The sequence below is a fragment of the Pelophylax lessonae genome (assembly GCF_965119305.1).
Source record: "Pelophylax lessonae genome assembly, chromosome: 13".
Lineage (NCBI taxonomy): Eukaryota > Metazoa > Chordata > Amphibia > Anura > Ranidae > Pelophylax > Pelophylax lessonae.
This window is the reverse complement of record NC_138780.1, coordinates 130,995,479-131,139,657: the sequence shown is the minus strand read 5'-3', so window position 1 is coordinate 131,139,657 and position 144,179 is coordinate 130,995,479. Positions and strand designations below refer to the sequence as shown.

At 45.5% G+C, this 144,179-nt stretch overlaps 1 protein-coding gene across 1 annotated transcript; it reads right to left on the bottom strand.

The window, feature by feature from the left end:
• Window positions 1-39,996: 39,996 nt before the first annotated feature.
• On the bottom strand, window positions 39,997-123,972 carry RBM25 (RNA binding motif protein 25). Its single transcript, XM_082275757.1, has 18 exons — window positions 123,758-123,972; window positions 111,923-112,037; window positions 111,377-111,426; window positions 110,786-110,953; window positions 110,246-110,303; window positions 101,852-102,012; window positions 100,837-101,025; window positions 93,129-93,215; window positions 88,822-89,102; window positions 88,357-88,537; window positions 79,116-79,205; window positions 78,959-79,032; window positions 61,283-61,433; window positions 54,793-55,120; window positions 54,407-54,681; window positions 51,485-51,583; window positions 50,753-50,800; window positions 39,997-40,430 (listed from the first exon to the last, which is right to left on the bottom strand). Exons 2-18 carry the CDS (start codon window positions 112,020-112,022, stop codon window positions 40,338-40,340), a joined length of 2,433 nt encoding a protein of 810 aa, XP_082131883.1. The 5' UTR covers window positions 112,023-112,037; window positions 123,758-123,972; the 3' UTR covers window positions 39,997-40,337.
• Window positions 123,973-144,179: the final 20,207 nt, after the last annotated feature.

Genomic DNA, 144,179 nt, shown 5'->3' with positions numbered 1-144,179 from the left:
AGATCCAGCAGCTTTGATTCCCCCCCCCCCCCCCCCAGAACACAGTCAGAGTGAAATCCCCCCCCCCCCCCATCTACTTTGTACAATAAACAAACTGTTAACTGATGCCAGGACCTTATCAATACATTGATCGGACACACAGACCTCTCCATTACCCAATCTACAACTTAAATCTGGAAACCCTAATAGAACTGTCACCCTTGCAAACTTGAGCAATCCAGAGAACTAACAGATACCAGTCATAAATAGCTCAGTTGAAGGGGACAGCCAATACACATCTCTGCTAGACTGGTTAGCAGTTATAACTCTGAAACTTCAGCATTTTTCATAACTCCATAATAATAGCACAGCCTGAATATAGACATATTTACCTCCTTCAGTTAATTTGTAGCGTTGACAGCCCAAACATCGTTAACCTAGCAGTATAGCAGTACTTCGCTATCATAGTGACATCCCAGAAACCACTCCTCAGACGCTTATTTGGTCAGATGGCCGTTGTCAACATCCCTTTGATACCAGAGAAAAAGGCAATGCCAGGACTGTTTTACAGCTCTCCTTAAGATCAAACCAAGGAACACCTAACAGGACTTGAGGCACTGTACTGTTTTTGCTCATTCGTGGACTCTGCTGAAACCAGGACATTGCAAGTATTCTTCCATTTCAAATCTTTTATATTTCTCTGTTGTTTTATTGTCTCTATTTCTTTGTAACAGCCGTTTTCTGTAACTATTTTATTTCCACCACTTTGACCTTTTCATTATTAAACGCTACTTTGCAGTGTTCCAATTGTCTCCAAAGCTTTTTTTTTTTTTTCAAGAAAATAAACTTTTATTGAGCTGAAAAAGAACATGATAAAATACAAACATTTTGGGAAACACAGTTCCATAAAGGACAAATGTAAAAATTCAAATACAAGCAGGTCACGATCAATCATAAGTGCAACTGTAGTAGAACAGCCATAGTGCAAAGATCAGAGCTCAATCACAGTATAACTGGGATAGAAACAAAACTATCCTAACTAAAGAATAGTGTGCATTTATGAGGGGGAAACAGGGGAAAAAACATCTCCAAAGCTTTTAATGCAAACTAAAAGAATCCCGGTCTCTTGAAGAGCATTACTGTATATTATAAATCTCTGAGTATACCGGTCTATGGTGACGTGTGTAAAGACATTTATTTTTCATAATTTGTATTGCTAATAGTGTGGAAGTTCCGACTCTTCGGTAAAAGTCAGTGGTGGCAGTTAAAGGGTCTGATTGCCAAATTAATTTAACCCAGTGACAATCGCTCCCAGGCTGCTGGCACCTAGATTGTGGTCCCGTGAGCTGGAAATCTTTGTGCAGGGTGCAGTTGATTGTGGCATTGTTACGTAAGTGTCAGTGCAATGTGAGATTGGCCAGTCCTTTGTCACGAGTTAATGAGAAGAGCAGGAGTCTGACATCCACTTTCATCACAGACGTCTGTGCAGATTTGTGGATGAGCGCTCCTTCCTGCAATGATGGGGGCGCATTCAACAGACGATCCGTCCTAGCTTATATGTAGGACAGCGCCGATTACTCACAACCCTGCTTTTATGTAATTTAAACAAAGATCAATTTTTCAAAGCTCATTTATAGATTTCCACATTGTATGCCACTATTTTCTAGCCTACTCCTTTTAATCTAAACAATCTTGAAGTTTGTAAACTTACTTTGTGAAGATCCCCACACATTTACTTGAATTCTGTGACACATATTCACTATGCCCTGTAAGTACTGCCATATCACACATTTTTTAGAGCCTGCCTTCTAAACTACATAGTTGCATAGTTGATGAGAGGAAGAGTTTCAGGTGTTGACGTCAGTACAGGAATCACTGTTTGTAGGCAGCAAGGTACAATGTCATATGTAGTTCTTATGCCCCGTACACACGTGCAGATTGTCGGCCGAAAATGTTCAGCCGCCGAACGATCGGCCGATTTTCGGCTTGTTAGTATGATGCTTCCGACAGCCGACAGCGCACTTTCGGCCAAAAAGAATCTGTCGTGCAAGCATTAAAATTTTTGTATGCCGACACCAGAGCGGCCGATTGTTCGCCAGTCAATACAGAATTCGGCCGACAGACAGCAGATTTGCAAGACTGGGCATGCTCAGAAAAGAAAAAACACAAGGAAAGTTAACCATCACATGACATCACTTCTGCAGTCGGCGGACAAAATTCTTGTGCAGTCTTTTGAACTTTTCAACAGACACGACAGCCCGGGGACAAAAGACGGCCGATCGTTCGGCCGACGATCTGCACGTGTGTATGAGGCATTAGAAACGTAAAGCAAACAGCAGAAGAGAAGCTGGAAAGCTTGCAGGGAATCTAGGAAGTTTGTGGAAAGAGATGGCCAGCAGACAGGAAGCACTCACATGAAAGATTTTAACGCCAGCGCTTTCCAGCCCTTTAAGGGTGTTTCTGATGCCGGGAGGCAGGGTGAGGTATATAATCATGTGGCCACGCAAATATGCAGCGTGCGAGAGACAGCATATTTGCATACTGTCAGTGTACTGACGTTAGGCCGATATAAAGAGGTACAGTACAGCAACAATACAGTTCAATGCAAGAAAGTTAAGAGGGCCCTGCTCCTGAGATTTTACGATCTAATTGGGAGGGACAAGTTCAACCAAAGTAATAACTGTGAGAGATGAACAGATGGGAGAAAGAAAAGATTCAGTTGTTAGCTGAAGGCAGGATTGTTATTGTTCAGTCATTTATTCATGTCCGACTCTTTGTGACCTTATGGACCATAGCGCACCAGACTTTTCTGTCCTTCACTGCCTCCTGGAGCTTGCTTAACTTAATGTCCATTAACAGATTACAACAGTTAGTCATGTATAATGGAAGGTACCTTACAGAGAGCTCCGCAATAAAAGTTAAGACATGTGGAGTGAAAATTACATCCATAAACAAAATTACAGGTAAAAAGGCTCCTATGGGGGAAGAGCAAAACAAGAGAGAAAAGAACATCATGCAATCCGGGAAAGCACTCCTGACCTCCAGGAAACCCCAATGGGATCACAATCTGTTGCCCAAGAAGCCAGGAAAGACCCCACCCGGATAAGCGATCAGCAGAAACTTACAGAGCCCTGTAGGCAATATTGTAAAATGGGTGTGGAAGTGAACTATGACAGCTTGGTTAATTTGCCAAGATCACTTATGAGGAGCACATAACATGAAAGTGAGAACGTCTGTGCACAGGTAAGAGATGCATGTAGCATTTTAAAGAAATTCCCTGTAGAACCGCAGGAGACCGGGACCATTCTGGAAAGGTTACCCATACAAGAATAGTTACCAACCATTGGGGGTAAAGGAGGGATGGAAAAAACAAACGGTGTGAGGAGGCAAAAGGGACAGTAAAAGCGAGGCGGGAAAGGAGAAAGGGGGAAGACTAAGAGTGGGATACATATATGCCCTGGAGGTCCCCAGAGCCAATAACTAGGTGAGTGAAATCCTTCAAAAGATCAGTGAGGTGTGTGTAAAAGTCGCCCAAGGTTCCCAAATAGTCTCAAAATTTTGGTAAGTATTCAGGAGACTACTAGACAGCTTTTCCTGGGTCATAATCCAGGAGATGTTCCTTTTAAGCAAGGTGAAAGAGTTGTTGAGTTTTCCAAATTTGTTGGCATATTGAGTGCAGCACTTTAACAGCATCGTCTTTTAGGATTTTAAAAACCTCAGCTGGGATATCATCCCTTCCACTAGCTTTGTTATTACAATTTTTTCTAAGGCCCACTTGACTTCACTCTCCAGGATATCCGGTCCAAGACCAGTGACTGCATCATCGTGGATATATGGGACATTCAGATCTTTTTTGCATAGTTCTTTTGTGTATTCTTGCCATCTCTTCTGCTCCTGTCAGGTCCTTGCCATTTTATTCTATTATCATGTCCATCTTTGCACAAAACTTTCCCTTGATATCTCCAATTTTCCTAAAAAGCTCTCTAGTCTTTTCCATTCTGTTGTTTTCCTCTAATTGTTTGCATTGATTGTTTAACCACTTCTGGACCATAAGGTTTTACCCCCTTAATGACCAGGCCATTTTTTGAATTTGGCACTGCGTGATTTTAACCGGTAATTGCGCAGTCATGTAATGCTGTACCCAAATACAATTTACTGTATGTCCTTTTTTTCCCCCACAAATGGAGATTTCTTTTGGTGGTATTTGATCACCTCTGCGGTTTTTATTTTTTGTGACAAACGAAAAATAAAAAAATAAAATTTTGAGAAACAATTAAATTTTCTACTTTTGTCTTATAAAAAATATACAATAAACTAAATGTTTGTCATAAATTTAGGCCAAAATGTACTTAGCTACGTCTTTGATGAAAAAAAATCTCAATAACCGTATATTTATTGGTTTGCGCAAAAGTTATAGCGTCTACAAACTATGGTGTATATACTGAAATTTACGCAGCTTTTACTTTCTGACTGCCTATCTAATTTCTTGAAGTGCTAAAATGGCAGGGCAGTACCCCCCCCCCCCATTACCCCTTTTTGGAAAGAAGACACCCTAAGGAATTTCCTGAGAGGCAAGTTCAGCCCATTGAATATTTCGTTTTTTTTTCCCACAGGTGTTTGTGAAAAATTAAAAAAAATAAAAATGTAATTGAAAAGATATATTGCTCACGCATGCCATGGGTATATGTGGAATTACCCCAAAATACATTCTTCTGCTTCTTCTGAGTTTGGGAATACCCCATGTGTGAGACTTTTTGGCAGTCTAGTCAAGTACAGGACCCTGAACACTAATCACCGGCTTCAAGCTTTCTAAATGTTGATTTCATTCGTCACTACCTATCACAATTTCGGAGGCCATGAAATGCCAAAATAGCACAAACCCCTCCCCAAATTACCCCTTATTTGTAAAGTAGACACCCCAAGGTATTTGCTAATAGGCATGGTGAGTATTTTGCAGTTCTCATTTGTTTTGAAAAATGAAGAAAGAAAAGAAAAATGTTTTTTTTTTTTTTCAATTTCAAAACTGTGACAAAAAGCGAGCTCTGGAAAAAAATTCAATATGCCTCTCAGCAAATAGCTTAGGGTGTCTACTTTCCGAAAAGGGGTCATTTGGGGGGGGGGTTTGTGCTGTCTTGGCATTTCATGGCCTCCAAAACTGTGATAGATAGTGAGGAGTGAAATCAACAATTTACACCCTTAGAAAGCCTGAAGGCAGTGATTGGTTTTCGGGGTCCTGTACACAGCTAGACTTCCAAAAAGTCTCACACGTGTTATCTCCGTACTCAGGAGAAGCAGCAGAATGTATTTTGGGGTGTCATTTCACATATACCCATGGCATGTTTGAGCAATATATCATTTAAGTGACAACTTTGTGTAAAAAAAAAAAAAATGTTGTCATTTTTCCAAAACGTGTGGCAAAATATAAAATATTCCATGCCTTTCAGCAAACAGCTCAGGGTGTCAAGTTTCTGAAAAGGGGTAATTTTTTTTTGGGGGGGGGGTTGTGCTATCTTGGCATTTCATGGCCTCCGAAACTGTAATAAGTAGTGAGGAAGTAAAATAAGCAATTTACGCCCTTAGAAAACCTGAAGGCGGTGATTGGATTTCGGGGTTCCGTATACAGCTAGGCTCCAAAAAAGTCTCATAAATGGGGTATCCCTGTACTCAGGAGAAGCAGTAGAATGTATTTTGGGGTGTCATTCTACATATACCCATGGCCTGTGTGAGCAATATATAATTTCAATGACAACTTTGTGTAAAAAAAAAAAAAAAAAAAAAAAAAAAAAAAAGATACATTTTTTAATTTTCCTGAAACTTGTGGCAAAATATAAAATATTCCATGGACTCAACATGCCTCTCAGCAAATAGCTTGTGGTGTCTACATTCCAAAAAGGGGTAATGTGGGGGGGGGGTGTTTCTTATGCCACACATCACCCACTCTTCTAACCACTTGAAGACCAAGCCTTTTCTGACACTTTTTGATGAAACATTTTTTTTTTCTAGAAAATTACTTTGAACCCCCAAACATTATATATTTATTTTAAAGCAGCCCTACAGAACAAAATAGTGGATGTTGCATTTTTTTTCTCACACGGTATTTGCGCAGAGATTTTCCAAACACAATTTTTCGGGAAAAATTTGCCAGTGGGGAAGCTGATCCACAGGGCTACCCGTGAAGAGAGAACGCTGGTCTGCTGTTGTAAACACAGCAGACCATTGTTCTCTCAGCTATCAACGCAGAGCTCCTGTGTTCCTCCTATTTAGGAACACAGGTCTTGGTGTTGATTTCACAAGCCCATCCCCCCACAGTTAGAAAACACCCCCTAGGCTCACATTTAACCCTTTGATCGCCCCTGGGTTAACCCCTTCGCTACCAGTGTCATTATTACAGTAACAGTGCATATTTTTAGCACTGATTACTGTAGTAATGTCACTGGTCCCCCCAAAAGTGTCAAAAATGGCAGTTAGTGGTCCGATCTGTGTGCGCAATGTCGCAGTCCCGCTAAAAATCACTAATAGCCGCCATTACTACTAAAAAATAAACAAATACAAATTACATAAATCTTTCTCCTAGTTTGTAGAAGCGATACCTTTTGCGCAAACAAATCAAAATACGCTTATTGGGATTTCTTTTACTAAAAATATGTAACAGAATATAAATTGGCCAGAAATAATGACAAAATGTGATTTTTAATTTTTTTTTTTTATTGGGAATGTTATAAAGCAGAATGTGAAAAATATATTGTTTTTTTTTTTTCAGAATTGTCACTCTTTTTTTGTTTATAGCGCAAAAAAATAAAAATTGCAGAGGTGATCAAATACCACCAAAATAAAGCTCTATTTGTGGGAAAAAAGGACATCAATTTTATTTGCGTACAACGTCACACGACCACGCAATTGTCCGGTATAGTAACGTAGTGCCGAATCACAAAAAAAATGGCCTGGTCATTAAGGGAGAAAATTTTTCGGTCCAGAAGTGGTTAAAAGCATTTACAGGTTACCACTTTAGATTTACAGAGAAGGTCTACTGCAAGAATTACTGCCCTCAATCTGACGCTCGCGGCAAAATCTCACATGCATGCTGCAATTGCTGTTTACATATGACACCAGACCGATGCTTGCGTTCGCCTTTGCGCGCATACTCAGGGGGAACGGGGTGCTTGAATTTTTTTTTTTATTATTATTTATTTTGCTTTTTAAAATTTTGACATTCTGACCCTCCCTTTCATTTTTTTTTTTTTTAATAATTTTTATTGTTATCACAGGGAATTTAAATATCCTCTATGATAGCAATAACTAGCCGACCACTGGCTGTAAAAAAACAATACCAAGATGATGCCTAAATCTGCAGGCATCATCCTGGTATGACCACTCAAAGTCCAGCAATGTACCAGTATGTTTTGGTCCTTGTTGAGCATATATTGTAAGGTTCTTTTTTTTCATGCAGCCTGTGGGCTGAACGAAAAAGAGAGCCTAACAGATTTCTCCATTCACATCGATTGATGTAGATGAAGAAATCTCTGCCAGAAAGTGTGTAGTATGCCCACCATTAGACCTCCCAGCATCCACCCACTTCTAATGATTGGCATACATTCAATGTTCTTTTTTTTTCCCCTTCAGCCCATGGGCTAAAGGAAAAAAAAAAAAAAAAAAAGAACATAGCAGATTCCTCCATTCACATCAATCGATGTGGATGAAGAAATCTCTGCCAAGAAAAGTGTTAAAAAATATATGGTGAAGCATAGGGGAGATTCGCTCTCTGTGTCCACCCCATCCCCTATGCTTTGCCATATATGCTCTTTTTTTTAACTGCGGTGGTGAAATCCCCGCCTACAGCGATGCAATTATTGATTTACTTATATGCTGAGAGCAAATGCTGTTGCTGTCATAATAAAAAAATCAGTGATGCAGCTAATGGGCGTACCTGCAAAGCAAACAATTGTTAACAATAAAACACAGTAACATTAAAACATTACGGAATACAGTGCAGTAAAACAGTAGAATGGTGGTATCTGCGTTACTATACCAGACTATAATAGACTGTGCCATGCTGTTCCATTCCGTGTGTCCCTCCACTTCACTGAAAGCAATTTATTACACTTCAAGCAGGCTCTCTCCCCCGTCTAAGTCAGGAATCTACAAGCCGCTGTGGGAAGCCCCAGTGATTAGGTCACACTGTGCCACATGCACCAATTCCAAAATCAAAAAGGGGATTAAAAAGTGGCACGCTTGTGTAATAATTGTCCACATATAAACAGTACCCCTTTCCGAATAAGGGTGACACCAAGTCCCAAACAAACTTGCCACTGATCCCCATGTAGTCTTAGCATTTGGGGGGCTCCACATTGCTATCTTTCCCCCGTAAATCCTGAAACTACATGTATAGCCTGTTGCCCTGTCACAGAGCTTATACATCCGAGGTTGACAGAGTTCATTGTCACTAAAGTTCATGAACCGCAAGATTTGTTTGTATCTAGTCCTGACCATGGCAGCAGAGAACACGGGCATATGATAAATTGGGTCAGTGAACAAGTATGACCGCAACTCACTCTTTTTAGTAATGCCCATGAGGAGGGATAGGCCCAGAAGGGTTTTAAATTCCGAAACAGTGACATGTTTGTATGCAAATTCCCTGGCAAGTGTCAAATTTGGATTTGCAGCGATTAACTGATCGACCTATAAATTGCTTTGGTCCACAATAGATCTGTAGACCAAAACAGATCATAAAAGCCAAGGGGAGTAAAATCGGCTGTTTCCACTTGAATTCTGGACTGGCCAGTGAATAGGGGGATTACGGGTGCTGCAGAAGTGGTGGGCCCCCAATCAGGATTTGCAAGCGCATCAGGAAGGACGCTATGGGCTCTACGGGCCTGTCTTCGAATTATGGGTGGCTGCGGGACACTACTTGTGCTAGCCACTGCACCAGCTTGAACTGCACTTCTGGGACTTGCCACATCACCAAGTGTTACTGCAGTACTGGTTTGACTATGACCAGGATGTACTAGGCCGCTGGTGCTTGCCAGTTCACCAGAAGGTTGAGTGGCACTAGTACCGGCACTCTGCTGCATACGAGAACCCTGCGGTTGTTGCACCTCAGACACAGAAGAACGGAGTTGGGTACACCTGACATTAGCAGGGACCACTACTCCGTCATCAGAGCTATCTGTCAGGGTGCCGCTGGTCTCTACAGGTTCAAATACTGAGCCTGATTCTGACAGTGAGGCTTCCCCATCGCTCTCATCTGTCATGCTCAGCATTGTGTAGGCCTCTTCACTAGTGTACCTCTGTTTGGACATTTGGGCCAATAAATTTATAGGTACCTAGTGTGACTAGTTGAAATAAAGTGCACTATCCTAAAAGATGCATAAATGACATAGCATAACTTCAAATAAAATGAAAATATATAAAAATATGTAAAATATAAAGATATAAAAAAATAAACGAAGAAAGTGTAATAAATATATAAAAATACACAAAAATGAAAGTGATATGTGATTATACACTTCTGTGCAGTGTGTCAAGGGTGTTGAATGGATATGCTATTAAAAAAACAGTTGATAAAGAAGAAGAGTCCAATCCCTTGTGTGAAAAGGAACAAAGGCTTCACTGCCCGTGACACAGAGTGAGTTGATTAGAGTGAACTGCTCCAGGTGCTCCTAGATCCACCTAAGTGTTGAGTAAATTAATGGTCACTTTCCAAATGGCTGCAGATTGCCAGCATTAAATGACCAAACTTTCTAGTGCAAAGTGATGGTCCCCTTCTGATCAGATTCCAAAACCAGCATCAATGGCAAGGCAGCTAATAGGCTCCATATGTAAGGAAGACGTGTATGGAAAGAAAGGGGACTAATAGTGAATTACCTTCTTAACAATGGCTGTTTACTATTTAAAAGTTGCACTTACATCAAGTCCGTGGACTAAAGCAAATGGTACATAGTAATAGCAAACACGGCCGCCTGCAGTGCTAGCCATGTGAAGTGACAGGCGCTGGCTACTGTAAGATCCTGGTACTTTCAGTACCTTTCTAGCCTCTTACTTCCGCATTGCGTTCCACCATTCAGGTAGGTGGAACGCATATAGCTGCATGTCTCTTTAACATCTGATGACGTCATCACTAGGCACCGCTCTGAGCGGCTATTTCAACCGACGCTGTGCACTCACAAGGTGTTCGTGCAACCGCTCGTTATACATCCCTGTCTGACGCTGCCGAATCCTCCAGCTATCTTCCTATACCTGGATTGACCGGAGCCTCGCTACCTGATCCTTTACCTCGCTACCTGATCCTTTACCTCGCTTACCAGCTAGTGATAAGTACCCCGCAGGGGATCCCTTCCTATCAAGTCACATGCTATCTATTCTTGCGTATTAAGAACTGTTGCTAAACTCTAGGATATATGCACTACAAATATCTATCACCTGCATCGTTACCTAGATTGCTAGCTCTTGAGCCTACTACCACCTGTAACTTATATCCTTGCATTAACTTAGCATCTCCTGTACACTTCATCTGCTATCCCCTACCACCTGTTACTTGTACATGATTGCTAACCCTCCTGCATACTATCTATCACCATCTGCTATCGCTCCTGCAACATTACTACCTGAGTGCCTATCATTAATTGCTATCACTACTCAAGCCTATTCCTTCAGTATATCACCTCAATACTATTGCATAGATATCTATCACTCCAGCAACATCTTATCCGAGTGTTTGTGTATGTGCATACTGAAGCGGGCTGAGCCACTATGATGAGTCAGGAGAGTTGGATAAGGTGATTCAACACATCTCTACAAGACTACTGAGTGGAAATTCTGCAGCTGCAAATCCAGTTCACTAAACCAAACCCCAGAGCGTTACAGATTGCACGAACCAGAAAAAATGGATTCAGCAGAATTAGCCACTCATGTGATGCACCTAACACAAAAGGTAGATGCATTAATTGTTTCTCTTACCGAAGTGCAAAAATAAAATCAGACTTTGAGACAGCAGATAGCCCGTGTATCACAGCTCACTGCTGCTCAACCCCGTGAGCCCAAAATAAACCCTCCACAAGTGTTTACAGGTGATCGGAAAAAATTTTGTGAATTTAAAAAACGCATGTCAATTGCTTTTTAATTTAAAACCTCGTACTTACAATACAGACCAAATTAAAGTCTGCACCACTATCTCATATATGTCAGGTGATCCACGGGCTTGGGCAGACTCTCTCTTTGAGAAAAATGACCCTCTTCTCAACTCCTATCCTGCGTTCCTAGCAGAACTCTCTAGCCTGTATGAAGACCCAAATAGGCAGAGTACTGCTGACAACCAATTGAGGGCTTTAAAACAGGGAAGGAGACCTGTTGAAGACTTCGTAGCAGAGTTCAAGAGATGGACCCTTGATTCAGGGTGGAATGATGCATCTCTGCGAACCCAGTTCAGGCTCGGGTTATCCGAAGCCGTTAAAGACGAGCTCGCCCGAGCGGATTTACCTGGCACTTTGGATGCCTTAATACAACTCAGTATCAATATTGACAGACGTTTACGAGAAAGGAAGGCTGAGAAAATGGGAGTACCATTACCCAATCCTTCTCGGTTTTCGTCCTTTGACCCTACTCCTATGGAGGTAGGAATCATATGCCCACCATTATCGTCTGTTGAACGAGCCAGGAGAAAATCTCAAAATCTCTGCATGTATTGCGCTTCCGCTGATCATCTGATAAGCGTCTGTCCCCTTGTCCGCAAAAAAGAGGGTGAGTGTTCACATGTATTACTGGTGGGATTAACGACTTCTTTTTCTAATCCCTATCTTTTCATTCATTTGATCTTACAGTGGGACCAAAATAGAATCACTACCAAGGCTATGATCGACACAGGATCTTGTGGGAACTACATTGATACTAGTTTTGTTGCTTTGAATAAAATACTTATTTCGAAACCTATTCCTGTCTCTGTTCGTTTAATTAACGGTATTCCGTTATCTTCTGGTCCAATTACCAATCAGACACAAGCACTTCTTGTTACTACTAACGAGTCTCATGTTGAGACCACCTCCTTTGATGTATTAACTTCACCACATTTTCCCATTATTTTGGGGCTTCCCTGGTTACACATACATCAACCAAACATTGATTGGAAAACGCGGACACTAACCTTCCCCTCTCACTATTGCGAGACCACGTGTAACCTCCAATCTTATAAAAAAATCCTGTCCATGGTGTCAGATGAAATCACACCACCACCATGCTATCAGGATCTATCTGAAGTCTTCCTTGAGAAAAATGCTCAAGTATTGCCTCCCCATAGGGACTATGATTGTTCTATTGATCTACTCCCTAACAGTAAACTACCTTTCGGACATGTTTATCCTCTATCTCAGGATGAACTTTCTCATCTTAAGGAATACTTGGATGAGAATTTAACGAAAGGGTTTATTAGACCCTCTACTTCTTCCACAGCTGCAGGACTTTTCTTTGTCCGCAATAAGGATCTAAGTCTCAGGCATATCATTGACTATAGGCAGTTAAATACTATCACAATAAAGGATCGCTATCCTTTACCTCTCATTCCGGAACTCATCGAACAAGTGCGTGGAGCCACCTACTTTTCAAAGTTGGACCTAAAAGGGGCATACAATCTCATCCGTATCCGTAATGGGGATGAGTGGAAGACGGCATTCAGAACTAGATACGGACTTTTTGAATATCTAGTGATGCCCTTTGGATTGTGTAATGCTCCCGCAGCATTCCAGCGGTTTATAAATGACATCTTCAGAGACCTACTCGATGTTTGTGTTGTGGTATATCTGGATGATATACTCATTTACTCTCAATCCTTGTCTGAACATGTAAGACATGTATTGTCCAGATTACTCGCACACAATTAATATGTAAAGCTGAAGAAATGCCTATTTCATAAGGAAGAAGTATTATTCCTAGGATACATCATATCAAAGAATGGCATCAAGATGGATACGAGCAAGATATCGTGTATTCTGGATTGGCCTGTACCAACAACTCGTAAGGCATTACAACGATTCCTTGGGTTCTCAAACTTTTATAGGAAGTTCATCAAGAACTTCTCTTCCATTGTAAGACCGCTCACACAACTTACAAGTGTAAAAAAAACATACAAATGGTCTCAAGAAGCAAATAAAGCTTTCCGCTTGTTAAAATCAAGCTTCACTTCTGCTCCCATACTACGCCATCCAGACCCATCCCTCCAATACATCCTAGAGGTGGATGCGTCAAATATGGCTGTAGGAGCAGTTCTTTCCCAACGACCAACGAATACTTCACCACTCCACCCAGTTGCTTTCTTCTCTAAAGCACTAAGTAGCCCAGAGGTGAACTACCCCGTGGGTGAAAAAGAGTTGCTTGCCATAAAACTGGCACTTGAAAATTGGCGACATTTACTTGAAGGTACCCGGTTGCCAATACTCATATATACAGATCATAAGAATCTCCAATACCTTCAGACCAACAAGACCCTTTCCCATCGGCAGGTACGTTGGTCATTATTCTTCCTAAGATTCAATTTCTTAGTGACCTACACACCTGCAGATAAGAACAAGAAGGCAGATGAGTTATCACGGTTAACCGAAGATAACTGTGCTGAAATCCCTTCACTTCCTATAATACCCCATGACCGTATTATTGGTGTTGTTCGTTCCTTAAAGGAAGAGATTCTGCACAGTCTAGGACTGGATTCACCACCACCACAACTAAGTGCTGATGCAGAAGGCTTCCTCTACCTTGACAACAAACTCTACATACCTCCTGGTATGCGTACTAAAATCTTGGAACTATCACATGACGTACCTATGGCAGGACATATGGCTATGACTAAGACATTTAATTTGCTCACCAGGCAATTTTGGTGGCCTGGAATGAAGACGTCTGTACAGAAATTTGTTTCCTCATGTGACATCTGCGCAAGGTCCAAAATTGACACTACAAAACCATCTGGTCTACTTTGCAGTCTACCAATACCCAAAGTTCCATGGGAAGTTGTGTCTCTAGACTTCATAGTAGAATTACCACCTTCCAAAGGATTTACTACCATCCTAGTGTCAGTGGACCATCTGACAAAGATGGCACATTTCATTCCTATTCGCAGACTACCTTCATCTAAGGAAACAGCGGAATTACTAGTGAAACGTGTTCAAACTACATGGAATTCCAAAGACTCTTCTATCTGACCGGGGTTCACAGTTCATCTGTAAGTTTTGGCAAGCTCTATGTCATATACTACGTATTGAGCGAAAACTTACTTCCCCTTATCACCCACAGACCAATGGACAAACTGACAGAGTCAACCAGTGTATTGAACAATATTTGCGTTGCTACACCTCATACCTACAGGATGATTGGGTGGACCTCCTCCCTTTGGCGGAATTTGCTTATAATAATGCAACCCACAGTACTACTAAGCAAAGTCCGTTCTACCTAAACTATGGGTTTCATCCCACACTTCTTCCACCATGCATCCTACCATCAAGTAATCCAGTAGCCTCTGACTATCTCACCCAAATAAAAGACTCTCTGGGTTTACTTAACACCACCATCTCACATGCTCATAGCCAACAAAAAAAGGTACTACGACCTTCGTAGAAGACCTTCTCCTCAATATACTATTGGGGATCTTGTTTGGCTATCTACAAAAAACTTGAGGTTGAAAATCCCCAGTAAAAAGCTTGGACCTCTGTTTTTGGGACCTTTCCCAATCGAGAAACTCATTGGGACATCTGCAGTTCGACTTACTTTACCGGCAGATCTTAAGATACACCCCATTTTCCACGTATCTCTACTAAAGCCACATATACCCAACCAAGGAATTAGACCTACCATCTTGCCTCCACCTCCAGTACAAGTTGAAGGGGGAGAAGAATTTGAGATTAGGGATTTTGGATTCTCGTATCCACAGAGGAAAACTCCAATATCTCATCAGATGGAAAAACTATGGACCCCAAGATGACACCTGGTTGGATGCTTCTGACGTTCACGCATCCAGGTTTATAGAAAGGTTCCACTCAAAATACCCTGAGAGACCAGTGCTATAGGCCTTCTGGAGCCGGCCTTATGGGGGGGGGGGGGGGTACTGTAAGATCCTGGTACTTTCAGTACCTTTCTAGCCTCTTACTTCTGCATTGCGTTCCACCATTCAGGTAGGTGGAACGCATATAGCTGCATGTCTCTTTAACATCTGATGACGTCATCACTAGGCGCCGCTCTGAGCGGCTATTTCAACCGACGCTGTGCACTCACAAGGTGTTCGTGCAACCACTCGTTATACATCCCTGTCTGACGCTGCCGAATCCTCCAGCTATCTTCCTATACCTGGATTGACCGGAGCCTCGCTACCTGATCCTTTACCTCGCTACCTGATCCTTTACCTCGCTTACCAGCTAGTGATAAGTACCCCGCAGGGGATCCCTTCCTATCAAGTCACATGCTATCTATTCTTGCATATTAAGAACTATTGCTAAACTCTAGGATATATGCACTACAAATATCTATCACCTGCATCGTTACCTAGATTGCTAGCTCTTGAGCCTACTACCACCTGTAACTTATATCCTTGCATTAACTTAGCATCTCCTGTACACTTCATCTGCTATCCCCTATCACCTGTTACTTGTACATGATTGCTAACCCTCCTGCATACTATCTATCACCATCTGCTATCGCTCCTGCAACATTACTACCTGAGTGCCTATCATTAATTGCTATCACTACTCAAGCCTATTCCTTCAGTATATCACCTCAATACTATTGCATAGATATCTATCACTCCAGCAACATCTTATCCGAGTGTTTGTGTATGTGCATACTGAAGCGGGCTGAGCCACTATGATGAGTCAGGAGAGTTGGATAAGGTGATTCAACACATCTCTACAAGACTACTGAGTGGAAATTCTGCAGCTGCAAATCCAGTTCACTAAACCAAACCCCAGAGCGTTACAGCTACTCTGTCCGTGAACCACTACCAAAAAATGTAACTGTTAGTGCTAGCAGAGATCAGGCCTGACTAGCTAATGCTGTGGTTTTGTGTTCTGTGTATCGGAAGTGACAATAATCTGCTAATACTGCACTTCTTGGGGGATGGCGGAAGGGCTAAACGCAGGTGCTGGCAGGTGTCGGGGCTGATTCTGCTAGCGCTGCAATTTGAAATCAATATACTAAACTATTATTAAAGATATTGATCTGTTCAGACACTCTACTAGTAATGGAGGTGTTTAGTGTGTGTGCGTCACTGGCAACCAAAGGGTTATAATGTATTACTAAATATGTGGCAGAAAATCTGACGATATCCTGTATTGACGCTAACTGATGTCACCTGTGACACTAATACAGTGATTAGAAAAAAGATCTGTACACTATAACACTGACAGGGGCAATGAAGAGGTTAACTGAGGGTGATCAGGGGGTTAAATCTTTATTAGGGGATGTATGGCGGGTACCCTAACCTATCTGGGACTGCCTCTAACTACCACTGTCTCTCACACTAACTGAAGTCGCATGTGACACTAATACAGTGATCAGTAAATTATCTGTATACTGTAGTGTACACTGTGACAGGAAGTGAAAGGGTTAACTGGGGGAATGATCGGGGGTTAAATGAATGATGATGTGTACCGGTGTTTGGGGTGATTGTGTACTCACAGTTGATGTTCTCTCTTCTCTCACACTGGAACCGAAAAGGGCTCCAGGAGTGAAGATTGCATTACACAGGCAGTTCTGCAATTGGCCAGAACCGATCACCAGGTCCAGGCCAAAAATCATTAGCCTGGACCTGATGACTGATCGGTTCTAAACCGAATCAGAACATCGCAGGGACAGCGGGCGCCCGCCCCCTAGCCCCACACGTGACCGACGCACAGTTACTGTATGTCAGAACGTGCAGCCGAGCCACCTTGCCGCAGTAAAACTGCGGCGGGTGGTCGGCAACTGGTTAAGATCTTTTTGTCTCTTCTTCCTATCCTATGGAAGTCTGCATTCAGTTGGGTATATTTTCCCCTTTCTCCATTGCCTTCCTTCTATGATTAGTTATTTGTATGGCCGCATTAGATAGTCACTTTGCTTTCTTGCATTTCTTCATTTTTGGAATGGTTTTCATTGCTGCGTCTTGTACGATGTTACGCACTTCCTTCCATAGTTTCTCAGGCACACTCTAATCCCTTAAATCTGTTTGTCACGTCCACTGAGTTTTCACAAGGGATAGGATTTAGATCAAAACTGAATTGTCTAGTGGCGTTTCCCACTTTCTTAAATCTATGCTTGAAATTTTGCCATAAGAAGGTCATGGTCTGAGCCACAGTCAGCGCCAGGTCTTGTTTTGACTGACTGTATAAAACTTCTCCATCTTTGCTTGGAGAGAATATAAACAATCTGATTTCTTTATTGACCATCCAGTGATGTCCATGTGTAGAATCTCCTCTTTGGTTGTTGGAAAAGAGTGTTTGTTATTACCAGTGTGTTCTCTTGACAAAGCTCCATTAGCCTTTGTCCTGCTTCATTTTGTACTCCAAGGCCATATTTACCCGTTATTCCAGATAGGCTTTGACTTCCTACTTTAGCATTCCAATCTCCCATTATGACAAGGGTATCTTTTAGTTAGTTCCAAAAAGGTGTTGTAGCTCTTCACGTCCCAGTGTGTGTGTGTGTGTGTGTGTGTGTCAGCAGCTGTGAGTAGAGCAGCAGCTGCAAACAGGGGGAAAGCTGTGTGACTGTACTCTGTAAGAAATCAATAGCTGTTTGTCTGTACTGCGACTGACTGCTGTGTGACTGTCTCTGCAACTGAGTACCTGGTAAGTATCCTTGCGACTGGTAAGTATCCTTGCGACTGGTAAGTATCCTTGCGACTGGTGAGTATCTTGCGACTGGTGAGTATCTTTGCGACTGGTGAGTGTCCTTGCGACTGGTGAGTATCTTTGCGACTGGTGAGTGTCCTTGCGACTGGTGAGTATCCTTGCGACTGGTGAGTATCCTTGCGACTGGTGAGTATCTTGCGACTGGTGAGTGTCCTTGCGACTGGTGAGTGTCCTTGCGACTGGTGAGTATCCTTGCGACTGGTGAGTATCCTTGCGACTGGTGAGTATCTTGCGACTGGTGAGTGTCCTTGCGACTGGTGAGTATCCTTGCGACTGGTGAGTATCCTTGCGACTGGTGAGTATCCTTGCGACTGGTGAGTGTCCTTGCAACTGGTGAGTATCTTTGCGACTGGTGAGTGTCCTTGCAACTGGTGAGTATCTTTGCGACTGGTGAGTGTCCTTGCGACTGGTGAGTATCCTTGCGACAGGTGAGTATCCTTGCGACTGGTGAGTATCTTGCGACTGGTGAGTACCTTGCGACTGGTGAGTACCTTGCGACTGGTGAGTATCTTGCGACTGGTGAGTATCTTGCGACTGGTGAGTATCTTTGCGACTGGTGAGTGTCCTTGCGACTGGTGAGTATCCTTGCGACTGGTGAGTATCCTTGCGACTGGTGAGTATCTTTGCGACTGGTGAGTATCATTGCGACTGGTGAGTAGCTTTGCGACTGGTGAGTATCTTTGCGACTGGTGAGTGTCCTTGCGACTGGTGAGTATCTTGCGACTGGTGAGTATCTTTGCGACTGGTGAGTATCATTGCGACTGGTGAGTATCTTTGCGACTGGTGAGTATCCTTGCGACTGGTGAGTATCCTTGCGACTGGTGAGTACCTTGCGACGGGTGAGTATCCTTGCAACTGGTGAGTATCCTTGCAACTGGTGAATATCCTTGCACTGGTGAGTATCCTTGCGACTGGTGAAGTAACTTGCGACTGGTGAAGTAACTTGCGACTGGTGAGTGTCCTTGCGACTGGTGAGTATCCTTGCGACTGGTGAGTATCCTTGCGACTGGTGAGTATCCTTGCGACTGGTGAGTATCCCTGCGACTGGTGAGTATCTTGCGACTGGTGAGGATCCTTGCGACTGGTGAGTATCTAGTGACTGGTGAGGGTATTAGCGACTGGTGGGTACCCCAGGTTTTGTACCAGGGAAGTTAGAGGTAGTGTAGGTAAGGAAGAGCAGGTTGTTAATATTATCCCCATAGAGTAGTGGGTAATAATGTCCGACAGGATTGGGGATGCCACTCAGTGCACTTCTTGCGGCATGTATGCGTTCCTTGATGAAACAATCGAGGACGAATACTGCTGTGCAAGATGTGAGCGACTTGTTGCTCTGGAAGCCCACATCGTGGATCTAGAGTACACAGTGACAAGACTGCGTGGCATCTACAACCTGAAAAGGAGCTTGGACATTACCCAGCAGGCGCTGGCAGGGGTCAGCATAGAGGAGGGAGGAATAGAGGAGACGCAAGCAGCAGAGGTACGCAGCTGGGTGACTGTTAGGAATGTTAGGGGGAGGAGAGTCAGGGAGGCCAGTCCTGAGTTGGTAGACCCTAACATGTTTGCTGAGTTGCAGGTTGAGGGGGATATCAACTCAGGGGTGGCAGAGCTGGAGCATGCGCCCTCCCCCAGCTGCCAGGGGAGGGACGGCTCCAGGAAGAAGGGGGGCCGTAACGCAGGAAAGGTTAGACAGGTTGTGGTAGTTGGGGACTCAATTATCAAGAGGACAGAGAGGGAAATCTGTAAAAAAGATCTCGTGAACCGAACAGTTTGTTGTTTACCGGGCGCCCGAGTTCGGCACATCGCAGATCTGGCAGACAGATTGTTGGGCGGGGCTGGGGATGACCCAGCGGTCATGGTGCATGTGGGCACTAATGACAAAGTTAAAGGTAGGTGGAGGATCCTTAAGAACGATTTCAGGGACTTAGGTAATAGATTGAGGAAAAGGACCTCCAAGGTGGTTTTCTCTGAAATACTGCCTGTACCTCGAGCCACACAGGAGAGGCAGAAGGAGCTTAGGGAAGTTAACAAGTGGCTGAGGAATTGGTGTAGGAAGGAGGGGTTTGGGTTCCTGGAGAACTGGGCTGACTTCTCAGTCGGCTACCGGCTCTTTAGTAAGGATGGGCTGCACCTTAATGGGGACGGTACAGCTCTTTTGGGGAGAAAGATGGCCACCGAGTTGGAGGGGCTTTTAAACTAGGAGACGGGGGGGAGGGCTCAGAAGTAGAATCAGTCAGGAGGGAGCAGAGGACTGAAGGCAGTTGTAGGGTCAACAGCGACAGTAGGTCAACAACATCAATTGGCGGGTCTGTGCGGGAGAACAGCAGACCAAACAGAAATAAACAAAACCGCCAATCACGTTTAACTTCCGTAAAACTAAGAGGGGTATATGCTAATGCCAGGAGCCTAGCTAATAAGATGGATGAGTTGGAAATGTTAGTACATGAGGAAGACATAGACCTTGTGGGAATAGCGGAGACTTGGTTCGACCCCTCACATGACTGGCTGGCCAATATCCAAGGGTATTCGGTGTACCGGAAGGACAGGGTTGGTAAAAGAGGGGGAGGGGTATGTCTCTATGTCAAGAACAATATAAAGGTGCTAGAAAGGAGTGACATTACGGATGGGATGAGCATGGATTTAGAATCTGTGTGGGTTGAACTCGATAGGGAAGAAGATAAGGGAAAAGTAGTTGTGGGGGTTTGCTATAGGCCACCTAACCAAGGGGAGGAGGTAGAGCTGGAATTTTTAGCACTAATAGGTAAAGCGGCAAAACTAGGATCAGTCATCATATTGGGGGACTTCAATTATCCCGACATTGACTGGGAAGAGGGGACTGCACACTCGCATAAGGCCCGGCTATTCACGGAAACCTTACAGGATAACTACATGTCGCAGTTGGTGGATTCCCCTACTAGAGAGAATGCTATCCTGGATCTATTGATCACTAATGACCCAGACATAATCTCGGAGGTAGGAGTCCAGGACAACCTGGGCTCTAGCGATCACAGGATGATCACATTTAGTGTAAATAACAATATAAAAAGGCAAGTGGGGAACATAAGAACCCTAAACTTCAGAAGGGCAGACTTTCCAAAATTGTACTCATTGATGGAAAGGGTAAACTGGGACCAAACCCTGGGATCACTGACCACAGAGGAAAAATGGGAATGCTTTAGAACAATATTAAGCAAAGGCATCTTGCAGTGCATTCCTATGGGGAATAAATTTAGAAGAGACAAAGCCAAACCTGGCTGGCTAAACCGTAGCGTTAAAAAACTTATTAGGGGAAAAAAATTGGCCTTCAAGAAATATAAATCAGAGGGCACAGTATCGGCCTTCCAGCAAAACAAGGAGGAAAATAAGAAGTTTAAACACGAAATCAAGATGGCTAAAATCAACTATGAGAGACAAATAGCGGAGGATAGTAAAAAAAACCCAAAGAAATTCTTTAAATATATCAACAGCAAAAAAACTAGGGCAGAGCATATTGCACACATAATTAACGATGATGGGAGGATGGTTACAGAGGACACTGAAAAAGCAACCGTGCTGAATTCTTTTTTCTCGTCAGTCTTTACGCAGGAAAAGGAAGGGTACACTGACCATGACTGTATGGTTAGTAGTAATACACAGGACTTGCCACTATGGCTAACAGAGGGGGAAATCAGGGAAAGACTGGATAAACTTAACACAAACAAATCACCAGGCCCGGATGGCGTACATCCGAGAGTGCTCAAGGAACTCAGTATGGTTATATCTAGACCACTGTTCCTGATCTTTGCTGACAGTATTAGGACAGGAGATGTACCAGGGGATTGGAGGAAGGCTAACGTGATTCCGATATTCAAAAAGGGCCAGAGACATATCCCGGGAAATTATAGGCCTGTCAGTCTGACATCAATAATATGTAAACTTTTGGAGGGGATGATAAGGGACTATATCGTAGAGTATGCTAAAGACAACAACATCATCAGTAGTAACCAGCACGGGTTTACAAATGGGCGTTCTTGTCAAACCAATCTCTTAGCATTCTACGAGGAAGTGAGCTGTGAGCTAGATAGGGGGAGACCAGTGGATGTGGTGTACTTGGATTTCGCTAAGGCGTTTGATACAGTTCCCCACAAGCGCTTAATTTATAAAATAAGGTCTGCAGGTATCGACAGCAGGGTTTGCTCTTGGATACGGAATTGGCTAAAAGGCCGTGTCCAAAGGGTAGTAATAAACAGCGCATACTCAGACTGGTCTGAGGTAGTAAGCGGGGTGCCCCAGGGCTCAGTCCTGGGACCAACCTTGTTCAATTTATTCATAAACAGCATTGAGGAAGGGATCAGTAGTTCGTTATCAGTTTTTGCAGATGACACAAAATTGGCCAGGGCAATAACTGCACAGCATGAAGCAGATATCCTACAGAATGACCTGGACAAAATTACGGAGTGGGCAACGACATGGCAAATGAGGTTTAATGTGGAGAAGTGTAAGGTTTTGCACTTGGGGACCAAAAACATAAAAACACAATACACGTTAGGAGGGGAACCCTTGGGGGAATCAAAAATGGAGAAAGATTTGGGAGTCTTAGTTGATGATAGATTAGGCAACAGCATGCAATGCCAAGCGGCAGCTTCCAAAGCCAACAGAATATTAGCATGCATAAAGAAAGGGATGTATTCCAGAGATAAGACTATAATCCTTCCACTTTATAAAACTCTGGTCCGACCGCATCTGGAGTATTCTGTCCAGTTCTGGTCGCCAGTCCTCAGGAGGGATGTGTTGGAGCTGGAGAAAGTCCAGAGAAGGGCAACTAAACTGATTAGGGGGTTGGAGGACCTTACCTATGAAGAGCGGCTGCAATCGCTCGATTTATTTTCCCTGGAGAAAAGACGTCTGAGAGGGGACATGATAGCAATTTATAAATATCTTAATGGGGATCTCAGCTTAGAAGAAAAGCTGTTCATTCGAAGGAATTGCATGAGGACTCGAGGACATACAATGCGATTAGAGGAGAAGCGTTTTAACCTCAGGCAACGTAGGGGGTTCTTTACTGTTAGGGCTACAAGATTGTGGAATTGTCTACCACAAGAGGTGGTTTCTGCGGGTAGTATGGTGACTTTCAAAAGACTCTTAGACTTACATCTCAAGGATCAGGAGATTGAGGGCTATGTTAGATGATTACAGTCACACACACCTACACAGGTTGAACTGGATGGACTATTGTCTTTATTCAACCTCGCCTACTATGTAACTATGTAACTATGTATAAAAGCTTTCAAAGTCATGTTCTTCAGCATCAGAGGTTGGTGCAAAAACGTGGATTACTGTGATGTTGAGTGGTTTGCCTTGGATACCGACTGAGATCATCCTGGAAGTACAAAGAGAATCCGACCTCCAAAAGGATTCCGTCGATGACAGGTAAACCCTGATCGCCCTGACAACATCCAAAGAATGCAAGGCAACCTCCTTTGGATGCTTAGGGTTCGCACAAAGCGAAGGTAAAACAATTGAGGTGGAAATCCAAAACCACCTTCGGCAGAAAAGACGGATTAGGTCGCAAGACCGCCTTATCCCTATGAACTACCAGGTAAGGGGAACGGCAGGATAACGCCGCCAATTCCGACACTCTGCGAGCAGAAGCGATCGCTACCAGGAATGCAACCTTCTTAGATAGCATAGGTAATAAAAATTTCCCTGATGTATTCAAACGGGGAAAGCTGCAACACGGACAGAACCAAGTTCAAGTCCCATGGAGGCAAGGAGTCCCTTCTGGGAGGAGCCAAGTGCCGCACACCTTGGATAAAGGTGCGAATCAAGGAATGAGACGCCACAGGACGCTAGAAAAGAACAGCCAGTGCAGATACCTGGCCCTTAATTGTGGCCAACGCAAGGCGCTGGTCCACAACAGACTGTAGGAAAGCTAACACTCTTGCCACCGAGTATGAACGAGGAGAAAATCCCCTGGACTCACACCAGGCAAAATAAGCTTTCCATGTACGGTAATAAATCTTACCAGAAGAGGCTTTTCTAGCCTTGATCAAAGTAGGAATAACGTCTGAGGAGAGACCCCTGTCTCTCAGGACCTGGCTCTCACCAGCCATGCCGTTAAAGCCAGCGACTGTAAAGCAGGATGGAAGATCGGTTCCTTGAGACACTAGATCTTCCCGCATTGGCAGCCGCCACGTAGGTTCTACGGCCAGGTGAACGATGTCCGCGTACCAGGACCGGCGAGGCCAGTCCGGCACTACCAGAATCACCAGTGATTGTTCCGAGGCCAACCTGCTAAGGAACCTGGACCACAGCTGAATCGGAGGAGGAAAGGCATATATCAGACGATACTGACGCCAAGGCACCACCAACACGCCCGAGGCGTCTGCCAGAGGATGGCGCGTTCTTGCCACAAACCTTTCCACCTTGTGGTTTAGCCGAGACGCGAACAGATCCACATCCGGGGATACCCACTTCGCGCACAGCATTTGAAATACCTCCGGGTGCAGGGACCATTCCCCCTGGTCCAGGGTCTGGCGGCTCAGATAATCGGCCTGCCAATTCTCCACACCCGGAATGTGCACTGCCGATATCGCCGGGACGAGTCTCGGCCCAAGACAGAATACTGGTCACTTCCTGGGCCGCCCGGGCACTCCTGGTGCCCCCTTGGTGGTTGATGTACGCCACCGCCGTGGCATTGTCCTTCTGCACTCTTACTGGGCGGCCCTGAAGACGATCCGACCAATGGATCAAGCACAGCCTGATCGCTCTCAATTCCAGAATGTTTATCGGGAGGGAGGATTCCTCCTCCGACCAAGTGTTCTGGGCAGACAGGTTGCCCAGAACGCCACCCCAGCCCGACAGGCTGGCATCCGTGGTTAAAACCGTCCACAGAATTGGCCGGAAGGATTTTCCGTCCAACACCGCCGGGGACTGAAGCCACCACAAAAGATCCATTCTGGTTTGGCGGCTCAGAGACACTCTCAGGTCCAAGGACTGAGGTAGTCTGTCCCACCTGGCCAGGATCTCCGCCTGGAGAGATCGCGTGTGAAACTGTGCAAATGGTATCGCCTCGAAGGCAGATACCATCAACCCCAGGGACCGCATACAGGTCCGGAGTGACGAGGATTTGTTTTCCCTGAGGGACCTGACCTCGTTCTGTAGGGTCCAGAGCTTGTCCTCCGGTAAGAACACCTTTGCTTGAGCAGAGTCCAGAACCATCCCCAGATACTGGAGACGAAACCGAAGGCGACAAGGTCGACTTCTGAATGTTGATCATCCAACCGAACTCCTGAAGCGTCTGGACTGTAGTGGACAGATCGCGCAACAGGCTCTGACTGGCACTCGATCTTAACAGGAGATCGTCCAGATATCCCAAGAACGCAATGCCCTGTGCCCGCAACAGGCGTTAACACTTTCGTAAAGACCCTTGGAGCCGAAGCGAGACCAAAAGGTAACGCCACAAACTGGTAATGATCCTCCGCGATAGCGAATCGGAGGTACCTCTGATGACCCTCGAAAATAGGGATGTGCAGATACGCATCCTTTAGGTCTATGGAGGCCAGGAACTCCCCCGGATTCAGGGAGGCCACCACCGAGCCGCCGTCCCAGCCTGGCTGGATTTTTGTTTGCCGAACCAGGGCTTTTTCTGGCCACCTTGGCCCTTGAAGGGTTTACCCTTGTTCTGCGCCCTGAAGGCACGAAAGGATCCTTGATTAGGTTTAAAGGCGGGGGCCGGCTTACCGCGGAAACATTTCCCCTTACAGTTTTGGGGCAGCAAAGTGCTCTTGCCCCCAGTGACTTCTTTAACCAATTCATCCAGGGATACCCCAAAAAGGCGAGACCCCGCATAGGGAATGTCAGCCACCATCTTTAACCAGATTAAGCGACGGTTAATCACTGCGACGCTGGACAGGCGCACTGCCAAAGGGGCCTCATTTAGAGCCGCATCGCACAAATACATGACCCCTCGCTAAATCTGATCCACCATCTCCACTGTAGTGGTAGGGGCAGAGTCAGCCACGAGGGTGCGTTTGAGCACCTTGGTCCAATCCGCCACAGCCTGAGCCACCATTACGGAGGTAAAAATAGGCTTGAGCATGGAACCCGCCACCATGTAGGAATGTCGGGCGAGAGATTCCAGCCTCCTATCAGCAGGGTCCCTAAACACCAGGGAGTCCTCGGTGGGGACCAAGGTAGCCTTGTTCAATCTGGCCACCGTGTGATCCACTTGGGGAGGCACACGCCAGCGCGCAGTCGTAGTGGCCACAAAAGGTTAGAGAAGTTGATTTTTGGGGAAAAAAAAAAAAAAAGGAGAAGTTGAAACTTCTTAGGCACCACGAAGGTGTGTTTTAAGTTACGCCATAGCTCATTCACCTTATGGTGAAATTCTGCAGGGCAAGGAAAAACCTGCGCCGTCTTGCGGGTCCTGTGTGTACCGAAAGAGGACACAACGCCTGGAGGGGTGGGCTCATCCTCCAAATGTAGTGTTTCCTTCACAGCTAGGATCAACTCATCCATAGCTGCGCATTCCTCGGGCGACCCGGGGGGGGGGGGGGGGAGAGTCATCCACCCCTGCGACCTCCGCCTTCCCCTCAGACTCTTGCAGGTCCTGAGAAGAGCGAGACCCCGAAAGGGCCACGCTACCTACAGCAATCATGTCACACACAGAATCAGAAGAAAAGGAAATCCTAGGCCATTTTTGCCACCAAAGTTGCCACAACAGCTGCCAAATTAGTCTGGTTAGAGGATTCAGAGGACCCTGAATCCCCCACCAAAGCTGGAGGGAATTTGCTGTCCTGGGATTCCATAACAGAAAGAAAAAGTTTTTAAAACTGGCCCTTTAAGAGCGCCGCGGACCCCGCAGCGCACCACTATAGAGACTGTGGAACACAGACCCCCTGCAGGGACAAAACTGACCAGGAAGATTGCACAAAATATGAAAGGAAAGGAACAGCAGGACAGAACCCCACAGTGTGTTACCAGCTCCTTCGGTCGGCTCTGTGAGAAAGAAGGAAGTGATGTCACCGCTGGAGTCTGAACTGAGGCTGCAGACCAAGGGAAAATGGATGCCTATTGAAAGGCTTCGGCAAGATGGCTGCTGACATGTGCTCGGAACAATCGTTTGCCACACACAAGATGGTGCCACAAGGCGGCAAAATCACTACATAGCATGCTGCATAAACGGCCATAATGAAGCCAGACATGCTGCCCACACTTAAAATGGCGGACCGGCGGTTTTTAACCCCGCAGCGGTCGCCGCATGTGTCTGCACCTCCAAGCACCCTAAAGTGACCTCAGGAGAGGGACCCCCCAATCCCCCACACAGCGCTGCTGTGAGAGAATAAAAACCCCCGCAGGGACCGGGAATAGGGAGCCCAAAACGCACAGACACAGGGGACACCACAGACACACTGGACTGCCGACCCCAGACAGAGGCCCCACACAGAATGTACTTACCTGTACCCGATGGCGTGGGGTGACTCATATCGAGCGGGAAACCGCCCACCCTTAGATGGCAGGTGTGCCGCCAGCCAGAAACGCAGGACACTAGTAGTGCATGGACGAATCTATGCTGTGTCCAGTGAGGTAGCCACCTTACATGGCTGCATCCCTGATGGCGGGCCGGGATTCCATCTGACCCTCTGTCCTGGGGAACCAGGACGGTCAGTCCGATTCCCAGTTCCGCAAACGCCGTCTTCATTTGAAGATCCAACTAACTAGAGCTGATAAAATAAACAGCTAGCAAAGTAAAGAAAAATTACATTTTCAGAAAATAAATTATAAAAGAAAAAGAGGAAGGCTGAGACTGTAGCCTCAGCACAGGGAAACCTATCCACTCCTAAGCTAGGCAGAAGACAAACTGAATTGGGATGGCTATTGCAGGGGGGTATTGGACTAGGACAGCCCCCATGGGTGTGACTATGTAGATAAATTGTTCTTTTACAAGTCTTATGCCTAGAAACTCCTGTGGAGAGGAAGCAATTCCCCATTAGTGAAGACTGTGAATGGACGGCGACTGTCGGAGGACGTAAGAGAAATATAGATTTTTTCCTACAGCCTATTGTAAGTAAACTCCCGGCCTTTATTAGAGATTCTAGTCAAATTTTGAACTCACTAAAGTCCTGCACTTGGGAAACAACTATCGGTGGGCCTCCCTGGACGTACGCTCACTTTACACATATATCCCTCACAATATAGGACTAAAGGCTTTACAATATTTCCTTTATAGAGACCTTACGATTAATTTCCAACAGGCACAATTTTTAATTGAAGGCACTGAATTTTGCCTTCAAACAATTATTTTACCTTTTTAGACAAATTTTATCTTCAACTGCATGGGCTATTGCGTGTGGCGCCACAATCCCTTTGCTCAGCACGTGGTTTGTTATGGACGATACATTGACGACATGTTGATCATCTGGAGTGGTACTGATGAGGAATTCCTTTCCTTTGCATCTTATTGCAATAACAACACGCTGGGTCTGCGATTCACACATGTTCTAGATCCAGATAAGTTGTTATTCCTGGATCTGACACATGAAAATGGGAGAATAATTTCAAGAAATCACTGTAAACCAATGAGTGGCAATTCATATTTGCATTATTCCAGCTGCCACCACCCTACATGGCGGAATATTCTAGGCGGCCAGTTTCAACGACTGCACTGAAACTGCTCTAAAAGAGAAGACTTTATTGAACAGGGCCAAATACTTAAAACGAAATTACATGAGAAAGGCTTTCCCGAACCCTTATTAAATGAAGCATTTCAAAATTATGAAACATTGCCCTGCCCCCAGTCCAATACAATGAAATATGAACCCACTGAGTTGAAAACCACTAGATTTGTCACTAATTATAATGACAATCAAACAATGACTCCTACTTTTCATAAACATTGGAATATCCTATTATTAGATCCAACACTTGCTGAAACACTACCCAAGAAACCCCAAGTCACATTTAGGAGGGCAAAAAACTTTAAAAATAGGATAGCTCACAGTAAGTTGAAAAATAATAATCCCAAATAACCACCATGGATATTCTGTGTTTTTTCGATAATAGAGTAGGGATCTTTCAATGCCGAAAAAGAGGGTCCTCACGCGTCAATCCATTACCTATGGTAAATCAAGTTTTACTGACCGCAAGGGTCAAACTTTTAATATTAGACAATCCATCACTTTCTTATTCTTTCTTTACACCTTGTAACCTACTTTACGTTGGCCGTACAACACGCACCTTACGCAAGCGAATAGGCGAACATAGAGAGTTGATCAAAGGTGGGAACAATAAGCATAGTATAGCCCGGCACTTCCTATATTTCCACAATTGGGACTTCAAACTAATGGAAGTCATAGCCATTGAATTCATTAGAGGTCAGATGATGACCAACAATGAAAGATTTACCCTATTGTACAAACGGGAAGCTTTCTGGATATTCAAATTAAATTCATTATCCCCCAATGGCCTTAACGAGGAGATTGAACTGTCCAATGTGGTATGATTTAGGTCGGCCTTATAGATATCATCTCAGCTACAATTAACACATATCCGGTTGTATTGAGCCTCCATATCCTACCAAATAAACAAATAGGTCATGTGGTAGACCGTGGTTCTCCAACCCACCATATACAATCTTTCACATTTTTGACGCAACAAATAGTTGAGCTTTGTAGGCATTCTTCCTTTACCACTTGGTGGGCATGTACATATGCTTTTGCAGATGTATGTGTGTACGATCGTGTACACACGTAGTTTTACACATGTATACAATTTTCCCTGTACAAATTTTTATATATATACATCTTTAAAGCCTAGAGGTTTAAATATATATACGGTATATACACACACACACACACACACACACACGTGCACTCCTGGATTAGACATAAGAAGTACAGATAGTTTATATGTGTGTGTAGATATCCCTTTAAATATAATCAATCTTTTAAAATACAAGCAGTTTTGAATTTTACCTATTTATAATATTGGCCTCATGGTTGTATAGAACCCCTCTCTTTTTATATATATTTATAATACTATTTATTTGTATTTATTAATCATATATATATATATTAGGGCTGCAACTAACGATTAATTTGTCTGTTGACTAATCGATCGATTATTTTTACGATTAGTCGACTAATCTAACGATTATTTTTATTTTATTTTATTTTGCTTAATTTAGTGTTTTTTTGATTAGCTAATTAATCCTGTAATACAGACCCCTCAGTAAGCCCCCTCCCAGTACAGACCCCACAGTAAGCCCTCCCACCTAGTACAGACCACTTAGTAAGCCCCCCTCCCAGTGCAGACCCCTCAGTAAGCCCTTCCACCTTGTACAGACCACTTACTAAGCCCCCCTCCCAGTACAGACCCCTCAGTAGGCCCTCTCACCCAGTACAGACCACTTACTAAGCCCCCCCTCCCAGTACAGACCCCCTCAGTAAGCCCTCTCACCTAGTACAGACCACTTACTAAGCCCCCCTCCCAGTACAGACCCCTCAGTAAGCCCTCCCACCTAGTACAGACCACTTACTAAGCCCCCCTTCCAGTACAGACCCCTCAGTAAGCCCTCCCACCTAGTACAGACCCCTTAGTAAGCCCCCCCTCCCAGTGCAGACCCCTCAGTAAGCCCTCCCACCTAGTACAGGGCTTACTGAGGGGTCTGCACTGGGAGGGGGGGCTTACTAAGTGGTCTGTACTGGGTGGGAGGGCTTACTGAGGGGTCTGCACTGGAAGGGGGGCTTACTAAGTGGTCTGTACTGTACAGACCACTTAGTAAGCCCCCCTCCCAGTACACTAGTACAGATCCCTCAGTAAGCCCTCCAACCTAGTACAGACCCCTTAGTAAGCCCCCCCCTCCCAGTGCAGACCCCTCAGTAAGCCCTCCCATCCAGTACAGACTGTACTAGGTGGGAGGGCTTACTGAGGGGTCTGCACTGGGAGGGGGGGCTTACTAAGGGGTCTGTACTGGGTGGGAGGGCTTACTGGGGGGTCTGTACTGGGAGGGGGCTTACTAAGTGGTCTGTACTGTACAGACCACTTAGTAAGCCCCCCTCCCAGTACAGACCCCCTAGTAAGCCCTCCCACCTAGTACAGGCCATCACAAGCCGGTGTAGCGCCGCACATGTGACATGTCTAAGCAGCTGGGTGATCGGGGAGGATGGCGAATGTGTTGCGGCAGAAGCTGTGGCAGTACAGGGAGTACAGGGGTGCTGGAGACGGTCAGCACTCACCTCTTGTCTCAGACGGAGCCCGGCGGGGGAATTTCACCCGGCCGGCAATGCTTCAAGCAGCGCAGCGGCCGGCCAGGGGGCGTGTGACGTCACGCGTTGACGCTTTTCACGCACGTCGACGATTTTTTGTAGTCGACGTGTCGTGGCAGCCCTAATATATATATTATATACACACACATATATATATATATATATATATATACACACACACACACATATATACACACACACATATATATATATATATATATATATATATATATATATATATATATATGCTCATATACAATGTCTCATGTTCTTCTGGTGTCCAAGCTAGACTAACAAGTTTAACATAGCTGTGACTGTTATTATTATACCTTAACAATTTAATTTATTCCGGTGTGGAGTCTGCATCTTGCTCATAACATCATTGAATGAAAAAATGTGCACTTTATTAATATAAATCTCACCCATATGGGTTCAATCTTTCTTAATCCTTTCCCCTCCCAGTCTTAATATTTATGGAGGTTGTCTGTCCTGTCACTCAGCTTGACAAGGCGCAGGCACACGAAACATGTTGCTATAGTGTTGGGACCAACCCTCCGACACTCACCCTTCATCTCCTTCGTCAATCTGGTTCTTCTGTTTAAGGCGCCGTGAGTGACGTCATCACCCAGCACCCCATCTGGTTCCGGTTGTCCGGTGCGTTCCCAGGGAACGTGACCTTTCCATCTGTTCCGGATACCCGCCCACAGACTGATGGGGCTCCTTCCCCAGGATGGTTTTCTACCTGGTTAGAGCTTCCCATTGCCCAGTCTTCTATCCTTAATGCTGTGGACACCAGCTGCAGACACTACCACAGAGGACGTAGGAGGGCCAACCCCAAGGTGTCACCCCAACCTTTGAACTGATTTTTATTTTATTTTTTCTGTATTTTATTAGAATGTGAAGCTACTTTTTGTGATACACCATATCTCTTCCTTAATAAACAAGGACTTCATCATTACTATGAGGAATTTTTACAATTCTGATCAGGATTCCAAGGGGATGCAATTTTCATTAAGCCTGTCCTGTTAGCGCTCCAATAAACTTCATTGTGGACAAACGATTCCAAGATTGCATCTATAGAGAGCTGGGATCTGGAGGGCCCTGCGGCCTTTTGGAGGGGGTCAGATGGGGAAAAATGTTCCGCAAGGTCGATGATGCACTAGGAGAACCCTGCAGCATAAAGTTGAAAAAAAATTTTTTTTTTTTTTTTAAACGTCCCACCACGTTGCAGCGCCCTCAAGAGGTCAGGCAGAATGTACAGAGACCACCAGCAGAGAGATACTTCCCCTGACATCACCCCACCAAAGATGCACCAGGAAGGCCCAGAACATCTGCACAGCATGCGTCTGTAGCAATCTCAGGTGTCAGCACTAGGGTATAGGGAGGGGCTCCACCACCACAAAAAAACACATCTAGGGACTCCAAGAACATGGCCGCCATTGATTTACAATGCTATCGACCGCAAAATGGCCGTGGTGGGTGTACCAAGATGGCCACCGATCTCCTCAGCACATGTAGGGTACAAGAAAGCCTACGGAGCTTTCCTGTGTCCCGTGAGAAACAAAACAAAAAAAAAAAAAAAAGCATAACATGCTGGATCTGGCAAAACATTTAAACGTTCTAGTTTTCTAAAACCACACCCTGGCAGCCAAACTTTCTCTTTTAACATGTAACTTTTTTTTTTTTTTTTTTTAAGTTTTACCAAAAGCAGGAATCTTTTTTTAACCACTTCAATACTGGGTAAACCCCTTCCTACCTAGGCCAATTTTCAGCTTTCAATGCTGTCACACTTTGAAAGACAATTACGTAGTCATGCAACACTAAAGATATGAAAGCATCATTTTGGAGAGAGCTAGAAATTTCTTTTGGTGGTATTTAATATCACACTGGGTTTATTTTTTTAGGTAAGTGAAAAAAGACCAAAAATTCTGAAAATAAATTTTTGACGTACCGTAAAATCCATTTCTCTGATGTGCATTGACGGACAGCTCCTGATCTTCAAAACAATTGGGTTATACTAACCCCTACATGAGTAGGACACTAGGCAGAAAAAAATCTGGCTATGTCTATGGGCAGTCCAAGGGGGTATACACCCTCTCCCTGCTATAGGTACTCAGTTCAGTTACAGTGTCAGAAGAATTACACCTCCACAGAGAGTGCTGTGTCCGTCAATGAACATCAGAGAAATGGATATTACATTAAGTCAAAGATCCCATTTTCTCTTTTGTTCATTGACAGACACACCTCCTAATCTTTAACCATTGGGACGTCCTAAAGCAGCGTTAAAACATGAGGGGTGGGAACAGCAAAAAAAATTCCCAAGGCTAAACAGTAGCCAACCAGGCAACAAGAGTTCAACCACAAAAAATAGGGCCCACCTGGAAAAAAAAAAAAAAAAACACCCTCAAAGAAGACCAGGTCCTCTAAACAGCAGCCTGCAAAACCTTGCAGCCAAAAGAAGCATCAGCAGATGCAAACACATCAAGTTTGATAAAAGTTTGTGAAGGTGTGCACCGTCAACCAGGTGGCTGCCTTGCAAACCTGCATCACTGACGCCTGATGACGGAAGGCCCAGGAGGCACTGAACGCCGAGTAGAGTGCACCTTGACAGGGAAAGGAAGAACCTGACCCTTGATGGAATAGGCCCGAATCACCGTCTATCTGATCCATCTGGAAATGGTCTCAGAGGAAGCGGACAACTCTATCCGAGGCGCATCTGTGAGCACAAAGTCTGACTTCCTGAAACTCCATAGCTGCCAGGTACACCCTAATTGCCCAGACCACATCCAAGGCATGCAAGGCAATTTCCTTCGGATGTTTAGGCCTGGGGACACAGGGGAGGCAACACAATGTCTTCATTCAAATGAAAATCAGACAGACAACCTTTGGAAGGACGGACAGGGGCAAAGAACCACCTTATCCCTGTGAATCACCAGGTAAGGTGAACGACAGGATAACGCCACCAGTTCCGACACCCTGCGCACAGAAGTGATGGCCACAAAAAGGGTCATCTTCTAAAACAGTGTAAGCAAGGGAATCTCCCGAAGACTCTCAAAGGGAGGTTTCTGAAGCCCCTAAGATAACCAGAATCCCTTCTACCTTGATCCAGACGATACTGACCCTGCGGGGCCACCAGCACGTTTGTGGCGTCCGCCAGTGGATCCAGTGACCGAGCCACAAACCTCTGCACCTTTCTGTTGGGCCGAGACGCCAACAGATCCACCTTGGGGGTGCCCCACTGACAACAGATAAAACCCCTCCGGATGAAGGAACCATTCCCCTTGGTCCAACGCCTGCCGACTGAGGAAATGCGCCTGCCAGTATTCCACCCGATGCAAATCCAGAGGGATAACCATCTGCTGGACAGCAGGAGACAAACTGCAGCCTGCAAGTTCTGGAATTTGTCCAGAGGAAGGAGCACTCTGGCTAAGGCAGAGTCCAGAGTCAGACCCAGATACTCCAGCTTTGTGGACGGATCAAGAGCAGACTTCTGAAAATTCAGAAACCAGCCAAACTCCCGCAGAGTTCGTATGGTGATCTCCAGATTTTCCACCAGAGCAGCAGGAGACTACTTGCAGAAGGTGGTCATTCAAGTAGCCAATTACCGCGATCCCCTGTTGGCGTAACAAAGCCAACACCGGTGCTAACACTTTTGTGAAGACCCGAGGCGTAGAGACAAGACCAAAGGGTAATGACACAAACTGATATTGCTCCTCTCCCACGGCAAAGCGGAGGAAGCACTGGTGATCGGCGCATATTGGAATGTAAAGGTAAGCATCATTGATGTCGAGGCAAGAAAATCACCCTGACACAGGGATGCCACCACTGTGTGAATAGACTCCATTCTGAACTTTTGCACCCGCACAAAGCAGTTAAGTGCCTTGAGGTCCAGGATTGAACTCACCTTGCCTTCCTTACCAGGAACTGTAAACAGGTTTGAGTAAAAACCCTGAAAAAGTCAGAACCGGGACAATCAACCCCTGTATAGCCCCAAACAGACCCTGTGAGTGGTCCGGGGACAGGCACAAGTTGGAAGGAAAGAAACTTGCCGGGGGACAAGACCGAAACCCGAGCTTGTAGCCGGACCGAATGACTTCCTGGACCCACTTGTCTTCTACCAGGAAAGTCCACCCACCCCTGATACGGGTGAAGGTGCTCCTTCATGCTGAAGGAGTCTTGTCCTGCTCTCGGTTTGCCAGACCAGGTTCGTTAGGATCCTCCAGAGGATGCCTTCAAAGGCTTTCAGTCCTTGTCAGTCGACCCTGAGGGATGAAAAAAAACTTCCTATGAGTCGAGGAGGAGGGCCAAAGTCTACGTCGAGTTTCCTTGCTCTTAGCCTGTGGAAGAAAGGTACTCTTTCCCCCGTGAGACCTTTAATGTCATCCAGGTTAGCTCCAAACAGGCCATCTCATTAAAAGGGTAGATCAGTCAAGGCCTTTATGCAGACCAGCATTTGAGCCAAAAGACACGAAGGACCAGTGCCAAAACGGAGAGCGGAGCCACATCCAAAAGGACATCACAAATAAACTGCAGCCCCTGGACCAACTGGACCGTCAAATGCAAGGGGGAGCGATTCTCCCTTAAGGTCACGGTGTAAAAGCTTAGCCAACTCGGTCAGAGTTTTTGACATCAGGGTAATGGTGATTACCAGCCTCAGTGCCGAACCAGCCAGTGTACATATTGTGGTCCACAGCCTCCGACTTCCTCTCAGCTCGATCCTTAAAGGCCAGGGACTCTAACCGGAATCATGGTTGGCTTGTTCAATCTGGAAACCGGAGGGTCCACCACCGGTGGAACAGTCCACTCGATAAGAGACTCCTCACAGGGGTAACACCTTGAAAATCACTTAAGGACCCCAAGGGGACGCTTTGGTCATCCCCACTGGTTAGAGACAATTTTGTTTAAAATATGCGGGAAAGGAAACATTTTCTGCTTTGAATGGCTTGGGAGTGTTAAAGGGAACCTGCGCCTCCGTTGCCGCTGCATCCTCCATTTTCAAGGACTCGCGAACCGATACAGTGCTTCCACCAGCGCCTTTTCGTGCGCGGTTGAAGATGTGGAAGAATCATCCTCACTATCAGAGGATTCCGGCGCATGGATGTAGACCCAGGAGGGTGACCCATGTCTGCGTCAGCCGAATCAGATTCAGGATCTGGTGAGACAGGGGGTGCTTTTTGCTAGCCCGTCGCCTGAAAGCCACCTCCATCTGGGACACAAAGGACTCCAGGACCGCCGTCCGCGCATCGATGGATGGTTGGGACCCAGAGGGTCAGGTGGGGAGATGTGCGCCAAAGCCTCCATAAGTCACAAGGGGGACCCCACAAAGACTGTAAAACACTGCAAGGGACAACTCCCACCACACTGGCAGCACCACCCGGTCGCCAGGCACAAAGCACCAAGCGATCCTCAGCAGAGGGAGAGAGCCCCACCAGACTCCCTACCCAGCAGAAACCAACACCTGCAGCCACCAGGATAATCTGCACTCCACGTGCGTCGATGATGGAAGTGAAAGGATCCAGGAGTCAGCACCAGGGGATGAGGAGGAGCTCCCGCTGCCGAAATCACCGCCTACAGGGCTCCACTGTCATGGCCGCCGCTATTTTCAATAGCAAACATGCAAGAATGGCCGCCGTGCACAGAATCACAGGCTACAACAAAATGGCGGCCCCATGAGGCTTCCAGGGACCCAAGAGGGATCCCTAGGCCTCAAGGACAGACACAGGCAGGACGGGGGGCCCTAACAGGAGCCTACGCCAGGTACAACCCCCCCTACACAGCTGATCGTCTGGCCACTGACAGCGCACACCCCAGCCCCCATCGCCAGTTTAGCGCCCTGCCCCTATCCCAGGAGGAGGACCAGACCACCCAAACAGCCCCAGCATAAGTGGAGGGGGCAGGATGGGGGACAGATGAATGAGGGGTGTCCGAAGGGAAGAAGAACCCAAGGGTCCGACTGTCCCAAGGAGGGGCCCACGTCCAGCCCAAACCCTCCAGGGGGAAAGTTCCAGACAGAACCTTTCTCCATCGAAATGGGGGAACAGTCGGGCAGGAGGAACGCTATGATTCGAGCCGTGACCCCGGACAAAGGCGACCTCGCGAGGCGTTTAGCTCGCAGGCCAGCCCCTGTCCAGTGAGGCTATGTCGTGCCAAACCTAGCGCGGAGCTGAGGTCTGCACGTGCTCGCTGGCCAGACCGAGGTGACCACTGGATCTAGATTATCCAGACTGTTGCCCAATCCAGCAGTTGATTGTAGAACTCACAGGGGGGAAAAAAAAAAACGGAGAAAAACATTACTAAATAAAAAAATTTTGCCAGGACCAGAGATCCCAGCAAGGAACTAGGTTCTTACTCCTGACTAGGCAGAAAAAAAAAAACTGAGTATCTGTAGCAGGGAGAGGGACTTCCCACAGGCGTAGCCAAATTCTTTTTCTGCCAAGTGTCTTACGCCTGTGTGTGTGTGTGTGTGTGTGTGTGGGGGGGGGGCAGTATAACCCAATGGTTATGAAGATCAGGAGCTGTGTGTTTCAATAAAGAGAGATTGTTTTCGTTTAGCGAAGATTTAAGGTTGCAATTAAGGACTTAATTCACATTTGCTGGCCGGCCTCGTGTGACCACTGGATCTAGATTATCCAGCCTATCGCCCAGTCTGACAGTTGACTGTAGACCTCACAAGAATAATCCAGGAGAAAAAAATTCCAATCTAAAAAAAAGAATTTGCCAGGACCAGAGATCCCAGCAAGGAACTAGGTCCTTACTCGTGACTAGGCAGAAAAAAAATGGAGTACCTATAGCAGGGAGAAAAAAATGGAGTACCTATAGCAGGGAGAGGGAGTATACCCCCTGGGTAGAAATATAATCATAGGCATAGCCAGATTATATTTCTGCCTAGTGTCCTACTCCTGTAGGGCACAGTATAACACAATGTTTATGAAGATCACGAGCTGTGTCCGTCAATGAAGAAAAACATTCTTCGTTTCAGTTATACAATTTTGCAAAGTAGTAATTTTTCTTCTTCACTGATGTGCACTGATGAGGCAGCACTGATGACCAGTGCCATGTCAGACTTGCCGGACCGGCTTTCCTTTCCTCACACTGACAGCACATGAGGAAAGGAACGCCAATAACCAGCAAGTTTGTTTACATGTGATCAGCTGTGGCTGACAGAGCTGATCACATGGTAAAGGGCCACTGTGATTGGTCCTTTACATCCATCTGTGATAAGAGGTGTGCAAAGGATACACTGATCACAGAGCGTGCCCTCCCAGAACAACAGAGCTGCACTGTTGCCGCCTTGAAGTGGTTTAACACCTTTTCATAGAGAATATGAAAGGTTATTGGTTACATCCTAGTTTCTTTTTTAAAAAGATTCTATCCCTGGGATTTTGGGGAAAACTGTGGCAAGGGTCAGAGCTTGCTGCTTGCCTCTTACATTTTTAATGACTTGCCACTATGGTGGGCAGCATCAAGGAATGCACATAAGAATGCACAGGAGACAAAAAGGGGGACAGGCATGTTTCCGATTTGTCGGGAAGATGTGATCAAAGGTTTTCGGTGGCTGCTGCATGTAGGTCTCTGAACTTCATAATTGCAGGCTCATGCTCCCCCTTCCCCCAGGCAAAGTCACTTTAACAAAGCATTTTTTTTTTAATTCAGAAATGTATTAAGGTACCCCTTATGATGTGCTTGCAAATTGGTACAATTATTTTCAGTCCTGAATTGAAAACCTTTTAAGACACTAAGCCCGCATATCAAATATATACACTTTAATGTCTGAATTATTTACAGAGCGAGCCTTTGATGGCTTAACACAGTTTGCAAATGCAAGGTATCTGGCAATCATAGATCACAGCTTCAACATTTTAGACAAACCGATGCCTTAAATACAGAATAGACTTATCGCAGCAGTTTACAAAAACAGCAGGTCATGTTCATTTGTTAATCAGTCCCAATGGTGAATAAATATTGGTCAGATGTATATTAACCCTACACAAAGCTACACCAAGATTTAGTTCTATCTGAGTGGATGAGAATAGCTGAGTGCAACCCCTAGCATATATGATGACAGATAAGCAGTTAGTTGTGTTCTCCAACAGACACTGTTGCTCACTAGGAGAGCATCACTGAACTTTCATTCAAAAGCATGTAGGTTATTTTTTATACATAATGTATAATGCCAGTGTTTTAAAGGTTTTATACATTTTCAACCATGTGCTGAATTTTTTATGGCCTTGCTGAGAACTTAGAAAGAAATGTGCTTATGTGTTCAGCAATTATTGCTGATATATGTGAATCACACTCCTATACAAATATTAAAAGGAGATCAAAGCAATCTCCTCAAATGTTAAATTGCTGTATGATAACATACAAAATAAAAAAAAAAGTTTTATTGTTGGGCAGCATGTTTTTAGTCTGCAATTTGCCAGTGCAGGAGTTGATTAAACAATGGGCAATAAAAAAATGGAATAAAATGTAGGCACTGACAAGAAAAGGATGTTGCAGTCACTTGTCACGCTTTCAAAAAGGTGCAATATGATGGGACCTGCCAAATAGGAACTGAGTTTATTATAGGACATATGGCTTACTCAAATCAAAGGTGGGTGGGAAGGAAAGAGATAGGGTTACTTGATAGCAGGAAATATGAGCTCCCATGAGGAAATACAGATGAAAGCTTTTTTGTCTCCCTTTCAGATATGGGACCGTAAGAAAAATATTTACAGCACAATACGGAGAAAATATTGCCAGGTAACCAGCCAGCCATGCCTATTTGTACAGAAAATGTAGGTCATTTTGCAGCAATAAATATAGAAAAAAAAAAAAAAAGGAAAGTAGACACTGTGACTTTTTTTAAACCTAAATTTACAAGGACATCAGCCATTCATCCTGCTGTTATCCAATAGGTATATAAGTGCAAACAAATTGCAAAAAATTGTTATTTTAATATGTACAAGAGTATGGACAAACATTGTTACCAGAGACCATTGTACAGCAGCTGAATATTTTAAACCGTACCAGTAAGACACTGGTTTACTTTATGCACCTATTCTGTGGTCGCAGATAACTTTTAGTTAGGAGAAAGCTGAGAATCTAGAGAAAAAAAAAAAAATCACAATCCCTACAAATAAAAACAAATGTGTTGTGTTGTCTGATCACTTTGGAAAGTATGAATGACCTTGCTGGAATCTGGGACTTCAATATACTGTTCAATGTTTTGTAGGCCTTAACAGCAAAGGTTTGATGGTGCCCAACGCATTTTGGCTAAGTTTTACTTCACAAGACCGATTTTCTTTGCTTCCGTTTCATAAATTAGTAACCGCCACATTTTCACTATAAATACTTCAGCTTCTTCATCGAGGACCTGAAGGAGAACATAATATAGTATTAAATTTAAAAAAAGGTCCAAATTGCAGTGAACTATGATACAAAAAAAAAAAGAAAAAAATCAACAAACACTGCCCAATCTGGCTTTAACAAAACATTCTCAACCCCTGTTCATAAAACATACGATAGCCTTAAAACTATTCACAAAAGCATTCAACTGTATTAAGTAGGTGTTTTAACAAGCTAGACATCAGCAAATTACTACTGTAATAATATTTCCAGTTTCCTTAAAGTGATATTAAAAGCAGATTTGGATCTGGTTCCTCCTTTCTGGTATCCCATCCGAGCTTCTGGCCCCTCTCTTCTGCAGAGTTCCCCCAGAGCAATCAGCTTGCTATGGGGGCACCTGAGAAAGCTCTCTTCCAAGCCACTGCTGTCTGTCTATTCAGACAGTAGCTTGGTCCTAACCCCCCGCTCTCTTAACATTGGCTCAATGACTTTAAATTGAGAGCAGTGGGAGCCAATGGCACCTGCTGCCATCTCAGCTAATGAGGAGGGAGTGTCCCCGGAGAGCAGAGGCTCTTGTGCGCATCGCTGGATTAAGAGGAGGCTCAAGTAATTGGAGGGCCTGGGGGGGTGGTGGTTTCTATAACTATATCTCTATATCTTAATGCATAGAATGCATTAGGGTAAAAGAACATTCTGCCTTTAGCACTTAGCAACACAAGGTATAGTGTGGGATACTCTCAAAACCTACCTAAGGGAAATCAAAATCCAGCAAATATCTAAAAGGAAGAAATTTACTATGGACTGGAAGTTGAATATAATAGGGGGAAGTGACTGAAATGGAAAAAAGTATATGTAGAAGATCCAACATCAGATAACTTAGCTAAATGGACTGTAGTACAGCAGTTATACCAAACATCGTTAGTAAAGAGGGCTGAGAACAGAAGGTTCTTTCTAAAACATGACCATTATGAAGAGGGAGAAAATACAGGACACATGTTGGCCCTCCTGGCAAGATCTCAGAACACAGTTACGTCCACCACAATGTCTGTTGAGACTCATGCTGGAAAGGTGACCATGTATTAAGCAGAAATAGTTAACGTTTTTAAAGATTATTATTCCGATTTATATAGGTCTAAGGTAGGGGTAAATAGAGAAATGGGAGATTTTATCCAGGGTCTGGTTATTCCATATCTCTCAGAGGAAGATAGGGTATCACTGGAAATACCCATTACTTTTGAAGAACTACAAGAGGCAGTACAGGAATCAGCTAATCATAAAACACTGAGGCCAGATAGACTGCCAAATGAGATCTATAGGGAATATAGAGAGATCATGCTGCCAGAGCTGCTATAGATGTTAAATGAGGCATTGGAAAAATGGGATTTTTGATTTACCGTACAATCCATTCCTCTGATGCTCATTTACAGGCACAGCTCCTGAGTTTTATAACCACTGGTTTATACTTCCCCCCCTACAGGAGTAGGACACTAGGCAGAAAAATAATCTGGCAAAGCCTATGGGCAGTCCCAGGGGGTATGCTCCCTCTCCCGGCTATAGATACTCCGTTAAGTTACAAGCAGTGTTAGAAGAATTACAACTCCACAGAGGAGTGGGTGCCGTGACCATCAATGAACATCAGAGAAATAGATTTTACAGTAAGTCAAAAATCCCCTTTTTCTCTTTTGTTCATTTACGAACACAGCTCCTGATATTCTTCACCTTTGGGACATCCCAAAGCAGTGTTAAACATGAGGGGTGGGAACAGCAAAGAAATTCCCCAGGCTAAACAGGAGCTCAACCAAAAACAACTGGAGTCCATCTGAAAAAAACAAAACAAAAAAAAAAAAACAAAAAAAAAAAAAACAATACACCGTCAAAGAGGAACAAGTCCTCTAAATAGCAGCCTGCAAATCCTTGCGGACAAAGGAAGCATCCGCAGATGCGAACACATACGCTTTATAGAACTTTGTGAAAGTGTGAACCGACAGCCAGGTGGCCACCTTGCAAACCTGTGTCACTGACGCCTGACGACGGAAGGCCCAGGAGGCGCCTGTCTGATCCATCTGGAAATGGTCGCAGAGGAAGCAGACAACTCATTCTGAAGCTCATCCGTGAGCGTAAATAGTGAGTCTGACTTCCTAAAAAAGACTCTGTAGCTGTTAGGTACACCCCAATTGCCCGGACCACATCCAAGCCATGCAAAGCAATTTCCTTCGGATGTTTCGGCCTGGGACACAGAGAAGGCAACACAATGTCTTCATTCAAATGAAAACCAGAGAAAACCTTTAGGAGGAACGACGGACAGGGGCGAAGAACCACCAAGATAGGTGAATAGCAGGATAACGCCGCCAATTCCGACACCTTGTGCGCAGAGGTGATAGCCACCAAAAAGGCCACCTTCTGAGACAGTGTAAGCAAGGGAATCTCCCAAAGGTTCTCAAAAGGAGGCTTCTGGAGGACTGAAAGCACCAAATTGAGGTCCCAAGGACTGCAATGTCAGACACCCTGAAGAAAGGTATGCACCAGGGAGTGTGTGGACAAGGGTAACTTGAAGACCGCCAAAGCCGACACCAGGCCCTTGATGGTACTCAAGGCCAATTTCTGTTTAACTCCCCACTAAAGGAAGCTCAAGATCCGAGCCACGAGAAGGAGTGACAATGAATCCCAAGCACCACGCAATGTATGTCGTCCGCCAGAGGATCCCGTGACTGAGCCACAAACCTCGGCACCTTTGTTGAGCCGAGACACCAACAGATCCACCTTGGGGAAGCCCCACTGGAGACAACTGATGAAACAGCTCTGGAAGGGACAACTCCCACCTGCCGACTGAGGTAATCCGTTTGCCAGAATTCCACCCCGGGAATGTACATGGCGGAGAGGGCTGGAACAAACCAATCTGTCCTCTTTAGAATGTCAGCTACCTCCCGAGCGGCCAGTACACTTTTTGTGCCCCCTTGGTGATTGACATAAGTCACGGTCGTGGCATTGTCCGATTGAATGCGCAGTGGACATCCCTGAAGACGATCCGCCCAATGGTCCAGGCACAGTCTGATCGCTCAGAGTTCCAAGACATTGATTCGTAGCCTGGACTCCTCCAGTGTCCAGATCCCCTGAGCCGAATGTTTGCCGAGGACGCCTCCCCAGCCGTACAGGCTGGCATCCATGGTGACCACTGTCCAAAACAAGGGGAGGAAGGATTTGCCCAGCCGAAGCGCCCGAGAACTAAGCCACCATATCAAGGACTCCTTCGTTCCCCGGCTCAGCCAAATCCAATTATCCAGAGACTGCGGAGTCTTGTCCCATTTGGCAAGAATCTCTTTGCAGGGTCCTCGTATGGAACTGTGCCAACTGAACCACCTCAAAAGGTAGACACCATCAGGCCCATTGCAAAATTCATATGGAAAAAGTAAATAAACTCTCAGCGCAAACAGTATATTTAGATAAACCCCAATACAAAGGCCTGTTTCTAGGAAGGGAGTGGAAGTCTGTAGGAGTCTATTGGGAGATCCCATAAAAAGTTTCAGTTATATTGACTGCTGCAGCACGTTATGAGGATATTGGAACCTCTGTGTAAAACTAAATTGTTAAAACTCGTGCTAAAAAAATGTAAATAGGTATAAAATAGATATAAATGAAAAGTGTATGTCCTGAAGCTGCTACTCACTAGGTAAAAGACCAGAATAAACTAAAATCAATAAAAAAGCAGCGCTAACAGGTATATATATATATATATATATATATATAAATAGATACATCCGTGTATACTGTGATCAAAAATGAAATACATACGAAATAAAGTGCATAATGTGATCAATAAATACAAAATTCATATACATTAAAGTGCATAGATAAAGTGCAATCATATGTCCATAGTGCAACCATATACAATAGTGCAAAAATATTAAAGTGCAGTCCAAAAGATGGTTCCCTTTAGTGGAACTAAAGTGCTGAAAAGGTGCTCAGGTAATCCATATAGGTGCCCAGGTGCTCTCAGGAAGAAAAACCCCCTATAGGGATGCACTCACCAAATCAAAGCCTTAAGCAGACACAATCTCCCCTGGACGGATGGATGGATCCAGCACAGCCTCTTAACCACTTGCCGACCGCCGCACGCCGATCTACGTCGGCGGTCAGCCCCTCACAGGCAAAGTGACGTAGGGCTACGTCACTAGCTTGTGAGGGTCTAGGGAGCGAGCGCGCGCCGCCGGAGGCGCGCTCCTGCTCCCGCGTGGTCACGGACCCCCCCCCCCCCCCCCCGCGCGTGTGACCGGCGGACCCGATGTCCGCCGGCCACTCTGCGATCGGCGGGGGAGAAGGAGAAAGTCAGGCAGCTTGTGTAAACAAGCTGCCTGTCATTCTCCCCTCTGTATGAGAGCTGATCATATGGATCTACTATGTAGATCCGTTGATCACTCTGCATACAGCTGAAGCCACAGCCAATCACAGTAAGAATCACGCCCCTAGGGACACACACAGCCCCTCCCTCTCAAATAAAGTTAACCCCTTCACTACCAGTGTATTTTTACAGTAACAGTGCATATATATAGCACTGATTACTGTAGAAATGTCACTGGTAACCCCAAAAGTGTCAAAAATGTCAGTCAAGGGTCCGATCTGTCCGCCCCAATGTCGCAGTACCGCAAAAAAAAAAAAATCGCAGCTCGCCGCCATTACGCGTTAAAAAAAAAACAACAAAAATGACAAAAATCTTTCCCTTAGTCAGTAAACGCAATAACTTTTGCGCAAACCAATCAAAATACGCTTTTTGCGATTTTTTTTACCAAACATAGGTAGCATAAAACAAATTGGCCGAAAATGTTAAAAAATTTTGATTTTTACATTTTCTTTGGGGGGAATTTCATATAAAAAAAAAGGGAAAAATATTGCTATTTTTGCAAAATTGACGCTCTTTTTTTGTTTATAGCGCGTGATCAAAAAATCGCACAGGTGATCAAATACCGCCAAAAGAAAGCTCTGTTTGTGGGAAAAAAAGGACGCCAAATTCGTTTAGGTACAGCGTCGCACGACCGCGCAATTGTCCGTTAAAGTCACGCAGTGCCGAATCGCAAAATAGCCCCTGGTCGTTTAGCAGCCAAATCCTCCGGGGCTTAAGTGGTTAAGTATATCTTTCTAATGGCTACTCTCCACAGAGAGCAGGATCTATTAGTGAGGTCTGCTCGCACGACCACACGGCGCGTAGCCGTGATGATGTCACACGGTAGGCAGTGAAGTAGGCGGCAACATGTTTCGGAGCCTCCTAGCTCCTTCGTCAGACCGCGATCCTCCGTTGGCGTAACAACGCTAGCACAGGGGATAACACTTTTGTGCAAACGGACTCCATCCTGAACTTCTGCACCCACACAAAGCAGTTCAGCTCCTTGAGGTCCAGGATTGGACGCACTTTGCCTTCCTTCCTGGGAACTATTAACCGATTTGATCAAAAACCCTGAAAACGTTCCGAAATCAGAACCGGGACAATTACCCCTTGAAGCAACAGACTCTGTAAATGGTCTGGGTACAGGCACAAGTTGGAAGGAAAGAACCTTGCTGTGGGACAAAAACTAAACTCGATCTAGCCGGACCGAACGACTTCGTTGACCCACTTGTCTTGTACCAGGAAAGTCCACAGGTCCGGAAACCAATGAAGACGTCCCCCCACCCCCAACATGGGTGAGGGTGCACCTTCATGTTGAAGGAGCTTTGTCCGTGGGTCTGGAGAAGCCTGATCTCAGCTTGCCAGACCAGGTACATTTGGATTCTCCAGAAGAGGACCTGAAAAGGCATTGAGCCCTTGTCAGTTGACCCTGAGGGACGAAAAAAACTTCTCATGAGCCGAGTAGGACGACCCACGCCTATGACGAGGTTCCTGCAGAAGAAAAGTACTTTTTCCCCATGTGAGACCTTAAATGATGTCATCCAGGGTAGCCCCAAACAGGCGATCCCCTTGAAAGGGGAGATCAGTCAAGGCCTTTTTTAGAAGTCTGACCTGCAGACCAGCATTTAAGCAAAAAGACACACAGAAGGACCACTGCCGAAACAGAGTCGAGCCACTAAGGGAGCTGCATCCAAAGAGTCATTACAGATAAACTGCAGCCCCTGGACCGGCTGGTCCAGCCAGCTCAGCAAAGGCAGGGGGGGAGCTGCTCTTCCTCTAGGTCACGGCGTAAAAGCTTAGCCCACTCGGTCAGGGTTTGCGACACCAGGGCAATGGTGAATCTTGGCCTCAGTGCTGAACCAGCCAGAGTGCACATATTGCGCGCCACAGCCTCCGCCTTCCTGTCAGCCGGATCCTTAAAGGCCGGGGACTCTTCAACTGAAATTAGGATTGCCTTGTTCAATCTGGAAACTGGAGGGTCCACCACTAGTGAAAGAGTGCAGTTCATAATAAGGGACTGCTAATAGGGTAATGCCTAATAAACCGCTTAGGGACCCCAAGGGGACACTTTGGTCGCCCCCACTCTTTAGCGACCATTCTTTTAAAATAGGCAGAGAAAGGAAACCTCTTTGCCACTCTGGATGGCTTGTGAGTGCCAAAGGGAACCTGCTCCTCTGTCGCAGCTGCCTCCTCTATCTTTAAGGTCTCATGCACAGATACAATCAGTGCTTCCGCCAGCACCATTTTGTGCGTGGTTGCAGAAGTGGAGGACTTATCCTCACTATTTGAGGGTTCCAGGCGCGTGGTCGCAGACCCAGCAGGAAAACCCACGTCCGCGGTGGCCGAAACAGATTTAGGATCTAATGAGGCAGGGGAAGGCGGGGTGCTTTTTGCTAGCCTGCCACCCGAAAGCCACTACCACCTGGGACATAAAGGACTCCAGGACCATCATCAGTGCATTGGTGGATGGTTGGGACCCAAAGGGCCCCGCAGCCGCAGAGAGGGGGTCAGGTGGGGAGATAGATAAGCTCCAAAGACCCCATGAGCCACCATGGGGACCCCACAAAAAGTGTAAAACACTACAGCCTCCAACACGCTGGCAGCACCACCGAGTCGCCAGGCACAAGTACTAAGCAATCAGCAGGGAAGGAGAGAACTTCACCAGACTGACCACAGAGCAGAAACAGGCACCTGCAGCCAACATGATAGTCTGCACTCCACGTGCAGCGATCAGGAAGTGAAAAGATCCAGGAGTCAGGACTAGGGGATAAGGAGGGGCTACCACTGCTGCCACCCGAAGGGCTCCACTGTCATGGCCGCCGCTATTTTCAATGGTAAACAAAGCAAAATGGTCGCTGGACTACACAAACATGGTCGCCGTGCTTAGAAACACAGGCTACAGCAAAATGGTGGCTCCACGAGACTCCCAAGAGGGATCCCTAGGCCTCAAGGACAGACCCAGGCAGGTTGGGGGGGGCCCTGGCAACGAACCCCCACCAACCAGGTACAAACCCTCCCCGTCCCCCATAGCCAGCACAGCGCCCTGCCTCCACCCCAGGAGGTGGACCAGACCACCCACACAGCCCCAGCATTAGTGGGGGGGAGGGGGAAACAGATGAAAGGATGGTGCCTGACAGGAAGGAGGGGCCTACGTCCAGAGATCCCAGCAAGGAACTAGGTTCTTACTCCTGACTAGGCAGAAAAAAAAAAGCTAAGTATCTGTAGCAGGGAGAGGGACTTCCCACAGGCGTAGACAAATTATTTTTCTGCCTAGTGTCTTACGCCTATGGGGGGGGGGGGGGGCAGTATAACCCAATAGTTATGAAGATCAAGAGCTGTGTCTTTCAATGAATGAAAGAGAAAGATGGTTTTCGTTTAGGGGACGCCAGAATGCATCCTGCGCCAGATGAAAGGTTGCAGTTGGGGACTTAATTCATATGCTTTGTAGGTCCCCAATTACATAGTTATTGGGAAGAGGTGCGTTGACAAAAACGGTCTTACAATTGGATCCGGTGCAAAGTCTATTGGGGCTTAATGAATAGCAGTTTTGACTTGTCTATCAAGCTACAAAAGCGATTACAGGTAAGCAGATAAATTCTAGGCCACCGTATATAACAGATTGGCTGAGAATAGTCATAATAAAATAAAAGCTGGTTTATATAAGAAAGGGGGGGGGGGGGTAAAAGTAGATCGGAAAAGATATAGAAAGCACGGTTGGAAACTCCAGGACTGGCACCAGAGATTGCGAATATTTAGGAAGTCTGTCCAAGTAAAATAACTTCAAATGGGACATGGGAAGGGTGATGGATGGCAGGGAGAGTTAAAAGAGTATGGAATGCATTTTACTTTTTGTATGCGATTCTTGTTTATTGGTAATGATATATACTTAAAAGAAAAAAAAAAAAACACTTTCTTATATCATGTGTTTTCTAACTACTGATGCCAGGAAAACTGGATTTTTTTAAGGACTTGCCATAAAATCCTTTTCTCTGAAGTTCGACAGACGCAGCTCTGCATAGACTATAGGGTTATGTTTCTCGTGCTAGGGATAGGCACTAGGCGGAAAAAAACTTGTACACGCCTATAGGGGCTGTACCAGCAGGCATAACCCCTCAGGCTCTGCTATACTCAAACAGTTGTGTTGTAAGCAGTGACAGAAAAAGACTCCATAACTCAAAACGTAGAGGGGTGGGTGCTGCGCATCGACCTTCAGAGAAAAGGATTTTACAGTCAGTTCTTACAAAAATCCAATTTTCTCTATCGTTCGACAGACGCAGCTCTGCTTAATCATAGACTATAGGGATGTCCCAAATCAGTAAAAACATGAGGGGTGGGAACAAGACAGGAATAAAAAAAAAACCTGAATGCCCCAATGGCAAAACGTAGCCAACCAGGTAAAACAGAGCTAAACCATTAACTGGAGCTCCCCCGAACAAGGAACTCTCAAAGAGAAAACAAAAAAGGGGGTTCTCTCAAACTGCAGCCTGCAAAACCTTGCGGCCAAAAGTAGTATCTGCTGATGCTAACATGCCTACCTTGTAGAATTTTGTGAATGTATGCACAGATGACCAAGTTGCCGCCTTGCATACTTGTAGCACCCGACGCCTGATGGCGAAAAGCCCAGGGAGGCACTCCGCGCTCTAGTAGAATGCGCCTTTACTGGAAAAGGAGGAATCTGACCCTTCAGTGAATAGGCCTATACCACTGTCTGTCTAATCCATCTGGAAATGGTTGCAGCAGACGCAGCCAGTCCCTTACGAGGTCCATCCGTAAGCACAAAAAGTGTCCCATTTTCTGAAGGCTGCAGTGGTCTCTAAGTAAACCCTAATAGCCCAGACAACATCCAAAGAATGTAAGGCATACTCCTTAGGATGCTGAGCTTTAGGACAAAGGGAAGGCAGTACAATGTCTTCATTTAAATTAAAATTAGAAACCACCTTCGGTAAGAACGACTGATTGAGTCGAAGTACCAAGACCGACGAGGCCAGTCTGAAGCCACCAGAATGACCGGAATGTTTTCCTCAGAGTAGACTTCTGGGGTGCCAGGGAACCCCTAAGGTCTGACCATTTTAGGGAGGGGCTCGCGCCCACCCGGCGACCTCCAGGGGTTTCGGGGGGACATTTTACTCACCCTACCACGGTACAAAGCGGGCGCCACTTTGAAACAGATGACCTCTCACCCGGGATGGGTGTGCAGTTAGCCAAGGGGAGGCTGCGACTCAGGGAGTTCCAGGTCCTCTGCGTCCCAGCGGGATCCACTTGCAGGCTGGTCACCATCCATCGGGGCACTGTCGTGACGAGGCCTGGTTATGGACTCTAACCTGCTCATGCTCGCAGGCCAGGCTGGGAGACCTTAAGGATCTAGATTATCCAGTGTGAATACCAGCTGGCTGTTACTTGTAGTTCCTCTGGATCTTAGTCCTCAGGAACGAACTAAAAAATAAAATAAAAACACAAAAAACTTTCCCTGTTACGGCTAAGACCGAAGTCCCAGCAGGGAACTACGTTCTATCCCTGTCACTAGGCAGAACAAACTGTTTGATTATAGCAGAGCCTGAGGGGTTATGCCTGCTGGGACAGCCCCTATGTGCGTGGAAACGTTTTTTTCCCACCTAGTGCCTATCCCTAGTGGGAGCAGCATAAACCTATAGTCTATGATTAAGCAGAGCTGCATTTGTCAATGAACGATAGAGAAACTTGCATTTTAAAGAAGAGGTTAGGAAAAGGGGTTTTTTAGTACTCATCCCCAATCTTTTTCCCTAAAGTCCTGACATGGACTTTAAAGGATATGGTGATATTTTAGCATTATAAGCCTGTAATAAAATACCGCCCCCCCCCCCCCCAAAAAAATCAGCACTGGTTGTAGCAACTTCCCAGATTGCCATTTTATAAAAGTCAAGTGGCAGTCCACCTACATAATCCGTTCAGATCCTCTTGCCAAGAAATATGAACTTGAGTAATAAATGTGTACTCACCATTGCAACATCGTCTAATATACTTTGTGGAGAGCTGTGTGCCATTACCTATTGAAGAAAATTGACAATTAGTTGGAACACAGGACTATGCGAGACTTACTGCAGAATAGAAACCACATTTTACTAAAGAGAACGAAAACCGGTTTTGTACCCATGTACTACTACAAAACAGGCTGCTATTGTTACTGCTTTGGGAATCTTCTGTAACCAATGTGAAATCTTTACTTGTAAAATAAACGTATACATATTGAGTTTGAAACTGCAATAATGACCATTGTTCTTATTTCCAACATCTGCTTTGCAAAGGTAAAAATAATGTGCTTGCCTGAGTACCATTGTGAATTTATTAACAGTTTACAAATTCAAAGTAAAAGAAAAAAAAAAACATCCTAAGTTTAGTCCTGTAACAGAGCACCAAGGTCGAGGACTGAATCCTTACCATAGCAACTATCTTCATAAAGTTTGTATGCAGTCTCAAAATCTGCAGTTTTTAGGTTCTTCAAATTCCTGCTGCAGCACAGATACCAGTAAAATTAACTGACTTCTGCTTACAATGGTCCCAGTGTGCCTGTCGAATGACTATCAGGGACACGACATGCAATTTTCTTTATGTCAAGGAAATGCAAATGGCCTCCATAATCTCTTATCCTTTGTACCAGTGTTATATAAATGAGCAAACCTACATACGCTGACCTGCACACATTTTTTTTGCACACATTTTAAAAGCCTTACCTTTGAACACACAAAATCAACCAGCGTGGCTTCTTCTTCACCAATGTACTCTATGATCTTCTTATTGATCCAGGGCCTAATTCTTCGCTCCATTAATGTCTGAAGAAGAGATTGTGTGTTTATATAAATATATATAACTCATAAAATCAGTCCATATATTACAATTTCTCTTTATACATTATGCAAACTACTGAATGTCCTTTACTCATTGTACTTCCACATCCCATTTGCCACAATTTGTGTTAGAGAATTTAGTACAGTAGAAAATAACAGGACTTATAGGTAATACAGGACTTATTTTTTTGATTTAGTTGTGCATGGAAGAGGCAACCCTAACGAAATTAGTAAAAATGTGTGCAACTGTAATAAAACACTGCCTGTACATAGAGTTGTTAATTCTATATGGATAGCACAGCCCAAGAAAAAAAAAAAAAATTCTTGGTGCCTTGACCTGTTCTTGGGGTCATTTTTGGCACTCATTTAGAAAATTGCATTAGCTAGACTGTATCAGCTCTAGTTTCTTAGATATAATTGAAATTAGATAAAATGTTTATTCAGTTTTTGAAAAGATAGTGCTGATCAACTTGTTGTTCTGTTACCTAATTTGTGTTTTTGCATATAAGTTGGCAGATAAAGTGAGAGCATTTATGTACCTTCAACTGAAATTTTACATTGAAAACGTTGGATTCTAAAGTGAAAATGATTAACTGTATTATAGTTGTGATCATAGGCGGTGTGTGTGTGTGCTTGGCTACTCATATCGTTTATTTTTGCAGATTGAGAACTTTAGAGGTTATGGCTTCTTCACGATGGTGCTGCATGAATCATCCCAATGTATTTTGTGTTATATTATATATATATATATATATATATATATATATATATATATATATATATATATATATATATATATATATATATACACACACATACATACATATATATATATATATATATATATATATATACACACATACATACATACACATTTTTGGAATCCGGTCAAATCTACCCAACAGGTCTAACGTTCGAGGCACCAAAAAATATTTTGGCCTGTGTAATCATTACACACACAGTGGTCTGTAGACCCTAATGACATAACAATGCTCCTGGTGGTCAAAGACCATGTAACCTACAATGTCCAAGCTTCCAGTTACAAGTCAGCAGAAACTAGCCATTTGCCACTGCTAACTTGCTCTTCAATGTTACACTGCTCTGGTGATTCAAGATATCAACTAATCACTATTATACTGGTCTATGAAAGATCATCAGGCAGAAAACAACGTCCTGTAAATTTCCAAACCCCACCTCCCCCAAAAAACTGTTGCCACTGCGAGATGCATGCTTGCTGTTACCCTAATTATCTTGAAAGTACACTTCTGTGACCCAGTCTGTTTTAAATTGAACTTTGTCGTGGTCTAACAGTCCTTAACTTCAAGAGCCTGTTCACAATAATTGTTTTCAACACAATACATTAAGACAAGCCATTCGCTCTCAGTGGGCTACCAATGCACAAACTGGGAACACAGCACTGCATAGATGATTCACATGTGGGCGTTGCTGCACACTTAATGCAAGAGAGTTGGGGTGCCAATTAAATTGAACGGCACAGTAAAACACTGATTCAGGTTTCAAAAATTGAATTAAAATAAGTATTGACTGAGAACACGCCCTGCTAACTGCCTTTTTATACTCAAAGGAGATAGCCCTAGGGGCAACGAAAGATGGTAGTTAGGGAAACTTGCAGCCCATAACAGCAAACTCAAATCAGAAGGGCAAAGAGGAGGTATTTCTCACTAATAGGTTAAGTAACATGGTGTTGAATTATAGCAGGATGCCTATATCTAAAGCCAAAGTTGAGTTAGTAGGCTTTTTTTTTTATCAGCACAAGGGTAATTGCATTCAACAAGAAATATCCCTTGTGCTGGTAGCTGGTCTCTTAGTTGAAATTCTCCACGCCTATTCTTCAGGTCATAGGCACTCATCAAGAGTGCTGACTATGGCCACCCTTTCTACCCCCTCCTCCTCAGATAGAAGCTGTACTATAGCTTCCATCATTGAAAAGTGCTCTCTGAATGAAGAACTACTTACTCATCAGCCTGGCCTCCAATCTGAGAACAGAAGATTATAACTAAGAGGCCAGTCACCATCACAAGAGACACTTAATGAATGTAAGTATTGTCCCTGTTGCCGATTTAAAAGACTTAAAAACTTAAGCTTTAGAGTGTTGGTTATATATATATATATATATATATATATATATATATATATATATATATATATACACATACATACATATATATATATATATATATATATATATATATATATATATATATATATATATATATATATATATATATATACACACATACATACAAGGATAAAGTAGTACTAAAGGCAAAACCTTTTTAGTTTTGGAAAGAGTAAGGGAAGCTTATAAAACCTGTTTGGTTCCCATTGAGGAGAGTTACCTTCACTTCCTATCCCATAGCCAAAACAGGAAATGAGGATATCCCTGCAAATAAAGGCAATCCATTGGGGCCACCAGGTCATCAGATTTAGTGCTCTCATTGGAAGATTCCCCCCATTTTACTGCTCCGGGGACAACCATATATTGGTAATATTGGTTTTCATTTCACTTTGGAGAATGGTAAACATGACAAAAAGAAAGGGTGAATCTCTCTAAAGGAAAGCAGAGCTACGTAACAGGTTTTAATCCACTTCCCTTCTTTTAAAAAAAAAGTGTTTTGTCTTCAGTATTACTTTAAGATAACGTAAGATTTTATGCAGGAAAAAAAATAGATTTGTAGATTTCAATCCTTAGACTTCTTGTGTAGTCATTTCCAGTTTAAAAACTTGGCCAGATGAAGATTTCCATCAGCAATTGCTATGAGCAGCTGAAAGAAGAAAAACACTCACAGTGTCTACAATGGACCAGTCCAAAGGATAAGCAAACAGCTCTGGCTTAGCTGTAGGTATTTTTTCAATAAGACTCTTGATATGTTTGCGTTTCTCTTCTGTATTCACATTATTTTTGGCTGAAGCTTTGTCATCATCACCATAATCCAATGGAACCAGTTTTCTTTTTCTTGGCACCTCATCACTGTCTTCATCCTCAAATTTATTAAACACACTGTCCACTGGCAGTTTCTTCCTTTTTGCAACATTTGTCTGACTCGGACTACTGGAGGCTCCTAAAAAAAAAAAAAAGAAAAAAAAAAAAAAAAGTTATTAGACTTCAATATCCATAAAATAGCTGCAAGACACACAAACACCCGCCAAATACCTAGAAACACACCACTTACCCAATTTTAGGCTCAGGCCTATTTTTGGCCGGTACTCCTCTTGTGGTTGTTGCTCTGGCGAATTTTCATGCGGAATGATGATTCCACATGGAGATTCATCCCCTGGAGAATTGGGGGTAGCATGTCCACTACCAGATGAGACAGATGGGGCAGAACTAATAGGCCTCATGGTAGGCTTAAGGCAAGGCTTTGGTTCAGGCTCCTCCTCCTCTTCCACTTGTTCCTCCACTTTTACTTCTCTTACAGGTTTTTCCTCCTCCTCCTCTTCAGATTCAGGCTGAGGCTTAATCTGTGGCGGCTGTCGACGCCTTTCTGCCTCTTGTTCCATCTAAGCATCAGAAATAAAATCGATTCATGCAGATTAAAATACACAAATGCCCAAATTATTTTCTGCTGGTAGAAGACATGTCAGATGTTTCCAAGAAATTTTTTATAATCTACATCAAACAAGAAATACTTCAAATGTATAAATCTGGTACTTTGCACTGCAAAGTTATTTGACTTCAACTCGTGTTCTCTAAAGTCCTGCCTTAACCACTTCAGAACAGGGCACTTCACCCCCCTTCCTGCCCAGGCAATTTTCAGCTTTTAGCGCTGTCACATTTTGGATAATTGCGCGGTCATGCAACGCTGTACCCAAACAACATTTTAATCATTTTTTTCTCCTACAAATAGAGATTTCTTTTAGTGGAATTTGATCACCTCTGGGTTTTTTCTATTTTGCTAAATAAAAGACCGAAAATTTTGAAAAAAAAAGTTTCTCCTTTGTTTACGTTAAAAATGTTGACAAGTAAGTTTTCTCCTGCACTGATGAGGCGGCACTGAAGAGGCACTAATATTTAACACTGATGGTAACTGATAGGCCGCACTGATATGCAGCACTGATGGGCTCTTATAGGTGGCAGCAATATGCAACATTGATGGGCACTGTTGATGGCACTGATCGGCACTACACCACTGATGGGCACTTATATGTGGCAATGATGGGCAGCACAGATGGGAACTGATGGGCACTGATAGATGGCACTAATAGGCAGCACTGATGAGGCACTGACATGCATTACTAATGGGCACTGATTGGAATTCCTAAAGGCACGGGTGGGCATCCCTAGTGGGTCTGCACAGATTATCAAAGTGCTGATTATCAGTGCAGACAACACCCCCCCCGGTCAGGAGAGACGCCGATCGGCTCTCCTCTACTCGCGTTTTGTCAGCGCGAATGGAGGAAAGCCTATAAATGGCACTTCCTGGTTACGATGTGACCAGCTGTGATTGGTCACAGCTGATCACATGGTAAAGAGTCTACGTCATAGGCTCTTTACCGGGATCAAAGATGCAGTGTGTCAGAGTGACACACCGATCCCCGCTCTGCGTGCCCTCACGAACGGCTTATCCTGCTGGACGTCATACGATGCCAAGTCAGGATAACTTAACCACTTTGCGCCCGTCAATCTGCTATATGGCAGACGGGAAGTGGTAAAAAAAAAAAAAAAAAAGATCCTTCATATTCCTAATGTTCCAAACAGCCTCTCAGTTGGCCATAGCAAAAATGTAGAACAGAGTGAGAGTCATAGGCCAGCCAGATTCTATGGGACACCGTTCCAGGACATTAGCCAGTATTTACTGGGGTCTAGCTCCATGCCATCCTAACAAAGTTATTGGGAGAAAAACTGTACACAATTTTTGCTGGGTAATCTGCGGACTTGGGGGGGGGGGGGGGGGGGGAAAGGGATTCTAACCATGCGCTCCTCAACCTAATCATCCATACAATAGATTTGGTTTACTAGGTACATTTGGTCTCCCAAATAATTGGCAACAAGGTCTTGGCTGCAATCTGTAATAGAAGATAGGTAGGAAAAGAACAAGGGAAGTGCTCCCCTTAGTGTTAAACCTCCTTTTCTTGACACAATAAAAAATATATTGAATGCACATGGTTCCAGTAAAACAGAACACTTGTCTCAGTGCAAATGAAGCCAGAGTGATCCCATCCATCAAGCAGAACGGCTGCTTCACGATGTGCTTCAGAGCCTGCTGCCTAGGCTCTGAGCTAGGGGCTGCTGCGAGGATCAGGACACTCAGTTACTGTAGTCTACAGTGGTGCAGTAATGAACCTGGGGCGGATGTGAACCCCAGAACAATGCGTCAAGGGGGGGGGGGGGGGGGTCACAGAAAGAAAGTCGTGTACTCCAAATTACTATGGATACTGCAAAGCGTTTCCGAGGGTGTGGCCTCCAAGCATGCTCAGTAGTGTTTCTCCATCTCCTTATAAGTAGACACCAGCTCAGAATCACAGGAGGCCGCATTAACCCGTTGTAATCTATAGCTTTTCTATGAGGCATTAATGTGTATACACACACAATCCGAACTGTATCAGCAGTAATATACAGCTACAGGTAAAATTTAAACACTCAGGCACATTATGCCAGAGAAAGTACATACCGGTAAAAAAAAAAAAAAAAAATCATACTACTACTAAGCTGAGAAAAATAACATATATGCCATAAACACATCCTGTTCCAACATCACAAAATAAATTTGTTTAAAAAAAAAAAAAATTGTATATGTAGAAAGCTATTAGACATGGCCTATGAGAGGTATAGAAAAAAAAAATGGGACAACTTTAAAAGGACAAACACAGGAGGAAGGTTCCAACAGAATCCCCTGCCTTACCAATTTCAATAGCCAATTTTAATCCATAAGTAGGATTGTCAAGAAACACTGGCTGATACTGCTCAGAGACCCTATATTGCAAAAAGTGCTTCCTGACACACCTCAAGTAGTTTTTCGTAGTTTTTCGAAAAGGAAAAAAAAAAAAAAAAAAAGCACTCAGTAGGATCCGAAACAGCACAAAGGGGTTAGACCGTATAACTAGGTTTCTGTATTTAAAAGACACCTACCATTGCAGAAAGAGTAACTAAACCACGCCCATATATCACCAGAGGCCGAAAACCCTTCCCTGGCAGGGATGGAAAGACTCACGAAACAAAGCAATTACGCGTGCCACACAATACGTGATTTATGGTTTAAACTGTCCTTGTGGACAAATCTGTGTGGGCAGATCTGGGCAATGAGAACCAGGTTTGGGGAACATTGTCATCTGATAGAACTGGGTGACAGAACAGAGTTCCCTGACACTGCCTGCTTTCACAACCAGAGCCCAAAGGGTCTAAAATCTACTGGAATTGAAGCAATTTCATCTCAACTATGAGGAAAAGAAAAATATGACAAACTATGTAGTAAGGAAACTTACTGGATAGTATGACACCTAAAAGTAATTATTTTAGGACACTCCCACATTCTTTCCCTTCACTGTAACATGTAGCAATAAAGAGAAAAGTTGTGTCAAAACATCTATATTGCAATAGGGAGAGAAAAGCCCTTCAAAATTATAATGTATAATAAAATAGCCTTGGAATTCTTTTTTTTTTTTAGTTGTTTATTACTGTGTGTACATACAGGTGCATCTCAAAATTAGAATACCAAAAAGTGATCTCAGTAGTTCAATTCAAAAAGTGAAACTCATTTTATATAGATGCATTACACAGAGTGATCTATTTCAAGCATTTTTCTTTTGATGATTATGGCTTACTGCTAACACTCAAAAATGTAGTATCTCAGAAAATGTGATTATGACATAAGACCAATAAAAATAAAATAAATACAGAAATGTTGGCTTACTGAAAAGGTATGTCCATGTACAGTATAGTATCCACTCAATACTTGGTCATGGCTCCATTTGCATGAATTACTGCATTAACGTGGCATGGCCTGGAGGCGATCAGCCTGTGGGCACTGCTGAACTGTTATGGAAGCCCAGGTTTGTTTGTTAACGGTCTTCAGCTCGACTGCATTGTTGGGTCTGGTGTCTCATCTTGCTCTTGACAATAACCCACAGATTCTCTATGGGGTTTAAGTCAGGCGAGTTTGCTGGCCAATAAAGCACAGTCAAACCATGATCATTAAACCAGGTATTGGTACTTTTTTGCAGTGTGGGCAGGTGCCAAGTCCTGCTGGAAAATGAAATCAGCATCTCCATAAAGCTGAACAGCAGATGCAAGCATGAAATGCTCTAGAATTTCCTGGTAGAAGTCTGTGCTGACTTTGGACTTGATAAAACACAGTGGATCACTGACTGTGGAACATTTTGCATTTCATTTGGAAATCAAATCAAATGAGGTCCAGTGTGAAGTTTCCACAATCTTTGATCAGCACCTGCCCACACTGCCAAAAAGAGTCAATACCTGGTTTAATGACCATGATATCACTGTGCTTGATTGGCCAGCAAACTCACCTGACCTAAACCCCATATAAAATCTGTGGGGTATTCTCAAGAGGAAGATGAGACACCAGACTCCAATGTGAAACTGAAGGCCGCTATCAAAGTAACCTGGGCTTCTATAACACCACAGGCTGATCGCCTTGGCATGCCATATTAATGCAATAGTTCATGCAACCATTGAGCCCTGACCAAGTATTGAGAGCATACTACACTGTACATGGTCATACTTACATTGCTCTATTAAATTTTCTTTTTTTTTTTTTTTTTTAATCGGTCTTATGTAATATTCTATATATTTTCTGAGATCCTGAATTTTGGGTTTTAACTAGTTGAAAGCCATAATCATTAAAATTAAAAGAAAAAAATGCTTGAAATAGATCACTCTGTAATCCATCATAATATATGTTTTTACTTTTTGAATTGAATTACTGAAATAAATTAACTTTATGACATTCTAATTTTATGAGATGCACCTGTATACACACTTATGCCTCATACAATATCAGTAGATTATCAGTAGATTACAAGGGGTTAATCTCTCCTGTGACTCTGAGCCGGGGTCTGCTTATAAGGAGATGGAGGAGCGCAACTGAGCATGCCTAAAAAGACACCAATGTCTCAGAAACGAGTTACAGTATCCATAGCAATTGGAAGTACATTGACTTGTGTTCTGTGACCCCCTTGGCACATCAGTCTGGCGTTGAAAGCCACCCCAGGTTCCTCACTGCACCATTGTAGACAGTAACTGAGTGACTCCATCCAGATCCTCGCAGTAGCCCCAGGATGGATGGGATCTGGCTTCATTTGCACTGAGACAAAAGTGCAGTTTTACTGGAACCATGCTTGTGCATCCATTATATTTTTTTGTGTCAATAAAAAGGAGGAGCTTTTACACTAGGGGAGCCCTTTCTATGTTCTTTCCCTATCTGCAGCCTTGAAGAGTATCACAATACCCTGTTTTTAAGTTATAAATCTACTTCATGATTAGTCATGTGCAACTCTCAGGAATGATGGCATGAAAAAAGTGTGTACACCTTTGACCATTAAATGGTTAAAGGAGAGATAGGAAAATCCACACATGGAGAAGTGCGTCAAAGTGCTGTGAACATGGGATAAACCTGTTAATGAAGAATATGAACTGGGAATAGTGGGTCTCTTCTAGTTTATTTCAAATTTCTAACTCTGCAAGCCAAATATACTGCCACATTTTAAAGGACAAAGAACTCAAATGTTTCCCTCAATACATAAAAAAAATGCTTTTACCTCATTTCTAACCAGGCCAATTTGCAGCATTTAGTACAGTCGAACTTTGAATGACAATTGCACCGTCATGCAACACTGTAGCCAAACTAATTTTTTTTTACATTTTCACACAAATAGAGCTTACTTTTGGTGGTATTTAATCACCTCTGCGGGGGTTAAATTTTTTGCTAAAATGACCAAAAATTTTGAAAAAGGAAAAAAAAAAAAACAACTTCATACTTGGTTATAAAATTTTGGAGGCTGCACTGGTGGGCACTGTTGGGACTGTACTAATAATGGGGACACTGATTATCAGTGTACATGTCTCTTTAGAGAAGCTGGTTATGGGCTTTCTTCTCCTCGCCTCATGCTATCAACATGAGGAAAGGAGTGCCGATAAACGGCTTCTGTTTACATCAGTGACCAGCTTTGATTGGACACAGCTGATCACGTGGTAAAGAGACGCTGATTGGCTCTTCATTTCAACCTGTGATCAGCAGTGTCCTCCGGTTGGCTAGTTTTGGTAGGTACTGGCTCCCATTTCCATATTGATAACCTAGGCAATTGCACCGGAAGTTCAGCCCCCCACCTCCCAACATAGTCCCAAGTCCCTGGTGGCTGAAGGATCATTCACACAGTGCGGCTAGTGTATATACAGTGTGAAGCCACAAGGAGTCACAACTGGCTTCTCACACTAAACATGCTGTTGCCGAAGAACTGATCGGGTAAGGAAGACGCTGGATCCTTGGGCAGGAATGCGTCCTTTTATTAAAAAGTCAGCAGCTAAAGTATCTAACAGCGGATTTAAAAGTTTTTTTCAAACAGGCTTTAAGAAAAAGGTGAAGTGGATACGGATGTAAACCCTAGCTTAGCAGAACAAAAAATGAGTCAGAGGTTCTGCACATAGGGAGGTGTTTTTTGAAAATTAAAAATGACAAGCCAAGAGAAAAAAAAAAAACTAATACTGACCCTCTGAAGTTCAGCATCTGGGTCTGGGTGTCCTTCAGCCAATAACCTCTGTCTGATTTCCTCAAGTTCTTCTTTCTCTCGTTTTCTGTCCCGTTCATCTGCTTCAATCTCCTTTTCCCTGTCCCTTAACCGCTTCTGGAGAGCGCTCCCTCTGAAAAACAAGTACATAAATTTTATGGAGGTGTAGTGTTAAAAAATTAAATAAGTTTAAAAAAAAAAAAAAAAAAAAAAAAAAAAGGTCAACATCTCAAAGAGCCAGCCGTTTTAAAATAAAACCCAATGCATGCTCATCCTGCAGAAACATGTATTATTACAATTCATCCTAGTAAGAGAAATTCTAATGCACTTCTGCAAAAAGATTAGGAATTTTGACTAACCTGTAAATTCCCCCATGTTGCAGTACAGTACAGGACTTTTATTTAAAGACTATAGGTTATTTATTGATGATGCCTTGTGGGAGGGCGAAACGCATTTAGCGTGTTACCAATCGTACGACGTCAGTTCCGGCTGGAACGCACGCCGAGTAATACAAAAACCACGAGCCGCACTTATGCCCCATACACACATGCAGATTATCTGCAGACTTTTGTCTGCAGACTTACCTTTTCTATGTAGTGCAAGGGCCTGCCGGATTGCATACAAATTGAAAGTGTTTAGGTTTGACCTCATATTATATGGTTTTGGTAAGTCTGCAGACAAAAGTCTGCAGATAATCTGCACGTGTGTATGGGGCATTAGGATGAAAGCTGTATTTTAAATGTAAGCGGATATTTTTCAATAAAGGATTCCTTTTAAACGTACTTTCACCATGGAGAATCCGCTCTTTATTTGGGTCACGGAGAAAAAGAGTGCTCAGCATATACCAGGGTGTAATCCTCTGGCATATCTCTTCCCTGCCCAGACGGACATTGGAGCAACAGCTTAAGGATACAGGCTTCAGTTTAAAGTCCTTTTGGTGAGTAGGGACACAACAGGGGAGCACCACTTAAGAGCACATTTGTAGCACCTTTTAGATTGCAACAATTTAATTGGAGCACCACAAGCACTTCACTATGAACTTTATGTGTGCAATATATTGATTTTTGTGTGTAATTTTTACAGGCACTGTCACTTACAATGCATAAGTGTTTTTGTTAAGTTTGTGAGATTTATAGCAAAAGCAGCGCTGACACATCTTGTTTTATTATTTTAAAGGCACAGTCACCTTTTTTGTTGGCAGCAGCTTGTAGGTTTTACACACCTGTAGCACATTTTATACTCTATATATACTATCCATAAGCGCGAGGTCCTTTTTTGATTTATAGGTTATATATTGCTACCTTCAGGTGACTGGACACTGGAAAAACTATTGCTAAGGCCAACCCTAGAGTGTACACCATAAGGAGAGATCAAGACAGAGGGGAGGGACCTGTGTCCTGTACTCCAAAATATGAAATTTACAATAAACAATTATTGTAAATCGTACAAAAAAAAAACAAAACAAAAAAAAAATACTCCCTCTCTCTGCTATAGGCACTCAGTTTTTTTACAAGCAGTGTCAGAGAAAATACAACTCAGAGGGGTGGGTGCTGTGTCTGTAAAACATCAGAGAAATGGATTTTACGGTATGTCGAAAATCCCATTTTCTCCTTCGTTCATTGACTGACACAGCTCCTGATTCTTAACCATTAGGACGTCCCAAAGCAGTGTTAAACATGAGGGGTGAGAACAGCAAAAAAATTCCCAAGGCTAAAAACAGTAGCCAACCAGGCAACAGGGGCTCAACCAAAACAACTGGAGCCCACATGAAAAAAACACCCTCAAAGAGGACCAAGTCCACTAAACAGCAGCATGCAAAACCTTGAGGCCAAAAGATGCCAACACATCCACTTCATAGAACTTTGTGAAAGTGTGCACAGACGACCAGGTGGCTGCCTTGCAAACCTCCGTCACTGACGCCTGATGACAGAAGGCCTTGGAAGCACTGAGTGCCAGAGTAGAGTTCACCTTGATAGGGAAAGGAGGAACCTGACCCCTAAAGGAATAAGCCTGAATCACCGTCTGTCTGATGCATCTGGGAATGGTCGCAGAGGAAGTGGACAACCCTGTCCGAAACCCATCTGTAAGTACAATTAGGGAGTCTGACTTCCTAAAAGACTCCATAGTTGCCAGGTACACCCTAATCGCCTGAACCACATTCAAGGCATGCAAGACAATTTCCTTAGGATGTTTTGGCCTGGGGCACAGGGAAGGCAACACAATGTCTTTATTCAAAAGGAAATCGGAGACAACCTATGGAAGGAATGACGGACAGGAGAGAAGAAACATCTTATCTCTGAACCACCAAGTAAGGTGAACGACACGATAATGCCGCCAGTAAACACAATGTCTTCATTGCCACCTTCTGAGACCGCGTAAAAAAGGGAATCTCCCGAAGCTTCTCAAAGGTAAACCTCTGGAGGACCAAAAGCACCAAATTGAGGTCCTAAGGTGGCAACAGTGACCGCACTGGAGGAACCAAATGGCGAACACCCCGAAGAAAGGTACGCACCAAGGTGTGTGTGTGTGGCCAATGGTCGCTGAAAGAAGACCACCAAAGCAGACACCTGGGCTTTATGGTACTCAAGGCCAATTTCTGTTCAACCCCCCTGTGAAGGAAGGTCAAGATCCCAGCCACCGAAGGGGAGCGAGGATGAACCCCAAGGGACTCAACACGCGATGTTAAGTCTTTCATGTACAATGGACGATTTTCTAGAAGAAAATTGCCTAGCTTTTAACAGCGTTGGAATCACCGATTCAGACCAACCCCTATCCTTCAGTACCTGGCTTTCAACAGCCAAGTCATCAAAACCAGAGACTGTAAAGCAGGATGGAAGATTGGCCCTTGAGAGGAGGCTTCCGAGGAATGACAGTGACCCATAGAATCAGATCGGCGTACCAAGCCTGGCAAGGCCAGTCCGGGGGCCACGAAGATTAGTATAGGAAACACGTTTTATGAAATGGTATAAAAACAGAGGTAAATTTACTCACAAACCAATGCGTGCATCATAGCTTAGACATATCTGCTTAAGTCCATATACGTAAATTTACAATGCTCGTAGACACATCAGCTAACGCGTTAAGAGGTTATGCTATTCTTCAGAGCCTTGTCTGGGTGACTACTGGTATAGCTGAAGGACTTTATGGCCCGATTCCGTGCCTCTCAGCCTGGTGCTGTCACTTTGCAGATCCTCATGTCTGAGCGTCACTCAGTCATCCAGATAAGGATCTGAAGAAGAGGGTAACTTTGAAACGTGTTAGCCGATGTGTCTGCGAGCATTGTGAATTTACGTACAGTACAGACCAAAGGTTTGGACCCACCTTCTCATTCAAAGAGTTTTCTTTATTTTCATGACTATGAAAATTGTAGATTCACACTGAAGGCATCAAAACTATGAGTTAACACATGTGGAATTATATACATAACAAAAAAGTGTGAAACAACTGAAAATATGTTATTCTAGGTTCTTCAAAGTAGCCACCTTTTGCTTTGATTACTGCTTTGCACACTCTTGGCATTCTCTTGATGAGCTTCAAGAGGTAGTCACCTACAGTGGGTACGGAAAGTATTCAGACCCCCTTAAATTTTTCACTCTTTGTTATATTGCAGCCATTTGCTAAAATCATTTAAGTTCATTCTTCTTCCTCATGAATGTACACATAGCACCCCATACTGACAGAAAAACACAGAATTGTTGACATTGTTGCAGATTTATTAAAAAAAGAAAAACTGAAATATCACATGGTCCTAAGTATTCAGACCCTTTGCTCAGTATTTAGTAGAAGCCCCCTTTTGATCTAATACAGCCAGGAGTCTTTTTGGGAAAGATGCAACAAGTCTTTCACACCTGGATTTGGGGATCCTCTGCCATTCCTCCTTGCAGATCCTCTCCAGTTCTGTCAGGTTGGATGGTAAACGTTGGTGGACAGCCATTTTTAGGTCTCTCCAGAGATGCTCAATTGGGTTTAAGTCAGGGCTCTGGCTGGGCCATTCAAGAACAGTCACGGAGTTGTTGTGAAGCCACTCCTTCGTTATTTTAGCTGTGTGCTTAGGGTCATTGTCTTGTTGGAAGGTAAACCTTCGGCCCAGTCTGAGGTCCAGAGCACTCTGGAGAAGGTTTTTGTCCAGGATATCCCTGTACTTGGCCGCATTCATCTTTCCCTCGATTGCAACCAGTCGTCCTGTCCCTGCAGCTGAAAAACACCCCCACAGCATGATGCTGCCACCACCATGCTTCACTGTTGGGACTATATTGGACAGGTGATGAGCAGTGCCTGGTTTTCTCCACACATACCGCTTAGAATTATGGCCAAAAAGTTCTATTTTGGTCTCATCAGACCAGAGAATCTTATTTCTCACCATCTTGGAGTCCTTCAGGTGTTTTTTAGCAAACTCCTTGCGGGCTTTCATATGTCTTACACTGAGGACAGGCTTCCGTCGGGCCACTCTGCCATAAAGCCCCGACTGGTGGAGGGCTGCAGTGATGGTTGACTTTCTACAACTTTCTCCCATCTCCTGACTGCATCTCTGGAGCTCAGCCACAGTGATCTTTGGGTTCTTCTTTACCTCTCTCACCAAGGCTCTTCTCCCCCGATAGCTCAGTTTGGCCAGACGGCCAGCTCTAGGAAGGGTTCTGGTCGTCCCAAACGTCTTCCATTTGAGGATTATGGAGGCCACTGTGCTCTTAGGAACCTTAAGTGCAGCAGAAATCTTTTTGTAACCTTGGCCAGATCTGTGCCTTGCCACAATTCTGTCTCTGAGCTCTTCAGGCAGTTCCTTTGACCTCATGATTCTCATTTGCTCTGACATGCATTGTGATCTGGAAGGTCTTATATAGACAGGTGTGTGGCTTTCCTAATCAAGTCCAATCAGTATAATCAAACACAGCTGGACTCAAATGAAGGTGTAGAACCATCTCAAGGATGATCAGAAGAAATGGAAAGCACCCGAGTTAAATATATGAGTGTCACAGCAAAGGGTCTGAATACTTAGGACCATGTGATATTTCTTGTTGCATCTTTCCCAAAAAGACTCCTGGCTGTATTAGATCAAAAGGGGGCTTCTACTAAATACTGAGCAAAGGGTCTGAATACTTATGACCATGTGATATTTCAGTTTTTCTTTTTTTAATAAATCTGCAACAATGTCAACAATTCTGTGTTTTTCTGTCAGTATGGGGTGCTATGTGTACATTCATGAGGAAGAAGAATGAGCTTAAATGATTTTTGCAAATGGCTGCAATATAACAAAGAGTGAAAAATTTAAGGGGGTCTGAATACTTTCCGTACCCACTGTAAAATGGTCTTCCAACAGTCTTGAAGGAGTTCCCAGAGATGCTTCGCACTTGTTGGCCCTTTTGCCTTCACTCTGCGGTCCAGCTCACCCCAAACCATCTCAATTGGGTTCAGGTCTGGTGACTGTGTAGGCCAGGTCATCTGGCGCAGCAACCCATCACTCTCCTTCTTGGTCAAATAGCCCTTACACAGCCTGGAGGTGTGTTTGGGGTCATTGTCCTGTTGAAAAATAGATGGTCCCACTAAACGCAAACCGGATGGAATAGCATGCCGCTGCAAGATGCTGTGGTAGCCACGCTGGTTCAGTATGCCTTCAATTTTCAATAAATCCCCCAACAGTGTCACCAGCAAAGCACCCCCACACCATCACACCTCCTCCTCCATGCTTCACGGTGGGAACCAGGCATGTAGAGTCCATCTGTTCACCTTTTCTGCGTTGCACAAAGACATGGTGGTTGGAACCAAAGATCTCAAATTTGGACTCATCAGACCAAAGCATAGATTTCCACTGGTCTAATGTCCATTCCTTGTGTCCTTTAGCCCAAACAAGTCTCTTCTGCCACTCGTTTTCCTGTACTTAGCTGCATTTTTCTTGCTATAATACAAATTCTAATCAGGGCCATCTTTATTCTTGATTTGACCCTGGGCAAAAATTTTCTTGGGCCCTCTTGAATCCACTTAACTATTTGGGGGCTCAAGGGGCAGCTGCTTTGGGCCCCACAACAATGACTAGACCTAGGGCAGCTGCCCCTTTTGCCCTGTGTTAAAGACAGCTCCGATTCTAACAGTCTATTCAGTAGGACTATCAGCTGTGTATCCACCTGACTTCTGCACAACACAACTGATGGTCCCAACCCCATTTAGAAGGCAAGAAATCACACTTATTAAACCTGACAGGGTAACACACCTGTGAAGTGAAAACCATTTCAAGTGACTACCTCTTGAAGTGTGACTCTACAATTTTCATAGTCATGAAAATAAAGAAAACTCTTTGAATGAGAAGGTGGGTCCAAACTTTTGGTCGTACTGTATATGGACTTAAGCAGATGAGGTTATGTCTAAGCTATGATGCAAGCATTGGTTTGGGAGTACATTCACCTTTGTTTTATACCATTTAACAAAACATGTTTTGAGGACAATGCACTAGGCCCACACGCCTTCTTTGTTTCCTATACTTAGTCATATCGGACTTACCCAGCGAGGAGCACATTATCCACATGCAGTAATATGTCAAGATAGGAGTTTGACACCACGTTGAGATCGCACAGTGCAAGAGTAAATATAGGAATATAATAAAATATAGGAATCTTCTGCCTCGATCCTGCGTAGAAGTCTTTGCAGAAGCTTGAGAGGACGGAAGGCGTAAATCAGATGATACAGACCCCACAGGGCAACCAGCGAGCCTGTGGCGTCTGCCAGAGAATCCCATGTCCGTACCACAAACCTCTGCACCTGTTGAGCCGAGATGCCAACAGATCCACCTCGGGGATGCCCCACCGGAGACACAACTGATGAAACACCTCCGGATGAAGAGACCACTCCTCTTGGTCCAACGCCTGAGTTTATCCGCCTGCCAGTTTTCTACTTGGGGAATGTGTACAGCGGAAAGAGCTGGAACAAACAAACATTCTGCCCACCTGAGAATGCTGCCCACCTCCAGAGCCACCAGGACACTTTTCGTGCCCCATTGGTGATTGACATAAGCCACGGCTGTGGCATTGTCTGATTGAATGTGCACTAGACATCCTTGGAGATGATCCGTCCAATGTTCCAGGCAGTCGGATATTAAAATCGGTAGTCTGGACTCTTCCAGGGTTTAGAGCATCTGAGCAGAATTTCTGTCGGGTACGCCTCCCCACCCCAGCAGGCTGGCATCCGTGGTGACCACCGTCCAATACAAGGGGAGGAAGGATTTGCCCTGCCGGAGCGCCAGCACACAAAGCCACCAGATCAGGGACCCTTTTGCACCCCAGCTCATGTCCCATTTGATAAGAATCTCCCTTGCAGGGACCTCCTATGGAACTGTGAAAAGGGGACTGCCTCGAAGGTAGACACCATCAGATCCAGTGTTCGCATGCAAGTCTGGAGGAATGACCATCTGCTGGACAGCAGGAGGCGAATTGCAGCCTGTAAGACCGAAGGGTAACGCCACAAACTGATAATGCTCCTCTCCCACGGCAAAGCGGAGGAAGCGCTAATGAACTAAACATATTGAAATGTGAAGGTAAGTGTCCTTTAATGTCGAAGGAGGCAAATAAATCCCCCTGATGCAGGGAAGCCACCACCAGACTTCATTCTGAACTTCTGCACCTTGAGGTCTATGATTAAACACACCTTGCCTTCCTTTCTGGGGACTGTAAACAGGTTTGAGTAAAACCCCTGAAAATGTTCCAAAGTCTGAACCGGGACAATAAAACCTTGAAGTAAAAGAGAGCCTGTAAGCGGATCGGGAACAGTCGCACATTGGAAGGAAAGACCCTTTCTGGAGGTAAAGAACGACACTCGATTGTGTAGCTGGACTGTATGACTGTGGACCCACTTGTCTTGTACAGAGCCCCAATCAATCCTCAGCAGAGAGGGAGAGGAACCCACCAGACTCACCACCCCCACAGAAACCAGGTACTGCAGGCACCAGGAGAATCTGCACTGCACATACGACGATCAGAAAAAGGATCAAGGAGTCCACACCAGGGGATGAGGAGGGGCTCCCATTGCCCCAATTGCCACCCATAGGGCTCCACTGTCATGGCCACTGCTGTTTTCTATGGCAAACTAACGCAAAATGGCCACCAGACCACACAAACACGTCCGCCTTGCATTGCAGCACAAAGGCTACAAGAAAATGGCAGCACCAGGAGGGATCTCTAGGCTTCAGGACAGGCACAGGTACAACACCCCCCACACAGCCTTTTGCCTGGCCGGCGGCAGCAATACACATACACACCCACACCCCCCCCCCCCCCCGAAAATAAACAATACACCCTCAAAGAGGACCTGGCCCTCTAAAAAGGCAGCCTGCAAAAACCTTGCTGCCAAAAGAAGCATCCGCAGATGCCAACACATCCATTTTATAAAGCTATGTCAAAGTGTGCACAGACGACCAGGTGGCCCCCTTGCAAACCTGCATCACTGACGCCCGATGACGGAAGGCCCAGGAGGCACTGAGCACCTCAGAGTGCGCCTTAACAGGGAAAGGAGGAACCTGACCCTTGATGGAAAAGGCCTTAATCACGGTCTGTCTGATCCATCTGGAAAGGTCACAGAGGAAGCGGACAAGCCTTTCCAAGGCCCATCCGTGAGCACAAACCATGAGTCTGAGTTTCTAAAAGACTGTAGCTGCCAGGTACACCCAAACTGCCCGAACCACATCCAGGGAATGCAAGGCAATTTCCCTAGGATGTTTTGGCCTGGGACACAGGGAAGGCAACACAATGTCTTCATTCAAATGGAACTCAGAGACAACCTTTGGAAGGAACGATGGACAAGGTCAAAGAACCACCTCATCTGTGAACCAAGTAGGGTGAACGACAAGACAACGCCGCCAGACCCGACACCCTACACGCAGAAGTAATTGCCACCCAAAAAAGGCCACCTTCTTGGACAACATAAGCAGGGGAACCTCCCTAAGACATTCAAAAGGAGGTTCCAGGAGGATTGACAATACCAAAATGAGGTCCCAAGTCGGCAATGGAGGTGCACTGTTGGAGCCAAGTGTCCAACTCCCTGGATAAAGGTACGCACCAAGGAATGGGTGGCCAATGATCGTTAAAAGACCACCGCTAAGGCCGAAACCTGTCCCTTGATAGTACTCAAGGCCAGGCGCTGCGCAACACCCAGTTGGAGGAAGGTCAAAATCCGAGCCACCGAAAAAGAGCAAGGATAAATCCAAAGAGACCCACACCGCGCAATGCAAGTCTTCCACGTACCATGGTAGATCTTCCTAGAAGTAGATTTCCTAGCCTTTAACAGCATTGGAATCACTGATTCAGACAATCCCCTATCCTACAGCACCTGGCGTTCCAACAGCCAAGCCGTCAACGCCAGCGACTGTAAGGCAGGATGGAAGATTGGCCCTTGGGACAGCAGATCCTCCCTAAGAAGCTTTCAAGAAACGTCGGCAACCAGCCGCACCAGATCGGTGTACAAGGCCAGCACCACTAAGATGACTGGAATCTCTTCTGCATCGATCCTGCGTAGAGGTCTTGGCGGAAGAGAGAAGAGAAGGTGAAAATAGAATTTTTGAAAGAACTTACCGTAAAATTCTTTTCTCCGAGTCCTCTCACAGTCGCCGCCGACTCATACAATCTGCATGTCTGGGTATTGGCCTTCTCCACAGGAGTAAGCTAGGCAGAAGATTGTTCGAATATTCACAAAAACTTTGTATAGACACACCTACAGGGGGCTGTCCCTCTGGTCAATACCCCCAGCTAGCCTCATTCCCAATTCAGTTTGGTAGCAAGCAGTATAGAGATCCATGAACCCCAGAAGAGGGGTGGGGAGGGCGGCGACTGTCAGAGGACTCAGAGAAAATAATTTTACGGTAAGTTCTTACAAAAATTCTATTTTCTCTTACGTCCTCTGACAGTCGCCGCCCACTCATACACTCTGCACGTCTGGGACGTCCCAAAGCAGTGTAGATGTGAGGGGTGGGAAAACATAACCGTCGAGAAAGGTAACGCAGCACCCAGGTCAGAGAAAATAACCTTTTCTGAAGCAGAAAGGTAAACACTGGGCAACAAGAAAGCTCAACAGGAGCGACAACCCAGGAAAACAAAATAAAAAAGGGAAAACCCCAACAGGAGGAGACAGGCCAAAACTACCCTCTCTCTCCTAAGGCACTGCCGCACTCAAAACTTTACGGCCAAAAGAGGCATCCGCTGATGCCAAGACATCAAGTTTGTAAAATCCCGTAAAGGTATGCACGGACGTCCAGGTCGCCGCTTTGCACACCTGAGTCACCGACGCCTGATGGCTGAAGGCCCAAGACGCACTAATCACTCTGGTAGAGTGCGCTGTGACAGGGAAAGGTGTAACCTTATCCCTGATTGAATAGGCCTGCACAATAGTCTGCCTGATCCATTTTGAAATGGTTGCCGCAGACGCACCCTTCCGAGGTCCCTCAGGAAGGACAAAAAGACAATTCGACTTTCTGAAGGATTCAGTAGACGACAGGTAAACACTGATCGCCCGGACCACATCCAAGGAATGCAAGGCAAACTCCTTAGGATGCTTGGGCTTCGCACACAGCGAAGGTAAAGACAATGTCCTCGTTGAGATGGAAGTCTGAAACCACCTTCGGAAGAAAGGACTGAGGAGGTCGCAAGACCACTTTATCCCTATGAACAGCCAGATAGGGGGAGCGGCAAGACAGGGCCGCCAACTCCGACACTCTGCGAGCAGATGTGATCGCCACCAGAAAGGAAACTTTGTGACAGCACCGGCAGAGGAATCTCCCGGTTGTTCTCAAAGGGAGAATGTTGCAAAACGGACAGAACCAAATTCAGGTCCCAAGGGTGCCTTCCTAGAGGGAGCCAGATGACGCACACCTTGAATGAAGGTGCGTGTCAAGTAATTAGACGCCAAGGGGAGCAGAAAGAATGGCCAGCGCAGACCACTGGCCCTTAATAGTGGTCAGCACAAGACGCTGCTCCACACCAGTTTGCAGGAAAGCCAACACTCTCCCCACCGAAAAGGAGCGTGGATAGAACCACTGCAGCTCGCACCAGGCGAAATAAGCCTTCCAGGTACGATAATAAATCTTACCCGAGGAGGCCTTCCTGGTCTTGAGCAAGGTAGGAATGACCGCCGATGAGAGACCTGTCTCTCAAGACCTGGCTTTCAACAGCCACGCCGTCAAAGCCAGCGACTAAAGCAGGATGGAAGATCGGCCCTTGAGACAGAAGATCGTCTCTTAGCGGGAGTCGCCAGGGAGGGTCGACGACCAGTTGCATTATGTCCGCGTACCAAGACCGACGCGGCCAGTCTGGGGCCACCAGAATCACCAACCTCGGTTCCAAGACCAACCTGTGAAGGAATCTGGACAACAACTCAATCGGGGGAAAGGCATAAATCAGCTGATACTGATGCCAAGGCACCACCAAGGCATCCGAGGGTCGTGCGTTCATGCCACGAACCTTCCCACCTTGTTGTTGAGACGCAAACAGATCCACGTCCGGGGATCCCCACCACGCACACAGCATCTGAAACACCTCCGGGTGGAGGGACCATTCCCCTTAATCCAGGGTCTGGAGACTCAGATAGTCCGCCTGCCAGTTCTCCACACCTGGAATGTGAACAGCCGAAATTGCCAGGACCTGCATCTCGGCCCAGTACAGAATCTCGGCCACTTCCTTGGCCGCCCGGGCACTCCTGGTGCCCCCTTGGTGATTGATGTAAGCCACCGCAGTTGCGTTGTCCGTCTGTACACGCACTGGGCAGCCACGAAGTCGATCCGACCAACGGAGCAAACAGAGCCTGATTGCCCAAAGTTTCAAGACATCGGCAGGGAGGATTCCCCCTCCGACCAAATGCCCTGGGTAGACAACTTGCCCAAAACTCGACAGGCTGGCGTCCGTGGTGACCACAGTCCATAGCAATGGACGAAAGGACTTGCCTTCCTTCAGAGCTGGAGACTGGAGCCACCACAGGAGATCTGATCTGACTTGGGGGCTCAAATAAATCCTCCTTCCCTAAGAGTGAGGATGTCTGTCCCACCAGACCAGAATCTCCGCTTGAAGAGATCGTGTGAAACTGCAAATGGGATCGCCTCGAAAGCCGACACCATCAAGCCCAGGGACCGCATGCAGGTCCGAAGCGAGGAAAACTCGTTGTCCCTGAGGGACCTGACCTCGTCCTCCGGAAGAAAGACCTTCGCCTGGGCGGAGTCCAAAATCATCCCCAGGTAAGGGAGGCGAACAGAAGAGGACAAAGTCGACTTCTGAAAATTGATGGTCCACCCTAACTCCTGGAGCGTCTGAACAGTGATCGACAGATCGCGCAACAGAGTGACACTGGAGCTCGACCTTAATAGGAGATCGTCCAGGTAACCGAGGATGGCAATCCCCTGTACCCATAACAAGGCTAGAACAGGAGCCAACACTTTGGTAAAAACCCTTGGAGCCGAAGCGAGGCCGAAAGGCAACGCCACGAACTGATAGTGTTCCTCCGCTATTGCGAATCGGAGGTACCTCTGATGACCCTCGTAAATAGGGATGTGTAGATACGCATCCTTGAGGTCGATGGAAGCCAGGAAATCCCCTGGACTCAGGGATGCCACCACCGACCGGAGGGACTCCATTCGGAACTTCTGAACACGCACAAAGCGGTTTAGAAAGTCCAGAATCGGACGCACCTTGCCCTCCTTTCTGGGCACTGTGAACAGATTCGAGTAAAAACCCCCAAACCTGTCCCGCTGTGGAACCGGGACAACCACCCCTTGCGCAAGGAGATCCTGAACCGGCCGATGGAGATCTCGGAAACGATCGGGCGTTAAATGAAGATTTGAGGGAAAGAATCTGTCTGCGGGGCGAGATCGAAACTCGATCTTGTATCCTGAACGAATAAGTTCTTGAACCCACCTGTTCTGAATCTTGGACAGCCAAGGCTCGGGAAAACGCAAACGTCCCCCCACCCCTGAAACGGGTGAGGGCGCCCATTAAGGACGAGGCGGACTGAGCCGCTGTGACAGTGTGGGCGGCTTTTGTCTTGCCCGCCCAAGGCTTCTTCTGGCCACAAGGGGCCTTGAAGGATTTACCTTTGTCTTGTGCCTTGAAGGCATGAAAGGACCCCTGGTTAGGTTTAAAGGAGGGACCCCGCTTGCCGCGAAATGATTTTCCCCTGGGCACCTGGGGCAACAGAGTGCTCTTGCCCCCAGTGATCCCTTTGACTAGTTCATCCAGAGAGTCCCCAAAAAGACGACTCCCCGCATAAGGGATGTCAGACACTGTCTTCTTCGAAGACTGGTCGGCCGACCAGCTTTTTAACCAAACAATGCGACGAATTGCAACTGCTGAAAGTCGTGCGACTAAAGGGGCCTCATCTAAGGTCGCGTCACACACACAGGTAAAAAACAGCCTGGCCCATTTGATCCACCATCTCCAGAGCAGGAGAGGCGGAGTCAGCAATTAAGAGTGCGCTTAATCGCCCTGGCCCACTCCACAACAACCTGAGAGACCATTACTGAAGCGAACACGGGTTTCAGCAAGGAACCCGCTACAAGATAGATGTGGCGGGAAAGTGTTTCCACCCGCCTATCCGCCAGGTCTTTAAACACCGGAGAATCTTCTGCGGGCATTAAAGTGGCCTTATTTAACCTGGACACAATGTGGTCCACCTTAGGAGCCGCAGTCCAGCGAGAAACCACCGGATCCGCAAAGGGATAACGGTACTGAAATCTCTTTGGCACCACAAAATTATGTTTTATACGGCGCCATTGATCATTCACGGTTTCGTGAAACTCCTGACCCAAGGAAAAACCTGACCCGATTTTGGGCTTTGCGGGTCCCAAAGGAAGACCGCTTACCCGACAGGTGGGGCTCATCATCCAAATTTAAAGTGTCTTTCACAGAGCTAATAAGCGCGGACACCGCAGCGCGATCCCATGCTGGTCCTGAGGAATCCTCCTCCTCCACATCCGACTGAGAGGACTGAGACTCCTCAGGGGGTACACTGTCCGTGGCAACCAAATCTGGCTCTGAATCAGCCCGGTCAGACATTAACAAATCAACTTTTGACGCTAAAGTCGCAAGTGCAGCAGTAAGTGAGACTATAGCAGAGGATGCAGGAGTACCTGAACCCTCCACCAGATCTGGGGGGAATTTGCCATCCTGGGACTCCATAGTAACAATCTCAATTTAAATTACGCTGACCCTTCAAAATCGGCGATTCCCGCGGTCCCCATCGCAAATGGAGAGCAAGTCCTGTGCTACAGGAAACTGCAAAAAATGAATGCTAGCGGGAATGCAGGCCAGGAAATAGAGTAAAAGCCCCCCACAGTGCGCTATACTTGCCCCACGCTGCAGAACGATCTGAAGAGAAGAAAGAGGAAGTGACCTCACACCCCTAGAGGCAAAAACAGCCCTGAGCCACAAAAAAATTGTTGCCAATACAAGTCTATGGGAAAAGCTCTGGGAAAATGGCCGCTGTCCACACAAGAACAATTTGCCCACACTAAGGATGGTGCCCAATCGGCGCCAAAAGCATAGTAGAAAATGACTGCTGCCCTCACTATGAGGCCAAACAGCCTGCCCACACCTAAAATGGCGGCCGCGCGGTTTTGCGCCAAAAGCGGCCCCCACACACCATGTACAGTTGCCCAAATAGTTGCACAAGCACCTCAGGCACATAGGAGACCCCCAAAACCCCCCATACAGCGGTGGAACCGCCGCAGATTGTATGAGTGGGCGGCGACTGTCAGAGGACGCAAGAGAAAATCAGACGATACTGACCCCATGGGCCCACCAGCATGTCTGTTGCATCAGCCAGAGGATCCCGTGATCGTGCCACAAACCTCTGCACCTTCCTGTTGAGTCGATAGGCCAAAAGGTCTACCTCGGGAAAGCCCCGCCGGAGACAAACGATGAAACGGCTTCGGATGAAGTATCATTCCCCCTGGTCCAACGCCTGAGGTAATCAGCCTACCAGGTATCCAACCCTGGAAAATGTGAGCTGGAACAAGCGTTCTGCCCATCATAGAATGCCGGCTACCCCTCTCCTTAGGTCCCACGCTTACCAGAATCAAACACCCCTGCAGGGGTAGACCTCGGTTCGATATTGGGGTTTGCTCCCTCACATCGGCAATCTGGTTCCTATTGATTTCCGGTATCACCCAGTCTCCTCAATCGCACTCCAACTCAATACAAAAAGTGGCTTACAGCATCGGTGTCCCCATCAATTGGAAAATAGCCAGAACCATCCCGGGGTTATCTGGCTATTTTCCAATTGATGGTGACACCGATGCTGTAAGCCACTTTTTGTATTGAGTTGGAGTGCGATTGAGGAGACTGGGTGATACCGGAAATCAATAGGAACCAGATTGCCGATGTGAGGGAGCGATCCCCAATATCGAACCGAGGTCTACCCCTGCAGGGGTGTTTGATTCTGGTAAGCGTGGGACGTAAGGAGAGGGGGAGCAACCTTATTCTTCGCCCACTCACGGCACTCTGGGTCACTGCAAAAAAAAGAGCACCTTAATGTCTTTTATGAACTTTGTATAAGAATTTTGGACACTTTTTTTCACTAATTTGAGGTTGCACTTTTTTTATTGACTATTGATTTCTGAATTCTTTATACATATTCATATGGACTTTGCAAGTTACATTGAAACCGTGCATTTCATTATGGACCTATAAATGTTTTTTTAACCTTTTGATAGGATCACGTATTTATTATTATATAGTATTTTATTGGACACTAATTGTTATATCACAGTGTTTTGTACTTTCTATTGAATTTTCATTTTTATTTAGTATATGATATAGAACTTTAGTGTTCATTGGAGTTACAGTATACACAATTATTAATTTGTCTGCAGGTGACCACACCTGTTATATAAAGCACTTTCTGCACTTTTTATTTGATGCAGCATACCATTTAATTCTTGGCACGTTGCACTTTTTTCACAGAAGCATATACTTATAGTTATTTCGTATTGTTGGTATACACTAACAGGACTTCACCTGTTATATACAGCACTCTCTGCACTTTTTTTGAGACAGTACACCACTTAATTCTTGGCACGTTGCACTTTCTTTACAAAAAAAAAAAAAAAAAAAAAAATATATATATATATATATATATATATATATATATATATATATATATATATATATATATATATATATATATATATATATATATCCATTTCGCATTGTTATACACTGTAAAGGAGTTCTTTTTATTATATTTTTTTTCAACTGCACCATCACTTTGCCTCACAAAAATCAACCCTTTACACCATAATTGATATTGATCAAATCATTATTAGACAATCTACCTCATCTCTCCAATACATACATTCAATACATCTTTTTGGGCTGTATTTTTAAGTGGGCTGCAGCCAAGCTCTGTTTTATAGTTTTTATCCTAAGCGCGGATTCTTTGGTTTTTATCTAAATTATCGTCGGATCCGACCACGTTGAGGGTGGACCCGCAGAAGCCTGATCACCCACTCTCTAAGCCTAACACATAGCCCAAGGGAGACCCAAGGAGACACACCCCACCCCAGTACAACCAACCCGATGCCGGGGGTAGGGGGGTGAGTGAAGGTGAACCCCGGGAAGGACCGACCACCCCAGGGAGTACCCGCGCCCCACTCACTGTCCAAAAAGGAGGGAAGGGGCCATCTACTTACCGGTCCAGCGTGCGGGTAACACTCCCAAGACAGACCTTCTCACCACCGAAGTGAGGGGGCTGTAAGCCAGGGTAACATTGACGCTGACTATCGGCGCCCGGTCATATGTGTCCCCGCGAGACGTTTGACTCGCTGGCCGCAAGGTCCAGGATGGGGCCTGTCGTGGCCGACCCAGCGCGAAGCTCTGGTCTGCATGCGCTCGCTGGCCAGACTGGGGCGACCATTGGATTTTCATAAAATATCCAGCTCGTTGCCCAGTCCAGCAGTTAACTGTAGATTCTCACAGGAAAAATAGAAAAAAAATCTAAGAAGAAAAGGAAAAAAATGCCAGGACCAAAGATCCCAGAAAGGAACTAGGTCCTTACTCCTGACTAGGACTGAGTGCCTATAGCTGAGGGTGGGGAGTATACCCCCTGGGTCTGCCCATAGGCGTAGTCAATCTTTTTTTCTGCCTAGTGTACTACTCCTGTAGGGGGCAGTATAACCCAATGGTTAAGAATATTTGGAGCCGTGTCAGTCAATGAACAAAAGAGAAAAACTAGAGACTCACAAAGTGGGAGGGGGTTATACGTGTATGTTCTACGGGTGGCCCTAACAAAAGTTTTTGCCAGTGTCGAGTCACCTAAAGGTAGCAGCATTAAACCTTTAGTCTAAAAATACAAGTCCTGTGTGCTGTATGATTATGATGAAAAGCTTTCTAAAGGCATTGAGCTAAACACTATAAATGTTACAGGATTGTTAAAGTCATTTTTATTTCACTTGACATTACTTCCCTGTAATTAGCTTGGGCAATGTATGGTCCATTACAAAGTCTCTGATTCTGCACACAGTAGCACAGAATATTTAATTCTTTGAACAAAAAGGGTTTGAGGGTTTTTTCTAGCATATATGCAAAGCACCAATGAAGACAATTACGGGCAAACTCCATAATAATATGGTTGTACTGCAAGCACCATCTATTCCTGTTTAAATAATTGAGTGTAAACTGAGAATGTAATCAAATAAAAAATTACCTGTAATACTTTGGATCATCTCTGTCATCGTCATAATCTTCCAAAAATTCCTTCAACCTTTTGGCTTCTTTTGCCTATTATAGGCCAGGTAACAAAAGATTAGTTGCCATAAAACAAATTAAAAAGATTCAGGGTTAGACAACCTTTTAAAACCTACCATGTCCCTTCGTCTTTCCTCCTCCCTTTCTGCGTCCTTCTCATAATCTCTGGCTTTTTTCCGCTCTCTGATTTCCCAGTTTTTAAGACGCTGAAAAACAAAGGAAAAATTAGCAAAAAAAAACCCCCGCTTTAAAGCATTTATAAAGCCAACACTTTTTTTCTACCTAAATGCATTCCTTGCATTAAAGTAAAAATTGGATTTTTGTCTTACCGTAAAATCCTTTTCTCTGATGTTCATCGACGGACACAGCTCCAGAATCTTTTTGACCATTGGGACGTCCCAAGGCAGTGTCAAAAATGAGGGGTGGGGAAAAAATAAACAGCAGAAAAAAAATCCCAAAGGCTGAACCTAGCCAACCAGGCAACATTGAGCTCAACCAGCAACAATTGGAGCTCACCTGAAAAAACATACACCCTCAAAGAGGACTAGTCCTTTCAAACAGCTGCCTGCAAAACCCTGCGGCCAAAAGCAGCATCCGCAGATGACAGCACATCTACTTCGTAAAATTTTGTGAAAGCGTGCATAGAGGACCAGGTGGCCGCCTTGCAAACCTGCATCAGTGACGCCCGATCGCGGAAGGCCCAGGAGACACTAAGCGCCGCCTTAACAGGGAAAGGAGGAACCTGACCCTTGATTGAGCAGGCCTGCACTACCATCTGTCTGATCCATACGGAAATGGTCGCAGAAGACGCGGCCAACCCCTTGCGAGGATCATTCGTAAGTACAAAAAGTGAGTGATTTCCTAAATGACTCGGTTACCGCTACGTACACCCCGAACCACACCCAGAGAATGCAAGGCAATCTCCTTAGGATGCTTAGGACACAGGGAGGGCAACACAATGTCTCCGTTCAGATGGAAACCAAAGACAGGAGGGAATGACTGACAAGGGCAAAGCACCACTTTATCTCTGTGAACCAAAAAATAAGCTGAACAACAACAAGACAAGCAGGGCCGCTGATAGGGCAGTACAACCGGCCCTGTTGTACCGGGCCCGGCCCCATTAGCTCCACAAGGGGGCCCGGGCAGCAGTCCAGTTATTTCTCCATGATAAAAAAAAAAAAAAAAAAAAATAGGATTTCGCAAACACTTTTACTGGGGGTTACGTGGGGGGTATAAATACATTTTCCTGGGCCCCATTAAGCCAACAGAGGGGCCCAAGAGGTGACTGCAGTATAGGGACTTTTTTCCTATTTTCGGGCGCATGAGTACAAAGCGCTGTAGACCAGTGATGATTTGCTGCCATATAGTTCCGGCGAGCCGACTGCCACTGCCCACTGTGTTCCCTGGCGGAGGGATATTACATTGCTCTGCTAAGCTCCCGCCTCCCGTCCTCAGATGCTGAGACTAGTGTGAGTGAGGTGACGAGCGGCTCAGCAGGCGACAGAGGAGCAGGAGGACAACATGGCTGCATTGGACACAGTGAATGCAGAATAAAGTATTGAGTCCTCCTCACTGTGTCCTATGATCTTCAGCATGAAAATCACACAGGCTGCCTAGTCAGCACTTGCCCTGTGTCAGTGTGTCACATGACTTAAGTGCTGACTTTGTTAACTTATGGCTGTACTGAGTGTTACAGACTTCAACACAGTACAGCTATAATAAAGTCAGCACCCCCAGCAGCCAAGTGACACACTGATAGGGCATGTGCGTTTTTCATGCTGAAGATCATAAAACACAATGAGATGCTACTTTACACTTGCATTGGGGGGCAGTAAACGTGCAGCTGAGCTCTGCGTTTTTACTCCCCCGCCCCCCCAAACAATCCCCTTTAACTGCTTCCTGCTCAGCGATGTACAGGTGACAGAAGGGGGTCCCTCCAGCCAACGCCTTTACCGGGTTCTCCTAAGCGATGTGGGAGCCTGTTAAGGCGACCAGCAGCATTCGCTTGCTGGGACACAGTGAGAGGAACTGATGTTCCTCCCACTGTGTGACGTCAGAAAACAGAAGCGATGAGGATTTTATTATTTCTGGTTTCTGTCTCATGTAACCAAGCCATTACCGGCTTGAACAAGCATCTGATCAAACAATCCTGGTTTGATTGGATGCTTTGGAGGCCAGAGGAGAGATTTGGGGTCTAAGAGCCCAGACCTCTCCATAAAGAGGACCTGTCATGGCCCATGCTATCGCAAGGGATGTTGTTCATCCATTCTGATAGCAATAAAAGAGAAAAAAAGAAATGTAAAGATACAGTGTAAAAAAAAAAAAAGTTAAATAAAATATAAAACTTTGTTAAAGCTCCCGTTCCCCTGTGCTCATGCGCAATTGCGAACGCACACGTTAGTCCCACGCCTATATGTAAATGGTGACAAACCTGCATTTTGTTTTAAGGTGGGGCCAGGGGTGGGTCGAGGGTGGGGTTGAAGGGGGCCCCGTCAGGTAGGTTGTACAGGGCCCCATCATTTCTAAAAGCAGCCCTGAAGACCAGGCAGCCAGCTCAGACACTCTGTGCGCAGAAGTATGCGCCACCAAGAAGGCTACCTTCTGGGACAGTGTAAGCAGAGGAATCTTGCAAGTAGTTTCAAAAGGTGGTTTCTGAAGAACCGACAGTACCAAATTGAGATCTCATGGAGGCAACGGAGACGGCATAGGTGGAGGAAAGTGGCGAACCCCCTAAACAAAAGGTGTGAACCAAGGAATGCGTAGCCAAAAGGACATTGAAAGAAAAATCGCCAAGGCTGAAACCTGGCTCTTGATGGTACCCAAGGCCAGGTGCTGTTCCAAAACCTCTTGTGAGGCGGGTAATTCTTTTTTAAACCTAATGTAAACTGATATCTCCCCTACACATTTTTTTTTTACATATTTGCCATAATACAAAAAGTAATGCAAGTGGTCTCCAATAAATTCCTTCAGTTTTTACACAACCAGATTCTAAATATTTTGTTTTTAGTGTTTGTAGGTTAGTGTCATTGCTTCTAACGCAAGTTAAAGCAGAGTTGCAGTCCCCCAAGTCAAATTTTTTTTATTTTTTATTACCCTGCTGTAATTTGGTCCACTTTATCTGTAACATTCAGATAGTATCTATAGTATAGTCCTTTTAATTTAGGTTTAAAAAAATATCTGGATCTCAAAGCTGACATGGTCCACGTCCACTGTGGGCATCTGAAGCCCTGTTGATATCAATGTACAAATATTGTACTGGTGACCAGAGCATAAGAAACAAACTTTTCAGAGAAAGGAATACAATAAGACACATGGCCACTCCCTGAAACTAGAGGAAAAGCGGTTTAAAGCGGTTGTAAACCCTAAAAAAAAAAATAAAAAAAAAACCTGCAAGACAAAGGCATAATGAGCTAGTATGCATTGCATACTAGCCCATTATGTGTAACTTACCTTAGAACAAAGCCCCGACACGGACCCACGAACATCGCTGCGGGCGCTGCCATGATCCCTCGCCGTCTCTTCCGGGTTCGACGGTGATTGGCCGAAAGAGACGGCTCCGTCGCAATGATTGGCCGGAGCCACGATGACGTCACTCCCGCGCGGGAGTGATTTTCCGGCAAGCTCCCGGCAAACAAAATTGAAGGTCCCCCCCGGACCTTCAGAGCGCGAGCGGCTGCATGCACTGCAAATATCTCCTAAACCATGCCGGTTTAGGAGATATTATTTGTACCTACAGGTAAGCCTTATTATAGGCTTACCTGTGGGTAAAAGTGTCAAAAAGCGGGATACTACCGCTTTAACCTTAAAACACGTAGGGGGTTCTTTACTGTCAGAGCAGTGGGGATGACACACACACACACACACACACCATAGGTTGAACTGGATGGACTGGTGTCTTTTTTCGACCTCACTACGTAACTATACTATATCTATTTCTGGGATTCGGTGCTGCTGGCTACCCAGCATGCACCTCCCGATCTCGCGGTTGAACAAAAATGCAACAGCGCAGCACTCCTTGCTTCTGACACGTTGCAGGATTTCACACTAGGCGATTCGCAAGGACTCCTGGGATACAAGACGCTACTAACCCAGAAGCCATTGCAAAATGCCTAGTGACGTAAACGCCTAGTGACGTAATCGCCTAGGCGGCCACAGCCGGAAATGCTGGCGAAAAAAAGAATTAGCCATTTGTAAAGGCAATTGCAATCCAACTATATGTTGCAACAAAATAAAAAAATGGGTGGAACGCTGCTTTAAAAATAACCGAATTTTTGTAAAATCTTACCGTAAAATTCCTTTCTCCGAGTCCGACAGTCGCTGCCCATTCACACAGTCTTGTCCACAGAATTGGCCAGAAGGATTTTCCGTCCGACACAGCTGGGGACTGAAGCCAACACAACAGATCCATTCTGGTTTGGCGGCTCAGAGACACTCAGGTCCAAGGACTGAGGCAGTCTGTCCCACCTGGCCAGGATCTCCGCTTGGAGAGATCGCGTGTGAAACTGTGCAAATGGTATTGCCTCGAAGGCAGATACCATCAACCCCAGGGAGCGCATACAGGCCCTGAGTGACGAGGATTTGTTTTCCCTGAGGGACCTGACCTCGTTCTGTAGGGTCCGGAGCTTGTCCTCCGGTAAGAACACCTTTGCTTGAGCAGAGTCCAGAACCATTCCCAGATACGGGAGACGAACCGAAGGAGACAAGGTCGACTTCTGAACGTCGATTGTCCAACCGAACTCCTGAAGCGTCTGGACCGTAGTGGACAGATCGCGCAGCAGGCTCTGACAGGCACGCGATCTTAACAGGAGATCGTCCAGATATCCAGACCACAATGCCCTGTGCCCGCAACAGGCCCAGAACAGGCGCCAACACTTTGGTAAAGACCCTTGGAGCCGAAGCGAGACCGAAAGGTAATGCCACAGACTGGTAATGATCCTTCACGATAACAAATCGGAGGTACCTCTGATGACCCTCGAAAATGGGGATGTGTAGATACGCATCCTTTAGGCCTCCTATAGAGGCCAGGAACTCACCCGGATTCAGGGAGGCCACCACCGAGCGGAGTGATTCCATGCAGAATTTTCGAGCGCGTACGAAGCAGTTCAGCGCTTTTAAGTACAGAATCGGATGCACTTTGCCCTCCTTTCTGGGCACAGTGAACAGATTCGAATAAAAAACCTCAAAACCGGTCCCAATGAGGCACCGGGACAACAACTCCCTGGGCGAGCAGATGCTGCACCGCCTGATGTAGGTCCTGTAACCGCCCTGGGGTCAAATGAAGATTTGAGGGAAAGAATCTGTTCGCCGGCCGTGAAAGAAATTCGATCTTGTACCCTGAACAAATGATTTCCTGAACCCACCTGTCCGTGATTCGGAGCAGCCAAGGATGGAGGAAACCACGCAAACGTCCCCCCACCCCTGAAACGGGTGAGGGCGTCCCTTCAGGCAGAGGCGGACTGAGCCGCCGTCCCAGCCTGGCCGGATTTTTGTTTGCCGAACCAGGTTTTTTTTGGCCACCTTGGCCCTTGAAGGGTTTACCCTTGTTCTGCGCCCTGAAGGCACGAAAGGATCCTTGATTAGGTTTAAAGGAGGGGGCCCGCTTACCGCGGAAAAATTCCCCCTTAGAGTTCTGGGGCAGCAGTGTGCTCTTGCCCCCAGTGACTCCTTTAACCAATTCATCCAGGGATTCCCCAAAAAGGCGAGACCCCGTCAGCCACCGTCTTCCTGGATTTCTGGTCAGCCGACCAGCTCTTCAACCAGATTAAGCGACGGTTAATCACTGCAACAGTGGACAGCGCACTGCCAAAGGGGCCTCATTTAGAGCCGCATCGCACAAAAACATGACCCCCCCCCCGATAAATCTGATCCACCATCTCCACTGTAGTGGGAGGGGCAGAGTCAGCCACGAGGGTGCGTTTGAGCACCTTGGTCCAATCCGCCACAGCTTGAGCCACCATCACGGAGGAAAAAAATAGGCTTGAGCATGGAACCCGCCACCATATAGGAATGTCGGGCAAGAGATTCCAGCCTCCTATCAGTAGGGTCCCTAAACACCGGGGAGTCCTCGTGGGGACCAAGGTAGCCTTGTTCAATCTGGCCACCGTGTGATCCATTTGAGGAGGCACACACCAGCGCGCAGCCGTAGTGGCCGCAAAAGGGTAGAGAAGTTGAAACTTCTTAGGCACCACGAAGGTGTGTTTCAAGTTACGCCATAGCTCATTCACCTTATTGTGAAACTCTGCGGGGCAAGGAAAAACCTGCGCCGTCTTGCGGGTCCTGTGTGTACCGAAAGAGGACACAACGCCCGGAGGGGTGGGCTCATCCTCCAAATGTAGTGTTTCCTTTACTGCTAGGATCAACTCATCCATAGCTGCGCTTTCCTCGGGGGACCCGGTTGCGGGGGGGGGGGGGGGGGGGGGGGGGTTGGGAGTCATCCACCCCTGCCTCCCCCTCAGACTCTTGCGGGTCCTGAGAAGAGCGAGACCCCGAAAGGGCCACGCTACCTACAGCAACCATGTCACACTCAGAAGGAAATCCTAGGCCTTTTCCTAGCAGCACGTTCACATCAGCACATCCATTTTTGCCACCAAAGTTGCCACAACAGCTGCCAAATTAGTCTGGTTAGAGGATTCAGAGGACCCTGAATCCCCCACGAAAGCTGGAGGGAATTTGCTTTCCTGGGATTCCATAACAGAAATAAAGTTTTTAAAACTGGCCCTTTAAGAGCGCCGTAGACCCCGCAGCGCACCGCTATAGAGACTGTGGAACACAGGCCCCCCCCGCAGGGACAAAATTGACCAGGAAGATTGCACAAAATAGGACAGGAAAGGAACAGCAGGACAGAACCCCACAGTGTGTTACCAGCTCCTTCAGTCGGCTCTGTGAGAAAGGAGGAAGTGATGTCAACGCTGGAGGCTGAACTGAATGCTGCAGACCAAGGGAAAATGGATGCCCATTGAAACTAATGAGAGGCTTCGGCAAGATGGCCGCCGACACGTGCTCGGAACAATCGTTTGCCACACGCAAGATGGCGCCAAAATCACTACATAGCATGCTGCATAAACGCCCATAATGAAGCCAGACATGCTGCCCACACTTAAAATGGCGGACCGGCAGTTTTTAACCCAGCAGCGGTCGCCGCATGTGTCTGCACCTCCAAGCACCCTAAAGTGACCTCAGGAGAGGGACCCCCCAATCCCCCACACAGCGCTGCTGTGAGAATAAAAAACCCCCGCAGGGACCGGGAACAGGGAGCCCAAAACGCACAGACACAGGGGACACCACAGACACACAGGACTGCCGACCCCAGAGGCCCCACAAAGAATGTACTTACCAGTACCCGATGGCGTGGGGTGCCTATCAAGTGGGAAACCGCCCACCCTCAGATGGCAGGGGAGTGCTGCCAGCCAGAACCGTAGGACACTTGTAGTGCACAGACGAACCTATGCTGTGTCCAGTGAGGTAGCCACCTCACATGGCTGCATCCCTGATGGACAGGGATGGGTCGTTTGCGAGGCCAGGGCGAACACATAGCCTGCGAAACGCTCGATGGCGGGCTGGGATTCCATCTGACCCTCTGTCCTGGGGAACCAGGACGGTCAGTCCGATTCCCAGCTCCGCAAACGCCGTCTTCATCCGAAGATCCAACTAACTAGTGCTGATAAAATAACAGCTAGCAAAGTAAAGAAAAATGACATTTTCAGAAAATAAATCATAAAAGAAAAAAAGAGGAAGGCTGAGACTGTAGCCTCAGCACAGGGAAGCCTATCCACTCCTAAGCTAGGCAGAAGACAACCTGAGTTGGGATGGCTATTGCAGGGGGGTATTGGACTGGAAGGGCAGCCCCCATGGGTGTGACTATGTAGATAAATTGTTATTTTACAAGTCTTATGTCTAGAAACTCCTGGAGAGGAAGCAATACCCCATTAGTGAAGACTGTGTGAATGGGCGGCGACTGTCGGAGGACGTAAGAGAAATAGACTTTTTTCCCCAGAGTCATCCTTACCAAGGTGGATGAAGCATCGGTCCACTGCTGCATGCCCCCCCCGACCCCCAAACACTGAGTACAGAGTGAGCAAACCCCGATCTCTCAGTTCATAGGGCTCCCTGAGCAGAGAGCTGGTGGGCTGTGGATGGGATTGGAGCAGCCGGTTTAGGTTCTCAGTGATTCAGACAGGCTGAGCTTGGTACTGGTCCAAGCATGTGGGAGGATCCCAACTTCATTGGCGCGATCTTGCCCAAGCCTGGATTGACTCTGTGACGTCAGCTGAAAACCGGTCACAGGAGTGCAGAGCGAACTGCACTGTTGTGATCCACAGGAGAAGTACAGTCGAATGATCTTTGGCTGTACTTCTCCTTTAGAGAAATTCTGCTACAGAGTTACTTTAGTGGAGTAAAACTGTTTAGTTTACCTGTTAGGGTTACATTTTGGTTGTTACATTTGAGGTTTTGTTCAGCACTCATTTTGTCACATTTGAATCTCTGGCTGTTACGACAAGTAAAGTTCTGATACTTTTGGGTAATGCTAGAACTTTGTTTTAAGCCAAGACTCCTCACCATTTCCATTGACACACCACTATTATGGGCTGTCTCACTGGCCAATAGGAATATGCAGGAGGAAGTAAAGGGCAGACAAGTTTCAGAACCACCTGGAAATGCCTGAGATGCTTTAGGTGTGTGTAAGCACTATATGTCTTTATTATACAGGTGCATCTCAAAAAATTTGAATACCTAAAAGGTAATTTCAGTAATTCAAAAAGTGAAACTCATTAGATTCATTAGAGTGATATATTTCAAGCATTTCTTTTCATTTTGATGATTATGGCTTACAGGTAGCGAAAACCTAAAATTCATCATCTCAGAAAATTAGACTACATAAGACCAATAAAAAAAGATTTTTAAATATAGAAATGTTGGCCTACTGAAAAGTATAACCATGTACAGTATAGTATGCACTCAATACTTGGTCGAGGCTCCTTTTGCATGAATTGCTGCTTCAATGCGGCGTGGCATGGAGGCGATCAGCCTGTGGCACTACTGGGGTGTTATGGAAGCCCAGGTTGCTTTGATTGCATTGTTGGGTCCGGTGTCTCAAGGAAAATACTCTTTTCTATATCACTGTGTAATTAATCTATATAATATAAGAGTGTCACTTTTTAAATTACTAAATTTACCTTTTTGATATTCTACAATTTTTGAGATGCACCTGTACCTACCAGTTCATAAGAGGGTTTAGAATTTATAATGCTTACCTCGAGAAATCACTGCCCAACACTCTTGGTGAACTAAAAGGTCAGATTTTTAACTCCTGTCCTGTACACTCTCCCCTAATTACTCAAGACTTTTGCATGAAATTACCTCTTGATATGCAGCTTCCTTTTCACGCAACTTTCTTTCCAGTTTTCGACGTTCATAGGCTTCCTCTTCATCTTCTTCTCTGTCTCGCTTCTTCTCTTTATCTCTTTCTCTATCTCTATCTCGTTCTCTCTCTCGTTCACGCTCTCGTTCTCTCTCTCTTTCCCGGTCTCTGCTTTTCTCTCTTGGAAAAAAAAAAAGGGTTCTCACAATTGTAAATAGGAAGCAAAACCCAGATAAAACCGGTTTTCCTATAATCAGACATAACTGAACTGGGCAAGAATCCAGAATCAATTTCCCCACCACATTCAATCTGTATATTTAGACGGCATTAATTTATAGCCACGCACATTATCCAAGCTTATAAATAGGTGCGGTAAATTGCGAGAAAGTCATTAAATCATCCCCCAGATACTATTCCATTGGGAACCACCGAACACTGCAATTAGCAATATTTTATGCCCATACCTTGATCGGCTTCTGTCTTTACTGTGGTCTCTTGCTCGTTCTCTCTCTTTTTCACGATCTCGTTCTCTATCACGATCTCTGTCTCGTTCTCGGTCTTTATTTCTATCACGATCCCGTTCTCTCTCTCTTTCTTTCTCCTTCTCACGCTCTCGCTCGCGTTCTTTATCTCTTTCTCTTTCCCGTTCTCTCCTTTCTCGTTCCCGTTCTCGCTCTCTTTCACGTCTCTCTTTCTCAATTTCTATCCTCTCCTTTTCCTTTTTGCCCTTTTCTTCCTCAAGTTTCTATAAAAAGAGATAGAAAGTATTAATTCACTGGGAATGAAAGAAAGGGATCAAAAAGAAAAAAAAAAAAAAAAAAAAACAATCAAAATGTGTAGCAAAAAGAAAAAAGGCACAAGACTAGATTCCGTGCAAGAAGTAAATAGCTACAAGGAACAGCAATCTCCAACCATGATTTCTGTAAAGGGACTTGGGCTAAAATTAAAGCAGCACTTCATATTTGAGTAAAAAAAAAAAAACACTGAAGTGGTGTGCAAGCTAGTTGATGCAATATGAATGAAAAATGCCCAGCATTCAAGCATCTGCTTGTTTAAGTCTTCTATTATTAAAAAATATATATATATTTTAGGAATATTAGAATGGGTTCTACTAACCACTTGCCGACCCACTGCGGCAGGTCGACTCTGTTACACGAAAAACAGAAGCGATGTCCGCCGGGCACCCGCGACCGCTCCCCATGGAGAGGGAATGGCAGTCTGCCGATGTAAACACGGCAGACCACTGTTCTGTCAGTGATGTGTTCCTCCTATTTAGAAACACAGGTCTCTGTGTATATCCAGTAAGTAAATCCCCCACACAGTTAGAAAGCATCCCCTAGGCACACATTTAACCCCTTGACCGCCCCTGGTGTTAACCCCTTCCCTGCGCCACTGTCGGTGCAGAAACCGTGCATATTTTTAGCACCGTTTACTGTAGTAATGTCACTGGTTCCCTCAAAAGTGTTAGGTGTCCGATCTGTCTGCCGCAATGTCGCAGTCCCACTAAAAATCCATAAATCACCACCATTACTAGTAAAAATGACGTAAATTTTTCCCCTAGTTACTAGACGCGATAACATTTGCGCAAACCAATCAATATACACTTATTGGGATTCTTTTTTAACAAAAATATGTAGCAGAATACATATTGGCCAAAACTGATGAAAAAATTTGATTAAAAAAAAAAAAAAAATTAGGAATGTTTGCAGCAGAAAGTTAATTTTTTTTTTTCAAAATATCTGGGTACATCGCCACACGACCGCGCAATTTTCAGTTAAAGTAACGCAGTGCCGTATCGCAAAAATGGGCTGGTCATTAAGGTGGTAAAACCTTCCGGTCCTTAAGTGGTTAAAATAATTTCATCAGAATAGAGCTTACCTGCTGAAGCAGCTGCTTCTCTCACTGCAGCTGTCACTCTCCGATAACACTAACTGGTCTGGATTAAATTGTTTCCTATGGGTAAGTATGGTGGGTGCCATGGAAAAGTTAAAGCTACTTCTTCCACCAATAAGCTCAACTGCAATACAGCCACTGAAGCAAAGGAAATACTACATGCGTAAAAACATTTGAAGTGCTACCCAACTAGAAGTAGCCCAACCTGACCTCTTAAATTAGAGCACATTTACCTTCTATCTTTATTCTAAGAACAGAAAGGCAAGAGGAATGACCTGAGGCTCAATAAGAGCTAGCCATATTATCACTATTATATTGTAATGATGGTTGAGATTCATTATTTGCTTTCAGTTTAACACCCATTACATCTTATATCAAAAATGGCTACATAAAAAAGATTAAATGTTTGAAGGAGAGAAAAAACAAACATGAAATGCTGCTTTGGAGCATATAAAAAGAAAAAAAAGTGTGTACCAGCTAAGTACACAGTGTGGGGGTGTGGGATCAAGTTGTACAAGAAAAAAAAAAAAATTGGTGGACATCGATTGAATGCAATGGCAACATTTACCTACAGCAAGACTAAGAATTTCAGCACTTACAAACGTTGGCAAAGCTCTTCACAGAGGTGATGCTAAACTTAGATACAGTCAGGAAGGTTGGAAATCACTGGCAACATGGAATCTACAGGGGTAATCCATTCGTTCCATAGCAATGGCCAAAAATATCAGTTTAATGTGGAAAAAAGAAAAACAAAAGTGTCTACGCCCAGAGTACCTTGAACACATTGGGAACAAGACATCCAAAGATCATATATTCATCCTTGTTAGCAATTGTTTGAATTAACTTACAGATGATGAGCTAGGACATGGCTCTCCAACACGGGATTAACTTTGCCTACAAGCTATGATTCTGGGAGGAAGAGCAAGTACATTTTCAAAGACAGACAAGACCATTCTAGGGCACAAATATTTTACACTTCATGGCATTTCCTAACAAATACTCTAAGTCCCTCCAATGGCATGTTTTTAAACATCACTGAAATGAAAATTTAAAGTAAACTACTGCATAACAGGCATAGCAAAACACATTGTTTTAACAGAATAAGGCAATAAAATAAATCTTTAAAAACATCTTACCTTCATACCCAGCTGTATTCGGAGTCCAGAAGAAAATTGTGTACAGGTGAAAGGACAGAAAGGTGAAAGCTTTCACAAGCAAATGCATAGGGCCACAAATGCAAGGGGGGTAGCAGAGTGTGTTTTAGTGTTTTGCAAAGGTTATAAGGACAGGCATGAATGGCAAAGGAAGGAAGGGAGAAGGATAGTTAAAAATACAAAGTGCTTCACACCATGGATAATCAAATTTATTCTATGTTATAGGGCTACATAAATCATTGCCATTTGGGGTATTTTAAGCTCAAAAAAAAAAAAAAAAAAAAAAAACTTACCTCTTACAGGTATTGCAATTGAAAAGTTAAACTGAACCAGTATAATCAATACTTACATTACATGCTCCAGGTTTCATGGGATGATCCAAAAATATTAGACAGAAGGAAATTTTACCATCTAGGAACTAAAGGGTGATATTAGGGGCTTTTGCAATACCTTCTGCCAATCAGACAAAAAGCAGTATGGCAATCTATGGTAACAAATTTACGGCATTAATTTGCGGAATATGCTACAATGGCCCAATTAAATGTACTTGCACTTTGTTATAGGAATGTGGGGAAAAAGGAAAAAAACAAAAAGGACAGGAAGTAAAACCAGAGAGATAAAGGACTTGATAAAAAATAAAACTCTTACCTTATTGTCTTCAGATTCATCAGTGCTGTAAATGGACACCCCCTACATTACTGATACCCTGACAGCCCATAAGGAGGCTACAGTGTTATTTAAGACAGCCCTAACACAAACATGCAAAGGTTCACTGTGCTCTGGGAATTGGCTCTGGGAAAAATCACAACAGAGCATTTTAAATGAACATGTACCCGAAACTTAGCAAAATGCCCTTTGAATTATTTTATTTATAAACCCTGAGCCTAAAAGAAAGATGCCATACTTACAGAGTGCCTTTCGGGTAAAAAAAAGGTGCAAACACTATTGTTACCAAAAAGTCACAAGATTTTCTTAGCTAATAAGGACATAAATACAGCCATGCCAATTATTGAGTTCAAACTAAACAGGACATCTTACACTGAATGGGTTAAGGACACTGGGAGCCTGCTATGTTTATTATACACTAGCAAAGCCAGTTGCCACTTTGCACATTTTTCTTTCAGAGGGGGTATCCGAAATATATAGAATAAAAACAGGAGCTCATACTTACAATCATATTCCATGTTACTTTCCAAGCTGTGAGTTTCATCTTGCATTAGTCACCATATGATCTCTATCATAATGGTGGGGGTCAATGAATAGATTAGCTTTAAAGGGAATTTACAATTCTTCCATGCATCTTAATTGTGGCACATGTGGAAACCACTCATCTATTTTTTAATCACTAAAACTTGTGTAAAAAGCTTTGAATTTAATCAGCTTTTTTATTAGTGAAGTGTGATGGTGTTACAGATATGACAATGTATGGTAGTGAGATTAATTTAATCAAATGTTTAAATGCTGTATGTTTCAATTTGGAACACAAGTGTGTGAGAATGTTTGAATTTCTTGCGGCACAGCAGATCAGCTGATAACTGAAAACTACCATGAATTACTTTGTTCAAGCTGAACAATAAGAAAAGAAAGTATTTACATATACCGCTGAACCTCAATGCCTGCATTCATCTTCTCACATATAGGGATGATGCTTGTGCTACAACTATGTGGTTCTTCAATCTGAAAAAAGCACGTTCTTTTGAATGACAAAACAAAGTGAAAATTACCTTGTGTGTATCTCTGAATTTACTGATCTCACGAGATATAAGGTCTCTCTTATCTTCCTCCATTTCTATTGCATTTATGTCTTCTTGCTGCAAATATATCAGTGATATTTTTTAATTTACTTTTTTATTCACTAGGTCTAAACCATTAAAGAGAGAGTTGAGCTATAAAAGAAAAACAAATTGATTACCTGATAACCCCTTTTCCAGTTATCATCCAGGACTGTCGACAGTAGAGAGATGGCTCCGCCCACCTGCAGGAAACACGAGATTAGATAGTATGAAAAGAATTCCCCCAGAAGGCAGCAACCTCAGTAGTAGCAAGAGAATCTGCCCATCTCTGAGGACGTCACAGGAAGTGACGAAACGCATTAGAATGGAACGCAGAGCGTCGTCACATCACGCAAGGTGGAACGCAAGCTGGAAGTACAGCTCGCCACTCTGCAGGGAGAACGCATAGCCCGCACCGCTGACCAGTGATTAGTTTTTTACATATTTTATTGCAATCTAACACAATTTTGTGGGTAATAAACTTTATGATTTGAAATACTACACTATCTGGAGCTTCTTTCTCCTCCTCCCATATTCAACTGGCCGTATACCCCGGAGCCTAAGGAGCCGGCACCAGCCTATAGGATCTTAAAGGGGAAGCCATCCCAGCCCAGGGGGCAACTTAGCACAAGTGGTCCTAATGCCATACGGCATATAGGACCCACGAGATCTGGTAAGTGATTCACTCTATCCATATACACAGTGAAAGGAATCAATGTCATGGACAATCACGTCTGAGCACCTGCCCTTTTGAATTTGTTGGAAAATTCACAATCACTGAGGACTCTGTTGATAAGATTTTTGAGCACTACAGTCACCTTTTGGACTTTATCCTTAATCATGATCGTTGCACATATATATTTATCAAGTCATTGATGCATATCTTGGCATGTGTTTGATTATTAAATTATTTTACTATTATTTATTTAAGGTTGTTCACAAGTCACCTTTAATCACTACATTAATATCACCTATTAATTTTTATCACAGATTTATAATTTACTGACAGTTTTTATGTTCATCACATATCACCTGTTTGTTATTTTTACTGATATTTTAGTAGGGTTTAACTAGCAAGCGTTGTAGTTGGCCTTTTAGTAAGACCATTACCCTCTAATTTACTCATTTTTCTACAGCAGCTGCTGTACCCTATACCATATAATATTTATAAATCATCATCATTAGATTACTCCTAGGCGAGTGGAATATACCCAAGTTAGGAGCCAGTTTTTTTTTTTTTTTTTTTAAACAACCAACCAAGCTTTATTTAAAAAAAAAAAAAACTGATACTAAATTTACACATAAATACGACTAGAACCCCGCTCTCCTCTATAGGGAAATCGGATGGAAACAGACCATCAGTCTGTTTCCATTCGATCCACGGGATGGATAGAAAATAGAACCACCATCCGCCTGTTTTTGGCGGACAGGATCAGATGGCGACAGATTACCGCTCCATAGAGGAGACTGAAGAAACTGAAGAGACTGAGAAACTGACAGGCGGACCCAATGGAACAGCCTGTGTGAAAGGGGTCTTCGGCTGTGTGGCTGTGGCATGGCAGGGAGAGGATATAAAAAAAAAATTATATATATATATATTTCAATAATTAAAAAAAATTTATTTTTTAAATTTAAAAAAATAATAACCACATTCCCTGTCCACTTACCTTTAAGCAAAGGTAAGTGGACAGGGAGATGAAGTCATCTCATCTCCTCTTGGGAAGGAGATGGGCAAGCATTGAACAGGCAGTGGAAACAGTCATTAGTGACTGCTTGTGAAACTCCCGGCCACCACAAGAGGGCGCCAGTTCCACGTTGGAAGCCTCTCTCATCTCACAGAAGAAGGCCGAAATTTTCGGACGGCACGGTAGTCCGTGCACTCAGGGAGGAGGTGGGAGGGGCGCAAAAGGGACAGGACACCCCAGGCGCCAGGTCGCTAATTCTAGTCGCCAATGCGCAGGCTACGACGGGCTCCTTACCCTTGGTAGCCTGCGGAAGAAGAGTACTCTTTCCCCTTTGCGAGACCCTCAATGAGGTCCTCCAAGGAAGCTCCAAACAGGCAATCCCATGCAGGAGGGGGGAGATCAGATAAGGCCTTCTTAAATGTCTGGTCCCGAGGCAAATATTTCAGCGAGATAATACGCTTAACCACTTAAGCCCCGGAGGATTTGGCTGCTAAAGGACCAGGGGTTTTTTTGCGATTTTTTACTGCGTGACTTTAACGGACAATTGCGCGGTCGTGCGACGCTGTACCTAAACGAATTTGACGTCCTTTTTTTCCCACAAACAGAGCTTTCTTTTGGTGGTATTTGATCACCTGTGCGATTTTTTGATCACGCGCTATAAACAAAAAAAGAGCGTAAATTTTGCAAAAATAACAATATTTTTCACATTTTTTTATATGAAATTCCCCAAAAAAAAAAGTAAAAATCAAAATTTTTTAACATTTTTCGGCCAATTTGTTTTATGCTACCTATGTTTGGTAAAAAAAAAAATCGCAAAAAGCGTATTTTGATTGGTTTGCGCAAAAGTTATCGCGTTTACTAACAAAGAGAAAGATTTTTGTCATTTTTGGTGTTTTTTTTTTTAACGCGTAATGGCGGCGATCTGCGATTTTTTTTTCGGTACTGCGACATTGCGGCGGACAGATCGGACCCTTGACTGACATTTTTGACACTTTTGGGGTTACCAGTGACATTACTGCAGTAATCAGTGCTATACATATGCACTGTTACTGCAAAAATGACACTGGCAGGGAAGGGGTTAACTTTATTGGGAAGGGAGGGGTTAAGTGTGTCCTAGGGGCGTGCTTTCTACTGTGTAGGGACATTCCTATTGGTGTAAAAGCAAAGATCAACCGTTCTACATAGTAGAACGGTCAGATCTTTACTTTTACACAGGGAGAACTGACAGGCAGCTTGTTTACACAAGCTGCTCTGTCTTTCTCCCTTCACAGGAGCGATCGTAGTGTGGCCGGCGGACATCGAGTCCGCCGGTCACACGCACTGACTTGCCTGTGAACGAGCCGCGGCGGGCGCGCGCCTCGGCGGGCGCGCGCCCGCTCGCTATAGGCTCGCAAGTCAGTGACAGGCGAGTGACGTACCGATACGTCACTCTGCCTGGCCGGGGCTGACCGCCGCAGTATATAGTCGTGCGGCGGTCGGCAACCGGTTAAGGACCACTGCTGACACAAACAGCCAAGAAATCAAAGGAGCCCCATCCAAGAGGCATCACAGATAAACTGTAGCCCCTGGACCAACTGATCCGCCAGATCCGCAAAGACAGGGGGGGGGAAGCCGTTTCCCCTCCATGTCCCAGCATAAAACTTTAGCCCACTCGGTCAGAGCTTGTGACCCCCCCAGGCAATAGTGAACGCCCTTCGAGCCCTCCATAGAGGGCATAATAGGAAATAGCCACCTTGAAAAAGGCCACCCGCCATGACGCATACGCGCAGGCAGTGTATCCCACACAATAATGGCGGTCATTGAAAAATGAAGCGCCCCCACAGCGCTACACCTTCTAAGGGAGACACCAAGCTCACCACATGGCCTAGCAGGCCACATGCCACGACCTACATTTTTGTGGAGGCCCAGTCGCAAGTGCATGGATCCCAGCCCGGCAGAAGCCCAAAGGAAGAGTGGGGGCTTCAGCTAAACGCACTGGGGCCGCCGCCAAAAGGAGGCACCCGACTGTCGGCTGCCACGTCCCTGTATGAGTACAAACAAGAAAATCCTCCTTCTGGTGGGTCTTTTTAAAACGGCAGTACAGACACCATAGTATGTGTAAGAATCACAATTTATTCATATCTATAAAAAATATTGTACATATACAGTGCTAAGCATATTAAAAATATTTGGATTTGGATGCCCAAAACGGGAGGCAGTGGCTTCAGCTAACATCCACCAGCCAAACAACCTCCGTATGGAGCCCAGAGGACATACCCGCCCTAGTCAACAACCCCCAGGGTGGCAGGGAACCCCGCTCAATCCCTCCTTTGCACACCAGGAAAGCCCAGTTAGCAGCAACTGCAACCAGCCCCCCCCCCCCCCTTAAGAGCATGTGGCAACAGCCAACTCATAACTTCACCTGATCGCCCAAAGACCCAAAGTGACCATCAAAATTAGGGAAAGGAGGGGGGTCCCAGGGAGGGGTTCACATTCACTCACGTCCACCTAAAAACCCTCCAGGAGTGGGGGCAGCTACATGCCATACCAGGAACAGAATGGGCACTGCTCAGGACAGACCTCCACTCCATCATAAAGTGGGCGCTGTCGGCCAGGAGGAAGAGAGACTCATGCCGAAGCCAGTTCGAATGCTGACAGCGCTGCTCCTTCAAAGATACTGCGAAGTAAATGAGCAGTGTCACCCAAGAGCAGGAAGGGTTACCAACAATCAGATGAAAGAAGAAAAAAAAAAAAAAAAAAAGCTGAAAAACTATTGCAGTCACCAGATCTGAGAACTAATAGGCTACAATATATGTACATGAAGAATGCCAGACTCCCAGTGTGAATACAAGTGTAGGACGGCCTCAGCCAGCTCTGCTTCCCAAACAACGTCCCCGATGTTGTGCCCTGCACACCAAGGGGCCCTTGGTGGACGAGGTGAAAGGCATCTGGAGGGTGTGATTTTTGGACTGCTGGACTAGTGGGCTTGAATGCTAGCACCCCTATTTCTGACGATCAGGAGTATCGTTCCCTCTACTTAGAGCGCCTCTCTAAGCTCTATTTAATCTGGGTCACAGAAATAAGCTGCGATATTACAGTATTCTCTCAGGGTTTAGATACATTTTACCTGGTTCTGCAGTTTTCGTTTGCATCTTCAAAGTCAAGCAAAATGTCAACATGGCCAGAACATTTCTTCAAGTATTCAATAAATATTTCTATATGGAAGCATTGATGTTGAAATAAAATATCAAAAATTTCAGAAACTCAACCAGCTCTTGAATACAAAAGGCATCAATTGGATTAGGCAACTTACTGGCATTAGGTTCAACAGTTTCAGAGTATTATATTTTATAGTATTTGTGGCGTCCGCCAGAGGATTCCGTCACCGTGCCACAAACCTCTGCACCTTTCTGTTGAGCCGAGACACCAACAGATCCACCTCGGGGGTGCCCCACCGGAGACACAACTAATGTAACACCTCCGGATGAAGAGACCATTCCGCCTGGTCAAACGCCTGCCGACTGAGGTAATCCGCCTCCCAGTTTTCCACTCCAGGAATGTGCACTGTGGAAAGAGCTGGAACAAACTTTCTGCCCACCTGAGAATGCCGGCTACCTCCAGAGCCGCCAGGGCACTTCTTGTGCCCCCTTGGTGATTGACATAAGTCACAACTGTGGCACTGTCCAATTGAATGCGCACTTGACATCCTTGGAGATGTATCCGTCCAATGTTCCAGGCAAAGCCTGATCGCTCGAGGATATTGATTGGTAGTCTGGACTGCCAGGGTTAAGACCCCCATGAGTAGAATTACTGTAGAGAACGCCTTCCCACCCTGACAGGCTGGCATCTGTGGTGACCACTGTCCAATACAAGGGGAGGAAAGATTTGCTCTGCTAGAACGTGGCGACCAAATCAGGGACCCTTTTGCACCCGGCTCAGCTGGATTTGGTTGTCCAGAGACTGCGGAGTCTTGTCTCATTTGATCGGAATCTTCCTTGCAGGGAAATCGTATGGAACTGTGCAAATGGGACCGCCTTGAAGGTAGACACCAACAGGCCCAGCACTCTCATGCAAGTCCGGAGGAAATGACCATCTGCTGGACAGCAGGAGACAAATTGCAGCTTGCAGTTTCTGAAGTTTGTCCAGAAAAAGGAGTACTCTGGCTAGGGCTGAGTCCAAAGTCTGATCCAGATAGTCTAGTTTCGTGGAAGGAACCAAAGCAGACTTCTGAAGATTCGTAATCCAGCCAAACTTCCTCAGGGTCTGTATGGAGATTTCCAGGTTTTTCATCAGCGCAGTAATAGACTCTGTCCTCAGAAGGTTGTCCAAGTAGCCCAGGACCGTGATCCCCAGCTGACCTAACAATACTACCATCGGGGCCAATATTTTTGAGAAGACCCGAGGAGCGGAGGAAAGACCGAGGGGTAACGGCGCAAACTGTTAATGCGCCTCTCCCATGGTAAAGCGAAGGAAGCGCTGGTGACCGAAACATATCGGAAAGTGAAGGTAAGCGTCCTTTGTATCAATAGAAACAAAAAAATCCCTCTGATGCAGGGAAGCCACCACCATGCGTACCGATTCCATTCTGAACTTCTGCACCTGCACAAGCAGTTCAGCACCTTGAGGTCCAGGATTGGACACACCTTGCCTTCCTTTCTGGGGACTGTAAACAGGTTTGAGTAAAACCCCTGGAAATGGTCCGATCACCCCTTGAAGTAAAAGGTCTTGCACCGCCCCAAAGAGCCTGTAAACTGACCGGGAACAGTCGCACGTTGGAAAGAAAGATACTTCCTGGAGGGCAAGAAAGAAACTTGATCTTGTAGCTGGACCGTATGACTTCATGGACCCACTTGTCTTCTACTGGGGAAGTCCACGGGTCCGGGAACCAGCGAAGACATCCCCCCACCCAGTTTATCGGTGACGGCGCACCTTCAAGCTGAAGGGGCCTTGGCCTTGGGTCTAGAGAAGCCCGCTTTTGACTTTTCAGATCAAGGTTTGCTTGGATCCTCCAGAGGAGGCCCTTTAGGGCTTCGATCCCTTGTCAGTCGACCCTGAGGGATGAAAAAATAAAAATAAAAATTATGAGCCGAGGAGGGCCCACGTCTACAACGAGGGTCCTTACACTTAGTGGCCTGTGGAAGGAAGGTACTCTTCCTCCCCCCTGTAAGACCTTTAATGAGGTCATCCAGGGTAGCACCAATCAAGCGATGGCGAACCAACCAGGGTGTACATATTACGGGTCACAGCCTCCGCCTTCCTGTCAGCCAGGTCCTTAAAGGCTGGGGACTCTTCAACCAAAATCATGGTTGCCTTGTTCAATCTGGAAACCGGAGGGTCCACCACCGGTGGTACAGCCTACTTCTTGAGGAGGGACTCCTTATAGGGGTATCACCTAGCAAAGCGTTTAGGGACCTCAAGGGGACGCTTTGGTCGTTCCCCACTCTGTAGTGACAATTTTGTCAAAATAGGAGGGAAAGGTTACACCTTTGCCGCTCTGGATGGCTTGTGAGTGCCAAAGGAGACCAGCGCCTCCGTTGCAGCTGCGACCTCCAACTTTAAGGTCTCACGCACAGATACAATCAGTGCACCCCCCAGCTCCTTTTCGTGCGCAGTTGTAGAAGTGGAGGAATCCTCCTCACTATCTGAGGATTCAGGCCGTGCGAGGGTTGTCAAGGTTCTCGGTGGTCCACAGCGCTTCTATGTTTTTTTCGGGTTTCCAACTCTTCGGGCGCTTGAATAGCCGCCAGGCTGCAGGAGTCACTTCACCACGGCATGCAGAGTTGGCAATAAGCACATTCTGAGCTGCCGAAGCGTGGCTCAGATCGCATTACCTGTTGACAGGCAGGAGGGTCATTTATGACAGAAAAGAGGTCTAGGGCCTCTTCTGTTATAAAAATCCTGCCTTTCAGTTTACACAAAAGACAGGTAACTACCACTTTATGCCTCTATCAGTTAATTATGCTTACAATGCAATGATAAAAGTTAACTTAATTTACCGATAGTTCTTCTTTCTTATCCTTTCTTTTCTTTTTGGGATGTGAGTCAGAGTCCAGAGAAGGGGCATTTAGCTCACTGGAATACTCTTTTATTAGGAGTTCGATTGCACCTTTGATGACACCATCTCGTCTTTTTGTTTCTTCATCAAGGTCATCGTCTTCCTCTGTTGTTGATTCAGGCCGGGCAGTCTATATAATGAAAAAAACAAACATTTCTTAAAGGTTTCATGCTAGAAATATGAACCATGACTAGAATGTGAATTTCAGAATATTGTTAGAATTGTGAGATTCTCCTATGGTGCGCTCCACAGTGCTAAAATGCAGCCATAATAATCACTGAAAATGAATTACTCACTCATTTCAAGGTGCAAACAGGAAAGAAAAAAGGCACCCATGGCCCAAAATCTTTGTACCTGCTTTCTATGTTGTAGTACAACAGAGAGGGTTAGAAACTGTAAAGGGTTTCTTCTTTCTTAAGGGCTCATTCATACCAGATGCTATTGGCTGCCATTACAGCCACAACACAAATAAGGCAAAAACAATTCACACCACTGGAGTGTGCCAAAGAAGAGAGAGAAAAGCAAAAAAATAAGTACTGCATGCATTTTTTTTAACACAGCAAGATTCAATTCGAACTGAATCTCAATGCAGCTGAAATTATTGCAACTTATTAAAATGTCAGGAACATTTCAATAGAGCTTTGTTAAAAAAAAAAAAAAAAAAAAAAACACACGCACAGTGCATACAAGTGGCCATGCAATTGGTGCGGCTTGTTGGTGTAATCAAGTCGTTTTGATCCCCATCTTCCTGTTCATGAGAGACCCCTGTACCTTTTATTTAGCGGTTGTCACAAATAAAATTAAAAAAAGAAACCTTCCCAGTGAAGTTATCAAAAATGAATGAAAGACAGAAGAACTACCCCATCTTAACTATTGACAAAAAAAACACAACAAACCAAACACAAGAAGTGTTCTATGGTCTATTTTGCACAGGGACAAAATTATTTGTTACGCACCCCATTGGTAGAACGCCTGCTTGCTTTCCACTCATCCAACTGGGCTTTTGTCTTCGCATCAACCTTCACAAGAAGCTTCTTCTCTCCAATCTGCAGGTCATGAAGCAAACGCAAAGCTCGAAGAGTGGATTCAGGTTCTTTATACTCACAAAACCCAAAAGCTATTAAAAAAAAAAAAAAAAAAAAATCAAACACTCAATGTAATATCTAAATGATATAAAAGAGGATGATGTCTACTTTACAACTGCGTCAAAAAGCAAGTTTTTTTTTTTTTAAATTAGCATCTAGTGTCTAATTAGCATCTAGTGTGTGTTTGCCCTAAAATGGACATGTAGGTTGTCCAAAGTTGACACTGCAAGCCTAATACTAGCTGTCTATTTTCATGGGACAAATACCTAGATGAACATTTGTGTGTATACAAAAGACTTCGGGCTAAATATAGTAGTAAATGGGATTTAAAATGAAAACTGTTCAGCTTATTTTCACAGATTAGTTATAAACACTGCATCTCAAAAAAATTAGAATATCAAAAAGTTCAATTATTTCAGTAATTCAATTCAAAAAGCAAAACTCCTATTATATAGATTCATTACACAGAGGGATAGATTTCAAGCATTTTTGTTTAAAATTTTGATAATGGCTTACAGCTAGTGAAAACCCAAAATTCAGTATCTCTGAAAATGAGATTATGAAAAAGTTTAATATTGTACAGTCATGGTGTCACACTAATCAGCTAAATAAAGCGGTTGTAAACCGCTAGAGCTTTTTTTTTTTTTATCAGGTGGGAACCTGTGGGGTAAAGCCGTAATGTGCTGGAATGCATAGCATACTAGCACATTATGTTAAACTTACCTGAAAACGAAGCCCTCCCACGCCGATAAGTGAACGATGCAGGGGCTCCCATCTTCACCCGCCTTGCTTCCGGGTTTGTGGACTCCAGCTCTGACTGGCAGGAGCCGCGATGGCATCACTCACGCAGCAGCAGCCGTTCACGGCACAGGGCTCTGAAGGAACGGCAAGAGCGGCCATTCCTTCAGAGCACATTTGCCAGGGTTGTCCCCTAGCTGCATACAATGTAAATACTGTATTTACTAAACGGTGCCTATTTAGGAAATATTTACACTGCCTATAGGTAAGCCTTAATATAGGGAAGATTACTTCCTTTAACGCAAAACACCTGTAAAAGTTTCCTGAGACTTTAAATGGTTTCTCGGTCTGGTTCAGTATTGCACAATCATGCGGAAGCCTGCTGACATGACAGTTGTCCAGAAGAGTCATTTACACTCTCAACAAGGAGGGTAAATCACAAAAAGTCATTGCTAAAGAAGCTGGCTGTTTACAGAGTGCTGTATCCAAGCATATTAATGGAAAGTTGAGTGGAAGGAAAGTGTGGTAGAAAGAGGAGCACAAGCAACAAGGATAACCGCAGCCTTGAAAGGATTAACAAAAAGCCATTCAAGAATTTGGGGGAGATTTACAAGGAGTGGACTATGGCTGGTGTCAGGGCTTCAAAAGCCACCACACAGAAGTATCCAGGACATGGGCTACAACTGTCGCATGCCTTGTTTCAAGCCACTCTTGAACCAGAGAATGTCTGAAGTGTCTTAAGGCCCGTACACACGTACTGATTGTCGGCCGTAAATATTCGGCCAACGTCCGATCGGCCGATTGTCGGCTTGTTAGTATGATGTTTCCGACAACCGACTGCGACTTTTCGGCCAAACAAAATCTGGTGTGCAGGTTACAATTTTTGTAGGCCAACAAAGAACAGCCAATTGTTCGTCAGTCAGTACAGATTTTGGCCGACAAAAAGCAGATGAGCAAGACTGGGCATGCTCAGAGAAGAAAAAACACACGGAAAGTTAACCATCACATGACATCACTTCTGCAGTCGGTTGTTGTTGGCCGACAAAATTCGTGTGCAGTCTTTAGCACTTTTCAACCAACACGACAGCACAAGACAAAAGACGGCCGAACGGTCGGCCGACAATCGGTGCATGTGTACAGGGCTTTACCTGGGCTAAGGCGAAAAAGGACTGGACTGTTGCTCAGTGGTTCAAAGTCCTTTGGATAAAAGTAAATTTTGCATTTGTAAATCAGTCCCAGAGTCTGGAGGAAGGGTGGAAGCACAGAATCCAAGTTGCATGAGGACCAGAGTAAAATTTCTACAGTCCCTGATGATTTGAGGAGCCATGATCTGCTGTTTGTCACTGTTTTATCAAGTCCATAGTCAGCGCAGCCTTCAATCAGGAAATTCTAGAGCACTTCATGCTTTCCTCTGCTGACCAACTTTATGGAGATGCTGGTTTCATTTTCCAGCAAGTCTTGCCACCTGCCCACACTGCCAAATGTACCAATACCTGGTTTTATGATCATGGTATCACTGTGCTTGATTGGCAAACTTGCCTGACCTAAACCCCATAGAGAATCTGTGGGGTATTTGCAAGAGAAAGATGAGACACACCAGACCCAACAATGCAGACGAGCTGAAGGCCGCTATCAAAGCAACTTGGGCTTCCATAACACCTTAGCAGTGCCGCAGGTTGATCGCCTTCATGCCACGATACACTAATTCATGCAAAAGGAGCCCCGACCAAGTAATGAGTGCATACTATACTTTACATGGACATCATTTTCAGTAAGCCAACATTTCTGTATTAAAAATCCTTTTTTTATTGGTCTTATGTATTATTCTCATTTTCTGAGATACTGAATTTTGGATCTTCACTAGCTCTAAGCCATAAACATCAAAATAAAAAAAAAGGCATGCTTGAAATAGATCACTCTCATTCTGAGTAATGAATCACTGAGTTTGTCTAAACTTTGTAGGTGCAAATAATTTGGTAATACAATAGTAAAAATATTTGAGGGGTGGTAGGTTTACTAAACCCCCAAATTATGTAGACTTTTTTTGAGTCCCTTTATAAAACATTATGTACCTCTTACCCTTACCAGTATCTACCATTACCTATTGCTCACCTGGTTCCAGCACTCGCCCGAGACTGCCATTTGGCTTTGCGGTTCCATCCCTCTGGAGAGCATTATTTTGCCGTGTCCATATGGTTCTCTGGCACAGTTTGGGAATTCTCTAGGGTCCTTTGTATTTTGGCTGCTTTTCAGCAATGTAGTAATAGTTTATATGTATGTGTTTTTTGCACTCATGTATAGCCCTAATATGTTTGTTGCTTTCTGTATATTGTGTTTTATATTTTTCCATAGATCACATCCCTCACGAATACAACTCCTGAAGAAGCAGGTATCCCTCGAAACATGTAGAGTGTGAGATTACAATTATAGTGATTGAGGCACCCCCATGTTTTAGAGGAAACCTCATCCATTGCCCAAACTATATTAGAGGAAGTGAGGTTTTGCTATTTGTGTTATGAATTGTGTTATGCTCCTGTGGGCTATCAATATGTTTGATCTATTCTTTTAATCTTTGTCTCCCATTTTTCTGGGTGAATTTTAATCTTTAATGGTTACAATAAACATCTGTATTTTTTGAACATAAGTACTGTGTAGTTCATACCATATCATTAAAATCCTAAGTGCCTCAATCCAACGTTCTGTTTTTGATATTTCCCATTATATGCATATAGCACACATTCTATATTAATGAATCTATACCAGTTACACTTTTTGAAACAAATTAGTGAAATAAACTTTTTGAGATGCACATATACAAAATATTTCTAATCTCTCTAATATAAATATATATACACACATATATACACATATACACACACAGTGCATTGCGAAAGTATTCGGCCCCCTTGAACTTTGACCTTTTGCCACATTTCAGGCTTCAAAGCTATAAAATATATAATTTTTTTTTGAAGAACCAACAGCAAGTGGGACACAATCATGGAGTGGAACGAAATCTATTGGATATTTCAAACTTTGTTAAATAAAAAAACTGAAAATTTGGGCGTGCAAAATGATTCAGCCCCTGTACTTTCAGTGCAGCAAACTCTCTCCAGAAGTTCAGGGAGGATCTCTGAATGTTGACCTAAATGACTAATGATGATAAATAGAATCCACCTGTGTGTAATCAAGTCTCCGTATAAATGCACCTGCACTGTGATAGTCTCAGAGGTCCGTTTAAAGTGCAGAGAGCATCATGAAGAACAAGGAACACACCAGGCAGGTCCGAGATACTGTTGTGGAGAAGTTTAAAGCCGCATTTGGATAAAAAAACATTTCCCAAGCTTTAAACATCCCAAGGAGTACTGTGCAAGCGATAATATTGAAATGGAAGGAGTATCAGATCACTGCAAATCTACAAAGACCTGGCCGTCCCTCTAAACTTTCAGCTCATACAAGGAGAAGACTGATCAGAGATGCAGCCAAGAGGCCCATGATCACTCTGGATGAACTGCAGAGATCTACAGCTGAGGTGGGAGACTCTGTCCATAGGACAATCATCAAACTTTTTGGCAACAATGCAAAACTTTATGTTTGGCGTAAAAGCAACACAGCTCATCACCCTGAACACACCATCCCCACTGTCAAACATGGTGGTGGCAGCATCATGGTTTGGGCCTGCTTTTCTTCAGCAGGGACAGGGAAGATGGTTAAAATTGATGGGAAGATGGATGGAGTCAAATACAGGACCATTCTGGAAGAAAACCTAATGGAGTCTGCAAAAGGCCTGAGACTGGGACGGAGATTTGTCTTCCAACAAGACATTGATCCAAAACAAAGCAAAATCTACAATGGAATGGTTCACAAATAAACATATCCAGGTGTTAGAATGGCCAAGTCAAAGTCCAGACCTGAATCCAATCGAGAATCTGTGGAAAGAACTGAAAACTGCTGTTCACAAACGCTCTCCCATCCAACCTCACTGAGCTCCAGCTGTTTTGCAAGGAGGAATGGGCAAAAATTTCAGTCTCTCGATGTGCAAAACTGATAGAGACATACCCTAAGCGACTTACAGCTGTAATCACAGCAAAAGGTGGCGCTACAAAGTATTAACTTAAGGGGGCTGAATAATTTTGCACGCCCAATTCTTCAGTTATTTGTTTAAAAAGTTTGAAATCTTTAATAAATTTCGTTCCACTTCACGATTGTGTCCCACTTGTTGATTCTTCAAAAACAAAAATTACAGTTTTATATCTTTATGTTTGAAGCCTGAAGTGTGGTAAAAGGTTGAAAAGTTCAAGGGGGCTGAATACCTTCGCAATGCACTGTATATATGCACACACACGGTGTATACATCTCCATCTATATATACACGCACATACTGTATGCATAAATCAGGGCTTGACAAATTTGCTTTGAATCCAGGAGCCAGTTAAAAAAAAGTTACTGAGTCTTTATGAATCAGCGCGGGAGGGGGGTGTACTCCCCCTTTCTATGCGGGAGGCTTTGGTGGTCCTTATCCCCAAGCCGGGGAAGGATTTGCGGGAGTGTGGTTCGTATAGACCAATCTCGCTAATCAACGTGGACACTAAGATTTTGGCTAAGGCCCTGGCTATGAGGTTGCAGGCAGTTATATTGAAACTAGTTAAGGCTGACCAAACGGCTTTATGCCTGGACGGTGTGCACAGATGAATGTTCGGAGACTTTTCATTAACCTTCAGGCGCAACATGACAACTCTGGGGAGAGGGTAGTGGCTTCCCTGGACACACGAAAAGCCTTCGACTCCTCTGAATGGCCGTATCTTTTTAGGGTACTTGAAGCGTATGGCTTTGGCCCTGTCTTTCTGTCCTGGATAAAGTTGTTATACACGGAGCCTTTAGTGCGGGTACGGGTGAATGGTTTGATTTATGAACCCTTTCCGATGCATAGGGGGACCAGACAGGGGTGCCCTCTGTCGCCCCTGCTGTTTGCCCTGGCTATGGAACCCTTGGCGATGAGGTTGAGGGAGAGTACGGCTTTAAGGGGTTGCGGGTGGGTCAGATGGAGGAGCGCGTTTCTTTGTATGCGGATGACATGCTCCAGTATCTGTAGGATCCGGGCCCTTCCTTGAACTATGCCTTTGAGGTGATTCAGGAGTTTGGGGACTATTCCGGATTCTGTATTAATTGATCCAAGTCTTCCTTATTCCCCTTAGATGACGGGGTTGTGGCCCCATTCCTCTAACTAGTTCCTTTAAATATTTTGGGATTGTGTTCCAACTTCCAATCTCTACGTTTTTGGAGAATAATCTTATCCTGATAGTTCAGGCTTTTAAAGACAGGGTGGTACGGTGGCAAGCGCTTCCCCTCTCTGATGGGCAGGGTGAACATATTTAAAATGATCTTTTTGCCTAAATTTTTATATGCTCTGTCCAACTCTCCTGTTTATATCCCCAGGGGGGTATTCCTGAGTATTGATGCCATCCTGACCACTCTGTTGTGGGGTAATAAACCCTCTAGAGTGGCTTTGTCTGTTCTCAAGTGCCCTACTTCGGGTGGGGGACTGGCGGTACCGGATTTGAGGTCCTACTATTTTGCATCTCAGTTGGTTTTCCTACACTGGAGGTTTTTCCCACAGGTGCCCAATTCCACGGTTGAGTTGGAGGCGGCGCTTGCCTCCTCCTTCGAAACGTTGCTCAATGTCCTTTACCGGAGGGGGGCTCCTGGGTTCCGTGATGGCCCTGCCGGGGAGGATCTTTCAGATCTGCGCCTGACGGGTTGGGGACGACCCTCTAACGAATTCACCGAATAATCCGTTGTGGTTTAATCCATCGCTTGGGGAGTTCGCTAGGTTGAAGGACGGGGGTCGCTGGGCCCATTATGGCCTTAAATACCTACACCAGCTATTCCATCAGGGCCGGTTAGTGTCTTTTGGGCAACTTTTTAGGGAGCATTTTGGGATCTCCGGGATGTGGCGCTTCCGGTATTTGCAGCTTCGCCACGCAGTGCGGGTGCAGTTCGGGGGGGGGGGGGGGTCTGTTGGCTAGCCCCTCTCTTGAAACTATGCTTTTGGACCCAGATCCGCTTAAGAGAATTTCTAGGTATTATGGAGCGCTATGTCCTGGGGGTGCTGGTCCGGTGGCTAGGGCCAGGTGGCTAACATTTATACCTGACTTGTCTGACGAACACTGGGAGGAGGTACTGGAGACATATCTTCGCACAGTTGTGTCATCGACTGATAGGATGGTTCAGCTGCGGTATCTGCATCAGACATACTATACCCCGGTTTATTTACTATGCATAAAAGGGATTCGGACCTCTGCCATAAATGCTCGGGGGGAAGGGGGATCGTTTCTTCATATGGTCGGGGACTGCCCCACGGTGAGGCCCTTGTGGTCTCAGGTCACTAAATTCATAGAGGAGAACTTCGACCTGATTGGTGGAGTTCTGCAGAGATGGTTGTTCTTCTGGAAGGTTCTCCTCTCTCCACAGAGAAACGCTGGAGCTCTGTCAGTGACATTTGGGCTCTTGATCACCTTCCTTGACAAAGGCCCTTCTCCCCCCGATTGCTCAGTTTGGCCAGCCAGCACGCTCTAGGAAGAATCCTTGTGGTTCCAAACTTCTTCCATTTACGGATGGGGGCCACTTGGACGTCAAGTCGAAACACAAACCAAGCCAAGAAGTACAATTCCTTGGACTTCTTGGCCTGGTTTGTGTTTCGACATGCACTATTAACTGTGGGACCTTATATTGAGAGGTGCGTGTCTTTTGCAAATCATGTCCTGAATTTACCACAGATGGACTCCAAACAAGTCATAGAAACTTCAAGTAGGATAAGTGGAAACACGATGCACCTGAGCTCAATTTTGAGTGTCATGGCAAAGGCTGTGAATACTTATGGAAATAGAATTTTTTCATTTATTTTTAATAAATTTGCAAAGATTTCAAACAAACTGCAAGTTGTCATTATGGGTTATGGTTTGTAGAATTTTGAGGAAATAGTGGAAATAGTGAATTTAGGCCATTTTGAAATAAGGCTGTAAAAATGTGGAAAGTCAAGCGCTACGTCCCACTTAGGTGATTAGTTTAGCGTTATGAAGGCGGTCTGGAGCTAGAATTATCGCTCTCTCATTCCGGCGTGCGCGGTGATATGCAACGTGCATCACAATCATGCGTTTACATTTGTACATGCACATATGTGGGGGGCCTTGACGGCCCAGGGAAACTGAACAGGGACCCAGAAGTGATGTCACATGTCACTTTTGGGTCAACTAGAAGGAGAGGAGAGTGGACATGTGTCCACTCTCCTGCCCTCTACCCGGGTGCACCAGCTTTGCCGGTCCCACAGATGGGCAAGCTGTGCCCAGGATACATAGCGGGGTGTGGGGAGAAATCGGGCAGCACGCCATGCGCCAGTCTGAAACATCTGACGCCTGGGTTTTGTCAAGCCCTGGCATAAATACACACACTGGCATACATTCATTGTTTTAAATACATACCTATGGAATTCAGTAACAGAAGAGGAATGATGCTCATACATACCACACTTACCTTGCAGCTTCCCAGATGCTCCTTGCACACGTTTCCAGCTTAAAACCAAGCCACATTTCTATAACAAAATTGAATGAAAAAGGGTTTTAAAAAAAAAAAAAAAAAATCTAAAAATCACACTTGTCATATGAAGTATTAAGGCATTGCACTTTGTTCCAAAATGTTGTGAAATATGTACAATAAGCCGCTACTACTAAATTCAGTGCTTAATTCATACAGCGACAGTCTGCTTTACAGAACGAGCTCCCAGTTATGTAAACACCACCCGCAGCCAACATATTTCTTCATTTTTTAATAGTTTTGCATTAAACACATAAGGTTAATCGAGGATCAGGTCTATAGTGTTTAAATTTTTAAAAAAATGGCCTTCCACATAAATGGTAAGAAAAGAAATGTGCGCTTGTTGTCTACAGCAGCTAAATGCTTATTTCATTTTCTAACCAGTACGAATTGTGGAATGCTACTTGTGGAATGCCCTAAAAAACAGTCCTAAAAAAATGTACATAGTTTACTGGCGAATGTGTATAAAATGTTACTTACTGCTAAAAGTTGTCTGATAAGCATATCAGAGGCTTTCTCAGAAATATTTCCAACAAAAACAGTGGTTGTTGGTCCGCTGTTTTCATCATTTTCTTTGTTCTTAAGACCCATCAAATCCTTTCGAGGCCCGAGATGTTTTCCAACCATAGATACTGTAGGTAGCAAAACCTTGCAATAGAGAAAAAAAAAAAGACCAATATTTTAACCACAATGCATCAACAGAACATGCATTTTTTTTTATTTGGCAATGCAAGCCAAAGAATGCAAGACTGTAAAGGTTAAAAGTTTAGGAAAATCCACATGAATGTAACATAGTATATAAGGGAAGAGAGCTGTTGCTGTACGAGTGGTTGGTGACACAGTAACATGTAGTATAATGCAGTAAAGCAAGATGCAGACAAGCTATATGTAAACAAAGCAATGTTTACATTGGTTTGGGTCTTTAGTGACAACTCTCAAAAGAGAAGATGCAGAATTATATTTTCAAAGCTGTGTGAAATTGCTGTGTGTAATGTATTTTAAATGCATTTAACCTAAAGAAGTATCAATCATTAAGGAATTAAAGTTATGGTAAAGTAGAAACAGACTTACAGTTGGTCCTGGAGCCATTAAACTCATTGGTACAGGAATCATTGGAGTTCCTTTAAAAAAAAAAAAAAAAAAAAAAAAAAAAACAAGTAGTAACATGAAAACGTAAAAAGGCACAAAAATGAATTGCACTTTAAGGGTAAAGCAGAATGAAAAAAATAAGACTAAAGGGTAATGAAGGAATTTTGAAAACTGGTTGTCTCAAAAATTCTCATATTGAACAGTAAGCTAATACAGAGTCCTTGCTTCTTCTGCAGGAAATAGCTTTATGAGGAAGCATGATGCTTAGTGCCCATCCTTATGCAAGAGTGAATGCCCCAATAACGTTCAGATAAATCTCATTTTGAAAGGTTAAAACTGATACAAGTGTTAAAATAGCACAATCTGGGCAAAAGCAGCAAAGCTAAAAGTGTTTAAAAAAAAAAAACTTAATAAAGCTCCCAAGTTTACTGAGTGTGGCAATGTTTTTCATCACTGGCATCAATGGATGAGTCAAAAAGCAGTTTTCTTTACTCAATATGAATTTTGAACAATTTGAAGTGTACTTACCAGGGGGTGGAGGGAATCCTGGAAATTGTGGAGGAGGTATTCCCGGAGGAAGAGTAGGAATCCCCATTGGGGGTCGATTTAGATGCGGTGGATAAGACATATTTGCAAAAGCAACCTATTCAAAAGTGAAAAAAATAAACATAATTTAAAATATATTATTATAATAATCCTAAAAACGAAATGAATGGGAGTTGTAAAAACAAAAGTCGTGTGTTTGTAAATGGTTAATTTCACTGGAAGCAGAAAATGCCACCTCATTTATCAAAGTGAAATATCGTGCATTCACACCTGCAAATGCACCCTGCTGGCGATTACATGCGAGAACCCCAGTGGTTGTTCCCGTGATAAGCTGCGAGTAGGCAGCCTCATTGAAGGCAACGGGTATTTCCGGCTTTTATAGATAATCATACCTACTCACCTGTCACATATCCAAAGCACATTTCTGTACACATTGTATATTCCCAACATCCCACAGTCTGAGGGCTGTAGCTCTTTAAAAAGCTCTATAGTAATAGAATTGCATTATTCACTTTTATCTCAATGAGAACAAGTTTACTTGGTTAATTTCAAGATGTGCCTTTCATACTGCGATCACATGCGAGTGATCGGCACTAGACGCAGGCAGGTCTTTCAGATTATCTTTTTGATCATCAATGACGCTGTGGGACGCTTCACACAAATTTATTCTGCCCCTCCATCTTTTCAGTGCCCTGATTTTAAATCTTCCATTAGCCTTCATCCCAGGGTTTGACAAAAAGGCTGCTGTAAACACGTTGTTCTAGAGACCCACAGACATTCCTCTTCACTCAGAAGTGGCTTAGAACATTGGCAGTGACATCACTTCCAGTTTTCTGGGAGATGGCTTCAGCAGTAGATTGAACATTTCCATTACTCCACAATTGGGCTGTCAAGTACAGCGGCATTCCCTATTTGATTGGCCACAAGATTTTGGGAGTGCATTCCTCAACAACATAACAGCCCTGCTTGGTTGGCATGCAGTTTTTTTTCTTCATAAAACCTGCAGTTCAGGCATTTGTCCCTGAACACATTGCTCCCTGAACGCTAGGGATGCACCGATCCGATATTCGGATCGGATATCGGCGCATATATGGCCATTTTATATGGATCGGTAACATTGATCGATCGACTGGCCAATCCACACATGAAGCAGCAGCTTTGCTCTGTACTGCAGCCGCTTGCTTTGTGTGTAGCTCCGGATTGGTTCCGGTATCTGCGATTTCACAACGCCAGATATCGGTATCAGGTCCAAAAAAGTGGGACCGGTGCATCCCTACTGAACGCATTGCACCCTTAATATAATTACCACTTAGTGTTCAACCCCGGGCAGCGGGCTGGACAGACTGAACCTGTGCCTCCTGTGCACACTAAAACCAAGGGATGGGACACACAAATGCCCTGGGTGCCAAAGGCCAAAGACTGCATCTGCATTTGTGTGCTCCTAACAATCACTTCTAAGATCCTACTCCAAAGTCCATCCATTGGTCATACATCTCAATCTGTCAGGTTCCTTAGCAGAGGCATTTGGAACCTTGGCTATAGGTAAGTCTCTCAATGGGGGGGGACACCTGGTAACCAAAATTACAGGTAGCTAAAAACATAAAAGTAATGGGCTGAATGTCCAAAGAGTCCAAACACTAGGGCAGGCTGATTCAGGAGCTGTAGGTTTCCCCGGATCCAATTTGCATGACAGGAAGCTTTGACCGCCTCTCAATGGAGCCGGATCACACACCTCTAGGGGGGGCCGAGGTCAGCATGGGAAAGGGTCATGTTTGTCTTTGGCTCCGTTTCAAGTGCGAATTCAGGCAAAAATTGGGACCTGATTTGAACCTAAAACCTTGTACAAAGAAGCACCGGACCTGCTGCCGTATCAGTGTGACTGTGAACCTAGCCTTACACTTTGACATCTATCGGCTGAAAAAATGAAACCTAGTGCTGAACATGGTAAAACTTTTAAGGTGGCATAATCACAAGCCTAGCAATGAAGAACTATGCCAGCAGTAGGAGAGGTCTCTGACAGGACAACATCAGTGGCCATGGAGCGGCAATAGTGAGTGCAAGTTATCAGGGGACTAGAAAACAGATGTAGGTTTGTTATAATGTGCAAGTATATTTCCACATTATTGCAAATGCTTTCCTTTCCCTCCAACTCTCTGATTAGGGCTTAAAATTAAAATCCAGGCAAAAACGAAACTTGAAACTGATCCCACCCCCCCCCCATTCTAACCACCCTGTAGAGGTAATATACATATACTTACCTATTCCCTGGACACTCTGGTTAGATGATCAGATTCCAGCACCGGCTTCGGTGGGGACAGCTGACAACAGATGCCCCATAGTAAGCCTGTGGGTGATGTCACTGCCCAGGCACTGTAGCCGTTGTTGGTGATATCTCGCCTTCCTTGAAGCCAACCGCTTGGGAGATCATATGAGCTAGATCGGCCGTCCTGACTTTTCACTCACACCACTGCCTACTTGTGCCACATCAGTGATTAAAAGAAGCCAGAGACAGCTAGGCAACTAGCATTTTAAGGAGGGTAGTAGAAACAGAAGCCTACATGACTAACTGAAAAAAAAAAAAAAACACCTTGTCTCCTAGGTCCCCTAGGACAGTGGTCCTCAACCCTGGCCTACAGGGCCCACTAACAGGCCAGATTTTAAGTATTACCTTGGGGAGATGCAGACTAGAGTACTGCAATCACTGAGCAGCAAATTATATCACCTGGGATGTATTTCAGTTATCTTGCAAATCTGGCCTGTTAGTGGGCCCTGTAGGCCAGGGTTGAGGACCACTGCCCTAGGAGATACCTTCAGATAAAAAAGGATTTTTGACTTACCGTAAAATCCATTTCTATGATGTTCATTGACAGACACAGATCCTTATCTTCTTTACCATTGGGTTATACTGCCCCCAACAGAAGGACACTAGGCAGGAAAACGCTTTACTACGCCTATGGGGCAGTCCCAGGGAGTATACTCCCACTCTCCGCTATAGGCACTCCATTTTTTACAAGCAATATCAGAAGAAAGCCAACTCCACAGAAGGATGGGTGCTGTGTCCGTCAATGAACCTCAGAGAAATGGATTTTACAGTAAGTCAAAAATCCCATTTTCTCTTTCGTTCATTGACAGACACAGCTCCTTATCTTTTTGACCATTGGGACGTCCCAAAGAAGAAGTGTTAAACATGAGGGGTGGGAACAGCAAGTAAAAATTCCCAAAGCTAAACTGAAGCCAACCAGGTAACATGGAGATCAAGCATAAACAAATTGAGCTCACCTGAAAAAAACAAAACAATACACCCTCAAAGAGGCCCAGGTCCTCTATACAGCAGCCTGCAAAACCTTGCGGCCAAAAGAAGCATCCCCTGATGCCTACACATCCACCCCATAAAACTTTGTGAAAGTGTACGAGCAGGTGGCCGCCTTGCAAAACTGAATCACTGACACCTGATGATTGAAGGCCCAGGAGGCCCTATGCGCCCGAGTAGAGCCCGCCCTAACAAGGAAAGGAGGAACCAGACCTAATTAAAAAGAGATCTTAATCACTGTCTGAGCCATCTGGAAATGAAGCAGAAGCAGCCAACCCTTTCCGAGGTCCATTCGTGAGTGCAAACAGCGAGTCTGACTTCCTAAAAGACTCCGTGACTCCGTTGCTGCTAGGTACACCTTGATTGCCCAAACCACATCCAGGGAATGCAGAGCAATTTCCTTTGGATGTTTAGGCCTGGGACATAGGAAAGGCAACACAATGTCTTCCTTCAAATGTAAATCAGAGACAACCGTGAGAAGCAAGACGGACAGGTACGAAGAACCTCCTTATCTCTGAACCACCAGGTAAGGTGAACGACAAGGCCTCCAGCTCAGACACCCTGTGCGCAGCAGTAACAGCCACCAAAAAAGGCCACCTGCTGGGACAACATAAGCAGGGGAACCTCCCGAATATTTCCGAAGGGAGGTTTCTGGATTACTGACAAATTGAGATCCCATGGCAGCAATGGAGACTGCACTGGAGGAGCTAAGTGTCAAACTCCCTGAACCAAGGGATGTGCGGCCAATGAACTTTGAAAGAAAAACCAAGGCCGAAACCTGCCCATTAAATGGTACTCAAGGTCAGGCGCTGCTCTACCCCCATTGGAGGAAAGCCAAGATCTGAGCCACCGAAAAGGAGCGAGGAAGAAACCCCAAGAGACTCACCCCACGCAACATACGTCTTCCAAGTACGATGGTAGATCTTCCTAGAGGTAGATTTTCTAGCCTTTAGCAGTGTAGGAGTCACCAATTCAGACAAACCTCCATCCTTCAGCACCTGTCTTTCAACAGCCTAGCCGTTAAAGCCAGCAACTGTAAAGCAGGATGGAAGCTTGGCCCCTTGAGACAGCAGAAATTCCCTGAGAGAAGTCTCCAAGGAGCATCGGCGACCAACCGTACCAATCTGCGTACCAAGACTGGCGAGGCCAGTCTGGACCCACTAGAATGACCAGAATCCTTTCTGCCTTGATCCTGCACAGGAGTGTTGGCAGATGTTTGAGATGGGGAAAGGCATATATTAGACAATACTAAATCCAAGGATCTACTGATGACTCTGTGGCGTCAGCCAGAGGATCCCAAGACCGTGCCACAAACCTCTGTACCTTCCTTGGAATGTGTACAGCAGAGAAGGCTGGAAAGAATCAGTCTGCTCACCTTAGAATGCCAGCTACTTTCCGAGCCGCCAGGACACTTCTTGTGCCCCCTTGGTGCTTGACAGACCACGGCCGTGACATTGGCTGCCAAAAAAAAAAAAAAAAAAAAAAATCGCCCCCACAGTGCCACCCCTCAAAGAAAAGGTGCCAAGCTGGCCACATGGCCCAGTAGGCTGCAACCTAAATTTTTGCTGAGGCCCAGCCGCAAGCACATGGATCCCAGCCAGGCAGGGGGCGTCAGTAACCTCACTGAGGGCACCCCCCAACTGTAGAAGCCCAGCACCTTGGGCGGGAGCCCCAGCAGAGCCAACCACCCAGGGGTAGCAGAGGGGAGGGCGGATGCCCAAATAGAGGGTGGTGACTTCAGCCATCCTCTCTGGGGTCTCCCCACATAGCTCCCAACCAGTAAGCCAAAAAGCTGCGGCCTTAACTTTTGGCCGGACCTGGCCGCATAAGGCGCAACCCGCAAATACTAAACTATTCACTCCCCCAGCCTAACAACTGCAGCAGGGAGCCCAGAGGACAACCCTGCCCTAGTCACCAAACCCCAGGGTGGTAAGAAAACCTGCTCGACTCCCCGTTGCGCACACAGAAAAAACCCGGTCAGCAGCAACTCCAACAAACTCCCCTTAAGAGCATGTGGCAAAAGCCAGCTCATAACCTCACCCAGGGAGGGAGGGGGGCCAGAAGACCCACAGTGACCACCAAAATTTTGGTGGGGCATCCCAGGGAGGGGCCCACATCCACCCCAAAACCCTCCAGGGGAAGAGGGGGGGACACTTACCATAACAGGAACAGGGTGGGCACCGCTCCTGACAGACCACCGCTCCATCAGAATGTGGGTGGCTGTCGGTCAGGAGGAACGCTGCAACTCAGGCCGAGGCCAGATAGTATGCGACCTCGCCAGACGTTTAACTCTCAGGCCAGCCCCTGTCCCATGGGGCTATGTCACGACCCTTTCGCCAGCTCGCTGGCCAGACTGGGGGACCCTCTGGATCTAGATTAGCCAGTCTGTCACCCAGTCCAGTAGTTGATTGTAGATTCTCACAGGAACAAAACAAAGATAGGAAAAGGTTCCACATAAAAGGTAAAAAATTGCCCATTAAGAAACTAGACCCTTACTCCTGAATAACCAGAAAAAAACTGAGTGCCTATAGCTGAGAGTGGGAGTATACCCCTTGGGACTGCCCCATAGGCATAGTGAAGCTTTTTCCTGCCTGGGGCCCTACTCCTGTAGGGGGGGGGGGGGGGGGGGAGTATAACCCAATGGTCAAGAAGATAATGAACTGTGTCAATGAACAAAAGAAAAAACATTTTCACACCACCAGGCGTAAGCCTCAACACAATGACTACATAGCAACACCTGTGTACATCTGACCAAGGAGCAATAACCAAACTTTTCTTTGCTATATTTACCACTTCAAATGGGGGGTATGTTGGTGTCTCAAGCCAAAGTATGGGACTTTAAGGGCAAGTGATGAATACACGGTTGTATAAAATAAATGCAATTTATTGCGAATAAGAGGGTATATCCAGCAAAAATTATAACCGTTATAATGGTGCAAGGGTGTTGGGTTATAGACCCAAGGTGCATAGAAGAATGCTAAATATTGGAAAAAGAATTTCTGTGACAATAGTGAGAATGGGTGACTTATTATTTTTGATGAAAAACTCTGTTTCTCCAGGCTAACTTGCTTGGATGTTCACAGAGAGATCATCTAATATTGATCCGACGCGTTTCGGCTAACAATGTAGCCTTTGTCAAGGGTTTGTGTCACCAATTATTGACCTATTCTTGTGAGATTTATTCATGTCTTGAGAAGATCTGCAGCGAGAACCAATGGGAGCAACTGTATATGGTAGGATCATTTGTTCATGCCTTAATGTGGCTGATGAATCTTTGGGGACAAAAAATTGTCTGCATATTCTTATGTGGTTGACGATAGTATACACTGCAAGGTCACAGTTCTTAGGCAGCTCAGGATTGCTCAGGTGTTCTTGCCTGGGTTTATTTTGCAGGGTGCACTAGTGCAGCCGTCATCAAAAATGTCCGCCCACATCGCCCTCATACTGAGGGAAACGAGGAGACAGAGCGGACGCAACCTGCAGCAACTCAAACAAACAGTTATATGCAATTCCAGCATTGGACACTTGCATAGGACCTTGCATGCAAGTACTGGGCAGACATTTTTGATTCTCCCATTGGTTCTTGCTGCGGATCTTCTCAAGACATGAATAAATCTCACAAGAATAGGTCAATAATTAGTGACACAAACCCTTGACAAAGGCTACATTGTTAGCCTAAACGCGTCGGGTCAACATTAGATCTCTGTGAACATCCAAGCAAGTTAGCCTGGAGAAACAGAGTTTTTCATCAAAAATAATAAGTCACCCAGTCTCACCATTGTCACGGAAATTCTTTTTCCAATATTTAGCATTCTTCTATGCACCTTGGGTCTATAACCCAACACCCTTGCACCATTATAACTGTTAGTTATAATTTTTGCTGGATATACCCTCTTATTCGCAATAAATTGCATTTATTTTATTTTATACAACCGTGTATTCATCACTTGCCCTTAAAGTCCCATACTTTGGCTTGAGACACCAACATATCCCCCATTAGACTTACAGGGACAGAGGCAAAACCCAACTAAAACTCTCCAGAGATCAACCCAAAACCCCTCTATACATTAACCACTTCAAAGCCCCCTCCCAGTTTACACCTTCAAGTGGGCAACTGACTTAGCCTTGGACCTTAGCCTCGGACCGTGGACTGGTCAAACACCTGGCAGGCAAACCACAAGATATATCTATGTCGGACCTAGAAACATCCTATAAAGTAGTATTGAGATGGTTGCTAGTGCCACATCGGCTAGCAAAATATGTCCCAGGCTACCAATCAATCATTTACAGACTTACAATTCTACCAAAAGCTGTGCAATTCAGGAGCTTTCCCTGATTGAATACAGAACAAAGGAATAGTTTAGGTTTGTCCTCATAAGTCCCTGACAATAGACTTGAGTTACTAACAGAATTGAAACCCTTAAAACATTTGTTACTCCAAAATATCATAATCCTGACATGTGCCAGCTGTACTATGTATAAAAAATATCTTTGTATTGCTTCCTTTGTGTTAAATCCCTGGTGTTCTGACAGTCCTGCTATTAAAAACTGGGCACAATAAGGAGAACACACCGTAGTCAGTTCGCTAGCTCTGAAGGGAACTCAGTCTGCTCTCCTCCAATGATCAGACCTGACAACCCCTTGCAAAGCCTTTAACAGGGAAGATCAGTGCACTGTTCCTCCCCCCAGCTCTTATGCAGCTGAGAACAGAGGGAATGTGATCACTTACGAAAAAATATAAATGTCCTTCCTTTTTTATACACAAATGTTTTGCCTTTCATTTCTATTTTAAACTGAATGGGTTGTTTTACAAGGTGATTATTTACAACAGGGGTCGGGAACCTTTTTGGCTGAGAGAGCCACGAACAGCACATATTTTCAAATGCAATTCCGTGAGAGCCATAAACTATTTTTCAGGGGTGGGTAACCTTTATTTAAGTAACGCAGTGATGAATTGCAAAAAATGGCCTGGTCATTAAGGGGGTAAAACCTTCCAGAGCTGAAGTGGTTAAAGGAGCTGAAATATTAAAGATTACTTCCCCTGTTCACACTAGTGCGATTTGCATGGCACGACAATGGAAAGGAGAATTAACCTTAGCGCAAACGGAAAGTGGATGTGTAGCCCATATGTGCCAAAATGTCAATGTCTGGGGAAATGTTATTAGAAAATACCACTGTATATATGGCTGCAGGCCTGCAGCACTTCTTCAGTGAGGGTATTGGGAGCCTCTAAAAACTGAAGATAAAAAAAGGTGCAAGCTAGCCTATAATTCTCTGCTTTCTGTGCTTCCCTGTCTCAACTTAGTAATTGCAAATACTCTTTCTGAAAGAGTATTTGCAATTACTTGAGACAGTGGAATCACATAACGCAAAATATTTACACTGACGAGTCTGACTGACCTGTCCCTTCAGGACCACCCTCAGCTCTATGCTGAGCCCGCGCTGCCACCTGGAGAAGAGGGAGGTGGCCGGTGGTGGGTGGAGTAAATTTAGGAGCGGAGGAGGAATTTGACCATTGTCCTTGCTATCCCCGCTGTCACGCGACGACGCTGACGTCACGTGACATCACTGGTTGCTAAACGCAAAGCAGCATACTAGCAACCAGTGTGGCTGCAGCGCGCAGGCATGGACTTGACTCTGGGGCTAATAATGTTATACTCATAGCAGGAGACCCTATTTGTCTGCGAGCCAGATGCAGCCATCAAAATTATAGAAGGCACTGTGATTGGGGGGAGTGGTACCCTTCCATGTGTTGGGGGGGTTAGGTAGAGGGCACTGTTGGGGGGAGGGGTACCCTGGCATGTGTTGGGGGGTAAGTAGAGGGCACTGTGATTGGGGGGAATGGTACTCTTACATGTGTTGGGAGAGGTAGGTAGCTAACACTGTTGGGGGAGTAGTGGTACCCTTGCATGTGTTGGGGGGGGGGGGGGGGAGTAGGTAGAGGACACGGATTGGGGGGGTATCCCGGCACATGTCGGGGGGGTAAGTAGAGGGCACTTTGATTGGGGGTACCCCGGGATGTTTTGGGGGTAGGTAGAGAGCACTGTAATTGGGGGGTACCCCAGCATGTGTTGGGGGGTAGGTAGAGGCCACTGTGATTGGGGGGTACCCCAGCATGTGTTTGGGGGGTAAGGTAGAGGCCACTGTGATTGCTGGGGGGTACCTCGGCATGTGTTGGGGGGTAGGTAGAGGGCACTATGATTGGTGGGAGGGTACCCCGGCATGTGTTGGGGGGGTAGGTAGAGGGCACTATGATTGAGGGTAGACCCCAGCATGTGTTGGGTGGTTAGGTAGAGGGCGCTGTGATTGGTGGGTACCCCAGCATGTTTTGGGGGGTAGGTAGAGAGCACTGTAATTGGGGGGCACCCCGGCATGTGTTGGGGGGTAGGTAGAGGCACTGTGATGGGAGGGCTACCCCAGCATGTGTTGGGGGGTAGGTAGAGGCCACTGTGATTAGGGGGGTACCCCAGCATGTGTTGGGGTAGGTAGAGGCCACTGTGATTGGTGGGAGGGTACCCCGGCATGTGTTGGGGGGTAGGTAGAGGGCACCGTGATTGGTGGGGGGGTACCCCGGCATGTGTTGGGGGGTAGGTAGAGGCCACTGTGATTTGGGGAATACCCCAGCATGCGTTGGGTGGTTAAGTAGAGGGCACTGTGATTGAGGGGTACCCCAGCATGTGTTGGGGGTAGAGGGCACTGTGATGGGGTACTCCGGCATGTGTTGGGGGGTAGGTAGAGGGCACTGTGATTTGGGGGGGGGGGATACCCCAGCATGTGTTGGGGGTAGGTAGAGGGCACTGTGATGGGGGTACCAAAGCATGTGTTGGGGGTAGAGGGCACTGTGATGGGGTACTCCGGCATGTGTTGGGGGGTAGGGTACAGGGCACTGTGATTTGGGGGGGGATACCCCAGCATGTGTTGGGGGTAGGTAGAGGGCACTGTGATGGGGGTACCCCAGCATGTGTTGGGGGGTAGGTAGAGGGCACTGTAATTGGGGGGGGCACCCCAGCATGTGTTGGGGGTTAGGTAGAGGGCACTGTAATTGGGGGGGGCACCCCAGCATGTGTTGGGGGTTAGGTAGAGGGCACTGTGATGGGGGGCTACCCCGCCATGTGTTGGGGGGTAGAGGCCACTGTGATTAGGGGGTACCCCAGCATGTGTTGGGGGGGTTGGTAGAGGGCACTATGATTGGTGGGGGGGTACCCCAGCATGTGTTGGGGGGTAGGTAGAGGGCACTATGATTGGGGGAATACCCCAGCATGTGTTGGGTGGTTAGGTAGAGGGCACTGTGATTGGTGGGTACCCCAGCATGTTTTGGGGGGGTAGGTAGAGGGCACTGTGATGGGGGGGCTACCCCGCCATGTGTTGGGTGTAGGTAGAGGCCACTGTGATTAGGGGGGTACCCCAGCATGTGTTGGGGGGTAGGTAGAGGCCACTGTGATTGGTGGGGGGTACCCCGGCATGTGTTGGGGGTAGGTAGAGGGCACTGTGATTTAGGGGGGGTCCAGGTATGTGTTGGGGGTAGGTAGAGGGCACTGTAATTTGGGGGGGGGTCCCCGGCATGTGTTAGGGGGTAAGTAGAGGGCACTGTGATTTGGGGAGGGGTTCCCCGGCATGTGTTGGGGGTAGGTAGAGGGCACTGTGATTTGGGGGGGGGGTTCCCCGGCATGTGTTAGGGGGTAGGTAGAGGGCACTGTGATTTGGGGGGGGGGTTCCCCGGTATGTGTTGGGGGTAGGTAGAGGGCACTGTGTTTTAGGGGGGGGGGGTCCCCGGCATGTGTTAGGGGGTAAGTAGAGGGCACTGTGATTTGGGGAGGGGTTCCCCGGCATGTGTTGGGGGTAGGTAGAGGGCACTGTGATTTGGGGGGGGGGGTTCCCCGGCATGTGTTGGGGGTAGGTAGAGGGCACTGTGATTTGGGGGGGGGGGGTTCCCCGGCATGTGTTAGGGGGTAAGTAGAGGGCACTGTGATTTGGGGAGGGGTTCCCCGGCATGTGTTAGGGGGTAAGTAGAGGGCACTGTGATTTGGGGAGGGGTTCCCCGGCATGTGTTGGGGGTAGGTAGAGGGCACTGTGATTTGGGGGGGGGGGTTCCCCGGCATGTGTTGGGGGTAGGTAGAGGGCACTGTGATTTGGGGGGGGGGTTCCCCGGCATGTGTTAGGTAGATCTCCCATACAAAGGATGGAGTTGAGCCGTGTACAGCCCTGCCCGGAGTACGGGGAACACTCACCCCGATCTCCCTCCATGGAGAATGAATGGACGGCCTGCCCTCCACACACACAGCCGGGCTGTAGATAGATGGATTGGGAGGTCTTCCCGCCATGCTCTCGGTCCGGCCAGGTGGAGGAGAGGCCTTTTCTCTATCACACAATACACATCTCCCGCACACTTCTGGGAGGACAAAGGAGAACAGCGGCCCCTCTCCGCACCACACGGCCGCCCCGTCCCCCCTGAGCTCCCCTGCCCCCCGTATACGCGCACACTGCGGCCGCCTCACTCACTCACCTACCCCGCTAAGGATGGGGTTGCCTGGCTGAACAGATGACTCAGCGCTTCTTCTCTTCTTTGAGGCTCCACTGGTCACCGGCGGAAAAGTTCTGCGTGCTCTTGGCTCCGGGATTCGGTTGGTAGGTTCTCCTGTGAGGTGGGTCTCCGATCCACGGACTAGGCCGCACTCACGCCGCAGCGCCGCTCGCGAGGCCCAGCATGCAACGCGTGAAAGAGGGCGGAGAGCGCGTGTGCATTGGTAGGGGCGGGGTTACGGGGCGCCATCTTGGTAAAGGAGGGGCAGGCAGAGCCGTGGGCTGTGATTGTAGCTATGTTAGTGTACAAGGAAAAACAACACTGCTGTGCCCTGTGCATGACGTTTACTTTTATGTGCAATAACAGATTGAGTTTTAGGGAGGGCTTGTGGGGTGTCTATCACTTTCTCCTGAGATCCAAGTGTTTCCCCCTAGAAAAGTTGGAACAGAATAAACACCTGAGAGCCTGTCCTAAAAAATCCCACTCTTAGCCGTGGTTCACCATACCTGCCAACTGTCCCGTTTTTCCCGGGACAATCCCGGCAAATAGGAGCCTGTCCCGGGTATTTTACAGTGTCCCTGTTAATCAGGGACATTGTAAATCATTTAAATTTTTTAATTTTGTGCCACACAGTGTCGCTCTCACCCCAGCTAGGAGTTGTAGTTCTTACAGCAGGTTGTCTCTCTCTCTGTGCCCACTCACTCTTCCCGCCTGTCGCAAATTTAACGTGTCACCGAAGGCAGGGTGTCAGCATGGTGCACTTTCCAAAATCCGCCAGCAGGGGGAGGCAGAGCACCTTCCGACAAGCTGGAGGCCTCACACTCCATTAATTACTACTATCAATAATGTTTTTTTATAGATATAATTTATACACCTGTTAATTGATATATATATATATATATATATATATATATATATATATATATATATATATATATATATATAGTTTTCTAGCTCTAGATAAATGTGTGTACATATCCGTGTATGTGTGTGCATATATATATATATATATATATATATATATATATATATATATATATTGCTCAAAAAAATGAAAACAGACCTCAATCCTCAATGGGAAAAATCTCATTCTGGATATCTATACTGGTATGGACTTGGTATGTGTTAGGATGGTATGGACTGGGTAATGTGTTAGGATCTATACTGGTGTGAACTGGGTAATGTGTTAGGATCTATACTTTTATGGACTTGGTAATGTGTTAGGATGATATGGACTGGGTAATGTGTTAGGATCTATACTGGTATGGACTGGGTAATGTGTTAGAATCTATACTGGTATGGACTGGGTAATGTGTTAGGATCTATACTGGTATGGACTGGGTAATGTGTTAGGATCTATACTGGTATGGACTGATTAATGTGTTAGAATCTATACTGGTATGGACTGAGTAATGTGTTAGGATCTATACTGGTATGGACTGGGTAATGTGTTAGGATCTATACTGGTATGGACTGATTAATGTGTTAGGATCTATACTGGTATGGACTGGGTAATGTGTTAGGATCTATACTGGTATGGACTGATTAATGTGTTAGGATCTATACTGGTATGGACTGGGTAATGTGTTAGGATCTATACTGGTATGGACTGATTAATGTGTTAGAATCTATACTGCTTTGGACTGGGTAATGTGTTAGGAAGGAAAGGATGCCACATTGTTTTCTGTAAATGAAAATTATCACCCTACGGAGGGCTGAATTCAAAGACAGGTGAATAAAGTGTGAAATGTGCTCAGGTGTGACCATACAAAAAATGGAATATGTAAATCTAAATAAAGTGTTAGGTGTAAATAAGTACAATAAAACCTAATTATACCAGATAGTATAAGTATAATCGTACTTATTTACACCTAACACTTTATTTATATTTACATATTCCATTTTTTGTACGGTCACACCTGAGCACATTTCACACTTTAGAATTGCAGGGAATTGTAATTCTCTCTTTATGAAGTAGACCCTATAATCTGATAAATAGGCGGAGATTAATTATGTGGAGTGGGTGGAGCTTCAGGGAAGTGGGTGTGGTACGTAATTGATAGCTGTGCTGCAAAGTGTCCCTGGAAATTTTTTTCAAATGTTGGCAACTATGGTTCACACTTGTGCCATCACAGACGTTGGGTGTGATTCGCACCGCATTGCTGTGCAGATCACATGCGATGTCTGCGATTCAAATTCAGCATTACAAACTGTATGGCTGAAATCTCATTGCATTTTCACCAAAATGGTGCAGGACCCTATTTTTGGTCCACACTGGAATCGGATTGCATGGGTGTTCACACCTATGCAATCCGATTCCTGCACCATTTCACAGTTAACACTGCAAACAGATCTGGGGATATCATTAACCACTTTCCGACCACCGAAAGTACATATACTGCGGCGGTCAGCCCCTCCTGGGCAAAGTGACGTACCGGTACGTCACTCGCCCGCGAGCCAATAGGGGCAAGCGCACGCCGCCGGAGGAGTGCTCTCGCCCCCGCTCGTTCCCTGACATCCCCGTGCGAGTGACTGGCGGCTCCGATGACTCGCGATCTCCCGCTGGAGAGGGAGAATGGCAGGCGGCTAATGTAAATGTCATTCTCCCTGATGTAACATGTAGGATCGTATGTCTCTGTAGTTACATGAAAAGCCACGCCCCTTGACAGTTAGAAGCACGCCCCTCGGAAAACACTTAACCCCATCATAAAGTTAACCCCTTCCCTGCCAGTGTCATTTTTACAGTAACAGGGCATATTTATAGCACTGATTACTGTAGTAATGTCACTGGTAACCCCAAAAGTGTCAAAAATGTCAGTCAGGCGTCCGATCTGTTCGCCGCAATGTTGCAGTCCCGCCAGTGGCGGAGCTAGACTTTTAAAACAGGGGTGGCAAGGTATTATTTAGGGGGGTCAATATACAAAGTGTTCAATTACACTAAAAATAAGTTTCCTGTGTGTGCTGCCGCGTTATGTTTTGTTTTGGAGCTGTTTGGAGCACAAAGGAGTTGCGTGTCAGGTTAACCAATGAAAAGTGTAGCAGCAACAAGTCCCCCATATAGAGCTCCCCCTGTACAGTAGGCCAGGGTAAGGTGAGGTCCCGTCCCCCATATAGATCCCCCTTAAAGCATGCCAGGGTGAGGTGAGGTCAGAGGACCGCACCCTGGCCTACTGTACGGGGGGAGATCAATATGGGGGACAGGACCTCACCTCACCCTGGCCTTCTGTAAGGGGGGGATCTTACCTCACCTTGGCCCCCATATAGATCCCCCCTTACAGCAGGCCAGGGTGAGGTCCCCCATATAGATCCCCCCCTTACAGTCAGCAGACCAGGCATTGGGCAAGGGCAGGTTCCCCATAAGATAGATCCCCTTTCCTTTACAGACTTCTTACTACTCAGTCAGTCACTAGTACAGTCAGACAGTACTATAGTAGTAGTCTCTTACCTACCTTTTGTAGTGACAGCATGCCCCCCATCAATGTAGTGACCAGCATGCCCCCCATCAATGTAGTTACCAGCGTACCCCCCCATCAATATAGTGACCAGCGTTCTCCCCCATCAATGTAGTGACCAGCATGCCCTCCATCAATGTATAGTGACCATCGTACTCCCCCCATCAATGTAAAGTGACCAGCATACTCCCCCCATCAATGTAAAGTGACCAGCGTACTCCCCCCATCAATGTATAGTGACCAGCGTACTCCCCCCATCAATGTATAGTGACCAGCGTTCTCCCCCCATCAATGTATAGTGACCAGCGTACTCCCCCCCATCATTGTATAGTGACCAGCGTACTCCCCCCATCAATGTAAAGTGACCAGCGTACTCCCCCCATCAATGTATAGTGACCAGCGTACTCCCCCCATCAATGTAAAGTGACCAGCATACTCCCCCCATCAATGTATAGTGACCAGCGTACTCCCCCCATCATTGTATAGTGACCAGCGTACTCCCCCCATCAATGTAAAGTGACCAGCGTACTCCCCCCATCAATGTATAGTGACCAGCGTACTCCCCCCATCAATGTAAAGTGACCAGCATACTCCCCCCATCAATGTATAGTGACCAGCGTACTCCCTCCATCATTGTATAGTGACCAGCGTACTCTCCCCATCAATGTATAGTGACCAGCGTACTCCCCCCATCAATGTATAGTGACCAGCGTACTCCGTACTCCCCCCATCAATGTATAGTGACCAACATGCCGTGTCCCCTTCAATGAAGAGACCGGAGAGACTTACCTAAGGTAACACAGCCTGACACAGACACATCCATCCCACATGTTTAGTCTGTGAGTCTGTCCGGCCCGCAGCTCGTTCTCTTCATGACCGAGCGGTGAGCGCGGCACAGTGAACCAATCACGTCGTGAGTAGCAGCACAGCGAACCAATCAGGTGTGCAGGCACGCGTTATTGGTTAGCTGTGCAGCTGCTCACGGCGCCACTGCTGCTCACCTCTCAGTCACAGTCAGGAGAACTAGCTGCAGGCGCGAGGCGCCCACGCTAATGGGAAATGTTTTCAGCGAGCGGGGTGGCAACAGGGGTGGCAAGGACTTGGTCTGGGGTGGCAATTGCCACCCCAGCTAGCCCTCTGGCTCCGCCACTGAGTCCCGCAAAAAAAGATCACCGCCATAACTAGTAAAAAAAAAAAACAATAAAAATTAGATAAATCTTTACCGTAGTTAGTAAACGCAATAACTTTTGCACAAACCAATCAAAATCCGCTTATTGCAATTTTTTTTTTTACCAAAAATATGTAGCAGAAAACAAATTGGTCTAAAATGTTAGAAAACTTAGATTTTTAATTTTTTTTTTTTTTGAGAATTTCATATTAAAAAAATATTGTTATTTTTTCTAAATTGTCGCTCTTTTTTTGTTTATAGCGCAGAAAGTAAAAATCGCACAGGTGATCAAATACCACAAAAAGAAAGCTCTGTTTGTGAGAAAAAAAGGACGTCAATTTCATTTGGGTACAGCGTCGCACGACCGCGCAATTGTCCGTTAAAGTCACGTAGTGCCGAATCGCAAAATAGGCCCTGGTCTTTGAGCAGCCAAATCCTCCGGGGCTTAAGTTGTTAACCTTACATTGACACCCGCAGCAGTTCATACATGCCAGTGGGAACTGTCTGCAATTCAGGTGCGATGCGGGGACCCACACAGGATTTGCCCTGGTTCATCCATCGCACAAGTATTAACCCAGTGCAAATATAAAGAAAATGGACAGAACTCAGACAAAGTACTGAAAAGATAACTCCCAGATATTATACAGTGTGTTTAAAAAAAAATGAACCCATTTCAAATAGTTATAGTATCTCAAAAAGTGAGTACACCCCTCACATTTTTGTAAATATTTTATTATATCTTTTCATGTGACAACACTGAAGAAATGACACTTTGGTACAATGTAAAGTAGTGAGTGTACAGCTTGTATAACAGTGTAAATTTGCTGTCCCCTCAAAATAACTCAACACACAGCCATTAATGTCTAAACCACTGGCAACAAAAGTGAGTACACCCCTAAGTGAAAATGTCCAAATTGGGCCCTATTAGACATTTTCCCTCCCCAGTGTTATGTGACTCGTTAGTGTTACAAGGTCTCAGGTTTGAATGGGGAGCAGGTGTGTTAAATTTGGTGTTATCACTCTCACTCTCTCATACTGGTCACTGGAAGTTCAGCATGGCACCTCATGGCAAAGAGCTCTCTGAGGATCTGAGAAAAAAGAATTGTTGCTCTATATAAAGATGGCCTAAGCTGAAAGAAGATTGCCAAGATTCTAAAATTGAGCTGCAGCCCAGTGGCCAAGACCATACAGTGGTTTAACAGGACAGGATCCACTCAGAACAGGCCTCGCAATGGTCGACCAAAGAAGTTGAGTGCACGTGCTCAGCGTCACGTCCAAAGGTTGTCTTTGGGAAATAGACGTATGAATGCTGCCAGCATTGCTGCAGAGGTTGAAGGGGTGGGGGGTCAGCCTGTCAGTGCTCAGACCATACGCTGCACACTGCATCAAATTGGTCTGCATGGCTGTCATCCCAGAAGGAAGCCTCTTTTAACCGGTTGCCGACCACACGCCAACTTTTTACTGCGGGAGTGTGGCTCTCTTGCTCAAACCGACGCAGACCTATGTCAGTCACGCACCGGCAGCTAGGTGGCGAGCGTGCCCCGCCGGGGGAGACTGGGCACCCCCACTCGGCAGCGGGGAAGCCGATGCACGGGTCAGGTGGCTCAGATTGCCGCCTGACACCCGCGATCGTTCTCCGCTGAGAGAGAAGGACGGTCGGCTGTTGTAAACACAGCTGACCGTTCTTCTCTCTGGAATGATCATAGAGCCCATGTGATCCTTCTATATAGAATCACAGGTCTCTATGATCATTTCACAAGCCACGCCCCCCCACAGTTAGAATCACTCCCCTAGGCTCACATTTAACCCCTTGATCACCCACAATGTTAACCCCTTCCCTACCAGTGTCATTATTACAGTAACAGTGCATAGGTTTAGCACTTATTACGGTAGTAATGTCACTGGTCCCCCCAAAAGTGTAAAAAATGTCAGTTAGGGGTCCGATCTGTCCGCCGCAATGTAGCATTCCCGCTAAAAACCGCAGATCGCCGCCATTACTAGTAAAAAAAACAATAAAAATGACATAAATCTTACCTGTAGATAGTAGACGCAATAACTTCTGCGCAAACCAATCAAAATATGCTTATTGCGATTTTTTTTACCAAAAATATGTAGCAGAAAACAGATTGGCCTAAGGTGCTAAAAATTTTTGATTAAAAACATTTTTTTTTATAATGTTATATAGCAGAATGTGAAAAATATTGTTTTTTTTTTTTTTTCAGAATTGTCGCTCTTTTTTTGTTTATAGTGCAAAAAATAAAAATCGCACAGGTGATCAAATAACACCAAAAGAAAGCTCTATTTGTGGGGAAAAAAGGACATCAATTTCATTTAGGTACAGCTTAGTATAACCGCGCAATTGTCTGTTAAAATAACGCAGTGCCGAATCACAAAATATGGCCTGGTCATTAAGGGGGGAAATCTTCCAGTCCAGAAGTGGTTAAAGATGATGCACAAGGGAACCATGAATGCCAACATAATTTGTGACATACTGAAGCAGAGCATGATCCACTCCCTTCAGAGACTGGGCCACAGGGCAGTATTCCAACATGATCATGGCTAGGGATGATCGAACGGTTCGGGTCGACCATCGGTTGGACCCGAACATTGGATGTTCGATATTCGGCCGAATACCGAACTTTTTGCGGCAAAAGTTCGGTATTCGGCCACCAGAACCGCCCAAAATGCACTGGGACAGGAACTGGGCTTTAAAAGCCCGTGATTGGCCCAGAAACGTCTGCAAAAGCCAATGAGGGGGCAGGAGTCTCCTAGGAACGTGATTGGAGTGACTACGGGGACCAGAGGCCAATCAGGAGTGAATACGCCCCACACTATATAAGATGGCCCCGCCTAACCCCTAGCACAGTTATCCAGAGCCTGTTGAAGAGAGTTGAAGCAGTTCTGTCTGACTCCTGCTTGCTACACTACATTTCCTATATATCGAGTGGTTCTAAAGCTCCATATAGCAGAATTGTATTTAGCTTACAGCCAGTGTAGTTAGATACAGCGATTGTGCTGGTTCTTAAGGCCCGTACACACGTACCGATCGTCGGCATACAAACGTCGGCGGACGAAAGATCTGCCGATTGTACGCGTGTTAGTATGGTGCCTCCGACAGCTGTCTGCGCACAATCCGCGGACAAAAGTCTTTCTTGCAAACATGAAAATTTTTGTCTGCGGACACCAGAACGGACGATTGTTCGCCTGTCAGTACAGAATTCGGCCGACAGACCGCAGATTTGCAAGACTGGGCATGCTCAGAAAATTAAAAACACAGGGAAAGTTAACCATTACATGACATCACTTCTGCAGTCAGCTGAAGTCTGCAGACAAAATTCTTGTGCTGTCCTTGTGCTGTCTTTGCACTTTTCAACAGACACCGACATCCCGGGGAGAAAAGACGAACATTTGTATGACGACGATCTGCGTGTGTGTACGGGGCTTTAGAGTTACAAAAAAAAAAAAAAACTTAAGGGACAGTGTCAGTCTTCTGCTGTATGGAGCTTTCTATTTAGTGGAAAGGGATATCTAGTGTAGTTAGGGAACTTTGTACTACATTGGTTAGATTTGAAAATTTAGTTTCTGTAGGGAAAGTGTGAGGGTTCTGTTTAGTGAGCACGTTGCACATTGCTGCTCTATCACAGCAGGTATACGTGCTTGCTAGGCAGCAAAATACAGTGACAACTTAACGCCTGTTGTTCAAAGCGTTAGGTGCACTGTACAAAAGCCTTTGCAACTGTGCGTGACACGCAACTGCTGTGCTGTATCCAGCGACAACTGTGGGTCGCATAGCAGTGTGCGTTTTTCACCGCACACAGTTGCCAACGCATCAGTGACAACCTAACGCCTGTTGTTCAAAGCGTTAGGTCCACTGTGCAAAAGGCTTTGCTACTGTGCGTGACACATCTGCTGTGCTGTATCCAGCGACAACTGTGGGTCGCATAGCAGTGTGCGTTTTTCACCGCACACAGTTGCCAACGCATCAGTGACAACTTAACGCCTGTTGTTCAAAGCGTTAGGTCCACTGTGCAAAAGGCTTTGCTACTGTGCGTGACACATCTGCTGTGCTGTATCCAGCGACAACTGTGGGTCGCATAGCAGTGTGCGTTTTTCACCGCACACAGTTGCCAACGCATCAGTGACAACTTAACGCCTGTTGTTCAAAGCGTTAGGTGCACTGTACAAAAGCCTTTGCAACTGTGCGTGACACGCAACTGCTGTGCTGTATCCAGCGACAACTGTGGGTCGCATAGCAGTGTGCGTTTTTCACCGCACACAGTTGCCAACGCATCAGTGACAACCTAACGCCTGTTGTTCAAAGCGTTAGGTCCACTGTGCAAAAGGCTTTGCTACTGTGCGTGACACATCTGCTGTGCTGTATCCAGCGACAACTGTGGGTCGCATAGCAGTGTGCGTTTTTCACCGCACACAGTTGCCAACGCATCAGTGACAACCTAACGCCAGTTGTTCAAAGCGTTAGGTCCACTGTGCAAAAGGCTTTGCTACTGTGCGTGACACATCTGCTGTGCTGTATCCAGCGACAACTGTGGGTCGCATAGCAGTGTGCGTTTTTCACCGCACACAGTTGCCAACGCATCAGTGAGAAATATGCCTGGTAGACCAAGAAAAGGCATACGTGGCCCTGCTGCGGAAAGGGGCACAGCTTCTAGGGTGTCTAGAGGCAGGGGTGGACGTGGTGGTCAGTCCTCAGCCAGGCCACCATTTGGAACAAATGTCAGAACAAATACAGATGAGTCCATGTCCACCTCATGTCCTCCCTTAGACCCAATTTCAGACATGGCAGAGGAGTCAGCTGAGCTGTTTGACCACAGTGTCGGCCATCTACTCCAGCCTGATGCTCAGTCCTTTATGGAGTCTGATGTTGGGTCTGAGGTTGAGGAGGAGGCAGAGCAAACAAGAGGGGAGAGCAGACGGCCTGCTCCATCTAAGGCCGCACCTGTTGTCTCCCAGGCCAGGCCTGATGCTCAGTCTTTGATAGAATCAGATGTTGGGTCTGAGGTTGAGGAGGAGGCAGAGCAAACAAGAGGGGAGAGCAGACGGCCCGCTCCATCTAAGGCCGCACCTGTTGTCTCCCAGGCCAGGCCTGATGCTCAGTCTTTGATGGAGTCAGATGTTGGGTCTGAGGTTGAGGAGGAGGCAGAGCAAGCAAGAGGGGAGAGCAGACGGCCTACTCCATCTAAGGCCGCACCTGTTGTCTCCCGGGCCACTATACACACCTCATCTTGCTGGGCCTTTTTTGAGACATCCCATGCAGATAAAACAGTTGCGATCTGCAAGATTTGTAAGAAGGGTATAAAACGTGGCAAAAATGTCAACCACCTGGGTACAAGCTGCCTAAACAGGCATTTGACAACCCACCACTCGGCCCGTTGGCAGGAGCATTTAAAGAACCCACAAAAGGGCCAAAGATTGGTCAGTCGGCCTCCTAGTTCTCCTCGCGCTCCTCCTCATGCTCCATCTGCTCCACCTGCTCCACCTGCACATCAGTCTGTTCCTGGCCCTGCTATAGTCACTCGTCACCTGTTGGCAGCCTCCACTGGCAGGGATGATGATATAGCAGGCAGTGTCGCATCTACCTCCAGCACACCACCAGCTGTATCATCTAGACGCCAAATTTCGATTCCACACATGCTGGAACGAAAAAAAATGTATACTCCCCGCCACCCACATGCCCAGCGTCTAAACAGTAGTTTGGCTAAACTACTGGCTCTGCAACTATTACCATTTAACCTGGTAGAGTCTGCTCCCTTCCGTGACTTCGCAAAATGTGCAGTTCCACAGTGGCAGGTGCCAAGTCGGCATTACTTTTCCCGTAAGGCCCTGCCATCCCTATACCAACATGTGGAAGGCAATGTAGTGTCGTCCCTGGCCAAGTCAGTCAGCCGTAAGATACACTTGACGGCTGACACTTGGTCAAGCAAACATGGGCAGGGACGGTACATTTCTGTCACTGCTCACTGGGTGACACTGCTTGCCAGTGGAAGGGATTGTAGCCAGGGCTCGGTGCTGCAGCCAGTGTTGCCCCCACGTCTGCAAACAGCTGGTGGTGTCGCTGATCCGGGTAGATCGATCACTTCTACCCCCTCCTGCTCCTCCTCCTCTACCTCCTCCATGCCCTCCTCTGCAGAATGGTCCTTTGAATATGATGAGGTACCACGTAAACGTTCAAAGGGCTATTCTATGTCTCAGGCCAAAAGGTGTCACGCAGTGCTGCAGCTTGTGTGTCTAAGGGACAGGCAGCACACTGCCCCTCAGATTCTTGGGGCTCTGCAGGCACAGGCCCAGAGGTGGTTGACACCACGCCAGCTGCAGCCAGGGATGGTGGTTACTGATAATGGGTCAAACCTCCTGGCCGCCCTTCGTCAGGGAAAGTTAACCCATGTGCCATGCCTGGCGCATGTCCTGAATCTCGTGGTACAGCGGTTTTTGAACTCGTACCCGGGAATGCAGGATGTGCTAAGGATGGCAAGAAGGGTGTGCAGTCACTTCAGGCGGTCGTACAGTGCCACTGCACGTTTGGCCGAAGTGCAGCGCGAGTTTCACCTGCCGGTACACCGCCTCATCTGTGACATGCCCACCCGCTGGAACTCCACCTTGGCTATGCTGCAGCGCCTGTACACGCAGCAGAGGGCCCTCAATGAATACCTATGCGAGTACGGCACCAGCACTGGCTCTGCGCGCCTGGGCTTCTTTTCACCACGGCAGTGGCTTTTGATTAAGGATGCATGCGCTGTCCTCTCGCCATTTGAGGAGGCCACAAGGATGGTCAGCCGGGACAGCGCATGCATCAGTGACACCCTACCGGTACTGTTTTTGTTGGAGCACACTCTGCGTGGCATTATGGACAGGGCACTGGAGGCAGAGCAGCAGGAGGAAGAGGAGGACTTCCTTGCCTCTCAAGGCCCCCTTTATCCTGAGAATCCTGACCCCATTATGCCTAGCTCCCAGAGGCCCGAGCAGGATCCAGGGGTGGAAGAGGAGGAGGAGGACGATTCTGCGGGAACTTTTGCAGGGTTTGAGGAGGAGGAGGAGGAAGACATGCGGCAATCTGCAAGGCCTAGTTTGACTCCCTCGGGACACTTTGGAGTAGTACGTGGCTGGGAGGAGGAGGAGCCCGTTGAAGATAATGTCGTTATGAGTGACCCCGAGGAGTCAGCTTCTCAGGCCTTCGCTAATTTGCGACGCATGGGAAACATCATGCTCCAGAGCCTGCGAAAGGACCCCAGAATCAAGGCCATTAAAGAGACTAACCACTATTGGTTGGCCACCCTACTTGACCCCCGGTACAAGTGTAAAGTCTCTGAGCTTTTCCCATCCACCCATAGAGTCCACAGGATCAAATCCCTTGAGGACAGTCTCAAGAGGAATCTGGTGAACATGTTCCCCGACTCCCGTAGGGTGCAGGGGCAGGGACAACCTACCATGGATTCTACTGGTGGTCACGAGAGGAGCGTTGGAGAAGGCGTGCGGTTGACGGATGCCTTTCGGTCTTTTTTTAGTCCTCACCGCCCAGGCCTCTCAGCTGCCACATCGCATCGACACCGTCTGCATCACATGGTGGACGATTACTTGAGGGCACAAAGTGACACAGAGGGCTTTTCATGTGACGAATCCGATCCACTGGCATACTGGGTCTTAAGATTAGACCACTGGCCAGAACTGGCCCAGTATGCCATGGAGTTGTTGGCCTGCCCTGCTTCCAGTGTCCTATCGGAACGGGCATTCAGCGCAGCAGGAGGATTCGTCACAGACCATCGAACTAGACTCTCCACCGACTCAGTCGACCGTTTGACATTCATTAAGATGAATCAGTCGTGGATATCAAGCTTTGATGCACCTGATGCAGACCTTGTAGACTAGGCTATCGTTGTGATGTGGCAGTTGAGCCTCAGTTTAAGCCTGGACCATGGTGCCACCCTCAAACCCTCCTCTCATTCTCTTTACGTTCACAGAACCTCATTTTGGTTATGACAAAAACGACAATGTTTGCGCACCTGTTCCACAGGTGCACACCTTTACAATTTTTGGGCCTCCTTCAACACCAGCTCTTTGGGGTTAAGGTGGGGAGGCTATGCTAAAACAAAAACGACAATGTTTGTGCACCTGTTCCACAGGTGCACACCTTTACAATTTTTTGGCCTCCTTCAACCCCAGCTCTTTGAGGTTAAGGTGGGGAGGCTATGCTAAAACAAAAACGACAATGTTTGCGCACCTGTTCCACAGGTGCACACCTTTACAATTTTTGGGCCTCCTTCAACACCAGCTCTTTGGGGTTAAGGTGGGGAGGCTATGCTAAAACAAAAACGACAATGTTTGCGCACCTGTTCCACAGGTGCACACCTTTACAATTTTTGGGCCTCCTTCAACACCAGCTCTTTGGGGTTAAGGTGGGGAGGCTATGCTAAAACAAAAACGACAATGTTTGCGCACCTGTTCCACAGGTGCACACCTTTACAATTTTTGGGCCTCCTTCAACACCAGCTCTTTGGGGTTAAGGTGGGGAGGCTATGCTAAAACAAAAACGACAATGTTTGCGCACCTGTTCCACAGGTGCACACCTTTACAATTTTTGGGCCTCCTTCAACACCAGCTCTTTGGGGTTAAGGTGGGGAGGCTATGCTAAAACAAAAACGACAATGTTTGCGCACCTGTTCCACAGGTGCACACCTTTACAATTTTTGGGCCTCCTTCAACACCAGCTCTTTGGGGTTAAGGTGGGGAGGCTATGCTAAAACAAAAACGACAATGTTTGCGCACCTGTTCCACAGGTGCACACCTTTACAATTTTTGGGCCTCCTTCAACACCAGCTCTTTGGGGTTAAGGTGGGGAGGCTATGCTAAAACAAAAACTACAATGTTTGCGCACCTGTTCCACAGGTGCACACCTTTACAATTTTTGGGCCTCCTTCAACACCAGCTCTTTGGGGTTAAGGTGGGGAGGCTATGCTAAAACAAAAACTACAATGTTTGCGCACCTGTTCCACAGGTGCACACCTTTACAATTTTTGGGCCTCCTTCAACACCAGCTCTTTGGGGTTAAGGTGGGGAGGCTATGCTAAACAAAAACTACCATGTTTGCGAACCTGTTCCACAGGTGCACACCTTTACAATTTTTGGGCCTCCTTCAAAGCCAGCTCTTTGGGGTTATGGTGGGGAGGCTCCGCCAACACCAAAACTACCATGTTTGCGCACCTGTTCCACAGGTGCACACCTTCATAATTTTTACGCCTTCTTCAACACCAGCTCTTTGGGCTTACAGTGGTATGGCTCCGCCAACACCCAAACAACAATTTTTGCGCACCTGTCACACAGATGCATATCATTGTAATTTTTTTCCTTACAAAGGCAATTATTGCTTTCATTACCAGCACTTTCATAGGGATATGGTGTCAAGGCATCGTCCGCACCACCAAATGCCCAATTTTTAAGCATCCTTTACTTCTATTCAAAGTCAAGAGACAACAGTATTCATCCAAAACATCTCTAATCTTGTTCACTCTGCACTACATTGTGGCCCCTACCCCTAACCCTCAATGTATCCGTGCATATATGTCTGTTTCTTGTGAGATTTCAAGTTAAAGTGCACCAAACACCATTTTACATGAAATAAAGTGCAATTACATACATCTTTGGACTTCTTGAAACATTTGGTAATAAAAGCCCCATTGTGGAAATACACCCGTTAATTATATGCACATTTAAAGAGACAGCACCTTTTTCCAAAAAAACCTCTAATCTTGTTCCCAGTGCACTGCATTATGTCCCCATCATACACATTGGCTGAGCCGTTGATTAGGAGCAAAAGAAAGGTGCGGTTAAGCAAAAAAGTCATTTTTGAAGGTTTGGTATGCTGTAATTCTGGTTCTGGACATGCTACAGAGCTGAAACTTCACAGGTACACCTTTTAGAACCCCCAGACACTAAATCCAAAGAAATCTCTTTTTTTTTTTTTTTTTTTTTAATTTTTTCAATAATTGGCTATCTATCAAAAACGACAATTTTTAAGAACTTTTTTTTGTGTGATTAATAGTCCCTGGGGCATGACTCAGAACCCTAGGCACTTTTTAGGGGCATTTATTGGGTTTTAGGGCTTCAAAATGGTGTTTTTTGATTACTGAAGTTCGGGTCCCATTGATTTCAATGGGGTTCTGAAATCTGAACCGAACTTTCGTGAAGTTCGGGTGTTCTGGTCGAACCGAACTTTTCAAAAGTTCGATCATCCCTAATAATGGCCCCAAACACACCTCCAAGACAACCAATGCCTTGCTAAAGAAGCTGAGGGTAAAGGTGATGGACTGGCCAAGCATGTCTCCAGACCTAAACCCTATTGAGCATCTGTGGGGCATTCTCAAACGAAAGGTGGAGGAGCGTAAGGTCTCTAACATCCACTGACTCTGAGATGTCATCATGGAGGAGTGGAAGAGGACTCCAGTGGCAACCTGTGAAGCTCTGGTGAACTTCATGCCCAAGAGGGTTAAGGCAGTGCTGGAAAATAATGGTGGCCACACAAAATATTGACACTTTGGGCCCAATTTTGACATTTTCACTTAGGGGTGTACTCACGTTTGCTGCCTGCGGTTTAGACAGTAATGGCTGTGTGTTGAGTTCTTTTCAGGGGACAGCAAATTTACACTGTTATACAAGCTGTACACTCACTGTGTTACATTATAGCAAAGTGTAATTTCTTCAGTGTTGTCACATGAAAAGATAGAATAAAATGTTTACAAAAATGTGAGGGGTGTACTCACCTTTGTGAGATACTGTATAATGTTGGGGTTTCTAGCAAAAAATACTGATTTTAACTTGTGGGCAACAAATGTCAGAAAAAGGCTTAGTCTTTAAGTGGTTAAACTGCCCTCATTTACAGACAGAATTCATCCCTTTGATCTAAGAACCAAATGATACAATGTTTCTTTTATCAGAACAGCTGTTTTTTTTTTTTCTTTTTCTTTGACAGCTCTGAGCAGAGAATGGCTGTAAGATCCTGGCACTCTCAGTGCCTTTCTATCATCTCACTTCCGCGTTGCGTTCCACCACTCAGGTAGGTGGAACGCATATAAGGTGTGTATTCCTTTAACCTCCCTGGCGGTATGATTCTGTCAGGAATTCTGTTCCAAAAGCGGTACAATTCTTTTCATGGAAATTTTCATGGAAATTTGGCGTTATGTGTTATAGGCCTACAATTCTTAGTAATTACTGACTTAAACCTGACTAAAACAAGTCTCTAGTAGACATCCCAGATGTGATAAATTTGAAACACAAACAAGTGAATTATAATCGAATCAATAATATTATTTTATTATTTAATATATATAATAAAATTATATTATTGATTAGATTATAATTAGATTATAATTCATGCATTCATTATAATTATACATATATATATATATATATATATATATATATATATATATATATATACATATATATATATATGCATATATATAATATAAAATGTGTTATGTGTTTTGTGCAACGTTTTTTTTTTTTTTTTTTGGAATTTCCCTCTCTAGTTCCGCTCCCATGCAGCATTGCTGCTGCAGGGAACGGAACTAGGAAGTCCTCCTACCGACAGACGAGCGGCGGAGATCTCGGCTGGCGGTCACAGCAATGAGAGCTCATCGCTGGATCGCCAGGATAAGGTAAGAGACGCTCCGCTGCGCTGTCTGCATAGCTCTGCCATTCACCCCGAGCGTGACTCGGGGATACCGCTAATAGCAGAAAATTCCTACCCCAAGTCACGCTCGGGGATACCGCTAGCGAGGTTAACAGTGCTGACGTCATCATCAGGCGCCGCACTGAGCGGCTATTTCAACTGACGGTCTGCACTCACACATTGTTCGTGCAACCGCTCCTGATACCTGCCTAACCTGACGCTGCCGAATCTTCCAGCTACATACCCTATACCTGGATTGACCGGAGCCTCGCTACCTTGTCCTACACTCCCTCATTACTGGCTATTGATAAGTACCCCACAGGGGACCCCGTCTTATCAACAACGCTTGCTATCTATACCTGCATTATAAGAACTATTGCTAGCTCTAGGATACATGCTCTCCAGTATCTACCATCTGCATTTCTAAACCTAGATCGCTAACTCTTGTGCCTATTATTTGTTACAACCTGCATTACCGAACTAAGCTTAGCAACACCTGTATATCTTGCTTGCTATTATCTATCACCTGTTGATTATACTAGATTGCTAGCTCTTGTGATTGCTATCTATCATCATCTACTATCATTCCTGTAACATCACTATCTGAGTGCTTATCATCATCTACTATCACTCCTCAGAGCCTATACCTTCAGTGTAACATCTCACTGCTACTTGCATAATTACTATCACTCCTGCAACATCATTATCTGAGTGTTTGTATATGTGCATACTGAATCAGGCTGAACCACTATGATGAGTCAAGAGAGTTGGATCAGGTGATTTAACAAGATCTCTACAAGACTACTGAGTGGAATTCTGCAACTGCAAATCCAGTATCCTTGAGCTAAAACCCAGAGCGTTACAATGGCTCTGCACTGTTACATGAATCGTGGAAACGCTAGATTAACATCGTTAGGGGGATTGAACCAAGATCACTATTTTTTAACGATTAATCATGCAGCTCTTTTACCAGGTGTAATGTCTGGAGATCTTCGAGACTAAGAGTGTCTACTGCCAAGACTTGGGGTCCCATAGCTCCCGACCGTCCCTGATTTAGAAAAAAATTCCCTCTGTCCCTCTTTCCCCCTCATTTGTCCCTCATTGTGGTCTGATCTATATGGTTGTATATAAAATGCACTTTTAATCTTTCAAAAAGTGTTTCCCAGGGCTTAACCTTTCATCCAATTTCTAAATTGCTCCATTTGTAAATTTCAAAGCCAATATAAAGGAATAGTAGTGTTAAAAAAAAAAGCACTTGTGGGTTTACCCAATCATTTTTTTTTGTATAATTCTCCTTTAACCAGTTCCCAGACAGCCCACCGCATTCATGCTGCGGCAGAGCAGCCTAGCTGCGTAAAAAATCACGTACAGGTACGTGATGCGCACCCGCGGTTTTCCCACAGCAACCTGATTGGGTTTAGAGCCGATCAGCCATCAGGTCCAGGCAGACGATTTTTCGCCTGGACCTGGTCATCGGTTCTGGCCAATTGCAGAACCTCCTGTGCCTGTGTAATGTAAACACAGGGACAGGAAATGATGCAATCTCCTCTCCTGTAGCCCTTTTCAGTTCCAGCGTGAGAGGAGAGAATATCAACAGTGAGTGCACAAGTACTACACTGACATCAGTACACATAGGCACATCTTTCACCCCCTGATCACACCCCAGTTAACCCTTTACTCCCTGTCACAGTGTCACTATATACAGTATACAGATAATTTACTGATCAGTGTATTACTGTCACTGGTGACGCCAGTTAGCCCCAGCTGAAGTTAGCAGTAGTTATCGTCAGTCCCAGATAGGTTTAGGGTACCGGCCATATATTCCCCAATTCAAAGTTAAACACCTTGATCACCCCCAGTTAACCCCTTCACTCCCTGTCACGGTTTCATTAGCACAGTGTACAGATTTTTATTTTTCTATCACTGTATTGGTGTCACGGGTGATGCTAGTTAGCTATTTAGCTTCAATGTCAGTCTTAGTATAGCGTCAGGGTCCCGCCACATATTTTCTAATAAAGTTTTAACCCCCTGATTACCCCCCAGTTAACACTTTCACTATCTGTTACAATGTCACTAGTAAAGTGTAAAGTGCTTTCGAGGCCCTCAAGTCTGCTTTCGCTTCGGCTCCGAATCTGTCTCATCCCAATCCTGGTTTGCCCTTTGTCCTAGAGGTGGATGCATCTGAGACGGGAGTAGGCACCCTTCTGTCTCAGCATCTGTCACCTGATGGACCCTTACTTTCTTGTGGGTTCTACTCCAAGAAGCTGTCTCCAGCTGAATTAAATTACGAGATTGGAGACAGAGAGCTCTTGGCTATTATCCTGGCTCTCAAAGAGTGGAGACACTTTCTCAAAGGTTCTGTGGTTCCAGTTCACATTCTCACCGATCATAAGAATCTGACGTATCTCTCAGAGGCCAAGAGGCTCACACCCCGTAAGGCCAGATGGGCCTTATTCTTGTCTCATTTTAACTATGTGGTCTCCTATTTGCCCGGCTCCAGGAATGTTAAGGCTGATGCCTTGTCTCGCCAGTATTCTAAATTGTCCAGGGAGGACTCCGTGCTAACACTGGTCACACCTTCAGATCCTATCCTAGCTGCCATCCGCACCAACGTAACTTCTTCTATTGGGGGAAAGATCTTGGCCGCCCAGCCTGATGCTCCCACTGAGAGACCTGCTTACAAATGTTTGGTACCTGAGGGGTTGCGCATCAGACTCTTGCGCATGTACCACAATTCCAAGACGGCCGGTCACCCTGGTAAGAACCAGATGTCCTGGGCTATTTCTCGTCAATTCTGGTGGCAATCTCTCCGCACTGATGTTGCTGCGTATGTGGCTGCTGTTTCAGTCTGTGCCCAAAACAAATCTCCTCTGCACCTGCTCTTGGGCCTACTGCATCCCATTCCAAATGGGGAGCGCCCCTGGTCTCACCTGGCCATGGATTTTATTGTGGAACTTCCCGCATCTCGAAGTTAAATGGTTATCCTCATGGTTGTCGACTGGTTCTCCAAAATGTGCCACTGTGTTCTGTTTACGCAGCTGCCTACTGCTCAGCAGTTTGCCTTGGTGTTTTCCAGGGAGGTCTTCTGTCTACACGGGTTGCCTAAGGAGATTGCCTCAGACCGTGGGAGCCAGTTTGTCTCCAGGTTCTGGTGTGCCTTTTTCGCTTACGTCCTCTGACAGTCGCCGCCCGATGGTATTAGCCTTCTCTAATTGGTAATGGCGCCCTTTGCAGGAGCAAGGCTAGGCAGATAATTGATTATCAGGTTAATACAAAAAAACTTTTATACCTCGGCACGCCACTAGGGGGCCATCCCACAGCTATTATCCTGAACCCAATCTGAAATTACCTCAGTTTTACGCTGCCTAACTAAGGATCTGTTTAGGGTTTTCTGCTGGGACTTTGCGTCTCAGCTTTCTTTATGTTTTTTTCTGCATTCATGTGTTTTTTTCTTTGCACAATAGATAGATTTTTATTTCTCTCACTATCAGTAGTTAGTCAGGGATTCCTTTCCTGGAGGACTACAAGTGACTGCAGAGCTGGGCCTCAGACTGGGTATTATAGATCCTTATGGAGTCCCAGCTTGCCAATGAGCGTCGCAGGTTACTGGTACGCCCAGGCCTCGCAATGACAGTGCCCCTCTGAATGGGGACGAGCCTGCGGAGCTGCATCTTCGCTGGGGATGTCTCAACCCGGATCGCCCGCGTGTTGCCAGCATCCCTCCTTGGCTGACGGCATCCCCACTTAGGGTGGGAGGTCTCCCATTTCTGAGCGGTGCCCTCTTCCTGGACTGGTGAGTACTGATACCCCCTTGTCCCTGGGGACGTTTGGGGGTTGTGGGCCCACTCTTAGGGATTAGCAGGGCTGGTGGTCTCTGTAGGGTCCCCCTTCTGGCGGGGTGGTGGGTTCTCCCTCCCTCCCTGCTCCTGCTGGGGGCGCTGTATGGGATGCTGTAGGGGTCTCCCTGGGGTCCCCGATGATTGCCAGAATGTGTTTGTGCACTTTTTTTGCCGCCGTTTGGAGCGGCCGCCATGTCTGATGGTGTGCAGATTCTAAGCTCTGTGTGAGGACAGCAGCCATGTTGGGATTCTGCACATGCTCCCGATCA

Bases quoted from the DNA above. Each gene is read 5' to 3' on its own strand.
- RBM25 (XM_082275757.1), bottom strand. From the start codon at position 112,022: ATGTCTTATCCACCGCATCTAAATCGACCCCCAATGGGGATTCCTACT. The intron at 101,026-101,851 runs GTGCGTAACAAA...TTCATTATATAG, and splicing joins GCAGGCGTTCTACCAATGGG to ACTGCCCGGCCTGAATCAAC. The intron at 61,434-78,958 runs GTAATTTTTTAT...CTTGTTTTTCAG, and splicing joins GATGATCCAAAGTATTACAG to AGGGAGCGCTCTCCAGAAGC.